Raw genomic sequence first — 144,179 nt, 5'->3', positions numbered from 1 at the left:
TAGTACTTGATTCGAATTCTAATGTCAATATTAACCAATTAGCATAAATATGATATTTTTTAAATGTCTTATTATAATGAGCAAAATTACACATTTCTAAGGGATAATATATTTGTATTATTAATAAAACAGTGTCCAGGAAGTCAGCTACAGGTTATATTATAGAGTTTTGCCTTTGTACAGCTGAATAGCTGCTGAGCTTAGTCCATCTGTCAGAAAGCCCCCAGCCCAAGGCTAAAGGTGCTATCTGTCAAGCCAGATGACACAGAGACTGAGAGTCCATGACAGAGGGGTTATCATATCACAGCAGCTGGGATAGGAGGCAGGGCAAGCATGAGGGAGGGAGGAAAGGAGGAGTCTGTGTGTTCAATAAGAAAGGATGATTGCAAGAGAGGAGGAACACAGAGGTGAAGAGATGACAAGAGATGGTGAAAGAAAGGAGATGTACTGTAAAAGAATAAGGGAGGTGTAAAAGAGAGCAGGAGAGTTAAACCAAGTGGAATTCAATAGGGCAAGAAAGGGAGAGGAAAAGCCATATGCCATACAGAACAGTAGCAGGTTGGTCGGAAGTGAGGGTGGAAAGAGGGATGAAGGGAGAAAGGATAGGATGGGGGGGGAGTAGGTAAGGAAAAGGGAGGAAGGATGAGGGGGAAAGTGGCGTTAAAATGGAAGATTTGCTTGGTGGTGCTTTCAAAAACTCAGAAACACACACACACACACACACACACACACACACACACACACACACACACACACACACACACACACACACACACACACACACATACACACAGGGTGTAACTCTCTTTTCAATTACATGTGACAGCTGCTGTCCCCTTGATCCATGCAGTTTCCGTGGCAATGGTGACAGGAATTATGGTGGTGCAGACAGGTGAGTCGGGGGAGCAGGGGGGATGGGGATGTGGGAGAAAAGGCGTGGAAATGGAGAGAGCAGGCCAAGAATGTGCTGAGGAGGTGTACGCTGTAGGCATTTAAGAGAAGAGTACAAAATCTATGCTGATGATGCGCTTATTTACATTCAATATATGGGCATTGATTCATGAAGTTAGGGTTAGGGTGTCAAAGAAGAAATTGAAGGTTGTCATGGAATGTAAATTGACACGTAGACCTTGTTAGACTGATGCAAATTGAACAAATAAAACAGTAAACAAGGCATGCATATATCTAAATAAGATATATAATGGCGACTCCCACTAATACTGCTAGAATTTTTAAAAAAACAGGTCCCATAAACCATTTAAAGACAAAGTCTGTCTTGTAGAAATGTTGTTTTTAACTACTTTAAATAAAATGTTGGCATGTAAGAAAAAGGTTTCTTGCCAAGTGGGTTTATACAAGTCTCAGGCTGTAGGAGTTGACACCTGTTTGACCGTCCCTTCAGCAAATACACCTTGTAATTCAGAACACCTGCATGCAACATGTCGACCTCACCATCGTCAGATAGCAAAACAGAACAGGTATCTTACCATTGTTTAATTGGCAAAAGGCATATTGTGTAAAGGGGTCAATAACAGAATATAATGTACGTCATTTCATATCTATGTCAACTTAAAACTTTGCAAAACTAATGGATTCCTTCTTTGGTTGCAGTAAAATCATGTCAATTTTAAAAGCTCCGGTTTCCAATTGGTTTATTAAGCTATCCAGAATGATTAGTTATTTGGTTTAATCTGAAAACCGTTGACTTACCAGCAAGATCGACTGATCTGCTCAAACACATTTTTCAGTATTTGGTCTTTATTATGAGTTTCCCTGTGCACGACACTGGCAAGGACAAGGCTGCTTCTCCTTGAAACGATTGGAGCGGGCCAACAAAAATGGAGGAAGGATCAGGAAAAAGATTGCTGTGCTTTTTCTCGAGGTGACCCCATGCGACGCAATGCACACTCATTAAAAACAATTCAAAAAAACATTGGCGCTAGGCAAAGGGTGTTACGTGGACACAGGCATCAGGATCTGACAATTTACTCATATTTTCACTTCCACGCTTATCACCCAGCAGGGATGCTGTGATTCATCCCTAGAGGGGGTTACTCCTGCTTGTTTGAACACATCCCATGCCTTCTTCTCTGACACTTTAGGGCAAAATAGCCTCAGTATTTTATGTTTACTTAACGTAGCCTGTTCCCGTACGCATAACCTGTTCATTAGTTGTTGTTGGCTTTTACTGAAGCTGACATTTGTCGCCTTCCTTCCAATCAGGCCTTGGTGAAGAGTTCACCACTTTGTTTGTGTTGCTTCAGTAGTCCTTGCTTATGTTTTTGCTTTACTGGCTGTTGTTGCTTTGACCATCCATATCTTTGATTAGCTGCCTGGCTCCTCTGGTTTCGTTTCCACTTCTGACTTCCCATTAAGGGTTGTAAGCCAGCTGAGCACAGAGGGGAGCCTCCCTATAACCATCCTCCTTTCGGTGTTCAGAGTTTTGGGTCCAAGTCCTGGGCATAAATGTTTACGGTTGTATGTGTCCAGCTAGATAAATTATTCCTGAAAATCAATGTTTCCCGGCATGTTTGGGTGTGTAAATAACAGCAAAAATATAAAGTGATGTTGCGTTAACAAACAGTTTTGGAATAATCTCGGCAGTAAAATGAACAAATAATGCACAAGGTTGACAGGGAATGAAAAAGGGAAAATAATAAGGGGGTTTAGTCTTTGAAGGCTTATTTGGTTTATATTGGGGTTCTCTTATTCTAACAAGTTTCTCACTTTTCCACTATTTTTTTTTCTCTGTGAAATAAGGAATCACAAGGGTCAACATTTCAGGTTGAATCTGAGCTGGAGACAGTAAACAGACAGAAAGAGTGAAGAAACATTTCCTAACTGGATCTCTGTTGGGCTTCAAACTTAGTTCAGTCCTTGTTTTGGCTGATGTTTCTAACAATACTGTGTAAACAGTGGGCTTGGATGGTGGTTGGCTGTTAGCTAATTTTAGATAGTAGACATCACACACACACACATTCTTGTCTACACACACAAAGATAAAGGGATTTGGGATTTGAAGAGAGTAAACTGTTTGCTCCTTTGGAGACAGTCTTCAGCATTTTGTGCACTCGCTGTGTGTTTAACCCACCCTGTGGGGAGGCCGGTGGGTGGTTTTGGAAAAGGGATGACAGGATCAAAAATAAGTGTACCATTCGTACGGATAACACCTGCACAGGCAGATACACACACGTTGATGAACACACACATGCCTTGTACACTTAGTGACTGCTTGTACTCGCTCCATGGGCTGTCTGCAGGCACACCAACATAGCCATCATTAGCAGGCTCTATTTTAAGGCAGAGGCCACAAGAGATAAAATGTCTTAAAGTGATCATTTACCAAGTTTTTTTGGTGCCAAACATGTGTATTTGTCCATTGTTATAAGAGGGCCAACTACAGTTAAAATGTTACTATTTATATTAATAAAAGCAGATTAGTATGTTTAACATAACACAACATATCTAAAACTTCAAAACGTGGAAATGTAATTATATGAGATGAAAGTACACTTAGAAATCCAATTAGACATTTCTGAGTACATTGAATTAAAGTTGTGAAAAAAGGCTTTTCCCACTCTGAATCTAAACTGATAAGGTTATGATCAATGTTAATCCACAGAAATGAATAAAACAAGGAAGCAAACAAAGAAGAAGACCTATACCCATTTAGGATCAATCAAAATGTTACCAATGTGTGTATGTGCTTTGGTCCAGACTGAAATATCTCAGCTATAATTAAAACTGTTCCCATTAAATGTGTTCCAGACATTGATGTTTGACTAGGGATAAGTTGTTTTTGATGTTCCCCATCATAAACAAACAAAAAAGAATCAAAGTGATATTATGCAATCAAGCACAGTCTTATCATGTATCATGTTTTGGTTAGTGCCTTGCAAAATCTGTAGGGTTTTGAAGTGTAAGCATACTGTAAAAAAGGTTTGATAGCATTTGTGCTTGAAATGTATTTTTTAACAATAAACATTTCAAAAAGCAATCTACAGTGTTGAAAACCTTTGGGAAGTGTGAGAATAAATCAATATTTTGAAACAGAACATTAAATGATATAATTCACTGTTTTCCGACGGACCAGATTTTGAACTTCCGGTCACACCAGATGTTATTGTTTTTAGCCTCGTAGCATGTAACTTATATTGTATCGTATATATGAGTAAAAGGAGAATGACACGTGGAGTTACATACTAGGTTTCAGGTTTCAAGGTTTTATTGGTCATATGCACAGCATATACAACGTATATCCCATGCTCCTCCAACAACTCAACATACATGGTGCAAATAAGATAAATAAAATAGTGCAAAAAAAGAGAAGAATATTTACAATAATAACAATAAAGATTTAAGGATGTGAAATATATACATATGTGGAATACATTGAAAGTATTTAAACACACTACACAGTAATTTAAATACTTTACACTGTTGAATGAGGACGTATGGACAGATGCATATATTACGTATAAACAGATGTATATGGCAGATATGTATAATGTATAGATATGTGTACTATAAACAGATATGTATGGCAGATGTGTATAATACAGTATATACAGTGGGGCAAAAAAGTATTTAGTTAGCCACCAATTGTGCAAGTTCTCCCATTTAAAAGATGAGAGAGGCCTGTAATTTTCATCATAGGTATACCTCAACTATGAGAGACAAAATGAGAAAAAAAAATCCAGGAAATCACATTGTAGGATTTTTAATGAATTTATTGGTAAATTCCTCGGTAAAATAAGTATTTGGTCACCTACAAACAAGCAAGATTTCTGGCTCTCACAGACCTGTAACTTCTTCTTTAAGAGGCTCCTCTGTCCTCCACTCGTTACCTGTATTAATGGCACCTTTTTGAACTCGTTATCAGTATAAAAGACACCTGTCCACAACCTCAAACAGTCATACTCCAAACTCCACTATGGCCAAGACCAAAGAGCTGTCAAAGAAGACCAGAGACAAAATTGTAGACCTGCACCAGGCTGGGAAAACTGAATCTGCAATAGGTAAGCAGCTTGGTGTGAAGAAATCAACTGTGGGAGCAATTATTAGAAAATGGAAGACATACAAGACCACTGCTAATCTCCCTCCATCTGGGGCTCCACGCAAGATCTCACCCCGTGGGGTCAAAATGATCCCAAGAATGGTGAGCAAAAATGCCAGAACCACACCAGGGGACCTAGTGAATGACCTGCAGAGAGCTGGGACCAAAGTAACAGAGGCTACCATCAGTAACACACTACGCCGCCAGGGACTTAAATCCTGCAGTTCCAGACGTGTCCCCCTGCTTAAGCCAGTACATATCCAGGCCCGTCTGAAGTTTGCTAGAGGGCTTTTGGATGATCCAGAAGAGGATTGGGAGAATGTCATATGGTCAAATGAAACCAAAATAGAACTTTTTGGTAAAAACTCAACTCGTCGTGTTTGGAGGAGAAAGAATGCAGAGTTGCATCCAAAGAACACCATACCTACTGTGAAGCATGGGGGTGGAAACATCATGCTTTGGGGCTGTTTTTCTGCAAAGGGACCAGGACGACTGATCCGTGTAAAGGAAAGAATGAATGGGGCCATGTATCGTGAGATTTTGAGTGAAAACCTCCTTCCATCAGCAAGGGCACTGAAGATGAAGCGTGGCTGGGTCTTTCAGCATGACAATGATCCCAAAGACACCGCCAGGGCAACGAAGGAGTGGCTTCGTAAGAAGCATTTCAAGGTCCTGGAGTGGCCTAGCCAGTCTCCAGATCTCAACCCCATAGAAAATCTTTGGAGTGAGTTGAAAGTCTGTGTTGCCCAGCGACAGCCCCAAAACATCACTGCTTTAGAGGAGATCTGCATGGAGGAATGGGCCAAAATACCAGCAACAGTGTGTGAAAACCTTGTGAAGACTTACAGAAAACGTTTGACCTCTGTCATTGCCAACAAAGGGTATATAACAAAGTATTGAGATGAACTTTTGTTATTGACCAAATACTTATTTTCCACAATAATTTGAAAATTAATTCATTAAAAATCCTACAATGTGACTTTCTGGATTCTTTTTTCTCATTCTGTCTCTCATAGTTGAGTATACCTATGATAAAAATTACAGGCCTCTCATCTTTTTAAATGGGAGAACTTGCACAATTGGTGGCTGACTAAATACTTTTTTGCCCCACTGTATATATATATATATATATATATATATATATATATATATATATATGTATGTATGTACTATAAACAGATGTGAGTAGACATTCACAGAGGTCAGGAGTTCAGCAGTCTTATAGCCTGTGGTATAAAACTGTCCCTGAGTCTGGTGGTCTTGGTCCGGATGCTGCGGTACCGTCTGCCAGACGGCAGCAGACAGAACAGATTGTTGCTGGGGTGATGGGGGTCCTTTATTATCCTACCGGCCTTCTTCCTACACCGCTGGGTGTAGAGGTCCTCCATGGATGGCAGCTCCATCCTGGTGATGTGCTGAGCAGTTTTCACCACCCTCTGTAGAGTCTTACGGTTGAGGGCGGTGCAACTGCCATACCAGGCGGTGATGCAGCCAGTCAGGATACTCTCGATGGTGCACCTGTAGAAGTTGGAGAGTATCCTGGAGTCCATGTTGAACTTCCACAGCCTGCGGAGGAAGAAGAGCCGCTGTTGAGCCATCTTGGATATGACCCTGTTGTGATGTGTTCATGTCAGGTCCTCACTGATGTTTACCCCGAGGAACCTGAAGCTGCTGACTCTCTCCACAGGAGTCCCAGTCGATGGTGATGGGTGTCTGTGCCTCTCTCTGCCTCTTCCTGTAGTCCACAATCAGCTCCTTTGTTTTGCTGACGTTGAGATGGAGGTTGTTGTCCTGGCACCAAGATGCCAGGGCTCTGACCTCCTCTCTGTACGCCGTCTCTTCGCCGTCTGTGATCAGGCCGATGACGGTCGTGTCGTCAGCAAACTTGATGATGGTGTTGGAGCTGTGTGTGGCCACGCTAAACTCACCACCTCTACCTCTCACTCATTGACGCTGCAATAATACTATTACGTGTTTAATTACCAACAAACCTCAGAAGAATTGTATAATAGAATATCATAAATAAAGACTTCATGAGAAGGTTAAGCAGAACGTGCCATGGACCCGCCTCCGTCAACGTCAGCCAATAGAAGAAGACAGAAGAAGATGACGAATTCAGATGTGCCCAAGACAAGCCCCGTTGCTACTAACCAATAAGAGTAGACAAGACCGGAAGGACCTTAAAATAGAAAACAGCTTGAAAAGTTTGAGAACGACCCTTCTTCCTACGACGCTGTAGACAGCTAACCACTTGAAAGTGGACTGTGGACCAGTTAAATAGAGGAAGACCTCGGCTGAGCGTCCATTGTAGACTTATCATATTATTGTAATAATAAATCCTGTTAAATTTAGATGAGAAGTCTCTTGGATTATTTTAACCTATTCCTACTATAGAATTTAGAGCACTACAAAAGCAATTGTTGGACTGGACAAGAAAAAAAAAATGTGTTTTGCACACTGATCACATACAAATATGACAATATAGCAACTCTAACCTCTCCACCAGCCCCTCCTGAATGATGAATATATTGTTAATACATCAGGCAGAATATTTTATTAAAAGTCCTGTGAGTCATTTTGAAAAACCAGGATGCAAGGTGTAGAGTAATTGATGTGTTTTCCTCCTTCCCTTTTACTGAAGCTGAGCACGTGCAACACGAAATTATGTTCAAGGCGATTTCTGATTCTGTGTATGTAGTTATAGAGAAGGGTGAACAATGAAATTACTTCCAGGAAGGAAATAAAAGCGTGAAAAACAAAAGAAGACAACCCAAAGCTCAGAACTGGAGCTCGGCGGGCGGCACCTTCACAGCAGCTCATCTGTTGGGGTTGGGGATGGATGCACCGAATTCATATCTCATGGTATAATCACATTTCCCCTGGACCTTTTGTTTTCCTCATAATTCCTAATCTTAATACTACGCCACACACACACCTCCATCCGATAACAAAGTGGGGCGGTGTGACCTGTCCTGTTTATGAGCAGATGTTAATATTTGTCAAATTACAATAACCCAATGCTGGATTTAATAATTCACAAATATACACGCACACAATATATTTGGTCCAGGTGGAGGATTAGCTGCAGGATCCACGAAGAGGGCTAAATTACCTTACCGTTGGCATGGCAATTGCTCGTTGCAGAAAATGTTTGCTGCTCCTCCCCAGCTGAGCTCCTCCGAGCCTGCCAGGGATGATGGATCTTGGTTAGTGAAGGAATACGATAAAACTAGCATGGGAATAACAAAATAAAAAAAACAGGTAGGGCTGTATACTGAATGAGAGGAAGATAGATAAGCAGATGAGCATGAGATGGAGCGGATGCCCATAGGACGAGATCAGCATCCGGGGATTTTTTTTGAAGCACCTGTGGCTCCATTGTGTAGAATTTCGCTGCACGCTAAGTTATATGCATTACATTTTAAATCTATACCTAATATTCCAAAGCAGGCAATGTTTTTGGTTTGAATTAAAGAAAAATGACTATACCAAATTTAAGAATACTTGTTGGAAGGGTGTAGCATGGTCCAAGGAAGAACCCATTACAATTTGGAGTGGATCGGAATCAGTTTAAAGTGACTATTGTAATATCCCAGTTTGTTGAAATTGAATTTAACTAACAAAAAAAAAAATTAATACATTTCTTTCAAAAAAAAAGTTCCTTAAATGTTTTTAGAAATATCTGAATAATAAAAAGATACACGCATTATTGTTCACTTATGGAAGCAACCTTCACAGAGGTATGCACATTCTTTACTACTACTTTGTCAGAAATGCAACAGAAGATCAGCAGATCAATTAATTAACAAATAACAAATGATATGTTGGAAGTTTAATGCAGTGTTGTGTTGATAACTCTAATTTGAAACATCTCTGATGCTGTATGAATTTAGCGAACAGAGAGATCGTTTCCGTTATTTCTTGTGTATCCCTTGTGTGTGAGAGCAATTTGAATCCAACAATCGGACTCCATCACTAACAATGAAAACAAAAATAGTTCAAATGGCTTGTTAAAAAAAGTGCCAAACTTGAGCATATTTGAAAAAGGGTTGCAGTTGTGTTTGAATTCCAAACCTGTAACACAAGTGAACGTTTTTTTTCTCCTGCAGACGAAATGAGTCAGAATAAGCAGCTCCTGGCCGCAGGTGGTAAAACGCTTCAGGTAGAGCTACTACTAATTGTTCCTAGTTGACAATTTTTCTCCATTCCACATATTTTTGCGATTTAAATATACAGCCACAAGAGGTGGAGGAGTGGATCAAAGCAAATGCAGCCCACATGGAACCCTGTTATAATAGTGGCTCGCTTATAAACCAGCATGTTAACTATTAGCAATCAAGATCAGAAGTGTGTCACAACTGTCAGTGAACACTCCTGAGCATGCAATAATGGCTATGCGTGTGTGTGTGTTTAAAGTCAGAATCTCCCTGCAAAGTTTCTTTGCTTGATTGTAAAGTGCCGTAAGCACACTGGGCACAACTAACCACTTATTACCGTACCTCTCTTCGGGATAAGTGGGGCCTCTCGTTTGTCTGCTTTTAGTTCCATCAGACACTCCTGAGTCCGCCCAGGGAACCATTTAAGAGGCAGAAAGGCAAAGAAACAAAAAATGCCTTTACTTCTACCTTATCAAAGCCTCCACAGGGGCCTCGTCTCTGTCTTTACGTTACCTTCCGTACACCTTCCACTATCTTTAGCAGCTCCCGAGATGCTTTGCCGAAGCAGCCAATGCAGGCTGTTTGATTTCCCTCTTCTACGTGGTTGTCTTTCAGCTTCTCACCCATCAACAGGAGCAATCTCAACTCTGGGGCTTTGCTTAACTTGTGGTCTAAACTTCTAATTGGGCAACAATATCACTGATCAGTTGATACATCTTCACAGCGTGTCTTTCTGATAAAACACACTATAGTGGCCAGCAGGCATCAAAGGGTATACATATATCCACACAGTTTAGTCAGTTCAACCAAAGACAGAAGTGTGGAGTTTGTTTGTTTTTTAAGTTAGGAAGACCTGAGAGTTAACTGAAGAAAATAATTTATAATAGTCCGGAGAGGAATTCTCTATCACAAGGACCAACAAAGACTTTGATGAGGTTGTGAACTAGCGTGGGTTCATGGTTTTTTGTCATTAATGCCATTGTTGCAATGCATTCAGGAGGTATTTATCAGAAGCAGAATTATCCTTTTCTCAAAAACAGACCTGGTGAGTAAAACTGCTAAAACACTGTTCACCCAGCGGACACAGGACCGAGGGGCTGCATGTTTGCTTAGCTTGCTGCAGCTCTGACAACTTCAGATCTAGGCGTCCAATGATTCAAATCCTTCATCTGAGTAAAATATGTAGTTTAAAAACTGAGACTAATATGTGATAGTAAAAATGTGGCTGAAAACTGGATAAAAAGTAAATTTGTGACAGCTGTTAGCAGACAGCCTCACGGCTGATCCAACTTACGTGGCTATTACATGCAACCAATGAACGTTTGCCTTAAAACAAAATGAAATGTGTCCCATTTTTCATGGGCGTAACCCCATAACTCAGAACTGCTGCTCCTCCCACAAATGCATGTTCCTCACAAATGTAGCACCATTTGAAAGGTAGGAAAACAGGCTTTCCAACGGTATAAAATGTATTGCCAAGAAAACATTGATACAACAAAGAATTAAGCTACAAAACACAAATGTCCTTACTTTGTGTGTTAAGTTTATTTCCTTGGTGAAAGATGTTTGCACTTAATTGAAAGCAAGGAGATTATCACTGTGCAATCAAGTGTTATCAAAAACATTTCAGCAGTGATTAAGTCTTAGTCATCTGAGGGAAATTTTAATTTTCTTACCTTCTTTACACTTTGGTTTTCACACTAAAATCTAGAGGCTCAGAGCCTTACGTCTCAGATTCCCCCAAATATTCTTGTTTGATCTTGTATTTATGCTACTGACGCACCCACCATATGTAAATGCAAATCTTCGGAGACAGTGACTTCAAACGGAGCCTTTCCAGTCTGTGCATTCATTACCGATAGTGACACAAAAGAAAGAACTCTTTTATTTGCACCGCAGTGAAGGACAAATTGACACTTTCACTTAAAAAAAGCCTCTATGATTGGTCTTTACAGGGGGAAATCACATTTTTAACAAAGAAAGCTCTTTCAAAGGAAGCAAGGTTAATTACAACCTCCAACACTAAAGTGTAGAGAAAGGCAATTAAATAATGTGTATCAATACATCTTGCAATCTGGCCATTTTTGTATAAATATTAGGGTTTTACGTCACAATCATTTTAATTTAGCAGACAAAGATACTGAACATCATGCTGTTTAATTGGCAAGCTCCCTGTGACGAAGTAAGGTTGATTAAACTTACAGATGAAAAATAAAAACACTTTATTTAATTGACCCTCACTCTGTAATTAACGTTATATTTACTTGAAACAGCAACAGCTTTATTCCAAAGAAGGCAGCTTTGCACACTGTTGAGAATAAATGAATCACTTTACATTTTTTGAAATCTGTTTGTACTCTAAACTTGATTAAAAAATGAATGTCTAGACAACTAAAATAATTCAAAGTGTGTGTCCTTGTTTCCCTTCCGAATCTACTAACACCATGATGTATAATAAGTACCGGATATAAAGGGTCGGAGGCGGGGCCTCGTTCATTCCTATGAGAGCTGCTCATTGGCACATGAAGACAAAATGGCCTGAGATTCTCGAGGGCAAAACGTCACAAACTACCCATCATGCCTGGCGGTCGAGAGCATAGAGAATGCGCAGTTGAGTTTCCCCTTAAGCCCCGCCCCCGATCTACCGCTCTTGTGCTCAGTAGAATGAATGGGGAGAGAAAATAAATCTGGATTCAGCTTTTAGCTAATTTAAAAACTTTAAAGACCTAATGTTTTTAATAAGAGTTATAGAAGGGTTCAAACTGGGTCGTTTATTAAGTTTAAACAAAAATATCCATTGACTTGCAGACCTCTCTTTCCCAATGTAAATCGTCTAGAGCACTTCCTGGGGGCTTGAACAACATGTGTGTTGGGTTAAGGCACTGTATTAGTTAAACCACACCCACTATGCTTAAAAACTAATCACATTTCAAGCACTTAATTTAAACCCTTCTCGTAACCCTTTATGCTCTATGCTCGTCATTTTTATAGTCAATGCTGTAACCCTGTCCAAATAGGTGGGACAGCCTTGGAAATGCATTCACCTGTTGATTTTAAGAGCTTTTTTGGAACATTTCTGATTCTGTATAATGTTTGCTTTTAGATCAGTTTAAACAAAACATTCAAATTATGCATTAAGGTGTATAGAGCAGACTCGGCTCTGGTTTCAGACAGAGGGTGAAAAGAGCTGCTGCAGCACAAAAATTAAGACCTTTTTGGACATTAAAGAGTGTAAAAATGTCACAGTAGAGGCACTAAATATGAACCTGAAAATGAGCATGGTATGTCCTCTTTCAGTGAATTTGTGCAAGTGTATTTGTTCGCTTTGAGTCAATATGTGTTTGCCGATAATGTGTATAAGTATGTTCGTCTGTGTGAATTCACGCCCATAGTCTTTACAATAAGTACGCATTAGCATGGATCCTATATTTTGTGTTTTAACTTGGCCGGTTTCCTCAGGTTCAAGCTTGCAGCATTTCAAAGAAGGATTGCAGAAAAAAACATAGAGTAAAAAGTTACATGTCTTTTCTTATTTTTTCCTTTCTTTTTCCTCACTTGTCATCCTTATCTCCATTTAACACCCCTCTCCCTTGCTTCCCTTCTGCCCAGCTCTCTGTGTCTCTGACTCTTACTTGGTATCTTGCACCTCAAATGGTGCAGAGACAGGCTCGCAGTTCACTTCATCTCCTCCGCTTCCTGACAGAACCGACAGTTATGTGCCCTCACAACACACGGTTATGGAAGCACACTTGCGTGTAACTTCTCCACACACACTCCGAAAACAGCGTGAAAAACATTTCACACATCCATGGTGATAAGCTATGTAGTCAGTCATCGCATGGATTCCCCTCACACACACACACACACACACACACACACACACACACACACACACACACACACACACACACACACACACACACACACACACACACACACACACACACACACACACACACAAACACTCACACAGATGAGTCATTTATATGAATAGCCAAATGGACTACCAAGTGCTGCTTCACCTCCCATAAAGCCGCCATAAACCCTCTCCGCCTCTGACAGTTGACTGATTGGTGTTATATCAAGAAAGGTATGCATGTGAATGTGGTCGAATGTGTGTGTGTATAATGTACTGAGGTGGACAAACGTCTCATACTACCTGTGCTGTAGTTGGTTTGAAGAAATAAAAATGTTCCTAAGTGCAATTATCTTGGCCAAATTGATGCAAAGTTGTCTCCATAATTATTGATCTAAGATGAACATTTTGGGCTACAGTGAGCCATTTATGTATAATGACAGGTGGTGGTCATGGCCATGTTTCATTAAGACTGCCTTTGTCTGTCACTTACTCCTGACCCGAATCACAAAAATGTCCACACTTCACAGGAAAGCTTGAATTATATCAGGAATAAGGAAAAGACAACCATGGTGGTAAGAGAATTCAAAGGCAATTCACCCCCTTCACACGTGGATTTTAAAAAATGGTTTATAGGGGTCTGCTTTTAGGGGGCGTTTCCTAGTGTGTTTTATAGGTTGTTGTGCATGTAAATGGTCTGCAAAGGCTAAAATACTAAAAGGATTTTCTCTACCACACACTCCCCCCCCCCCCCCACCCCGCCTAAAACACTTAGATAGAATCGGAGGATGAAGCCCTGAAGCCCTCTTTATTAGTCACATACATGTGCACAGCAGAGCACACACAGTGAAATTGGTCCTCTGCATTTAACCCATCCTAGTACTAGGAGCAGTGGGCAGCTATTGTGCAGCGCCCGGGGAGCAATGGGGAGGGGGGATTGGAGGTGTCCGGTGCCTTGCTCAAGGGCACCACAGCAGGGCCTAGGAGGTGAACTGGGACCTCTCCAAGTAGCAGTCCACTTTCCATATTTCATGTCTGTTTGGGGACTTGAACCTGCGACCCTACGATTCCCAGTCCAAGCCCCTACTGACTGAGCCACTGCTGGACAGTCCTGGACTTCCATTGGACTCCTTCGTTTACTTCCATTACATAAAGACATCACTGTGTAACACTAGTGCTTCTATTGGCTAGCGTTCCTACACATTGTACATGATACGTTAATGGAGAGGACCTCTTATGGCGGTTGACCAATCACAACAGAGCCGGCCGGCTAACCAATCAGAGCAGACTGTGCTCTGGTTTCAGACAGAGGGTGAAAAGAGGTGCTGCATCACACACAGAATGAGAAAAATAAATACCTTTTTGAACATAAAAAAATCATGTCAAATTACAAATATGAACTCGAAAATTAGCATAATAGGCCCCTTTTCATTGAGTACTAAGTAACAGCAAAAGAGTATTTGGGCCTTTTAGCATACAAAAATCTGATTAAAAGAAAACTTAAAAACTGTATAGTTTTACATCTTAGTTTTTCGACTTTCACATTAATTAGCCCAGCACACATGGAAAATTGTTTCCACTAAGTATATTCTCTCTCCTTTGCCCACAGTTTAAAGGATGCTCACTCTTGCTTCCTCCTTCCCACTCTTTTTCTGTTACTGCCTCTCACACACCTAAACACACAGAGGCACACACTCACAGAGGCCCACAGCAGTTACAGAGCTCCCCCGGTGTGGACAGCTCCATCCATTGTGTGTGAATAATGTCCAAGGTCACTGTGTACTCAGAGGGTGATCATAAAAACCATACTGCTGCTAACCACAGGCCCAACCACTGAATTAGACAGATGCTGTGCGAGACAGGAGAGAATAAAAAAGCAGGGTGGGAGGAGGTCAGTGTGCTGTGTGTGCCGGCTGGTGAGAGAAAAAAGGGAGATGTGAAGGGGACACAGGGGAAAAGCAGAGTAGGGGTGCAGAGGGGTGTGGGGGTGGGGAACAGGGGTGAGGTATAAAGGCATCTCAGTCAGAAGGGAACAGCAGAGTGTCGGACTCCCTTTGTCACTCCAAATTCACTCTTCCTGACTACTGGGCAGTGTGTGTGTGTGTGTGTGTGTGTGTGTGTGTGTGGTGTGTGTGTGTGTGTGTGTGTGTGTGTGTGTGTGTGTGTGTGTGTGTGTGTGTGTGTGTGTTTCTGTCACAAAGTACATCTGGGGACAACATTTGTTCTGTTGACTGTGAAAGGCGTGTCAAACCAGGGACATCAAATTTGATCTAACTGCACTTTAACTCCTCAAATGTGAGACGGTTTAGGTCCTAATTGGGGTTTCAGTTAAGGCCAAGCTCTCTGGGGATGATGGAAGTCAGTGCAATGTTTGCAAAACATTGTGTGTGTGTGTGTGTGTGTGTGTGTGTGTGTGTGTGTGTGTGTGTGTGTGTGTGTGTGTGTGTGTGTGTGTGTGTGTGTGTGTGTGTGTGTGTGTGTGTGTGTGTGTGTGTGTGTGTACACAATGTTGGTGGACACTAATGCTAATACATTTGAAGATAGTGTGTCCGTCCAGATTATCCCCTTTTAGATTTACTTTGAAAAGTTGTCAAGACAAAATTGTTCAATGTCTTCCTGTTCTTCCTCTTTCCTTTGGCAAACAACACAACGTTGTACTACAACCAAGATCCAGAGAGTTGAATATACCAGTCTTGAAAATTTGTCTCAACAGATTTAACCTCTGTTATTTATTTTCTGTTCTGTTGCCATTTAACGGTATGAGTATACAGTACAATCCCAATAATTGTTTGAATAACCCCGGGGTAAACACCTTGTCCACATACCTAATTTAACAGCACTGACAATTAATGTTTTTATTTTTTCACAATGTTTTTCCAAAGTGTGTACATGTCATTCATTTCAAATGCTTTTTGATTCAACACTTTCACTAATGTTAGGGCTGAGACCTGTTAACCCTTAAACCTGAAGAAATGAAAGCTTTTGTAACAACAATAAATAAATAACAACACTTAAATATAAAATAAAAAAAGTTGGCTAGTTTCACACATTTCCTCAATTCAATTTCAAAACATTGAATTGAGACAACAATACGTGGTTAGGTCTAGTCAATGGAAAACTGATGGGTAAAATGTTGGTTAAAAGACGTATGTTAAATGTGTAACTAAGGTTAAGTACAATGGGGTACATAACATGAGTTACGTTTGTGTAAGTACGCTAAGTACTATCATGCTGTTGCTCTGGTGCCAGCAGGAAGAAAATGACCACAGACAGTGTAAAGAAAATGTCAATTCTTTACTTCAAAAAAAGGAAATCAATGTTAATAACTTTAGGACTTTACTGTTAGAATATTTCTGTGAGATAAAAAAAGATGCCGCTCAGACTGCACACAAGGGAGGATAATAAAGGAAACACACCAGGACAGGATGTGAAGTCATTAGATACGGGAGTAGGATGAGACATGTACACTTCCATTAATATAAGTCAACGTTGAATTTTGATTTCACTACAGGACACATACAGTAGTATTCCCGTTGACAGTCGTTTTTTTGACAAAACCATCAACCTAACCTCCTCCCTCTGTGGACTTAGTCAGTATTTATTGCCACAAAAGTCTGCTGCCAACAAAGTTTGACATCCCTCCTGTTATCAAGCTTACCAATAAATATTTTTCAGAAGACCATACAACCTAATATGTAGGTTTCCGATGACAACTCATCTAACCTTAACCTTAACACTAGTTGCCAATTCATTGGCAAAGATAACATTCGAAGCTGATACTGCTCATGGCATTATTTTTTGGCCGCAACACTACCTGCTCAGCAACAAACATCTAACATTTCACAGTAGAACACTTAGCAGAAGAAGCTGTTTGGCCATCTGCCAAGCATCTGCCATATAAATCAGTTGTTGCAGGTATAAGTAATGTTGATCAAGATTGGTGATGCTTATTTCCATCATGACTCTGTAACATCTGCAGCTGTTTACATCTCCATGGATATAACCATTGTACATTAGTTACTTATTTTAACTTACTCTAGGTGTTATGTGCCACTCCATGTGTTAACATTTTGTGACCGAACACAGCAGCAACAGGATTCATTGGTAAACCATGTTTTATAAGTGTTACTTGTGTGAAAACAGAACTGGGGGAAAGAATCAGAAATCATTACAGGGGATTTATTTGAAGTTTTTTGAACTGAATTAGTAGTCCTGGCTCTAGATTGTTGGGCGTTGACCTTTAGTGGAAGTGGAATCATAACCAGAGCATAGGAGGAAGTGGTTGGTGGATGGTTGGGTCAATAAAACACAGGATATCACCCAGGAAAGTCCTTTTTGTGTCAAGCAAGAAACCAGGAGTCAATTAGTGTTTATTTTGTTTAGTTTTTTACCTTACACGACATCCCTGATATGGTACTCAGGTTACCTAATGGGTGCTTTTATTTTTATGAAGGTTTGTCTCGCTGGTAGTAGTCTTTTGCTTAGAAAGGTTCCTAATAGAGTAAAATGACCCAGAAGTAAATAATTGTCAGCTATGATAAGAGTTGTTTGAATACTCTACAACATAGGAAATAAGCTTCAATAAACCCCTCGTTATCTTATCTAGTATAGGAGACACTGGACCATCCTCTATGAAAGGAAGATAAAAAATGTGTTCCCAGAATTTGTGACGAACACAAGACAAGTGGATCAATTTAGACTTTCACAGAAACAGACGATTGTGACTGACAAATGCAGATCCTTCAAGTTATCGTCGGTTATTACGGTGACTATATCTTACCAAAGTGCTTAGATGTTTTGAACTTTCAACAATATGTTGAACCAAAGGTAAAACTATGTAATTTACGCCAATAGCTGTTTTAAAATAATAAAATAAAATCATCATTTCACTGTGTTTACCGAGCTGGATTTCGGTTAGCTATTTTTTAAGTGTAGTGATATGCACAGTAGTAGATAGTAGTTTATGTGTAGGCCTAACAACTAATGCTTAAGATGCAAAAGTATTACTTATCTAAGAAGTTTCATACAATCATACTATAAGTTGCTTGTGTTTGTGAGGTTGGCTTCTCTTAGCAACGCAGTTCTCTTAAATCCTGAGGAATTCTCCATGACATCTTTTGTTAGCCTGATTACGTTTCCACAGAGATGAATGAAAAGTAGTACGAAAATGATGTATGACCTGATTTGACCGAGTAAAGTGCAGGTAGAAGTCCCATTTGAGGCATGATACGCATTTACCAGTTAGTGTGGACAAAGCCTTGAACAGTGTGTTTGTTTGTCCTCCCGTAATGTTCACTTACTTTTTAAATAGGGTTTTACTTTTAATGTATTTGCATCTGTTTTGCATATAGTAGGTAAATATTGTTTTATTTGTTCGGTTGGATTCAAACTAAAAATGAAGCGTGGTTTTGTTTTTTCACCAAGTGTACCCTACCCTAGAAGTGAGAGTGACAGAATTTGCCTGAATGTGCGTTTGTGTGTGTGTGTGTGTAGCCTGCTTCCCTTCGGTTCCCCATGCACCTTCGTAATTAGTGTGTTCTTGGTAATGTAGTCTAATGGCTTCACAGGAACACTCTGAAATGCTGATGAACATCTGCTTGGCAGACAACCCAGCACACACACTCTGTCTCTGCCCCCCCCCCAAAAAAAAATTCTGACAGAAACGCGCACTTAAAATACACAGCCTGGTGTCCAATCAACAGTGTGTGTTTAAAATGTATGCAAAGGAAGTAAAAATGTTCTACCTGAGAGAATGGATGCCAGCAAAACTCAGACACCTGTAATTACAGAAATAACATTCTGCCTCACAGAGCGCCTTTAATTAGCATTTTAGACAGTTGTGTGGCTCAAACACGCACACACACACTCACATACACAAACACACACACACACACACACACACACACACACACACACACACACACACACACACACACACACACACACACACACACACACACACACACACACATACACACTAGAGACAAAATTCTTCCAGTTGTTCATCTCTGCAGTGAAAAGAGCCTGCAGAGATGAACAACTAGTAACTGACCTGCTGAATTTCTAACAGGTCAATGACAACATGGAGTACCATTTACATGAGAGCAGGTGGCTTGTCAGAGTGTGTGTGTGTGTGTGTGTGTGTGTGTGTGTGTGTGTGTGTGTGTGTGTGTGTCCTTGTTAGGGCTGTACAGTATGCTGCCCCTACCAAGGTCATGGAATTTCTCAGTGCACCCTGGGAGAAGGAGCAACGTGTGTGTGTGTGTGTGTGTGTGTGTGTGTGTGTGTGTGTGTGTGTGTGTGTGTGTGTGTGTGTGTGTGTGTGTGTGTGTGTGTGTGTGTGTGTGTGTGTGTGTGTGTGTGTGTGTGTGTGTGTGTGTGTGTGTGTGTGTGTGTGCCCCCCCGCCAGCTGGCAGACACCCAATCTGCTATCAGTGTCGGCCCTTCTCCTGGGGACAGATCTACTGACTAGTTAGGAAGGAAAGTGTTGAATCTGACTCCTCTTTCTCTCTTGACTCCACTCTTCCTCTCTGTCTTGTCTCCATCACTCTCTCTCTCTCTTTGAAAAAAAAGAGAGACTAGAAAAGCTGAACGCAGGTGGAGAAAAACAAATCTCCAGGTTCACTTTGAAATCTATAAAGGAAGACTTGGCTTTTATAATTTGGAATTAAAAAAGGCACGTCTTTCTTCTCTGACATCATTGCCAAACACACAAACAACTCACGTGCCTTGTTTGCTACCGTTGAGAGACTAACAAATCCTCCAGTGTCAGTAGCATCAGAATCTCAATCCACCAGGGCCTGCAATGAATTTGTTTCCTTCTTCACTGACAAAATTCAGAAAATCAGACGGGCAGTCTGTGTTTCTGTATCAGGTACAGCAAATCTGTTGTCCTTATGTCCACTTGAAATCAATTCAAGCACCATGACACAATTCCATCAGATTAATGATAAAGACCTAGAGGACATTATTCAACATCTGAAGTCCTCCTCCTGCTGCCTTCATATTATACCTACAAGCTTTTTCAAAAATGTTTTTCATAGCATGTCCTCAGAGCTACTTCATATAGTAAACAGGTCTCGTCACTCAGGTGTATTTCCACAGGCCCTAAAAACTGCAGTCATTAAACTGCTCTTAAAAAAGAATAATGTGGACGCTTCAGTAATGAATAATTACAGGCCCATATCAAACCTCCCATTTGTAGATAAAATCATTGAAAAAGTCGTTTTAAAACAACTGAGTAATTTCTTGGATGCCAATAACAGTTTTGATGTGTTCCAGTCAGGCTTTCAACCGCACCACAGCACTGAGTCTGCTCTTGTTAAGGTCTTCAATGTCATCCACTTAAACACAGACAGTGGCAGAATCTCAGTGTTAGTGTTATTAGATCTCAGCGCTGCATTTGACGCTGTTGACCACAACATATTACTATACCGACAAAAAAACTGGTTGGGACTTTCGGCAACAGTTCTACATTGCTTTGAATCCTACTTAAAGGACAGGAAACACTTTGTTTCTATAGGCAGCTACACATCAGAGCTGACAAATATGTTCCATCTTGGGGCCTCTTCTCTGTAACATCTACATGCTACCACTGGCTCAGATAATGAAAAGCAACAAAACGAGTTTTCCATAGCTATGCAGATGATACAGAAATGTACATTACCATTTCACCAGGAGACTAAGCTCCAAGTAAAACCCTGAGTAAGTGCATTGAACAAAGCAATGACTGGATGAATCAGAACTTTCTCCAATTAAACAAAGACAAAACCGAGGTAATTATTTTTGGAACAAAGGAGGAACGACCAAAAGTCAGTGCTGAGCTTGAGTCAGCAATGTTCAAAACAACAGCAAACGCCAGAAACCTAGGTGTAGTCCTGGACTCTGACCTGAATTTCAACAGTCACATTAAAACAATCAGTAAGTCCGCCTACTATCACCTGAAGAACACATCTAGGATTAAAGGACTAATGTCACAGCAGGATCTAGAACAACTTGTCCATGCTTTTATTTTCAGCAGACTGGACTACTGTAACGGTGTCTTTACAGGTCTCACATTGCACTGTGACTTTTATTCATGTATTTTATACCTGTTGTGTTTATTTCATTATCTTTGCTGTTAAATGACTGTTTTTAAATGCCTTTGTATAATGTGTTATACACACTCTTTATATCTTTCATGTTTGTAAAGCACTTTGAATTGCCTTATGTTGAAAGGTGCTATATAAATAAACTTGCCTTGCCTTGCATTGTCCTCCTGTCATTCTCTGAAATGTCAGAGAAGAAACAAGTGTGAAAAGTGTTCATGCATTTTCATAGTTATGTAACGAATCGATTATTTTTCTACATTCTGTGTCGTAGAAAGTACGGGAACAAAGCCATTGTTGTTGTTGCTCCAAAACCTTACTGCCTGCTGTTCATCCCCCCCTTTTTTGAACAATGAAAAGCATTAAATCTCAAGAGTGAATTTTATCTAGGTATAATATAATGCCTGAAATATTATTCAGAAGTTATTAGTTAACTATTTATTTATTACTTTACATTCTCTACATGTGATTTAGATGACGCTTTTATATGATACAACAAACATACACCTTCAAGAAGATATATTATGCTCCTTTTAAGGTTAAGCACCTCTTTTGACTGCAGGGATTGGAATGCTGACCATCTGATTGATAGATCGTCTCATTAACACCCAGACCCAAGACCATTTTTTCTTGTCTTTATTGAAGGCCATCAACCTGCTAGGGAATGCAGAGGAAAATTAGCCTCTTTTGCTAAATCTGGCACATTCACAATGGACTTAAGTGCTTATGTTAATTGTGCATTGTCCCTTCTGAAAAATGTTTGTAATTCGCTGACGAAGCAGAGGGATGGGGCGTCAACATGTGTGATGTTTTCCATGCAAATCAATTACGTCTGGTCTGGTAATATCAGTCCTGGTGCTGTAAACATAGGTGACATGTACAAGAAAAACTGTGGTGGTCTATGCTTGATATGATCTAAATATTACCCTATCCTATCCTAGTGATTATTTGGCAGATAAACTACGAAAAAAAAATCTCTCTAAACAAAAAGGAGCAATAACATCCAGCTCCCTTCAAAGAGCAGTAATTCCAGTCCCTGCATTTTTCTGCGACCAGCCATCATCGTGTTGAAAATCAGTTTGCACACCGCTTGCAACCTAAGCAGCATTTTCAGAAGCATCAACACAAAACATTTACTGTGATGCTGCAAGACTGACATTCATTTACTTCCCTTCCTTCCTCTCAGGCTGCAGGGTGGACAGATGAAGGGACGGTGGGATGGAGTGATGAAGGGGGAAGAGGGATGCCAAGAGAGGGAATCATGTGACGGCGGCGGCTGATACAAGCTACCTAATTGGGCACAAGAGGCCTGGCAAGTTTGGTGGAGGAAAGAAAACGTTTGTAATACATACACATCTTGGAGAGGCACGTAACGGGGTGCGGGTAATTAAACAAAATTCCACACAAACATTTACAAAAGCAAGGCATGAGATATGATGAAGTCCTAATGTGATGAGGGGTCAGAAACACACTAAGCAGAAAACACACAGGTCTTTTAATAAAGTGCAGGAAAGCAGAGGGAAGGATGGTTTGCATCTTCCAATGACACATGCGCATGTGTCCTAGGACACCCATACACACACACTTAATATAATAGGGGTCCCTCAGATCTCAAAGCAGTTGCATTATTTAACAGCAGGACTAGGATAGCCTCCAGTGTGTGTGTGTGTGTGTGTGTGTGTGTGTGTGTGTGTGTGTGTGTGTGTGTGTGTGTTTCCAGCTATAAATACACCTGCATCTGAGAATCCCACTCTCTCTTCTCCTCTGTCTCTCTCCCAAATGCACTCAAACTTTAGTAATCTACAGTGATTCCTTTAGCATTTGAAATTGTTCCCAACTTCAACCTAAATGGTACCTGGCAGGAAATCAAAATTCAGTGTTATAGTATATTACAGTGTGACATCGTCGTACTTATGGCACCCAGAATGGGATTATACAGTAGTTCTTGGATAGGCCAACGGCGTATAGTTCTCTCTATTCTACTGTTATGAAAACCAATGTCTGAACTCCCTCGACTCTCGCATGCACTCGTCTGTTCTGTCAAGCTGTGAAAGTGAATTTGCAAGTGTTGCTAGTTAATGGGAAATTATTTTCATTGGAGGCTGCTAAAAATGGAACAAACTGAGTACATACAGAGTGCATCATCAGCAAAGGGATTACATCTAGAAGTCACCATACTCCATTAACTGCATTTTGAACTTCTTTCCATGAAAATCTAAAACAGAACCTGTGACAGGGATATTCTGTCAATTAAATGGACCTGAGCGTTAAGGGATCACCCTTGGTCTCTTTCTGTCAACTAAGTACATGAAAATGAAACTAAATGGGAACATTATGGCCTCAGTCTTCATCAGCTATAGATGTCCTGTTGGATATTGTGTCAGGAAGCACTCATCATCTCGAAATGGTTTGAGGACTATGACAGTTACTTTATTTACTTGACTAACTTGCAGTTATTCAGATCATACCTAACTGTATGACACTTTGAAGATGAGGGGACGCTGACACTGACAGTAGGTTAGAGAAAAAATCATCAATATCAAGAACTGTGTGACCCGAGTCTGTAACTGGTATCCTTTTGAATCTTTGCTGTGGAAATTTCAGGTCAATTTCAAGGGGAAAATGATTTGTGCTGGGCACCAACAAAGTGTACCTACTGAAAAGGAACATTGAGTGCACATGAATCGATACTGATGGTACTGTTGAACACGATGCTCGAGTGTCAACATTCTCACATCACCTCTTTCTCAGGAAATACTAGATTCACCAAGATACCTACACAGGCCATTAGAACCAAATGCATTCAAGGTACTTGCTGTATTCGATTATCTTTTTTTTTTTGCTTTTCCTTTTCGTAAAAAATAGAACAAATCCAAAGAGTGAACCCATGGTCAAACAATTATGTCCACTTTATCAAAGACAAGTATCAAACATGCACACAGAACATCATCGCAAAAGACGAGGGGATGCAGAGGTCTAGGGTTCCTTTAGATAATGAAAATACAAGTCAAAAGCAAGTGTTTGAAAGAGAAAGGAAAAAAGACATGACACTAAGGAAAGGTAGTTTGATTGGGGAGCGCAAATACACTTGTGAACTCCACGAAAAAGGATGATTAGAACCGAGGACAGGGAAGGAGGGTCATACTTGTTTTTTCTTCTTTAACTTAAAAGAGGGTGCCGTCAAACAGTCGTGGTGGGATATTCCACAATCTCATTTATTTTACAGTCTGTGCCATTAATTTGCCAAAAGGAAGGATTCTTGTCAATAGGCTGAGATGTGAAGCTCTTCCTCTAACAAGTAATTGATTGTATTCACTTTTAGATTCCAGCTATAAAAATAAGTGGGCCGGGTGCAAGTTTGAGCAAATTCTCAGGGTAAGGTGAGGTGAAAATAACTTTCTAAGAAGAAGAAGACGAAGACGACATACTTTTATTAATCCCTTACAGGGAAATTGCTTTCTCTACTCTGTTGTGTTGACACACATTAAAAACACAGAGGCACAAACACAGAGGAAATACATGCACACACAACCATATGCAGAGGAGAGATGGCAGAGCAGAGAGGCAGCCAGGTACCCAGCGCCAAGGGAGCAGATAGAGGTTAGGTGCCTTGCTCAAGGGCACCTCGGCAGTGGCCTAGGAGGAGAACTGGCACCTCTCCAGCTACCAGCTCACTCCATATTTTTTTGGTCTGATCGGGACGTGAACCGGCGGCCCTTTGGTCCCAAGACCAAGTCCCTACTTACTGATGAATGTGTCTGTTGAACATTCATCTACAGACTTTATTTATTTCAGGCCAAGACTTGCTGCCTGTAGATAAACAGTTCACTACTGAAAAATACCAGACCCTTGGCTTTTTTCTTGTTGTTTATCCATCCAACCCTCCGATTATTGTTGTCTTACTCATCTCGCTAGAGGCTCGGTTTGATTTTTCTTGTAATTAAAGGTTCATTCGCTATTGCAGCTTGCTTGCATGAGCAGATTGAAAAATGTGGAGGCCGAAATCAAAACCTCAGCATCAAATAAATAAATAGTCAGGAAAGCCTTGTCTTTTTTCGTATGTTTTTCTCTAGCCGTCTCTTCCCCTCGCGTCCTTTCCATTCCAACTCTGACTCACTGAAAAGTCAGAAGTTGCAGGCCCGTCCTTACATAACATGGTACGAGGATTTGTTTATCCTTTTATATAATAGTCATAAACACCATATTTGCTTCAGGACAGATGCATAAAGGTTGGATATCGAGACACCCGGCCCCTGGAACAGACATGCAAAAGATCCAAGAACCTCTTACACAGGAGCAAGACACATTACATTTCATTTAGCTGACGCTTTTATCCAAAACGTCTTACAATAAGTGTAATAAACATAGAGAATCAAACTCCGAACAACAAGGAAAGTGCAGATATATTCACTTCAAGCAAATCCTACCAAGTGCTGGTGAATTTGTTACAAGGCCAAAGCTAACTCTATAAAGTTATTGTTTCTTTTAAAGAATTGAATTGCAAAGATGCAATCGAAACAGATGCATTTTCAGTTTACGATAAATGTTAAAGTTTTCAAGCCAGTTTTTGTGAGTTTGCTGTGTAGTAGTTGGGCATTACTGCGGTTTTGTGTCACTCGGTGGTCATTTAGTTTGTCTTTGTAGTCATTCTCTCTTTATACTCATCTTGTGTGTCTGTTTAGTCATTTTGAATCTTTTGGAGTTGTGTAATGTCCCTTTGTCCTCAATGTATGTGTCTTTGTACCTGTGTGTCTGCTTTTTAAAAGGTCATGTAGTGTCTCTTTGTAGTTATGTTGAGGGTTTTTGTATTATTTTTTGCCTCTTGGCGGTCATTTTGAGTCTCTTTACGGGAATTTAATTGTTGTGACAGTGGCATGTTAACAGGCATTATTATGACTTAAAATATTCAAAAATAAATAAAAAGAACACAATGAAAAGATAAACATTAACAGTCACTATTAAAATATATCTTTTTTCAAATCTTAATCAACATGTCAATACGTCTGCCTCAAAGACATCCATCCTGCTTTCATCTTGTCTGTGCACGCCTACATACAGCATATAAGCTGCATGTATAGCATCTGAATATTGCATGTACCCCACAGAGAGCCTGTGTTTCCGCAGATCAGTTTGTTTGTTAGCAGACCCCCCCCGGAGCCTGGGTCACTGTGTTCTATTACTGCGCTGTATGCAAGAAACCAAACAAACATCCTGGAAATCGGCAAAGTAAACAGTAGCTCGGCACTCCTGCTGCCATTTAGGGAACAGCATGGGGTCTGTGCTGTGTGTGTTTGGAGGGAATGGGACCCTGGAGCGAACTCCATAGGGACTTGGCTTGGGAAGTAACTGTTCTGCACTCTTCCCCGAAAGACCAAGTGCTGCCGAGGTGTCCCTGAGCAAAGCACTACTCCCTACTCTGCCACCCTGGTGCCGAGCATAATGGCAGCCCACTGCTCCTAACTCTAGGATGGCTCAAATACAGAAAGTACATTTCCCCTCTGTGGGACGATTAAGGGTACATTCTTCTAAATAAAACTATTAATATCAATCATTTTTGTCAAAGAAAAAAGCAAATTAAAACATATTACCTTTTTCAATAAAAAGTGTGTGTTTAACGTGAATAACCACTGTAGCTGACAATGACGAATTTGAAAGATAACATTAAGTATTCAATATCATTTTCACTGACTTTGTGGGCAGTTAAAACTACTTTTGGGTTCAAGGGAAAAAAGTTTTTCCGGACCTTTGGATGACAGGCCCTATTTTTTTTTAAATGATGTGCCCCTGTCTAATATTCCTTACAGGCTGGCCTCCTTCTTCTACCACTGCAAGTGTGTATGCGTGTGTGTTTTTGTGCATATTTATACACTTTGCAGATGTGCTGTGGCCAATGATTCATTGTCCTTCTGGAACCGGCTAGATCACACTGTCCGCCAGCTCCATTGTGTCCTGATAACACCCTTGTCTCCTGCTGATAATTATCTGCACGACTGCTCTCCTCTCCTCTGCTCTCCTTGCATCGTCTGAATGGGAAAGACAAAAAACAAGTTTGTGAAAGAGCCTGAAAACTTAGTTAGGGAGTAAAATGGGGAGTAACAGAGCGACAGTCGACAGGAGAGGGTGGGGGGTTTTGAAGGGAGGGGCAGGCGGCAACGCAGACAGACGAAGGAGAGGAAGGAGAAATGATGATGATGAGTGTGGATAGGCAGGGAGAATTGAATCTTTTAATCTCCCAAAGTGGGAAGAAAGCAACCTGAGGCATTTGTGATTGGATTTCCTTTAAGTCCACAAGTAGGTCAATAGAGCTAGCATTGCTCATTAGCAAAAAGGGAGGAGAGGAGAGCGAGGGGGAAAGTTTTTAGTCAATAAAGCCAGCATCATTCATTTGCCCTTTCCTCGGAATAGGGGTAGCAGCAGAGAGAGCATTATGGGAAGTTTGGCTTTTTGTTGACTGTCTAAAAAGGATGGAGGAGAGGTGGGAGCATGCAGCACATATAAGTGAATAAGACTTTGCAAAAGAGCATTCAAACTAAATATCAATGACGGGGTTAGAAGAGGGGACCTCTCACATGATGTAACCGATTAAGCCAAATGAAAATTATACAAGGTCACATGTACCCAAAATAGATCTTGTATTCATCAACACTTACACCTACATAGGGTTGAGTGTAGAAGCATTAGTCAATGGTTCTGACATTTGGCTGAATAATAAACAAGTGCTAAAAGCCTGGGATAATTCTTCCAGCCCAGATTTGTTTGCTGCACAATTAGATTGTGCTCTTAAAGCACAATTAGCAATATGGTGCCAAAGGCAACTGAAGAGAAGAAGGAACGAGGTGGCAGAGCTGTGGGAGGCAATAAAAAAGAACAAAAAAGGTTAAATTGAGTGGAGCACAGTTTGCATGGAAATGTCAGGATGTTTTGTTGTGCCTGGGTGGGTGTTGCTTTCCAAATTGCAAGCGCTTTATTCAAATGTCATTCTAATAGCATCTTTAGAATAGTTAAATATGATGATATTCTGTAATAAGTACAACACACTATATGGAATAAGATATTTAGGACTGGTTCGTAATTGAAATGACTTGTAATTGTTGCAAGAACCATGTTAAAAAAACACTTCAGGTGCAAAGATGGCTGTCACCAAGGAATGATTGCTAGCAAATACAATTTCATCCAAACCAATAACATTCAACTGCCCTCCACAGTTTCAGCATGCAATTCATTGAAACGTGGCAAAATGGACTGTTGTTACTGTGCTTTGTAAAAACAAGCCTTCTCTAACCCAATCACCTAATAAGCTGTCTGTCAACTGTTAGCAGCAGTTAGCAACTAGCGTTACTTTAGCAACAGATAAAGCTTTCCGTCCAAAAGGAAACTATAAAACAGAGTTGAGTCAGAGTAACTAAGGGTCATTATAACATATCATGTAGTTTCATCCATGATGATGATGATGATGATGATGATGATGAGAGGAACTTGAGGATATTTTTAAAATGTTTGATAAAACAGGCTAACGTCCTTTCATTTCTGAAAGGGTAACATATATATAGTATATATGTATATATAAATGTATATTTAGCATAAAGTCAGTAAGCGAACAGATTACACATCTTTCACACAACTCAAAAAACAAATATTCCTTAACCTACCTGTGAATGTCCACATGCACACACACGTGCACATAATGTGGCAGGAGGTGATGCTGATGAAGCAGCCTTTGCGCTGAGGCAGATGATGGATGGAAGCGACTTGATGACTGGGTTGGGTGGCTGCTCCCTCCCTCCCCCTTCCTCCCCCACACAGTATCTCTCTGTCCTTTCCCACTTGTCACACCCGTGTCCAGGTCCATCCCCCCTTCCCCTCCCTATACTCCGGTGATGAGTGATGGAGGGAGGATCCGCCCTGCCTCCGCTCTACCTCCGTGCCATTCAGGGGTGTCAGCATCTCCTGGAGTTGGGACCTGCTTAGGATTTATCGAGGGGCTGTGGGACAGAGGAGGGTAAGATGTAGGGAGATGGATAAAGAGGGGAAGAAATGGGAACACTTGAGAGAGATGGTGGGACAGAAAGTGAAGAAGCTGAAATAATGGGACAACAATGGAATTTGTCTAATATCAATACAGCCAGGCATGGCAGGGTTGCTTGAAACATGTATTTTTTTTAGGATGTTGGCATTTTCAGACTTATTTACATGAACAGAAATATATAGAACACACCACAGGAAAGGGAAAACCAGAAAAAAAAGGGCCTTTTTAAGTCTATTATGTAAGACAACAGAACAAAATAGCCCTTGAAAAACGAAGATTTAAAAGAGAAAATGTGTTCTGCTGTATGACTTCCCTTTTCTGCTTTGCACATAAAATGATGACAAAATTCCCAAAGTAAATGATAAAATGGAAACCAAGCTATAGTTTGATCGAGACTCGTTTCACTTTAGAGACTTGTAAAGAGTTGTAATGTGTAAGCATGTGCTTCATAATATATTGTTCTTTATTTAAAATGTATTATAACGTTGTAATCCTGCTGTCATTTATTTGTGTATCTCCTAATAATGTCATCCCATTACATGTATTCCTTTACTTCCCAAGCCTGAATAAAACTTATACCATGAATGTTCAAGTTAAAATTCCCCAGCTGATCTCTTAAACCACAGTTTGAATCCAAAACATTTCCATCATGAGCAAAGCCTCATAGGAGCCTTCATGTCAAAGACCACTGATGTTGCGGTGGTGGCAGAAAGTGACAACCGATTAAACCGTGCGAGATGGTTATTAGGATTAGCACAGAGCAATTAAATGTTAATGATATAATGAATAATGAGGCCCCACTCGTTCTCATTAGCAAACAGTTGTTAATTGTATACAAGGGCACTACTGGCTGAAGCAGAGAGGGAATGAGGGAGAGAAATTGGGAGGGGGAAAAAAAGGAAAGAGAGAAAGGAAAAAAGCGGCCTGGATTGAGGTAGGGAAAGCACAATAGGTGTAATATCACCACTTAATTGCGATTTTTGGATTAGGACACATGATGGACACCTCAATCTGAGACCCGAGTCGAACAGGCCAGCCTGATATACTGCCTGACGTTTTGTATAGACCCAGCTCTGCAGCTGCTCGGGGAGCACAAAACCTCTCTCATTTCCTGAAAACGCCCAGAAATCTGAGACAGCGCCGATAACAAAAGTAGTCTTCTCAAAAACAGGATTTTAATAGAGGGTTAGGGCCTGTTTCTTAGAAGCGAGGAGTACTCTTTTTTTTTGTGTGTGTGTGTGTGTGTGTGTGTGTGTGTGTGTGTGTGTGTGTGTGTGTGTGTGTGTGTGTGTGTGTGTGTGTGTGTGTGTGTGTGTGAGAATAACACATTTATTTATTTCATTTCCTGAGGAGGAGGTTTCTACCGTATAACCAGAGCGCCCCCATAAGGCGAAGCACGAGATTCGCATTCTGTCCAGAGGGATGAGCATCACTTCGGGGACCTGGCGGCAGTGCACTGGAGTAGATTAAGAGGGGGAATTATTTAAAAATGTCCCTTCAATTATTTATCGAGCAATTCCTCCCAGTGTTTACTCAGGGGTTATTAAATATTACGCTGCTAAGCTACTCAAAAAGACAGCATCGTCAGAGGACATCCCGGGATACTTTTAATTCTGAGCTTTCCAGAACCGCCGTTCAGAATGCAATTAAAATAGCTCAATCAATTTTCTCACAATTTTTTCCTCTGCTTCAGCAGGAAAAAATTTGAAGCCCAAACACATTGTGTGGAACTATGTACACAGACACCTCGAGGCCCGAGAGGTAATAGAAGAACTGCGACTCAGTTAATCCGATCTGTCTCTCGTCCTCCATCTCCAGCAACTGTCTGCCGCTCTCTATCTCACTCCCTCAGTACATTGAGGGACAGTCCTCTGTCTGCTGGCTATATTCAATAGTTTGTCCAGATAGTGGCAGCAGGCTTAAGCCAAGCAGATGAAATGTAGCCTTGGATTTTGTCCTTCTTGGCTTCCGCAACAAGCCATCTAAGAGGTTTTGGTAATGGGGAAGGAGAGGGAGTAGATTTAGATGAACAGTACACAGCAAGAGCAGCCTAAATCATCCTGGCTGACACTGATAACACACATATTTTCAAGCACAAAGTTCATCCTACTTGTGTTTCCTAGTGCACACACACACACACACACACACACACACACACACACACACACACACACACACACACACACACACACACACACACACACACACACACACACACACACACAAACACACACACACACACACACACACACTGTGAATAGAGAAAGATTCAAAGTTGACAATCATTCGATGAAGAGAAAAGCTCAGGGGAAGTGTGTGTTTGACATCTTCTCCGGTCACTCTTAATGCTTCTTGGCCCTTGTAGGGATTCATTCCATCTGCTCTGAAAAAACGAAGTGTGTGTGTGTGTGTGTGTGTGTGTGTGTGTGTGTGTGTGTGTGTGTGTGTGTGTGTGTGTGTGTGTGTGTGTGTGTGTGTGTGTGTGTGTGTGTGTGTCCTTTGGCTTTGGGTGTCTCACTTTACCAAAAGAGAAACAGGGAAAGCAGAAACCATCACTATCATCCTTCTCCACTCTCCCCCGATCCCATCCTCACTACTGTGTGTGTGTGTGTGTGTGTGTGTGTGTGTGTGTGTGTGTGTGTGTGTGTGTGTGTGTGTTTGCCAGAGGGTAAAACACTTCACAAAGCAGAAAAATGTGTCATATGCTTGATAGTTGTAGAAGTCAGAGCTGGATACTAGATTAATGTGTTTTCGTGCGTGTATGGGATGTCATGTCAAATGATGTGGACAAGGTTCACTCCAAATGACACACACACAGAGAGAGAGAGAGAGAGAGAGAGAGAGAGAGAGAGAGAGAGAGAGAGAGAGAGAGAGAGAGCGAGAGAGAGAGAGAGAGAGAGAGAGAGAGAGAGAGAGAGAGAGAGAGAGAGAGAGAGCTCCACTCACAGTGGTGAAGGCTGGTGGTGGTCTCACACATTTGAATGGAGCAACACTGACCCCTACTGAAACAAGACATTTTTTCCGATGTATCACTTTCTGATGCTGATTATCAAATGTTTTCAAAGTCTGTGGGAGCCGACCTTCATTGAAAAAATAGTCACATGAATGTATTTACATTGCCCAACATCACAAACCATCAGTTGGACTCAGGGGGCTTTACAATCATACTTTCACACAGTAATAACTGAAGGCATTCAGATGAATGTGTTAATGCTTTTTTCTGATCCTTTAATGGATTTTGGCTGCTGAAAAGTAATTAACTAATGTTTAGAGGGACTATCATGCTTAAAGTGAGTATAATAGTTATGTTATATTGGAGGTAAACATAATCTAATCATATATTAATTGAGGCCAAACAGCTAGGGTCTGAGCCACACAACTACACAAACAGCATCTCACAGACAGAGAATGAATAAAGGAGAGGGAGAAGTGAATAGACTTCTAACTATTGAAACTCATTCACATATTTCCATCTTGCTACGCTCATCCCTCCCAATCAGCGATCCGGGGCGTTCACTCCCTAGCTAAACTTATCACTTTCAACTCTATTCCCACAAGCCAATCATAGCGCATTGTCAAACCTTTAAATCTGCTCTCTCCTCTACCTCATTGCAGGTGACTCGACGAAGCCCGCCTCCATCACTTCCAATGTCAAGCTTAAACCAATTCTCTTCAGACCGACCTCCATCAATCCCGTCGTGCCTCCACCATCACCAGTGTCTAGGATTACTGATACTGATACACCCACACAATGGGGTCTTATCGCCAAACACCATTACATTCAGTCTATGTATTGCAATGGTGTCATTTAATTCAATCAATCAATCAATAAAAAAATGTATTTACGTTAATCACAATAATAATCATAATCACCAGTTTAAAATACTATAATTAAGTACTTACAGAAGAGATAAACAAATACAAGTGTGGTATAATATTAAAGAATTGTATAATGAACAAAAAGTCAGAGGGCAGGAAGTTCTACCATTTTCCGACAAACCCTCTGTCATCCTGCGACAATGCTTTACTGTTGACACCCCTACATGGAAAAAACAGAAACGTTGACTTTAATTAAATGGATTATGTAAACAGATTTCACGTACCTCTATTAGATTAGTTGAAAGTAATAATATTACATTTAAATTAAAATAATAGGTTCTATTAAATTAGTTGAAAGTAATATTATTACTTTCAACTAATCTAATAGAGGTACGTTAATTGGATTGCTTTCAATTTAAACCTATTACCGTTATCTAAAACTGCTTGACATTATACATTTAATTAAAGTCAGTTATTTCAGCTTATTATATTGCTGGAATGTAAAACACCATTAAAGAGATGTTACTTAGAACTTCAAGCTAAAAGTGAGTGTTACTTAGTCTCATTATATTGGAGGAAGACAGAACGTTAGCATATAATGGCCAAGCAGCTAATCTGAACCGCATGAAGTCCATCATAACATTAAACCCCGGAAACACAACAGACTACACAAGCTAACACACAATATCCCACAGATAGAGGAATAAAACAAATACAGAAAGGAAAAAGCCTTTTAACAAAAATTGAGATCACTCAAATGACGGAAACCGGTTTCTGACTTTCCATCTAATCAGAGTGTCAGGTCTCTTGCAAGTGCATCACTGTGATTCCACAGTAACATTGAGAGGTGCTTTTAATGAACAACTGAGATAGTCTTTTTTCTTTCTCTCTCAGCAACCTGTAAAAAGGCCACCTTTGATCACATTTGGTTTCAGTGGCATACACTTTTAATGACCTCCGTCCTCGCTCTCTTCCAAAGTAATGAGTGTTCAGTAGCGTAAGCTGTTGTATTTCTCGCGCTGCGCTCTGAGAAGCACCGTCGATATTTTCAAATGGCAGTTTGGGGATTCAGTGGATATATCTGAGGGCTGATTGAACCTCTAATGTCAGTCTGTTTTTGATTTGTGGCCCAGCGTATGCACGAAGTTCAGGAAAGACAGGGTTGCTGAAATACCAATAATAAATGAACAGCAGAAAGGCTCCTTAAAATTGCTGAGTTATATTAATATAATGATTCATCTATTGCTGCAATTTAGTTATATTATATTTAACGAAAGACAGACATCCCTTGGAAGTAGGGGCTACTATTAGATAGAAAAGTGTGGTCAGTTCATACAAAAATGTATATTTAGTGCCAAAAAAAGACAAAATGCTAATCTTAAGGGGTTAAATAAGAAAAAACACTGTGTGCACCCACGAAGCTAATCACTGATGTAGCAAAAAAAGACACAAAAATGTAGTTCCATCTCTGTCTGTAAAGAGTCAATTTATTTAAAAAGGGAACTTGGTGCTTTGGAAATGCAAACGTATAAATGGCATTTTCAGTACACAGAGAAAGTGGTTAAACAGAATAAACCACTGCATGATGGCAGATTGTCAATTTTCTGGATGCTGGTAGTGCTCCTGGTACTCTACGTGAACTCAACGTGAACAATCCTATGCTAGGCTGCAAATGTTACACAAAGGGAATAGTGTGTGCTTGTGTTGTTGCAATGCATTGACAATAAAAGGCATTGGTCAACATGTTGAGGACTCCCCCACTTTGTTTTCAGCAATGATTGTTCACAATAAGGGGAGTTGGATGCCAACCATGACAGATCAAGGGATGGGACGTGGCAAATGGTCGACAACATGATGAATACTCAACATGAAGAGGTACTTTAAAGAAACAGACTCACAGTTGCAAACACACTGAGACAACCAACTTCCCAAAGCAATATGAGACGAAGCTCTGCTGGGAATTCATCATTGAAACTGCATGATAATTCACCATTGAGGATGGACCTTTCTGACTTTTAGGCAAATACCGTGTCCATAAAGAATTTGCAATAGCAATGAGCAGCACTGGAAACCATATTTGATCCACAACCACTCCAACAGTGTCAAACTGTGTTGAAGAACTTTCAAAAGTTGAACGTTTATAGTGGAGCAAGAGTGGGAAATCCAACACTAATGCTCAAGGATTTGAACAAACAACTTTAAAGGATACTAGGTGTTTCATGTGTGGTGATAGACACCTTACACTGGGTCAATAAGAACTCTTGCATGATCTTTCTGATCAAGCACTAGAGGTTCTTATTCCTCTAGTGTCCAACGATATCAAGCCAAAGTGGACTTAAGTGCTATTGTTTTTGTTTAACTAATCAGAAGTAAAACTGTGTATCGATTGGTCTAATCAAGTATGTTGGACGTTTTTTGGTCGTATGTTTTTAAGTCCATTGGTTGGATGTAACTGGAGTACTTGCAAATGTGTTTTTTATTTGTAATACTGAAATGAACAATATAATGGTTCTTACGATATTTACAGCTATTGTTTGGCACGCACTTGATCAATGGTAACCTTTTTTGGGCGATATTTAATGCTATACTGTCTTTCTTTCTCAAACCCCACCCCTAAAGCAAGCCTGAAATATGACAGTGACATATTATCTTATAGGTCTGACTCAACAACTGTTGACATTGCACATGGAAAAAGTATAGAGCACAACTATCATACATTTGGATATTTTGTTATAGTAACCTGACAGAAATACAGGCTCCATTTTGGCTTTGTAAAAGTTGTCAAAGTAAAGTTTCAAGCACACTTTGGTGTTGACATTTGACTTAAAGGTCTCCTGTTATGCTATATTTGAGCAATATATTGTTGGGCAATATCTATACAAAACTTGTCTGTGAAGTGTTTTGCTCAAAATACCAAACAGATCACCCATTGTAGCATGCCTCATCCTCCTCTATTTCAGCCCTGTTCCTGAAGTGCTGATTCTGTGACTGTCGCTTTAAATTTGAGCTGAGCTGAAGCTGGCACGCGTCATGCAGGTCTCTCTCTCTGAGAAAGTTTTCTACCTGGAGAAGATACTCGACTAAACGCTGCCGTGATTAAACGCCATGTCATGTTCAAAACCACATCAAGCATTATTTCTGAAACACTTCTCAGTGTTCACCACTAGAACAGAGACATTATACACTGCCCAGACAAAAAAAAAAAAAAGAGGTCACAAGCCTGTGGGGGCAGTGCTATGATCTGGGGTGGCTGCAGTGGGTCTGGTCTAGGTTCAGCAACGTTATGTGCCCACAGAATGAGGTCAGCTGACTACCTGAATATACTGAATGACCAGGTTATTCCATCAATGGATTTTTTCTTCCCTGATGGCACGGGCATGTTCCAAGATGACAATGCAAGGATCCATCGGGCTCAAATTGTGAAAGAGTGGCTCAGGGAGCACGAGACATCATTTTCACACATGGATTGGCCACCACAGAGTCCAGACCCCAAAAGCTTTGCTAAAAATAAATGTCTTAAGACTTTTTTTTAAACAGTCAGTGGATTGTGGTGCCCTCAAGGTGTCAGGGAGGGCGCCCTACAAGGTCCAGGAGGATGAGGAGGGAGGGAGAGCCAGCATCGGATGATATGAGGAGGTCGTTACTGACTCTTACGATGGCAGTTTCTGTGCTGTGGGCGGAGCGGAAACTGGACTGGAATTTTTCGAAAGAGGTTGTTATGGTTGAGGTGGTCCTGAAGGTGGGTGGCAGCTGCTTTCTCAAGTACTTTGGATATGAAGAAGAGATTAGAGATGGGCCTGTAGTTGGATAGGACTTCCGGATCAAGAGTGGGTTTTTTGAGCAATGGTCTGATTATGGCATTTTTTAAGACAGTGGAACGTGACCAGTTTGGAGGGAGTGATTTATAACAGTGGTGATCAGGGGACTTAAGACAGTGATATGGGTTTTTACCGGGGAGGTTGGGAGAGGTTCCAGGGCACAGGCGGAGGATTTCATCTTCCTGATGATGTTCTGCACCTCTTCTGATGAAACCTCAGGAAAGCAGTTTAGGGGTTGGGAGATGGCATATGTTGGTGGAACAGTTAGGGTGGGAGGACCAGAAAGGGCAGAGCGAATATGTGCAATTTTTGATGTGAAAAAATCCATGAATTTATTGCACTGCTCTTCTGTAGTGCCAGTAAGTGTGGGGATTGTGGTTTGAGAAGGTGGTTGACAGTGGAGCAAAGCTGCTTGGAATTTCCTGGACTGTTTCTGATGGCATCGGAGTAAAACTGTGACCTTGCCTCTTTGTACAACATATACTACAACAACAATATATACAACAACTCTAACTGCCTCCTGCAGACATCCTGCTGAATACACAGAAACACAGAGGTGCTGCAGAGGGGATTTAGCTCGCCGACTGTATATGGGGGATGATAGCTTGGGACCTTTATATTTACAGTCTATGGCTGGGACGAGTCACGTTCGCGGGACATTCCCAGGAGTTCAATGTAAAGCCAGCCCATATTTCGGTTATGGATCAGCTCGTTTGTACCCCCGTTTTTAGAGAGGTGGCTAAGGAGGAAAAGAGAGAGGGTTGTATTTTCTGACACTTTGTGAGTCTCCTTACGCACCGGGGACACATTGTATAAAAGACATGAAAAACTGCATTTTGCATAATAGGGGACCTTTAACTCCATTATAACCTCATTATAACATATCCCAGGATAAAATGACATCAGATTTGTTACGAAAAACACTTCATGCCTTCTGATCATTTCGAAAGTCTTGTTAACAACGATCTGTCGTGACCTTGTGCTGCTTTGGTCCATACCAAAGGTACTCTAGGGAGAAGTGTATCATAAATCAGACATTTAAGGCACTTTAAATTAGTGGGATAATACATTCTGAGTCATTTTGTGAGGAGGTTTTTATTTTTATGGTGAAAAGGATAGATCTTTCTGTTACTTTGTCTGACCACGGTAGGGGCACTTACACACACAGCAAGACAGAGTATGTGATTTCAGAAGCTTGTGCCAGACTTGAAGGACAAACAAGCGTCAAACTGTGAGACTGGCAGGCGAAAGTCTCCAGCACAGCTATTATTACACACAGGCAGGCGCGCGCACACACACACACACACACACACACACACACACACACACACACACACACACACACACACACACACACACACACACACACACACACACACACACACACACACACACACACACACACACACACACACACACACACACACACACTCACTCACATCTGGGCCTCTATCAATCCTGTAAGTAGTAATAGTCCACTGAGTATAAAAAGAGTGCAAATTTTGTGTCAAGGGAACATATTCAAAATGAATTTAATCTTACCACCAGGAGTTCTCTTGAATGCCAGTAAATGTTAACAGCTGAGAGTTTCCTTTTGAAACCTATTCAGTAATATTCATTAAAAAAATAAAACACTTAAGCTACCAAGGAATTTTGTAGTTAACCTTGTTGCTAATTAGGGTTTAAGACCATGAAAACCTGGGGTCATCTAGACAAAAGCTTCTACGTTTGCTTGGAACATGGCAATAATATAGGGTCCCATGTCTTTAAATGTGGAGATTAACATAGGGTTTTATGAGGTACTTCTGTGTACAGGTGTGGTAGAAAATCAATGTCGGTTTAAGCGTACTGTGTATTTAGAAACTTTCACAGCTTTACTTTGCTGTCAAACAACCATTTTCATATGAAACCAAAGCTCTCTTCAAAGCCAGCAGACTCCATTAACCACAACATTACTTTTATCTTGTAGAAAATCATAGTTCCTGGTCTATTGCTGCCATGACAGGCTAGTTTGTTTCTCTTTTTTATTTCTTTTGGAGGAACCTGGAAGACCATTGACATCCACCTTGATCCATCTTTTTTTGTCTTTTAATATACATCCACATTATTTATTTTTTTGGACTGTCCATGTTGTAAATGTGTTCATAATAAGGTCTAAGAACAGAGGGTGTTGTATGCTTCTTACACTGATAAACAAGAAAACATAGAAATATAAATCAATTATGTTTATGTAAACAGATTACTAGCATTTATTTTTAAATCCATAAAAACCCTGCCTATTGGTAAACATTGGGACTTTGTGATCAACCATTCTAAACTTGCACTTTTAGATACTTACAGTACCTCAAAGTATCTTATGGCAGATATCCAGACTTTAGACCAATCAGAGATACATTGTGGCTTTATCTCTTATCATAAAAATGTAATAAAATGGGTTTCATTTTACATCAAACTGACCGATTGTTGAGTTGAATGTGGCTATTGCCTGAATGTTTTTGAATATGCAGTCCATTAAAGTAGTGCCGACTTCATACAGCAGCTGCACTTATTTTTTCACAAGGACTTAAGCTGGTGCCCTCTTAATGGATTTAGTGGACTTACAACAAATGGGAATAAAAGTTAGAATGAAACACATCAAAGCTCAATTTCTTCTGCCTGAGCTGCTTTTATGAAATATGAAGGTGTTATGAATAAAGCACACTAGCCTCGCAACATTTGGCATAAATCTCCCACAGTGCACTCTTTAGCCTGTTAAGCACTGAATTTAATATTGGAAAGATTTGGCGCCACAGAGAAAAGAAGACATTTCTTAGAATACAAGTAGGAAGAGAACATTGTTTTCCAAATTCACTCATGCACAGCTAATACTATTAATTGCCCTCTAAATAAAAAAATACAAAATAACAGGAAGTACAGGGGTGACAAGTCCTCGGGATGTAGGGAATTTAAGATGTTAATTATCTAGAAACTGTGATTCTTTGTCTTCTTATGCAAAATTGCATTATCCTTTGACACCTTCTGTCTGCTTTCCTTCCTGTCTGCTCTTTTTTTCTCATTTTCCATTGTCTCTCCCAGCTCGGGGAGACATTTGCGGCCTCAGTAATGAAAGGCGGCGGATGAAAACCACCCGACGGTGCTGAGCTGCACACGTTACAATTTTAAACATATTAAAAAACAGTGGGAGATCTGAGGGCAAAGCCAAAACAAGTTATGATTGTAAAGGAACACAGTGGAGCTTCTTGGGCGTGGAGGGACTTAATAAGTACTACATTTAGGGCATTTGTCAGTAGAAAAATTATGTTTTGCTGGGTTAAGGGTAAAGATTTTGGGGCAAGCAGGACATATTTTTTTTAATTGTAATTTCATGGCTTGTGTTTTTGAGGGTTATAAATACAAACAACGTATTGTAACAACATATTTTTTACATATTCTGAGGATACTGTTTTAGGGATTATTGTGTTTTTAGGGGTTCATTCAATGCTTATTTAGTCTTCTAAATAAACGGCACAATCTAGTGTTTGTCCATCTTTAAACTAAAACCCTATCTCTTACAATAATACATTCCCATAAAACTAAACTCCAATGTCATAATTTTCAGGACTACAGTACAGTTGCAGTTTCAAACACATGGTTTATTCGTACAATAAACTAAACTAAAGCTAAACTCAACAACCTCACTTTGTGACGAATCGTTAGCATAAAAAAAAGTCAATATTGACTTCTGATCTCCCACAGGGCATTATGAAGGTTGTTTTTTTTGACACATTCTTCCATCCCAACCATATGGTCTCTCGCGGACTTTGATTATAAAAGTGTATCTGATACAAACAAACGTGATTCATTCATACGTTCCCTTGAAAACGCAGAGAATGGGAATGTCATTTTTAGAAGACCAGGCTGGAACCACACAGAAGCATTTTCTGATTGAACATTGTTATTGGCAGGAGGACATTCATTTGTGACTTCCAAAATCTTTTTTTTTCAAGCCAGAACGTTACATGGATAGTTGAGGAAAAACTCAAAATAAGGTTAAAATAAGTACTTTGTCAAGGGAAGTGAAACGTGGTTTGGATTCAAATACGTTGGTAAAGGTAGGGCACCTTTGTCGTAGTGGTCGCGATTTCGAAGAGTGGATAAGGTTAGTTAACATTGTGGTCATGTTTTTAGAAAGGAAATATTGATTGTTGGTCAAAAATAGAACAGTCAAATGTTTTGTAAACCCATGCATGCGCAAAGCAAGGCATGGGAAAAATGGTGAAACAGAACAGAATTTCCCGATGTAGGTTAATCAAGAATCCACCAAAGACTAAACAAAAAATAGGACTTAACAGAACTGATGATGGGTTAAAATGCAAGTGTACAGGAAGTCAGGTGGTTGAAGGCTGATGAGGAATAGGTAGAACTAAAGGCTAGGGGTACTAATAATAGTCTGTTTAGCTTAGGAATGTTCCTAATGGAGTGAAATGACCCGGAAGTACCTCAGTGGCAGCCATGATAAGAGCTGTTCCAATAGCCTCGTTCAGAGAACTTTTAATATTGACGAGAACGTTCACTCTCAAAACCGTTCCGGTATGGTACTGCACCTGGGGGGCGCTGGTGGGCCAGTGCAGAATGAATGTGGTCCTATGGAGCCCCACCCATAGATTCCTACATTTCTTTGGATATAATTTTTTTTTAAATCACTGCTATAGTTTTTTAAACATGGAATGAATAATCCTCACAAACGACACATAGCTAGTATTTTATATTCGCTTGATTTTGACTAAAATTAGGTTTTTGTAAATCGGATGACGTCATGCGTGATAAATTGCTTTACGGCACCTTGTGTCTCTCCTTCCCTTTCCTTTCCTTTTAATATCGAACATACGCTCAAGGTAAGAAAACAAACACATGCTCGTAATCAGTTAACTTTCAAATTTATTTTTACAATACAATGTATGTGTGTGGTAGGATCAGTACATCCAAAGTTGACCATAATCAAATAAAAAAGTTCGATTGTAATGTCCTTTCAGAGTCCTCCTTAAGAGCTTTCTTCTTCTTCTCTTTTAACGGCGGTTGGCACCTTAAGAGCGTTGTTGATGTTCTGTGGACAGGTACCACAAAGCGTATTCTTCGGTCGTAACCAGTCGTGAGTTCTTCATTGACCAATCGGCTTTCATTAGCCAGATGCTAGCAGAACCTGGGTCGCAACTGCCCAACCTGTAAGAAAACAAAAGGCTATGACCCCCAGATTATTCCACTTTTGACGAAAAATCCCTGTCGACCTCTCGGAAACCACAGTAGTATTTTGGATTTTGTAGACGATATGCTAGGAGAATGATGTAGCTAGCCGCCTAGCTCCATAGGGGTCCATGTATTCTGCACTCGCCCGCGATCGCCCCCTAGGTGAACTGCAGCCAAATTCGGTACAATGGGGGTGAATAGAGAGTGAAGGGGCTTTCCGTAGACGGGCTTTGCCTCGTTGCACGGTAACCGTAAATTCTACTTCCGCTGTTACTTGTATGCGCGTCTAAACTTCCGGTCGAACACTTCCGTGTTATGATAGCGTTTGACAGCTGGATACCGGTAACCGGCTTTTACTATTTAGAAGTGTACAATGAGTGTGTTCACAATAAAAGAAAGACGACTGACCTTTCAAAGGGTGGGGACATCGGCACTGCACTGTTGTGTACCTCAGTGTACGAATTCTTCGAGGTACAATAAGCTACTTTCCTTTCATTCATTTCCCGTTGACCCGGCGGTACGGGCCGAGTGGCTGAGGAGAATCCGAAGGGATAATTTCAGTCCGACGAAACATTCAAAGGTCTGCAGTAGGCACTTTAAAAGCACAGATTTTGTCGTGACAGCCGGGGGACTAAGAAAACTCCAAAAGGGATCAGTCCCTGTTCTGTTTTCTTGGAACGGGTTTGAGCTATCGGCACCTAGACCGAGTGTTTGGGAGAGGCGCCCGCGGCCAGATGTGGAGAGTCCCGATGTCTCTGACAACGAGATGGAAATCGCGGCTGTAGCTACTGACCACGACTACTCGGTGTTGCCACAAACGGTGATACGAGCAAGTGACTTGGTTGAGGACAACGAAGCCTTGCGTCGGAGGATTTTGGAGCTGGAACAGCAGATCGAGGGGCTACACCTGCGGCAGAGGTTTGGGTTACATCGTCTGACAGCGTCGGATGACAGCATTCGGTTCTACACCAGATTTGCGTCCTACCAGCATTTCCAGGCATTTTGGAGACTTGTGGAGCCTGCCGTGAACAGCAAAATGGTGAGGATTACCAGCTCGAAAACCGCCTCAAACAGCAGCAGCAGTTCCCCTCAAACGGTAAGTGCAAGTGATAACTTGTCAAAGCATGAGATGGAAATGTTTGGGAGATCCTGCAGGCATCTAGTGTAGAAACTCGCCATGTTTGACGTTCACCGATATCACACCGGAAGTTTAGAAGCGCATACAGTAACAGCGGAAGTAGAATTTACGGTTACCGTGCAACGAGGCTCTAGATGACATGAAAGGATCTCTGAAACTTCCTTTATAACGTTCTTTAGCTTAGGTAACACTGAACCGTCCTTTACGAAAGGAACGGAGAAAATGCTGTCCCACAATGCCTTGCAGCCGCAACATTTATCGTGACACAGCATTCGGCCGTTCACGGAAACAGCCGATCGTGACGGAGAAATGCGTTTCATGAAAGTTACGGTGCTTATTAAGCAGTTTAAAATGTATGCCATAACTTGCTTTAGTGCTTTGTTTTCAACGTTCAGCACTGTATTAATCAAAAGGAGAAATACGAGTGTTACTTTTTTACTGAAATGATCAAATAAAGTCCACATTTCAGTGTTTCAAACTTAAAAACACTACAAGTTTTGGAGATTTTTACGCCTCTGAACCGAAAATGTCCCCGGATTTTGTTTCAGCAATCTGGTCACCTTATCCAAGACCAATATCTCCAACACTCTGCAATTCGCACAAACACTGTAGATCACTAGACGTAACGGTATTCTGATTTTAACAAACACACATTGCTTTGAAACACGCAGACAGTTATATATAATAGAGGAAGGTGTTTAAATACAGAACTGTGCACTCACCCATATCCACGAATATAACTGAAAAACAACAAGCTGCTTTCAGGACCCCCTCCCCCACCACACACACACACACACACACACACACACACACACACACACACACACACACACACACACACACACACACACACCACCACCACTTCACAGAACTGATGTATTAAGCTCACTGCTAAGTAGTTATTTCTCAATCGTTCTTTTAAAATAACTTCTCTTGTTATTGGGTTAAAACATCAAAAACAATAGATACCATCTAGATAAAAAGCACTGCTTTAATCCACAGTTTCTCTCCCCCAAAACACACACACACACACACACACACACACACACACACACACACACACACACACACACACACACACACACACACACACACACACACACACACACACACACACACACACACACACACACAGTGAGTTTAGCCTCTGCAGCTATTTTCCTCACCTTGAAAATACGATTAAAATGTTATCGGTTGTACCACCTGCACAGTGCTGCTCTGACTCTAACTACAGATACAACACATCGAGCTTAATCCTGAACATGTGATACGTAACAACCACAAACACACACGGGCACGCACACGCTTGGCCACATGATGGAGTAAAACAATGTCTACAGTGTGTTTTTTAACCATAAATTGTTACTCTAATGGAATAAGTTAATACAAATTAGAATGAGAATTCTCTGTTTCATTAATGCAGTAGCATCCAGACATTAGGCCTCATATCATTGGACAATATTTCCTGGTATTTGCAGTTAGGTGAAAGGCTGACACCAAATGATAAATGAAGGTTACTACATTATTGCAGTAACACTGGGTACATTTGGAGGTGCTTTTTTCTTTTATTTACTGACAGAGCTGTATTTTGTAACACATTTTTAAAGTGTATGGTTTTAATTGTGTGTCAACTCTTCCAAAGGCAGTGCTGTCAGTTCTTCAGTAGGTGAAGTTAACCTTTATTGAAGGCCAAACAAATCTGAAGCAAATCAAACACCATCATTTGTGGGGAAAATTGCATTTGAACTTTTATACAGTATATCACTATGAAATTACCCTGATGATTACTTACATTAGGACCAATATTTTTTAAAGGCCCTGATCCATGTTCAGAGACAGAAAGTATACATACAGGCATGGTGGAGACACAATAAGGGAACAATAACATTATTCACAGAATAAATACGTTTTTATTGACAACTGACCTATTTCACATAACACTGCTTCTGATCCTAGTAATACTACAATAAGTAGTGGAGGGACCTTTTTGAAATGCACAGGACTAATGATGAGCACAACAAAACATTTGCTTTTACCAAACATCCACTTTCGCACTTAAAAACTTTCTTATGATTGCAAGATTATGCTAAGGTTACAACTTCTCAGTATTTCCACTCAGTTTTAATGATGAAGAAATTAAAAAGTTAAATAAGAAAAAAGCAGGGATGCACTGATTATTGCAAATGTAATGCTATTTAATACTGTATGTCTTATTAGTAAAGAAAATATGGGTAATAATAGATGACGCATATCAAACGCACATATCAAATATTAATCTTTAAAAATGACATGTTATTTGTATAGCAGGTTAAAAAGGCTTTTGTAAAATATATTTATATATTATTTTAGGATACAAAATATAATTATTTCAACCCGCAACAGCGGAATAAATAAATACAAATTAAAAAGCAGAAAAACATCCCCATCGGTATTGGCCAAACCGTCTTTCTAAATCTTTAATCTGAATGTTGGAAATATTGTCAATATACACATCAGTATTGGCCAACCCTTCATCAAAATCTCAGCATTGGCCAAATTGTTATCGATAATATCAGCAATGGCCAAATCTTCACTGTCATTCCGATCACTTATCAGACTAAACCCTGGAATTGGCATCGGATGAGAAATTTGAAATTGATGCATCCCTAGAAAAGCTGATTGGAAATGCATGTACAGTTATTGCTCAAATGTGTTTCCCCACAAATGGTAAAAAAGGCTCAAAACTTGACACGGTGTCAGCCGCTCATCGCTACATCGTACTCCAAAAAGAGAAACCCCCCAAACGTGTCTGTTTCCGTTTCACCTGCTGTCTGCTCATCATACATCCAGGTGGATCCTCTGGTGGCGTTTCAGGTTACATTTCTGCGTGAAGCGTTTGCCGCAGGCCATGCAGCAGTACGGTCTCTCCCCGGTGTGGACCCTCCGATGGGCCTTGAGGTTGCTCAGCTTGGTGAAGCTGCGTCCACATAGGGAGCAACAGAAAGGCCGCTCCCCTGTGTGCGTCTGCATGTGGGCCTTCAGGTTGCTTGGGTGGGGGAAGCACCTCCCGCACTGGCTGCAGCGCAGGAGGTGCCTCGGTCCGAAGGGAGAGTCTGGATGGGGTAAAGGGTTAGCGTGATGGGAGTTTTCGGAAGGATGTGTTTTGACGCTGACCCATGGGGCAGTGGTTCGGTTTTGTGCCTGTTGTGGAAGTGGAGGTGGAGCAGATTTAGACGTAGAGGGAGTTCTGTTGAGAGGGTTTCCAACGTGAGATACAGACAGTGCGGGAGCCGGCTTTTTTGTGGGTCTGTGGAGGTGCTGTAGGGCAGCATGCAATTTGAAACCTGTGCCCACTTTGGAATGTAGCTGCACAGCGGCTTTGTGGGAAATGTGGTGCTGCCTGAGTGATTCCAAGCTCACTCTGTGTCGTTTTACTGAACACGAGAAAGACGTCATCCTAGACTTCTTCTTTTCTTTAGGCTCACTTTCCACAATCCCGTCAGAATCAACAACCTCTTGCTTGATGGTCACACATGAGGCGTCACTGTTTTGCAGGGCTGCCTTTGGGGAGCGTGAAGATAACATGTGAACTCTTTCTTGGGTAACCAGAACAGCCGCAGTAACAGTGGGACTACTAGATTTAGCGAAATCACAGACATTTTCTGCTGAAACTCTGTGATTCGGCATCAGTCCAGGAGTCCAACCATCGCCCACCTCGAAAGAGGGATCTGTAGCCGCTTGAGTTTCTTCCTCTACTGCTGAAAATACATACGCAGCAGAGACTTGTGGGTCTTGCTTCGTAACATTCCTAAATAAATCCTCACTGTTTTCTTGAGTCTGTTTTGGTTGTGCCATCTCAGTAGAGCTGTGTGATTGAGGTCCTGGTTCGGCAAAAAAAAACGTAGAAAATGGGTTGTATTAAAACAATATTTGGGATATTTTTAAGTTGGTTGTATACATTGATTTAAGTTCATTAAAAAATCATAATATTGATTTAATTTGATGTGTTATTAAGAATATTTAATAAACAATGGACCTAGGTGAGAACAATAATAACTTACCATCAAGGGAACAACTCCAATGAACAGAAGACTTGGAGTGGTTACTCACTTCTTCTTCCTTCACATCAACCATTGGCAACCGGTCTTCTTCTCCTGTTGTCTAAACAGCACAGAGAACACATAACACAATAAGGTTTCATTTAGATTTTCTTTTGCTCGATTCTCAGAGCCAAAACTAGGTCCAGTAATTATAATTTGTTATGTTCCATTTAGAAATGTGTTTCCAAAATAATGCACATTAAATCAAGTTAGATAAAAGAATGAATCCTAAAGACGAACAATATTGATGGATAAGGTTTAGGCTCAAGTAGGGCTGCATAATAAAACATTTTAAAAAGATCTATTGGCAATTATTTTGACTGGAATTGCAAAAGCAATATGATTTTTTGGAAGATCAGAACTGAACAATATTGTATTAAGTCTATAGTGAACTATATGTAGACCAGCACATATAAGAGGCACCTATATCCTTAATTCACAATTATATTTTCACATAGTTTTCAAATACTGCGCTTTCTGCAATTCGTATGTTGGATAAACCCATACAGCAATTCTGATGTAATTTTGATTAATTGTGCGACCCTTGGCTGAAGTTAATTGACGGACACTTTTACCACCTCATAACGTTTTTTCCAATGTTTCATCCGAACTAATAAACATCTTAATTGTATAAGCGTTTACAACAAAATTGTTATTTGCTAGGGAAACTGCACGTTCTATATTCAATGTCACAACAACTATTCCATAAGTTACCCCCTTTGCCAGATAGACAGTTATTATTAAATGTCCTTACCGTTGTGTTTTAAACATACCTAGACGTCTTTGAGCATTAGGACAATTATACAGCCTCTGTAGTTTCAACAACCTCTGAATACAGTCAGGAAGCTCAAGAATAGTTTTTTGTAAAGTATCAGTGCATTTTCAAATAAAAAGTCCTGTGACCCACCTGAGATCTCCTTCCGGGGCTGAGGGTAGAAGCAGGAGTGTCTGCTGCGTGTGTTGATTCTGGTAGGACTTCCTGTGTGCAACATATTGTCCAACTTTCCTCAGAGTCACCTTCTTCTTTAACAGCACAGCCCTCCTCCATGTCTGAAAAAAAACAAGCTCTAAATGACGATCAAATAATAATGAGTATTTCTTTGCACTGGTGAAATTTAACTAACTATATTAACTAATCTAGTGAACTGAAAAAACGTCAGATTCTTGTACTCCATTACAGTTATCTGACAGTTTTTGGTAAATCATAAATTAATGATTATTTAAATGTATAAACTATGCTGTTAAGTTACAAACAGAGCGAGAACAGCTTAAAACATTTATCAATTAACAAAAAGTTAGATGGCAAATTGTATTATTTTGAGTTTGAACTGTCATTTGGACACTTTGGGTTATTGTGACAGCATTTCTTGCTAATTTCTTACTTTTTTACAAATCAAACAAAACAATGAACAGTTAAAATAATCAGTAGAGCAACAATAATCATTTATCACAGTCCAATACAAAATTGTAGATAAGCATTTTTTTTAAAGAACGCATTTGTAAGTAAAGTTTAATGATACTGTACATAAAAGTACAACTGTCATATAGGACATTTTTTTCCATTGTGTCATTTTACTTTTGACACATTAGGTACATTTCCCGGCTTTTACTCAACATCCTCAATGCACTGATTTCACTTTAACAGTATATTTACACAGTATGGTAAAAATAAAGGAATTGAATATGTTCTCCATTACTGATTGTCTGTTCTTACCATCCTGTTGTTCTTTGGGCATTTCTTCTGCTGCATCACTGCACAGTTCCAAATCATCCTTAGCACAGTCGACACACTTCCCAGTTTTCCCTCCTCGGTCCCGTAATTTTCTCTCAGCCCATTGCAGCTGCATCCTCAGGGCCTCCACCTCCTGGGTCCTGCGCTGCATCTCCTCCAAGAAGCCGTCTTCTACCAACCTGGTGACCTCATACATAGCAGTCTTCACCACGGTCTCCATCACATCCGAGAGCTGGGTCTGGAAAGTTACAACGAGGGTGTCCAGGTTCGACATAGTGTAGGCTATAAGGGTCCAGTCTCTTATAACAAGAATAATTAGAGTTAAGGAAAAATCCCCGATTCAATAGTTCTTCTTGAAAAAAAAGCTACAACAGGTTGTTTACGTTGTACACCAGTTGTCATACATCCCCTTGTTGTTCTAATTTTCCTTAAGGGGCAATACAATGATATCAATTCAATTACGGATGTTAACAAGCTGAACTAACGATTACCAATGAGCTTTTTACTGACGCGAAATTACTTCATATCAATTCATATTGTCACCTAGCTACCCAGCTAATGTGATTCCTTAGCTTAACGGTAGCATTTGTGTGCTAACAAACGTTAGCCGCGTCACATTGTCAACAAATAGTAACGTTACACAACTACTAACTATATAAACCATAGTCGAGCCTAATTTAGTTGTCTTTTTACACGTTAGTGTAAGGGCTCTTAAATGTAGCAGATTAATGTGTACTAAACGTTAAACGGAGTTAGCTTTTCATCAATCGCTGGTGGTTCTTGTTTTTGCTCGTGACGTCACGCAAGACGTAGTACGGTGGCCTTATCTGAAGTTTGAGTGAATAACAAAACGCGTTTTAATAAAAGGGACACCGATAGGCTGCGCCAATCATACAATTTAACGTTAAAAAAAAGGTGTTTGAGCTTTAAACTAAATAATGAGTGTTGCAATGAAATGAATATATACTTATCTTGATATTGGCATTCCTTACCATATTTTAATAGCAGATATGTTAGGAGTTTGACACACATAAAAATAGAACACCCAGACAAAACTTAATAAGTATCTGACTTTATCTATAGAGGTTCAGACTTCCTTACACTGTGAGGAAACAGACTTACAAATAAGTGGTTCTGATTCACATTTTCTAGACATCCTTGAGTACTTTTCATTTAATTGGTTAATCAACATTTTACCAACTTGAATTTAATGTTTCAATTCACAAACATTGTTCCTTTTATTTTCCCCTCTCTGGAAAAGGGGTTTGATGTTTATAATAAAATGGTTTCTCTCTCGTGTGCCACAAATAAAGAAAGTCCTTTAGACCAACCTCTGTGAAATTGATTTCCTTCCTCTTAAAAAACCTTCCAATCCTATCCTTCTTCTAACAAAAGCATCTTGCCTCTACTGAAAAAGAGACACCACTGAAATGTCATCTAGAGAAATAATTTAAGAACCCTGAAAATATTTATCTAACTTCTAAAATCTTGATCATGCCATCCTGTGTCTTTGTTCCTACAATCCTCATTTGCAACATCAGCAGCATCGGTTTATGGGTTAGAGTTAAAGCTTAAGGCATTACATCTGTCTTTAAATTATTATTTTTTAGGACTTTGAGAATTTCTGTAATAAAGGCATTTAAATAGGAAGTAGCAGGTTTACTACCTAAAATGTAATGTTCTTGTTTTGTTCCAAATAATTAATCTTTTTTTCAAATAACTTCATTGAGTGAAACATAAAAAGCACATTTTAGAGAGAAAATAACATAATTCTTTGGTTTATTTTAATTCTGTAATGTAATAACAAGGACTATGAAATATGAAAGTCTTTTTTTCTGTCAGTAACAACAAGAAGAAGTATTTTATCAGTGTCTTATATTTTAAATACCACCCAAGAAAAACCAAAGCATTTGGAGATGAGGAGAAAAAAAAGAAAAAAAACATCCATGGCTCATCAATTAAAGTATTGCTTTTTAAATCTCCTTATAAAATAAACAATATGGACATTTCTGGCAGTCTCTCCAAATGTCCCCTGTTTCAAACATCGGTTGCATGTTTCCGTTGATGTGACTTCAAATGGTCTAATCGCTTGAAGCTGAGGCCGCACACAGTGCAGCAGTATGGCCGTTCCCCTGTGTGTGTGCGCTGATGAACCTTCAATATGTCCGCCCGCGTGAAGCTCTTATCGCACATGGTGCACCTATGAGGTTTCTCCTGTGTGTGAATCCTTCGGTGCAGTTTCAGATTCCATAGGCGGCTGAACTTGTTCCCACACAAAGTGCAACAGTAAGGTTTGTCTCCCGTTTGGCCACACTTGTGCGTCTTCAGGTCCGCGAAAGACGGGAAACCTTTCCCACAGTGGCTGCAGAGTTGGAGCCCCTGCCCCGAGTGAATCCTCTGGTGTACTTTGAGGTTACAAGCTTGAGAGAAGGTCTTTCCACACTGTGTGCAGGAATACGGCAGCACTTGTGAGGGGCCTTTGTGTGTCTGCTTGTGGCCCTTTAGTGAGGCCGAATCAGGGAAGGTCATAGAGCACAGGTTACAAGCATGCCTCCTCCCCCCTCTCCCTCCCACCTGATGCTGCAGCCTCTCTCCCAGGTTTGAGTTATCACTGTATGACGGCGCATATATATCCTCTGAAGTAGGTTCATCACATAGTCCCTGACCCCTGAAATTCAACCTGCCTACTTGGTCACCAGAAACATGTTCTGGGTACAAAATGCTTTGGTCTTGTAAATACCCCTCCTCATTAATCAACAAACAGCTGAGCTCTCCACCTACATCAATGTTTTTCCTTGAGGGAGACCCTGCAGGTGAACCGACCGCAGCCCTTCTGTTTCGCACGGCAGCCGTTTGGTAAACTTGATGCTCAGCTCCTTCTGGTGCTTCCACATCCCCCTCATAGTGACCCATGTAACTCAGATCCTCACCTACGTGGGATGGCGACTCTTGTAACCCATCCAGGTTACCAATGTCAATCATATTGGAGTCTCCATAGCCAGTCTTGTCAAAGCCACTCAAATCTTCCAAGCCATACCTGTTTTGGAAAAGTGGTTCAGATGGGTCGCCCGAGCGTCCGTGCTGGCCTGATTCTGGCCTCTGGTCGTAGCCACAATCCCAGCTAATGTGGCACTTTGGGATTTTCTGGTCAATGAAACGTTTACTGGGCCCCGGCAGACCTGATCCCTCTAATAGGAGAGGATTTTCAACAATTAGGGATATGTTGTTAAGAAGAAACTGCAATTAAAAACTGTAAAAATAGCTTTGTAGTTGCGCAATAAAAAGTTAAGGTACAGAACACCCAAACATCACAAATACATATTTCTAGTAGTATCTATCGAGTTAATCTAGAGAAATAATAATACATATTTTGTGTAGTTTTCCAATAAAATAGTTCTGTACAAATGACTATATACTTATGTTAGGTGATTGAAGATCCCCCCAAAATCAGAAATATGTTTTACTTACACATCTTTTTTACTGCTATTTATCAATCTAGAAAAGAATATATCTCCTCTGTGTGTGGCACTTAGAAATATTGTGCTCATAAGAAGCCAATGCAGTAGCACTTTCCATGTTTTTTGGCTAATTAGTAGCTACTGTTCCTGTAGGGTTGTTTTTATTTTTTTATAGGAGTTTGTTTCCTCATGGTTGAATGCACTCATTGTATGTTGCTTTGTATAAAAAAGGTCAGCAACATTTTATTTTATTTCATATAGAACTTAGAAAGGTCTTCCTTCTCTTGAAGATAATTTTTTGGGCAACATTTTTTAAGCTCACACCAAAAGAGTTTGATCGATAAAAGGTAAAAGAAATAAAAAGTTTATTTTTGATTTAGGGGTAAAATGTCTCTTTGGAATATGAAAACACTGACCATCCAAATGTCCTCCCCATCTCTCTTCAGACACATTGGCTTCTGGTGTGATCTGAAGGGCTTCCTCTTTAAACAGTCTATCCAGCTTTTCGCCCTGTACACCTGCAGACTGTAAGAAGAGCAGAAACAATTATTGCAGGGGGTATTTAACTCAACTCGCCTGAACAGAAACTATACGCTTAAATCTACCGGTGCTTCTGATAACAGAGGACACATTATGCTAATTTTCAGGTTAATATTTGTAGTTTGTGCTTTTACTGTGACATATCCACATGCTTTAATGTTCAAAAAGTCTTCTCTCTGTTAACCGGACTTAACATGCACACTGTACACTTATATTGTATTTTCAGTTAATATTCCATTTCATTGCACTATTCACTATCTGTATATTTCCTATTTTTGTTTCTAATTTTTTTATATGGTTCATATTGTATTGTATTTTGCTGCAGTAACAAAAAAAATCCCAATTTGGGATAAATAAAGCATTTCCGATTCTGAAGCTCTTTATTTTGATTATACTGCCTGTCATGCAACACCTCTTTTCACCCTCAGTCTGAAACCAGAGCCAGCCGACACTGTTGTGATTGGTAAACCGTAAACCCTTTTAATGCTAAAAGATTTAATCAGAATCAGAATTCTTTTGTCATCATCAAGAGGGGAAATTTACATTGTTACAGCAAAGCGACAGTATAAAAATCCTCAATAAAACAGTATGAAGTAAAGTGGCAAGCACACATTAAATCACATTCACAGTACAAAAGATAAGTAGCAGCATTAAAATGATTAAATGAAACAAACAGAACATAAGGAAGTCCCTTCCAGATGACATAAGAAAGAAGTGTAACAGAAAGTATGTACCCTTTCTTTTTTACTCGGACAATATGGATGACTGACTGAGCTTTTATACAAAAAGACAGCTGAATGGTTTCATCAACATTTGAGAAAATAAAACTGCCACCAAAGCAGTAAAGACATTATTACACATCATTTTAAAAAAGTACTGAAAAAGATGTCATTACGTACACAACTTAACTCCCAAGACATTTTAAACCTAACTTACTGGAGCTATAAAAGTGTAACAAACTGCTCTGTACCAGTGTTGCCTTCATGGGTTTTGCCTCATCTGCTTCACGGCCCTGTGTCTCTCCATCGCTGTCTTGGGGACCAGTCATCTCTTCTTGAATCACACTTTCCTGTTTGAGACTTTTATCTGTGGCAGAAGACAGGCAAAATGTGTTTTATTTAAATAGATCAATCATTAATACTCCCATTTGTGTTGAGGATTTAGGAAGGCTAACAATGGGTCACACTGTAATGGTGTGGCGATCGCGATAATCAACATTTCCATATAATTTGATAAGATATGCGATACATCATTTGCATCATTGGTTTGTTATACAGACAAAACAATGCTAACACATCCAGGTAACTCAGAGCAAGATTAGCCATAGCAATCTGGCTCCTTAGTTGCCAACTGCTTCTGTATTTACACCAGCTTGTTGCTAAACTTGTTTGCCTCAGAACCATGAACAGAACAATATGAGTGCAACAAGAACATGAAGTGAATAGCAATCGATATACTTTAAATACATGACAATATGCTGCAGTTGCATTATATTGTCATGTATTCATTTTATTACGTTTTTTAGTTTATTTTTTATCTGGTGTAAATAATTGTCTTTATTCTTTTTAAGTGTTATATTGTTTATTAAAAATGTTTACTTATATAAGCATTGTAAATGTGATCTTCTCTTACAACTTCTTCCCTTATGTTGTTTATGTTTGAACCTCCATACACCAATGCAAATTCTTTGTATGTGGAAACGTACCTGGCAATAAAGTCGCTTCTGAATTTTGCAAAAAAATATATGTTGCGTATTGTAAACATAAATACATATATTTCATGAAAATAACATTCTGCCACTAAAACACAAACACAAATGAAATCACAATTATCTATATTCCTCTACTGAGATATTTGCAACTGGATAATAAAAGGTCCATTGATTGCTAGAGAAATTGGAAGGGCAGTGGCTCTTGAACAAGGAGATTGATGATAGAACGATAAAAGTCAAACCCTGGACTGACCAGACATGGCAACCATGCTGTGTCTCCTTTACATCAAGGTCCTGTCACGCATCAGTTCTGTGTTTGTCGACAGAGGTGGAAGAAGTACTACATATTGTACTTAAGTAAAAGTAGAACTGCCACAGTGTAGGACTACTCTGTTAGAAGTCCTGCAATTGAAAATGTAACTCAAGTACAATAGTATTGACATTGCGAGCTTGAAGTTAAAAAAAATGAAACGATTTACCTATGAATTGTAGTAGAGTAGAAGTAAAAGTAGAACCAAATGTGAATACTCAAGTAAAATACAAGTCCCTCCTAATTGAAGTTAAGTACATACAGTACTTGATTAAATCTACTTGGGTACTTTACACCACTTGGTATTGCAAATACATTTAAAGCAAATGTTGATACGAATGATAACTAATGAGGATATTCTAGGAGCCATTTCCCTGTGATATTCATTGGAAATAATGTGATGTATCAATGGCTGAGTAAAGACGCGTATTACCACCAGACAGACTTACCTAACACTTCGGGGTTTTCCTCACCGGACACCCCTACTCTCCCGCAGTCGAGACACCTTGCCCTCCTTTCTCCTTCTCTTTCTTTGCGCCGACCCTCCGACAACTTCAGCCGCCTCTTCAGGGACTCCACCTGCTCCCTGCACCGTGTTACCTCTTCCAGAAAACTGTCTTCCACCAGCCGGGTGATCTCATACATGGCTGCTTTGAAGACCGTCTCCATAACACCAGAAAGTTGGGACTGAAACGTGACAATAGTTTCGGCCATTGTGCAAACTTCAAACTCTAGTACACTAGCAGCTGTCAGCTAGCTTTGGTCCCTTTAAACTGGTTGTGCCAGTGGATTAAACACGGGTTTCAGACCATGTAATTTAAACGGTATACTATATATACAGTATTTTGGTCGGTCCACAAGTACTGTGTATGTGCTTCCCTTACGACGAACCTAATCTAATGCTAAACAAACTGTAAAGTCGCTTGTTTACAAACGTTAGCTAACTAGCTTGCTGCACTGGTGTTTCCACGGTTACACATTTCAAACTCTATGCTATAAGCAACTGTAGCCAACAATAACACAAATGCATAACATATATAATGTTTATATTCATAGCCAGTTGGCTTTGTTAGCTAAAGTAATTCGATTTCTTATCCGACGTTACAAATGACGTTAAGCTTTCCCACTTCCTTTCGTTCCGTAAACAACCGCACTTCCTATATAGAAATATAAGGGTCGGGAGTAAGGACAATTTTAATCGTTTCTGAATTAAGGGCGTCTGTTAGACTAGTGCTTCCTGGTCTGGATTTGGTAAACAGAGCAATATTAACATGCATAGCTGACACATGCTCCCGATTATTATTTTCTTACTTAAGTTATATAATAACACAATTATAGGCATTTAAGCGTATCACCGGAACCCCCCCCCCCCCCATTCATTGAAGTGCGTCACACACAGCAGAGTCCGCCGTCCACAACGGGAAGGGGCCATGTCGATGCTGCTCCTAATTTCGTGCTTTTACTAACGGTATAGGAAATGTACTGATAGAATTGCACTTATATCGAATTTTGGAAGGAAGGGAACACCATACCAAGATACAATAATGTCTGCGGACAATTTTCAGACAAAATACTCTTCCGTCATGGAGAGTATGCTCAAGGCTGCAATCGCAGAGACCACGAAACTTTTCGAAACTATGGTCGACGAACTGAAGGCAGAAATATCCAACATGAAAAAGGAGAACGAGGAACTCAAAACAAGATGCTGCCAGTTTGCGAGTGAGAGAAACCAACCAACTGTTTGTATCATTTCCGGAGAACGGGAGCTTCTTCCAGGGCCCAGCGACGGCACTGAGCAACGTGATCAAGCTATTCAATGCGGTAAGTTGTGATGACTACAATCCACAACATGGTTGGTTATCCTAACTAAAATAATTTCCAAAAGTAGGTGTGTATTCATGTTCTCTTGAGTACAAAAAGCAGCCCATGGCTGTTGACGTGTAAAGTATCTTAACCTAGCTTAGCTATGTCTAAAGCATGGGGTTCAAAATACGTGGGAAACCGTACAATGCTATTTCCGCTAAATGCTTTGTAACCGGGTGTACCGACAGCAATATTGCCATGTAACATTATGGGAGTATAAACATGCAAACATTATACATTTTTATTCAGTTGACCTACCATTTGACTTCTTAATTTAATTGAATGCAGACCTAATAATAGTATTTCCCATCTGTCTCGTGTGCACATGGAGGGAAGTCGCATACTGTAGAGTTAAATAAGGTGATAATGGAAATATTTAAAAATCTTTATATGACACACTTTAAAGAATTCTTATTTTACCTTATAGTGTACCCACCCAGGTCAAAAAATGTTGTAACAGTAGGTAGGATATGATCATACCATGTAGCCTTTTGTCTGAAGAGTGAGGACCATGCCAATTGTTAAAAATGTTACGTTTGTGTTGTTTTGTAGGCTAGAATGAGGCCTTCAATTAAAGTTACAAATACACATTTGATTGGATGTATAGTTTAATCAACAGTGCTGGATACAATCCTAATGACAGGACTTGATTGTAAATGCTGCTACAAAGCATTCAGCCTAGATAGCATTGTATGGTTTCTCTTCTACTTTAGATGCCAAACTTTACAAATGACTAAGCTAGGAACATAACAGAAATGCGTTCTTCTTGTAATGCAGACCTGCCTTTATTGTGTTGTGGTGTGATGGAATGCCAGTTTAGAACCCCTATTTCTAAATAAAACAATACAAGCTTATGTCATAAAGGGACATGAAAGGTCACCACAAAAGACAATAGTAGTGTTTGACTTGTGCTGAATGATATACAGTGGTATGCAAAAGTTTGGGCACCCCTCTGAGATTTCATGACAATTTGCTTTTCCTTTATAATAGAAGATCACAGCAACAACATTTGTTTTCCTACAAAGATGTAGACGTTTTAGTGTTTTCCAGACCAAAATTCTTAGGGTAGCATTACATAGTTTTATTATAATAAAATAAAATGCAAAAAATGGGATGTGCAAAAGTTTGGGCACCCTTGTAAATAGCATTCATTTCAACACCTGTACGGATTTATAGCTGACAGGTTGCTGCACAAAATTGCTTTGATTAGCTCATTAGACCTTCAATTACAAAGACAGGTGGAACCAATCATGAAAAAGGCTATTTAACATAGGTAATAGCTGGCTGTGCCTGGCCTAGGTTCTTTCTTAGGGAGTGGCAAGATGGGGACCTCAAAACAACTCTCCACTGACCTGAAAGCTAAGATAATCCAACATTATAAATTAGGAGAAGGGTACAAAAAATTATCTGACAGGTTTAAACTGTCTGTCTCCACAGTCAGAAACGTAGTTGTGAAATGGAAGGCCACAGGAACAGTCCGTGTGAAGGAAAGATGTGGTAGGCCGACAAAAATAGGGGAAAGGCACAGGCGAAGGATGGTGAAAATGGTCACAGAGAAGCCACAGACCACCTCCAGAGAACTACAACAACATCTGGCTGCTGATGGTGTAGTTGTTCACCGTTCCACAATCCAGCGTACTTTGCACCAGGAAGAGCTCATTGGAAGGGTGATGTGCAAAAAGCCTTTCCTGAGTGTTAATCACAAGAAGAGTCGCATGAGGTATGCAAAAGCACATCTGGGCAAGCCAGAAGCATTTTGGAACAAAATACTGTGGTCAGATGAGACCAAGATTGAGTTATTTGGTCATAACATGAACAGGTATGCATAGCGAAAAAAACACACTGCATTCAATGAAAAGAACTTGTTGCCCACTGTAAAATTTGGTGGAGGATCTATCATGTTATGGGGCTGTGTGGCTAGCACAGGTACTGGAAAACTTGTTAAAGTTGAGGGCCACATGAATTCCTTACAGTACCAGGAGATTCTTGACAAGAATGTTCTAGAGTCAGTCACAAAGTTGAAGCTACGCCGGGGTTGGATTTTTCAGCAGGACAATGATCCTAAGCACCGATCAAAATCCACCAAGGAATTCATGCAGAAGCACAGGTACAATGTTCTGGAATGGCCATCCCAGTCCCCAGACCTTAACATCATTGAAAATGTATGGATTTATTTGAAGAAGGCTGTCCATGCACGGAGGCCAAGAAACCTGACTGAACTGGAGACGTTTTGTGTGGAAGAATGGGCCAAAATACCACCTGCCAGGCTTAAGGGACTTGTCTGTGGCTACAGGAGGCGTCTACAGGCCGTTATTGCAGCAAAAGGAGGCAATACTAAATATTAATGGAATTATTTCTTAGGGGTGCCCAAATTTATGCACATGCCTATTTTTGTTTGAATGCACATAAACATGTTTGTGTTTGACCAATAAAAGTTATTTCACTACTGAGATGTTTCTGTTACCATAAGGTATAACATATGTTAAAATGAAGTTGCTGCTTCAAAAGCTCAGCAAGTGACAAACTGATGCAGTGGTTTTCCTAAGGGGTGCCCAAACTTTTGCATACCACTGTATACTCCAGGGCTGCACTATATATAGAAAACCTATCGTTATCACAATAGCAACCTTCGTTGTATACGTATACGTAAGGCTGCTTGGACTGCAATTCATGTGCCATCCATTTACGCTTTTAACTTCTACATAGGCTACTTACTGCTTGGGCCTGTGTTGGCAGTGAACCTGCAGAAAGACAGTCACACTGTATTTTTAAGTATTTGTTTAAGGGATATTTTCATCGCAATATCCAACAGTGTTATCCAAACCTCATGTTTTCCTTTTTAGTACAATTTTTTTTTCCCCCTTATGTAGCATACTATAATATGTCAGAACCAAACTCTTTCAATGCATGACGTGCAACATTCAACAATAGGTATGAAGGGAGCTACAAAAGCGAAGAAAACAATTGAATACCTTTTTAAATGTATTTCCCTGACTACAGGCAGATTTCAGAGTTTTGGCATCAACATAGTACAAAGTATCTCTTGACATTACTACTTACAAGCAAAAAACTCAAACTATCTAAGTAGTACCATGAACATAATACAGATGAATTGGAAATTGAGCATAAACAATCTAGTAGGTTGGACCAGTATTTAGGGATTTAGCAGTTTCAACCTTTTGACTTTTACATTTTTTTTAAAGATTCAGGACATAAGTCACGGAAATTACTCATTTATTTATTTTTTGCTTTTCTATTTTTACAGATCTTGTTCCATTCAGAATGATGCAAGTGGAGCAATGTCAACCTTTGAATCATCTGGAAATTGATAACACTTTGCACGACCACAATTATGGAGAGGGAGCTACTCAAATGGCCATTATAGTTGTCAAACAGGAGGTGCGTTTGTATTTTAACAATCAACAATCTTTTTTCCCATCTATTTGTTGTGGAAATAAATAAGAAATGTAATCCGCCGCAGGATTCCGATGATTCTTCTTCGCATTCTGTCATGAAGCAAGAGGAAGTTGAGCCAATGGAGGTCTGCGGGCAAGTTTCAGGTGATCAACCAGGTAAAGAGATAAAACTTACTGTTTTCTCAACTAGTTTGATAGTTCCTAAGATTTACAGAATTTGTCTAGGTTTCTTCCTTACCATTCTGACTTCATTTGTTCTTCTACTGTTTCCTTTACAATGTCTCTTTCACTGATAGATCCTCCCCAGGCCTCTGCCTGTGCAACTGAAACAGAAGGGCATCCCATTAACCAGGAAAGTTCAACTGGAGTAATAACCATGCCTCAAAAAGAGACCCCAGTATCCCTGGAACAACCCTATTTGGGAAGCGATAGAGGTCTACAAGGAGCTCAGAACCAATTGCCTATATTGGTGCCTTCAATAGTGTTCTCACTTGCTTCATTAAACAACAACATAGAAGAAGAGTCTGAAGCAAGTCAAAAGATATCAACAACACAGGAAGAACTCTTAACATCAGAAAAGCACCTATCGGTGGTTGCTCATAATGTGGTCAACCAACAATGTCCAAAGGAGGGCAAAACATCAGTAAATGAACAGGCTGATATTATTCTGAATTATGCAGGGAAACAATTTGCAAAATGTAAACAACTCCATGAAGAACAAGCATTAGAAAAATCAAAAAGTGGCGAAGGGGAGGGTCATCCCCAGCCTGAGTTGTCAGGAAGACGTAGAAGAGGACGGCCGCCAAAGCAAGCCAAATGTCAGCAACAACCTATGGAAGAAAATGGTTCTCCGGCTGTTTCAGTACCATCTGTAGCTATAAGATGTTCCTCTAGAAAGGGAAGAACCTCTAAACCCAAACAACTTTCCATGGAAAAGGAAAAGATGTCAATTCAAACTCCATCCACTAAATCTTTATCTTTAATTGAAACATTAAACCCTCCCGAAGGTGAGTCCAGAGAACGTTTCAGCTCTGTAACTCTTCAAGATGCAATGCTGTTAGTTGAAGCAATGAATCAGTCAACAGTGGCTATGGCGGCACCGGCTAAACCCCAGAGTGCTTCTCATGTGAGCATCCTACAAACTGTGGTTGAGGTCCCAACAGAGCCACAGACACCACCGCTTCATGTTGAAATGCGTAAAGCTGCAGGCAATCTGCCCATTACAGAACTCTCTACAAAAGACCAATCGACCATAGAGAAACAAAATTACTGTTCAGTAAATTCAGATACATCTCCGAGCAATGTGCTTCAGTCGAACATTGACTTTGTCATACCAAAACAACAGCATAAAGTAATTCCATCTAAACCTACTACAGCTTTAATTCCCTCAACAGATGTTGCAGTTCAAAGCATTCTGTGGGCACTTCAAGATCAACCTTTTGCTTCTCCATTATCAGTAGCAACCAGCAAACCGCTTAAGGCGGTCTCACGTAAAATAATTGCCATGCCAAGATCAGTATCCTTCTTAAAACCTCCTAAAATAGGAGCTTTATCTCCGTCTCAGCTTCCTGCTGTTGTGTCAAAAGTTGTTGCTGCACAGAAAAAGAGTATAATTCCAGACTCCTTAACTGCTGGCTTGCCTCTCGGAACCCCTTTTAAAGCCTCTGTTCCTCAGAAAATAATAGACGCTGCGTCCATGAAATTGTTTTCTGCTGACCCTTCACAGTCGACCACAACCTCAAAAGAGCCATTGTCAGGGCCCCCACAACAACCTAAATTAACAATAATAATTCCAAGAAAAGTGTCAGCTTTGGCGTCAAGGAAGTTTAATTCACAGACCATCGCTGTGAAAACCATGCAAGGTACAGCCAAATCAGATGCTCCTGTTACGCTGTCATCACCCAATTTGATTTCACCGTCACAGGAGTTAAGGATTATTGTGAGTCCACAGATTGCTTCAGATGAAAAAACCAAAGTGTTGTTTCAAAACAAGAGTGAAACATCAGAACCTATTTTAGAATGTCCCCAACAAAATGTCTCTGTTTCTGAGCTAATGAAAGCCCGTACAGAAAACGTTCCCAGTTCAAACACGTCAATGGGGCCAGTGCCTCCCTCTGTGACTCCAGTGAGAACGCAAATTGTTGCACCAAAATTCTCCGCCGTGGTCAGATTAACTAGGCTCTCGTTTCCAATATCAGCCAAAGAAGCAGTCAAAGTCTCAAGACTGCCTACAGATGGATCTTCTGAAAACTTGAAAGAAGGTATCACAAAAGAGAAACCATCACCTATGGTTATATCAACGCAGCCATCAAAGACGCTTGTGTCATCCACTGAGTTGTGTCCCAGTTTGAAAGAAACTCCTGTGGTTCTGCCTGTGAATACGTCTCAGATGACAGAGCAGCCAAAAGTTATTCAAGAGAAGGTATCATTATCCTCTGAAGGCAGTACACCAGTCAAGGTGTCAACACCAAACTTTGAGAACTCAACATTGGCCATCAACACAACTAAGCCTCGAATTGTGTCTGGCGGAGTTGGTTTACCTACTTCTAATGAGGATAAGGATATAATTGAATTTGGAGAGCAAGATTTGGCATCACCTAATGACCAACCTACAAAAAAGAAATCATCAGCTGCCATCATTCATCTTACTCCAATCACCACCAAGGACATGCCAAGTCCTCATTCACAGATGACTAAAGCCCAGTTCCTTGCGCAGCTGGCAGTGAAACCTATTACGGAAGACCCAACAAAGGTATGTTAATAGTAATCACTCCTTTGTTGATTTATCAATTCCATTATCTTGAAGACAAAGTACTTTTACTAATTCCACATATTCAGAAAGTCTTCCATGGGAAATAATAATCTACCAGGGCTGTAATGGGATTGATGGTTGGTGCATCGGTCTGTCATAATAATTAAGTTATTGACTTGTCTTAAGGCACATGGACATGATCTCATTTGTTTTCATGTTATCTACTCATTGTACAATATATGATAATCACATCCATCACTACTTACTTTACAACGTATGGTATGATCTTGATCATTGTTATATTAACAAGTAATCTAACGATATGTGGATACAGCCTTGATCATTTTGGCACAGTATCTGTTTGAACAGTTTCCTTTTCAAACCCAGTGCTTATGAAGAACATGATCATTTGTAAACTTTTTTTATAAATCTGTGCTGTTTGGAGGTCTTCTCAATCGTGGGGGGAAACCTGTGTAGCAGCAGCGAAAGCTGGCCCTATGAAGGCAGTTACAAGGCCATTTAATTTTTAAGATAATACGTTGTGAAAGAAGTGATTTGCACCTCCATTGACGAATGTCTTACTTGTGAAATGTTGGGTGTGAATGGTATCATTGGTGTTTTATTCACTGGTCTGACATTTTCCTCACAATGGCATTATACTGTTAATTTAGGGTTCAACTTAATGTATTTCTTGGCCACTCTTGCGACTGTTTGCTAAGTTGATTTCTTTATTTTTCCTTTTTGTTATAGGCTTCCTCTAATTACTCAATGGATGCCACAGCTTCCAATGCAGACACCAGAACTGGAGTCAAGAAAAGGTTACAAAAAAAATCTATTTTGGCCAAACGCCAAAGTCATCTCAAAACTCAAATAACTAAAAATGTTACATCTCCAACCAAGACAACTGATCACCCTGTTCCTTTGAGTCCCAGGAGATCTAGACAATCTGGTGTTGGATGCAAAAGGACTGTTAGTGATCCACCTGTCAATTCTAAGCGGTTTAAGGCTACTAGAGAATCCACTCCTTTGAGTCCCCGGTCTACTGTAGATGTTGTCTCCACAACCGAACAACCAACTTCTCTGAGTCCTAGGAGGTCTAACTTTACTAAACAAAATGCTAGCTCTAAAAAGGCTAAATCAACTTCTGTCAGCCCTAGGAGGTCAACCTTAAGTAAACAAAGTGCTAGCTCTAAAAAGGTTAAATCCACTAAGATGAGTCCCAGAGAATCTATCTCAATTAAAGAAAGTGCAAGCCCTCAAAAGACAAAATCCACTTCTGCAAGTCCTAGAAGGGGTAGCTCATCTCATGAAAGTGATAGCTCAAAAAAGACTGAAAGCATTTCTCTGCGTCCTGGAAGGATTAGTTCAACTAGGGATTGCACTAGCTCTAAAAGTTCTAAAACCACTTGTGTGGACCCAAAGGGGACTAGCCCTAAAGTGATCTTCAAGGAGTCGCCTTCTTTCTGCCGTAGAAAATGTACCTTACCTAAAGATCTTACTAGCAGTGCACTGACTAAAGGGGAAACCAGTTCCTTTAATCCTGGGTATAGAATAACTTCCGACGAGGCTAGAACTAAAAACGTTAAGTTGAATCCTGGTTCCCCAAGTATTAGGTGGCCTAAATTGGCTAAAGGTGGTGTCAGTCCTAAAAGTAAAAGGAAATCTACTGTTGTTAAAAACAACAGATTAAGTCCAGATGTTACCGGTCCTGAAAAGAATTTAAGAGTGGTGAATGGTAACAAGTTGTCTAAAGCAACAAAAGCCAAAACAATGGCCAAAATGAGACTCTCCAGTCAATCAAAGTTGCAGAATGTAGCTAAAACAAGCCAGTCAGCAGAGAACAGTGATGCTGAGAAAAAAATTACAGCTAAAGCCATCTGGACTCCTCCTACAGTATTAGCCAATAAAAAACCTCCTACTGGGGTGAAGAAAGACACAAAATCACCAGGATCCCTGAATCAATCGCTAGTTTTCCCTCCAAGTGTTTCTCTCTTCCCCATACCTGTCCGAGGACCTCCTGTTATATCACCACTACAGCCTTTATCAGTCATTGGTAGGCGCCTGCTCAAGAACCAGTGTGGGCAGTGCGGTCGTGTCCTCAGCAGCGTTGCAGCCCTAGAAAGCCATGTTCGTCTCCACACTGGTCGCCGACCTTTCTCGTGCACGCTCTGTGGGAAGGGCTTCACAGACTCAAAAGGTCTCAAACGCCATGGACGGGTGCACCGCAATGGTAGAATCCATGTCTGCCCACAGTGCGGGAAGGGCTTTGTCTATAGTTTCGGCCTCACCAAACACCTCAAGATGGTGCACAGGAGGATTAAGCCTTTTATCTGCCAGATCTGCAACAAGGGGTTCTTCACAAAACGAGATGTGGAAGCCCATCTACGGATGCACACTGGAGAGAAACCATTTCATTGCAACCTGTGTGAAAAGAAATTTGCAAGGAGGGTAGAACTTAATATGCATTTAAGGTGGCATAATGGGGAGAAGAGACACTGGTGTTCATACTGTGGGAAAGGATTTTTAGACTGCAATAACTTGAAAAGGCATAAGTATATTCACACAGGGGAGAAACCACATTCCTGTCCTCAATGTCCCAAGAGTTTCACGCAGTCAGCCCACCTGAAAAAGCATGTAAAAAATGTTCATAAAATCCCATGAGATATGGACATCCAATATGCCACCCTTTTCCTCTGACAATGTTATTTGCCTCTTCAATGACAGATGAAAGTAGGGTGCGGCTTATATTCAGGTGCGCTTAATAGTCCGGAAATTATGGTACTTTAATCATGAATCCGCTGTGCACAGGATTGTGGCTCAGAATAGCCCGAGACGGATTGCTGCAAAATCAGACAGGTAAAATAGGCTCTGTTGCGTTTACAGCAAGTGGATATAGTACACGTTTAAAAACCTTTATTTTACGAACTCAAACAGCAGATCCCTTGTGTTATAACATCATTTGATTTAAAAATATATATTTAATGAATAGTTTTTCTTATTTGAATTGCTACCGAACAAAATAAAAGGCAATTGTAAATATTGTAACTGCTTGATTTAGGTTATTTAATTATCTTTTCTTTTATTGCCTTGATTTTGACTGCTGTTAAAAATATATATACAGCTCCAGCTACCTGTATTGCAACCGTTCCAGTATCTGCTGAATTCTAAAACAGAAATGTTTTTAGTAGTTTATAAAATACAATGAAAAAAATAATAATAAAACTCAGACATGTATTTCTGTATTTTTTTCTGAATTTCTCCTTTTTTGCTTTTCTTATATTGCCATTGTGTGGCACAATGTTTTTTATTACAACGGACAGATCAAATGAAATGTTTATTCGTGCTGGCTTGAGCAGGGGGGCCTTGCGTGCGCTGCAGGATTTTAATCCATGATGGTGTAGTGTGTTACTAATGGTTTTCTTTGAGACTGTGGTCCCAGCTCTCTTCAGGTCATTGACCAGGTCCTGCCGTGTAGTTCTGTGCTGATCCCTCATCTTCCTCATGATCATTGATGCCCCACGAGGTGAGATCTTGCATGGAGCCCCAGACCGAGGGAGATTGGCCGTCATCTTGGACTTCTTCCATTTTCTAATAAATGCGCCAACAGTTGTTGCCTTCTCACCGAGCTGCTTGCCTATTGTCCTGTAGCCCATCCCAGCCTTGTGCAGGTCTACAATTTTATCCCTGATGTCCTTACACAGCTCTCTGGCCATTGTGGAGGGGTTGCAGTCTGTTTGATTGAGTGTGTTGACAGGTCTCTTTTATACAGGTAACAAGTTCAAACAGGTGCAGTTAATACAAGTAATGAGTGGAGAACAGGAGGGCTTCTTAAAGAAACACTAACAGGTCTGTGAGAGCCAGAATTCTTACTGGTTGGTAGGTGATCAAATATGTATGTCATGCAATAAAATGCAAACTAATTATTTAAAAATCATACAATGTGATTTGGGGGATTTTTGTTTTAGATTCCGTCTCTCACAGTTGAAGTGTACCTATGATAAAAATGATAGACCTCTACATGCTTTGTAAGTGGGAAAGCTGCAAAATCGGCAGTGTATCAAATACTTGTTCTCCCCACTGTATGGGGTGCACTTCCTTCATCTGTAATTTGAGAAAGCAGATAATAAATACAAAGGTGTCATACTAAACCGCTCCTGTACACTTGTTTTTGTCTGAAAAATGTGACTTGTTTTAATCAATGTGGCCTATGCATGACAACGGTATAATTTTCACAATGGGAACTTTTTCATCTCAAATTGTTCGACTTATTTAAAAGTTTGTAGAATTAATAAATACTTTATGCACAATTCATAAGGTCATTTACACTTTGCCATAGGTACAAAAGAGTAGGCCAATGTATAATTCTTAATTTGGCAAGGAACAAACAATACATGCTGTTTTGTATCATTCCTTCCCTTTTATGCTCTGCCGAGCAGAGAATGTCCATGTCATTTTAATCAGCCTTTTCCACCAATAACTATTACATTATGATCACCTTTTACTAATTCCACCAATGCATTTTGTGTTAAACCAATCGAGGGTACGTTATTAAGCTCACAGTGGCAAAAAAAAAAACATTTGTCTCTATCTGATGAGCAGTCTGATCATTGAAATTATGCATTTTAATTAGATTTTTTTTTAATATCAATTCCTAAGAAAATCTGGATACAAAAATATATCTTAAAAAGAAAGTGTTTAATGTACAGTTATGTTCCCATTGTTAAATGTGGTTACATCAAATTAAATAGGGAAATGCTCATATTTTTTATCACCAACATATTTTGTTCACAAAGATAATGTTACAAATATTAATATAACATCAAACCCTAAAATACAACTATATATTTTTTTAAATGCCAGATATTTAATTTTCAGACAAATAAGCATACCTTTATCATCCATTTTCCTAATCAATGCTCACTTTTTATTAAAGCACAATATCACAGCATGAGAAGACCATCACTAGATGAGGTTTATTTTAATAAGTTGTACATGGTTTACCCAGAGTACAGACATCCGATGTTGAACACCCTAATTTAAGCCCTTTAAAACCTTGTCACAAGGGCAGACACCAGCAGGCCCAACCACATTGTAAGAGACATGGTTAAAGCCGGAGGACCAGCAGAATGCACAATAGAATGATAGCACCTGCCCACATTTCCAACTTTATCTACAGCCACTATCTCGACAATTTGTGAGCAGCAGGAGGCTGTGTAGTTGGCCAGAATGAAGGGATCACTCAGGGAGGTGGTGGTGAGATTTCCACTGCCCTGCCGCAAGGCCACCCTCTCTATCCCGGTGCCGTTTCCGTCCGTAAGGCTGGCCATAACCTCCCACTGGAAAGGTTTACACTCTGAGACATCTTGTGGGCAAGCATCAGCCAGAATGGTCATCCATTTACACACAGGCTGAATGAAATCTGTGATCTGGACAGAGAACAAAGGGAAGAAAAGGTGGGAATTGGACATGAATCACAACAAAGTGCAATTAAGATATGGAGGTTAACTGTTTACCTTTCTGAAACAAGGCTTTACATATGTTCAAAAGCACTTCAATCATCTTTTTTTCCTACTCTTTTCAACTGTGTATTCTGGTTACCTCGGTTTGAACGGAGAATCTCATAACGATATAATTGGAGTCGGTACCGCTGACCGACATGGCTTCGATAGTCAGAGTGACGTCAGTGCCTGATGGAGTGTTGGCCGGTGGCGTAATATTCAGACTAGTATTAGTATATACACCAGTTGCCAAGATGATACTGTCAAAACAGAGAACAATACACTTTAAGACTAACACACACACACACACACATGATTTGGATTGACATTTAGTGTTTAAAGCATTGACCATTAACTACATTTTCAAAAATGTGAGAAATCCATTATGATAAGTAGACACACAACCAGATGATTCAAAATGATCAGAATTCCAACAAGGAGGTAGTTTATTGTCAAGTGGTGGATAAAATCTGTAATTTAATTGCAGAATGCGGCCTTTAGTACCTGGGCTGAAGCTTGCGCTACTTTATACAAGGAGGGAACAACGGACTGAGTCACTGAACACAATAAAGACACACAGAGGTGGAGCTCAAGCACTATGAGCCTAACTTGGTCATTTCTCAGAAAGCAGTGTGGTTGCAAACGATTATTATGTAAGAGTATCAACAGACTGAGGCTGCAAAGCCTGCAGAGTTGTAAAACAAAACATAGAAAAATGTCTTAATTCTTGTAAGCTACAGGCAATATATCACACACCCAAAAATCCTTTAAAAAACCTATTAACTTTTGTTCAAAACAGCTGACTAATTTCCAGGTTTGTAGGACCTGCAAAGTTCTTTTGTTGGGCACAGCATCCCTTAGTGCGACGCTTGAGTTCTTCAGCAGCAAATTTATTCAAATAATTGTATATACAGAATATTGGTATAGGCAAGGTCCAAGAAAAGAAAATCAGTTAAAGCAGGGGGAAATAAGTCACAGCTTTAAAGGGAAATAGACCTCTACTGAGACACCCAAGTAATTTGGCTTAAATATAAATTGAATACCAGAAAAATGATAGGAAAACAATAAATGGCATAAAAGAACATTACTACGTGACCCTAACATTTACTCCAATTGGTGGGTGAGTTTGCACAAAGTGACTCCATCCACATGCATGTTAAGCTTCAGGCAGGTAGATTAAGAAATATTTCAGTACTGATAAAAATATTTGCCAAAAAAAACGTTTTTTAAACTGCCTGCCCTCACCTGGTTTCGACGGACATGGGGAATTCTCTGTCATTCCTGGCATTGAGGCTGTAGATGCCACCAGCTCCCTGGGTCATGACACTTATGGGGAGCTTGAAGACTTCCCCTGGCTTCACACTGCTGTCTACCACAGCCTAGAGGGAGAAAACAAGTGGCATACAATGTAAAAGTGTTTATGTATATGCCTTTATCTAACTTTGAAAAATAATTAGTTTCTATGTATACACAGGATGGTAAAAGACCGACCATGATGTGGACTTTGGAGATGGACATCTGGGTGGTGGACTGCCTCTGGAAGTTACTGTTTGACACTTTGTCAGTTCCTTCCAGACTGACAACAAACTCCCCCTCAGGGATGACATCAACGGTCACCAGGATGTCTCCGTTGCCCATATCCGATGTTGTGCTGTTGCTAGCAGTCTCAGGGCCGGAAACAGTTACCAGGGAAACATCTCCTATGGTAATCGATGACGGACCGTTCCTACCAAGTACGGAGAGCATCAGAGTGGCCGGCTGGCCTGGTGTTTCCGGAGGAGAGAAGTGAAGAAGCAAGGTAAGGGGAAGAAAAAGTGACCTATACATTTTTCAATGCCAAAAGACTCTGAATGATTTGCCATTACCATTGGAAAATATGGAAGGAATGTATGGTATTGGGATGTTTGATGTGCTAACCATTAGCTGTGTGTTTAATTGGGACATTCAATCATTTGTGGAAAAAATGCTGATTATTTTTGGACTCCTGTCTTTAGCAGTGGCGATTTTAAATAAGTCCATTCACTCAAGTACTGTTCTTTAATACAATTTTTAGGCACTTCAGTAATTTACAGGGTTCAATAAATAATATTTGTATGGATTATACCTTATTGATGCCTTAGTTGGCTCTACAACTAACCGGGCAGCATACAGTAAAATATATATCACACGTTTAAGATTACAACATTAATCATCCTTTGTACTATGTTTTTTGTTGTCTTCCTTTAAGCATAATGAAAAGACAACATGCATTTTGATGTATCATTTGACACATCTTGTAAAGTAATGTTCTACTATTGTATATGTCAATGCTTTTTTTCATGCACTTAATTCCTTAAGCAATACCTTCCACCACTGGTCCTCAGCCTAATGGACAAAATGTATGTATTCATCTTCCTTTGTAGTCATTTATTTGTTTTGTTTTTTGCTCCTTCTCATAGTCGTGAGACTTTTATTGGTTACTTTGTTGCCTTTTTTACACTCTCTAGTTTTATTATGTTTTTTTTGTGGTAATGTTTGTCTGTTCCGGCTTTGTATGTGTCTCTTTTAATGACAGTTTGTAAGTGTAGCTTTCCAGTGAATGAAGCCTTAGCTTGACGCTCGTAACAATCTCCCTCGTCGTAATCCAAATCCAAAAAATCCACAGGACAACTCGGTAAATTCAACCGTTTACTTCAATTCAAGAAAAATAAGCACAGAAAATAATGTCTTTTTACAAAGTTATACAGTTTATCCAAAGATCGAGAGAGAATGAGAGAGGTCAAAAAACTGTGTGGCTCCACTCTTGCATTTCCTGACTGACCCCAGATTAACCCCGGAAACTCCTCCCATGAGTGTATCAAAACACCAACAAACTGCATTTAGGCTCCTACATTACCGGCCCCTAATTGTAATCAATGCCCTTGAAGACAATTACTCAAACTTTTAACTTAAATTAAAGGAGCCTACATGCTATGTTACTTTTACTGTAGTTAAAGAACAACAATATAAACAAATCTTATTCTTGTTCATCGCCCTGTCCAAACGGGTCTTTCAAAACAGTTCATCAATTATCTTCTGATTCTTGCAGAAGACATAGCTTTGTTATTGGACGACAAAGCTCATTGGTCTTGGTCTTGACTTTCACCTGACGAACCAGGCCTTTCTTGTCGGGAAAGGTTTCCACAATTCTTCAAAGTGGCCATGAATTTCTGGGTGAAGTGTCGTCTACAATCAGCACCACGTCACCGACGCAGAAGTTTCTTCCAGGCGTGAACCATCGTTGACGTTCTTGAAGCTGCATGAGGTATTCCCTGCACCAGCGTTTCCAGAAAGTCTTGAACCTTGTGCTTTCACTGTTCAAGTACTTTAACACAGCCGTGCTATCTGTCCAAAAGATGGAGTCGTGAAGTTCCAGTTCGAGCTCTATCTCCAGAAGCTTGTCCATTTTGATTGCAACTGTGGCTGCAGTCAGTTCCATTCTTGGTATGGTTGGGGACTTCAAGGGCGCGACCCTTGCCTTTTCCTCTTCAGGTATTGAGTTGAGCAACTTCCGGCTGTTGCTTGACCATTTTGTTAGTCGAAATCCACCTTTTGCCAACATGTTCCTCAGGTCGGCGCAAAGGGCGATTGCTGTGTCTTCATCAGTAGTTGACTTAAGACAGTCATCTACGTAGAATTTTTTCTTGACTGTTCTGGCAGCTTCCTGACAGAATTCTTCCTCAAAATCTGTTGCACATTTCTGAAGCGCAAAGGTTGCCACACTTGGCGATGATGTTGCGCCAAAGATGTGGACCAACATCTTGTGTTCAACAAGTTCCTGCTCATAGTTCCCGTCAGGCCACCAGAGAAACCTGAGGAGATCCGTGTCTTCATTGCTGACCCTGACCTGGTAGAACATGGCCTCCACGTCAGCCATAACTGCCACAGTCTCCTGTCGGAACCTCATAAGGACCCCCACTAGTGAGCTTGTCAGGTCCGGTCCCTGCAGGAGCTGTTGGTTCAGCGATGTCCCTCCAAAGCTTGCTCCACAGTCAAAGACGACGCGCAGTTTTTGCTTGACTGGATGTCTGACTCCATGATGAGGCAGATACCATGTCCGCCCTTCAGTTGGCTCCTGTTCTGTACTGTCGAGCTTTACAGCATGACCTTTCTTGAGTATGTCATCCATGAATGCAACGTATTCCGCATAAAACTTGGCGTCTTTAGAAAATCTTTTTCGTAAGTTCAAAGCCCGTTGCGCTGCAACTGATCTGTTGTTTGGCATACACAATGACTTGTTCCTCACTGGAAGACACACACTGTAATGACCGTCCGAAAGTTTTGCGGATTGACACACCGTGTTGACGAACTTGTGATCATCCTTGGACATTTCGATATCCTCGTCTTGTCCGGCATCGGGAAAGTCCTGCTTGAACTGCAGTTGCCAGAGCTCTTCTAGCTTAGCTACTGAGATTCGATTAGCAAAGACTTCTGTCAATCTGTTTGTCTCCATTGTACCACTTCCACCCCTGAGCGGTCCATTTACAGTCCAGCCTAATATTGTTCTCACGGCGTATGGTCCATCGTCCACGCTGTTGACCACTTGTAGTGGCTCCATCGCCTTGGGAACATTTGCTCCAATGAGTAATCCAACCCCAGCTTTGATAGTGGGAAGTTTCACCTCCTTTAGGTGAGGCCAACTGTTAACATCCTCTTGGCGGGGGATATTATCTTTGGTTACAGGGATGTGTTTTTGTGAATACACCTCTGAAAGTTCAATAAACTGGTTGCTATCCAGACTACTGATTTCCAGTCCAGTGACAATGCATGTGTTCACAACAGATTCATTACCCATAGTACGCAACAAGATATTAACATTGCGTCCATTCATGTTAAGTTGGTTTATCAGTGACTCTGTAGCGAAAGTAGCTGAGCTACCTGGGTCCAAAAAGGCATATGTTCTCACTGCCTTGGTTCCTTTTTGTGCCTTGACACACACTGGAATAATGGAAAGGACACAATCCTCCTTACCGGCCCCAATGATGCCAACAGTTTCAGTCGTTTGTACAAGAGCACTTGATAAAGATTGTTGTCCACGGCTTTCTGTTGCAGTTTCTCCCTGCAAGTCTTTAGTGTACATGTGCAGCAGTGTGGGATGCAGTCGAGAGCACTCTTCACATTGAACTTTCTCTTTGCAGCTGCTACTCATGTGACCGTGTTTCAAACATGCAAAACACAAACCTTTGCGTCTCAAGAAGTCAATCTTCTCTTTGTGTGGCTTGCCCTTGAGTTTTCTGCAGACTGTGAGGCTGTGTTGCTCTCCTTTGCAATAAACACAAGGCTTGCTGTTTGCGTCCACTGTGACGGGTTGTGTTTTTAAAGTTGCTTGCTTGTCGTTTTCCATCTTGACTTTGTTTTCGATTCCGGCGGGAACAACGGCAGTTGTGAATACCTTCTTGGGTTTGAATGTCTCGGCATATTGTGGTTTTGGTCGGACTGGGTCTTTCATGCCTGTGGTGGTTTCTTTTATGTTTCCATAGAGTGGGTGTAACATATATCTAACCTGCTTGTTGACAAAGTTGACGAAATCCTTGAACTTCGCTCTTTTCTTTGTTTTTTCTTGTAGGTCGCAGGCAGACTTTCTCCAGGTTTCTTTGAGTCTGTATGGAAGCTTGTTAGCCAATGCCTTTATGTTAGCTGTGTTATCCAAGTCTTCCATGTAGCTAATATCTGTCATTGTGTTTGAGCATCCAGTGAGGAATAATGCGAAGGACTGTAGTGCAGCGCCATCTTCTGGCTTAATTGTCTGCCAATCCAAAGCCTCCTTTACGTAAGCTTCTGCTATTTTGTAGTCGTCGCCGAAAAACTCCTTCAGCATTTGTTTTGCTTTAGCATAACCTGCTGAGGGTTCCATGTGGATGCAGCTCTTAACTAAGTCGTGCGGTTGTCCACTTGTGTACTGCAGCAAAAATTGTAGGCGATCACGATTGTCGCCAGTGCGGCCTTCAACTCCATGTTCAATAGATCTGATAAAGGATTTATATTCAAGCGGGTCACCCTTGAATATTGGAATAGTGAGATGGGGAAGTAATGAAGCGTTGTGATTCTTCACCAGATACTCTGTCACATTGACTTGCTGAGAGATGGCCTTGCATAGACTATCAAGCCCAGGTCCACTATTGAGTTCCATGTCTTTTGCAGTTGAGGCTCTTTGAGGCATTGCTGGCTGAAGAATGGGTTTAACGTCGGGGTTAGTTATGACGTGCTGTGATGGTAGTTGAAAAGTAGTTTTTACCTCTGTTTCGCCAACCTGTTCATCAATGTCATTGATGCTCGTGCCTGCTTGTGTGTATTCATATTTTTGCAAAACTTCAATTTTTGCATCTGACTCAGCAAGAGCAGTCTGCATTTCATGCATTTCTTTTCTAGCCTTTATGGCGGCTTCTATTCTTTTGTGCTCTGCTTCTCTGTATCCCTTTTCTGCATGCCAATCTGCTTCTTCCTTTTCTATGGCCAACTTCTCCCTTAAAGCAGCAGCCTTTGCATTTAAAGATGCACGCTCCATTTCTGCCTTTATTCTGATTGAGGAAGAAGCTGACCACTCGCTTCCAAATAGTGATCCGCGTCTACTTGTACGTTTAGAAGTCGATTTTGACGATGTAGGCCTATCTGTGTGTGTTACTTGTTCACCACACTCTTCAGCCTGGACTGAGCGTTTCATGACCTCTTTCATCCATTCCTCACATTTCCAGAAGAAATCATCCATTGATTTATCTTTAGGATCAAACCAATTCTTTTGATTATCAGCATATTCATCCTCATCCATGAATTGTTGCAAACCAGAATTTAGGTTGGACAACTCTTGATGCAAAATACTAAAGTCAACACGCAATTTATTTTTTACAGTGTCGACATTTGCATCATCTTCCATTAATTGCTCAATTTGCTTTATCATGCTAGTTAGCTGGGACAGCTTGCATTTGCGTGCTTGGATTTGTCTAGCCTTGCGTTCCTCTACAGCCTTCTCAGTCATTTTTACTGTTCGTTTTCCACTGTCTTGTTCATCCATAACAAGCTGAATTTTCCACACTTAGCCTACTTGGTAAAAATGTCGAAGCACCGTAGAGTGAGCGTTACGCTTGAAATCCGTTCCACTTCGTCATTCAGCCGAACGACGGGCACGGCACGCGCATGCACTTCACTGCCGTCCTCGTAGAGTAGCGTCAATTAGCGATCCGCGGCAGAGCAAAGGCAGATAAAACTTACGGTTTGTTGAATTATCTTCTCAATACCACCGTGAAGTCAGTGCAAAGTTCCTTCTTTCGTTATCCGTTTCGAGTCAAGCCGTTCCAAATTCCAGTAGCGTAAATCCATGCAGAGCTAGTTTTTTGACTAATGTAGCTTTCCAGTGAATGAAGCCTTAGCTTGACGCTCGTAACAATCTCCCTCGTCGTAATCCAAATCCAAAAAATCCACAGGACAACTCGGTAAATTCAACCGTTTACTTCAATTCAAGAAAAATAAGCACAGAAAATAATGTCTTTTTACAAAGTTATACAGTTTATCCAAAGATCGAGAGAGAATGAGAGAGGTCAAAAAACTGTGTGGCTCCACTCTTGCATTTCCTGACTGACCCCAGATTAACCCCGGAAACTCCTCCCATGAGTGTATCAAAACACCAACAAACTGCATTTAGGCTCCTACAGTAAGTGAAAGCCAGAGGGCCCCTCACACTTTGGGCCCCTGGTCTTGTGCCTGCCACTTCAGTAATCCATCCATGCTTTATAGTGTACCTGCTTGTGGACGCCCACTGAGTACTGCATAACCTGGGTGAGGTCCCTTGAAGCTTTCCACAAAGTTATAGATGAAGGTAATAGTACTCTGGCCTGGAAAACAAAAACAGCTTCACTGTAAATGCAGATACAATTTATAAAAACAGAATTGAGTTTGAAGAATAGCTTTGTAATAATATGTGGTATATTTCAAAATCAGAAGCAAAGCGGTTTGAAGCCGTTTCCATGAACCAAAAAGAAGTAACATAAATATCAAATACACTGCTGAATAAAAAAGTATTACATTGGGATATGTGAAACTTGCAGCTAGGATGTAATTAAGGAATAGTTCTATTTGCTTTGCTTCCATAAGCTTAATGACTAAATTATTGCCTATTATTACTATTAATATTAGCTCAGCACAAAGGCTGAAAAGAGGGGAAAACCACCACCTGGCTGACATGTCCAAAGATACTTGAAGCAAATCTGCAGCTACATTTTTACAAGTTAAATCTTGTTTATTTATTTAATCTGCAGGAGGTACTTGGCTATTTATGGTCAGGGGGCAGTCAAAGTAATATTTATTTTTATAGAAAAGAAAGAGGGGGAAATGGTTTCCCCCTTCTCTCTAGCTTATGAAATAGATATTACGGTGGTATTGATCCATTCATCTAAAATGTTGGCAAAAAAAGCAGTGAGCAAGAGTAACCAAGACTTACCTGTGACTTTAAGTGCGTATTGCTGGTTGGAGTTGACGTTGATCTGCCAGTTTCCTACAAGGTTGTCAGCGTTGAGACGAATCCTCCACAGGTTGCCCACTGTTTGTAGGGTCCCCAGTTTTGGGGTGGTGTCACCCTGACTTTGGGTCACACCTGGAATTTTACAGCATAAGTATTTATCAGAATCATATTATCAGTAAGAAAATGGGGCACAAAAATAAGCATCAAATATTGACACTGTCCTGAATTGCATTGTGAATGATATGTTACCTGCAGGGTTGGTCAGTGTGAAAGCAATGTTTGTTCCTGTGATGTAGATAGTGATATTTTTCAGCGATTCATCCAAAATAAAGGGGAAGGTCTCCTGTTTCCCAGGGTTCCTTGCACGCTGAATAACTGTTACCTGAGGAAGAGGCAGTTATTTTTCAAACTGGTCCAACCCCGAAGGCACGGCACATGCTTTCGAGAATGTACTTTTAGATCTGCAGGGTCTTACCAAAGCTGAAGTGGAAGTGTCAAGGATGACGCCTGTAGCCTGAGGTAAATCCGCCTTAGAAACCTGGATAGCTTGGCCTCCGGAGGCCAAAGCTAACTCCTTGTAGACGTCTAAGGTGGGAGCACTTGTGGAACGACGGCGCCTCCTAAAGGGTGCGGTCAGGAAAAATGATACCTGTGGACACCGTCAAATGTGTTAAATACAATCCCAGCATGTCACATAAAAAGAAAAAGACAAAAATGTCATGGCAGGCTTATCGGTGAAAAGGCAAAATAATGCTCCAAAGTTAGGCCACATTTTACCGTGGACTTAGTGCTCCTGGTGAGAGCAATGACGGTGGCCTTGAGGTACATGTCTTTGGCTACGGCATCGGTGAAAACATAGATGTTGGAGGAGGAAGGGGCACCAGTGAGAGCCAACTGGAGATATAAAACAATAATCTTGTCAGTTTATTTTGCATCAACTCAGTCTTAAAGAATTCTAAAATAATGAACAACCACTGTATTAAAACCACATCATAGCTTAAGTACCATAAGTCCTGACAGGCACATCTCAGGGGTATCACCACCTCCTGATGCTCTCAGTTTAGCGATTTCACTTTTCATCTTATCAGGGTCTGTTGTTCTGATCATGGGTCCAAAGTCTACATATGAAAACCAGAAAGGACAGGCTAATTGCATTTCTAGATTACATTTAAAAAAAAATCAGTGTGAGGTAAAAGAGTTCATACCAGGGTCGTTGAAAGGAACCAGAATGTACTCTGATGGCTCGTCCTGTGTTCCTTTTTTGCTTTCAATGATTTCATAAACAACCTCCCTAGCAGCATCAATGTCTTCAGACATACTGCCGGTGGTGTCAATCACAAAGCACACGACTGCTGAACGGGCGATCCCCATGAGTCTGTGAAAAAAAATGAGAGTGAAGAATTAAAACTCAGGTTACCCTAATCATTCCTCTCTGTCTGAACCAAGCGAGACAAATGAGTAAGTGCCTTAGTAGCTGAATTGATCTCAATTGCTAGTTTTGTTCTTGAAAAAACCATGAGGTACATTTTTTAAACTACGGTCCTATTTAGATCGACGAATGACGATATAGCAGGGTATGATTTGGGCTGTGACCGACTTGTGCTTAACAGTTCGCTACCACAGTGTTGTCCGGTTGAGTGTTGTGTTGTAAATGTTTTCGTCTCAGAACCCTTTCCCAGTCTTTTTTCAGATCATGATCTGGTACAGCTATAAAGTCTATGTTTGGGCAGTTATAATAGAAAGTCAAACTTTTGGGATTCATGATCAAATAGACTGTATACCTCAGATAGTCATCGTTCCCGGCAACTAAGCGGATGTCCTCCAACAGCTCGAGGCTGGCAGCTGTAGCTACAGTGACAGCAGCGTTGTGAAGGGCCACATTGTCCTTGCGGCGCTCGTCCTTGTTGATGCCTCCGCGAGGATGTATTGTACTTGTCAGGTCAGATTCCCCTCCATGGCTACATTTACCTGGCACAGTGCAGAAATAACAAGTTCATCTCAGTCAAGGTTCAACTTGTCAAAACAAACAATTCCACATTGTGTACTAATGATTGTCTTGTACTCAGGGATGGACTAGGTCAGAAAAATGGCTCAGGACTCTGACCCAGTAATTTTAATGTAAACACCCAAAACTAAAACACAATTCTTTAGCCAGAATTGGCACAGCAGGATAGAGTAAACCAGTATACATTGAAATACGACTGAATGTGGGGGGTTATTATAGATTAAGCTGCCTATAGCTGCTTTATAGTATATAAGTAGGTTTTACTTGGCGCGACTCGCTGCCGCTGCTCTATGGATTTTTGACTAAGTTTTAACTAAACTTGACTTATGTGACGGTCATTCCTTTACTGTCTGTTGCCCTGTTGAGATACTGATGCTGGTATCACCTTATACTATCAGATCAGCTCTGTATGTGGCCCTAGCTGCTTACCTGTTTGAGCCCTGGCTCTCACTAATGAATCGGCCATACCCGGCTACACCTGCCTTTCTACTTGGCTCTGCTCTGTGAGCCAGAATGTGGATCAACAAGTCGGCTGTAGTCATTTGGACTGCAGTGCTTTTTCTGATAAGCTCCTCATCGGACCTGCTTCAATTCTCGGCTGCCGAGCTTCTCAAACTTCGCTTCAACCCGACCCTCCCCAGCAGCTCGACAATCAACACTGCACCCCGGCCCGGACAACGCTCGTTTACGTTGTCGGAGATATCTTCACCGTGGGTCCCGACGGAGCTTCAACATCGATGACTCCAGTACAATCAACTCCTTCTGGTCTTCATCTCCTTTCATGGCCGTCAACCGAGAATATCCAGCAGGAGGGTGGACCATGGTGTTCTAGCCAACCTAGCCAGGTCGGCTAACGTTAACACTGTCTCCCACAAGAGTGACCATAATGATCTCCATTTGAGATTCGCTCACTCTCGGGCAAAGGACATCTCCTCCAGGATCTCATCAAGGACCGCAAATATAACTTTTTAAGTCTGACAGAGACATGGTAACAACCAAACAACTTTTCCCAGCTGCTCGAAGCAACGACCCCCGGGTTTGTTTACAACTGTCAACCCCGCACTACGGGTCGCGGTGGAGCTGGAAAGTCTCGCCTGTCTCTGTGCCAGTATACCTGTCATTTGAGTCACAAACTGAATTGACCATCCCCTATCACTATAACCACTGTTTACCGTCCACCTAAGCCCAATTCTGAATTCATTAATGAATGTTCTGCTTTCCTCACTCTCATTTCATCCCTTTCCCTAATGTTGTTCTCCTTGGTGACTTCAATGTCCATATTGATAATGGCATTAATTACGTCACAAAATACTTTATATCGTGCCTTGACAGTTTTGATTTGCAGCAGTTTATTGATTTTCCCACACATTCAAATGCCATATCCTGGATCTACTGTGCTGCTCTGGTGTCACTCCTTCTAATTATTCTTCATCTGATCTTCCCATCTCCGACCATATGTTAATCTCATGTAATGTTAAGGTGACACTATTCAAAATGAAACTACCCTGTGCAAAGTAATTTTGTAATATTTAGAACAATCATTCAGCTGCACTCGACACTGGTATTGATAATCTTCATAGCATCAACTTCACATCCACCCCTGATGAACTGCTCAGTCACTGCAACAGTGGCCTTCACAATCTCCTGGGTACCCTGGCCTCTTTAAAATCACAGACTGTTTCATTTACCCAATCTGCAGCTTGGTTTACTTCTGAACTTCGCCAACTGAAAGCCAGATTTCTCCAACTGGAACGCCTCTACAGGAAAACTGGTGTCACCATCCAAGGAAATGTTCAATACTCATTTCCCCTTTTCTATAAGGAGTCTGTCTCCACTGCAAAATCCAACTATTATGCAGATTTAATCAGGTTAAGCTCTGGCAACTCTCAAGCACTATTCTCCCTGGTTCACAAAACACTACGCCCACCTGACTCTCTCCCTCCCCATCTTTACTCCACTGACTCCTGTAATTCCATTATGACATTTTTTAATACTAAAATTGACCGAATTCATCAGCAGTTAGCCCCCCAGATCTCAACCCTCCTACCCTCCCCTGTCTTTCAAATCACTTTTTTCCCATCCATTCTCTGTCTTTAACCTCCCATCTGCTGCTGAAATAACCAACCTTGTCTGCAAATCTAAACCATCCACTTGCCAACTCGATCCCCTCCCTACTATATTGGTTAAAGCTTGCATTCACTCCCTGACCCCTCTTATAACTGCACTTATCCATTCCTCTCTCTCATCTCTAGTACTGTTCTGTCACCCCTCAAATCAGCTGCAATAAACCCTATTCTCAAGAAACCATCTTCACCCGATCTCCAACCTCCCCTTCCTTTCAAAAACTCTGCAAAAAACAGTTGCCTCTCAGATTCATGATCACCTCTCTCACAATAGCCTCTTCGAACAGTTCCAATCAGGCTTCCACTCATTTCATAGCATCAAAACAGCTCTTGTTAAAATAACCAATGACCTCCTCTTGGCTGCAGACTCTAGACTACTCACCATTCTCATCCTCCTGGACCTGAGTGCGACTTTTGATACTATTTCCCACACCATCATCGACCGACTGGCCTCCATTGGAATATCTGATACCCCCCTGGACTGGTTTGAATCATATCTTTCTGGCCCTACTCAGTTTGTCCAACTCAAAACATTCAGATCCCATTCTTCCCCCCTCTCCTCTGGTGTTCCCCAAGGCTCTGTCCTTGGACCCCTCCTGTTCATTATCTACCTCCGCCCTCTTGGCCATATTTTCCGTAAATATAATATTCAGTTCCATTGCTATGCAGATGACACCCAGCTCTACCTGTCCACCAAACCCACCACATCCCTCCCTCCAACCTCCCTCTCCGATTGTCATGATCCGTGTTTCGTATGTCATGTCCTTGTGTTGTGTGTTTTATTTTGATCATGTGTATTTAGTCCCTGTTTCCCTTTTGTCTGTTGGTCGGTCGTCGCCATTTCTTCCCTGATCCCTTCCATGTTACTTGCCTGTTCCTGTCGCCCTTCATGTCTGAAGCTAAGTGTTTTTCATGTCCTGTGTTCCCCTTGATTCGTGATTTCATCAACAGCTTTTGAATAAAGCTCACTTTTTGTTTTTGACCCTTACCTGCTTCCCCTTGATTTACTGCACTTGGGTCCAGTTTCCCCAACCCCGACACCGATTGCCTTCAGGAAATCAGATCGTTTCTCCCAAAACTTTCTCAAGCCCAACAGTGACAAAACTGAACTTGTCCTTATTTGCACCAAATCTACCCTCTCTACAATAAATTACTTTTCCATCTTAATTGACAGTTCATCTGTTTCTCCCTCTCCCCAGGTTAAGAGTCTGAGTGTCATCCTGGATAGCACCCTATCATTCTAGTCCCACATCAATAACGTCACTCGGTCAGCATGCTTCCATCTACGTAACATCTCTCGCCTGTGCCCATGTCTTTCCCCCAACAGTGCTGGAATTATAGTTCACGCCCTGGTCACATCATGTTTGGAATACTGTAACTCTCTCCTCTTTGATTTATCTGACATGTCCTGGTTCAAAACTCTGCTGCCTGTATCCTTAAAATAAACCCCTCCTTCGGTCACATAACACCTGTCCTGCAGCAACTCCACTGTCTCCCCATCAAATACTGCATCATCTACAAGATCCTTCTTCTCACATTCAAGGCCATCAACAATCTTGCCCCTCAGTATCTCATCGAGCACCTCCATATCAAGACACCCACCCGTTCTCTCAGGTCCTCTTCCTCCATCCAGCTCATCCTCTCCCCTGCTCGCCTGGTTACCAAGGGGTCAAGAGCATTCAGTCGCTCAGCCCCGCACCTCTGGAACTCTCTGCCTCATGACTTCCAAAACTCCACTTCCATTACCACTTTCAAATATCATCTGAAAACATATCTATTCCGACAAGCCTAATTCTATTTCTCCTTGTAGACTGTTTCATTACGTATTTTTACTACTTGCTCTCATGAATGTTCGATTGATGGAAAACGTATTATTATTATTATTATTATTATTATTATTATTATTATTATTATTATTATTATTATTATTATTATTATTATTATCTCTCTGCAGCATGTGAAGGCAGGAACACTGATAAACATGCAGCCTCTGAGATGTGTCGCGAGGGCCGCAGAGCGCAGTGAAAAGCTAGCCACTGTTAACCATCAATAGATCTGCTAGAAATCACATCTGCCGCCGCCGCTGCCGCTGCTGCTGCTGCTCTACATACATCGTATTTTCCATATATAACTTCATATTCTGCTTTTATGATAGTGGAGTTGTTAGGTCAGCAAGGGGCATTGCAGCCTCTTTCAAACTTGGATAGATTACTTTCTGCCCCGGGCACAGCCGCAGTGCCTATAGACGTGTGTACATTGACAAAAGAGGACATGAACAAGTCATGTGGACGGACGCTTATGTAAATAACATTTTTTGAAAAACCAAACGTTTGCTTAGCGTTTTCGCCTCTCAGTCTGCATCTTAAATGATGATGTTTAAAAGGAAAAAAAAGAAGTGTTATAATTGCATATAATGCGTGCCGGATGTCAGCCGACCAGGACTACCGGCGGTTCTGTGAAGAACATACAGATGGCCAGTCCGCCCCTGTTTATACTCCAGGAAGAACAAATTGTTTTTATTTAACTGCCGTAAATGTGTTGGATCTGATTGTTGTACTGGGGAACCTAGATGTCAGATGAGAGTGATATCTTATAATTAATGTTAATGGTTTATTTTCCAACCTTTAAATTTTTAGGAAATACCAATTCGATTTTTTTTGCAGCATTATTAATATGGAGAGAAAGCCCATTTTTTTTATGAGAAATAATGGTGTCATGATTTTGATTGATTTCAGGGTTTCGTTACATGCATCTCAATGTTACCTTGGGGCTTGTTAGAGGAGACGATTCCCATGTAGCCCGATGTGAGTTGCTTCTTATTCAGGATGTTGGCGAGTATGGTATTAGGGCATGTTCCACTGGCACAGTCGCTGCAGGTGGGAGTGTCAACATCTACACAAGCACATTGCAATCACAATGTGTGATCATTACATTGACTTCTGCTCTATGATACTGTATGCTGTGTGCTAGAACAGTGATAGGAGAGCTAATCTGATAATAATGCACATCCAGCTGCCAATCATAATAAATCCATGAAGACAGAACACACTCTTGTCTTTTGTCTATAAAAAAATTTGCAATGGACTTTTACCTACAAGTGATACAATGAAAACAGCACGCACAAACCTGCCAGGTTATCCAGAGAAAGGTCTGGCCGTATGAGGTTGATGTATGGTGTTGTGTTTCCCAACTCTACCCAGTTACTGTGGCTGTAAAAGTCCTGACAGTGGGTAGAAAAATACACATTAATATTTTGAAACACAGAAACAATTTCTTATACAGGATTCTTCCAGCTTTAACTGTATTGTCCACATCACCCTATGCCTTAACTCATAGGCTCAGTGTACTCATAGGTTTAATGTTTTATGTGCTACAGTGCCTCTATTCAAGTGTCAGAAACAAATAAAGGTCAGACCTTTTTATCCATTTTGTGTAATCAATATCAAGCAATATCTCGTTATCTTCACTCAATTGTTGAAAAGGGTAGTGGTGTGCATGTAAATGGTCTGCAATGGCTATGCAGAGGGAGTTTCTCTCCCACGCATGAAATGTCTCAATTGGCCTCCTTTGTTTACAAAACATAGTGTACTAGCATTCCAACATATTGTACAAGTTGGCTTAGGGGTGGGACATTTTCCACACATATCCAAGTGTTGACCAGTCCCAACAGAGCCAGCCAGTTAACCAACCAGAGCAGACTGGGCTCTGGTTTCAGGGTGAAAACAGATACTGCACAACAGGCTACATTAAATCATTTAAATATGTGTCAGTAGAGTGACAAAAACCTGGGCATAATATGTCCTTTTTAACCTCTTTATATACAGCTGCCCCTCCTCACCTGTAGTGTATGAAGGATTCTGCCCAGGTTTTCCCTGGCAGCCTTGAAGTTCTCCTTTTGAATGTTGGCCTTAATGGCTGCCATACCCTCAACAATAAGAGCACGTCCCTGCACAAAGTTCTCCGAGTTGAAGTGGTGGCGAGCACTAAAAGAGTTTATCCAAGAGTAATAACAAAGTGTGAGAGCAGATACTTTTATATCTTAGAAACATTTACACATTTCTATTAGTTATATTTTTTTGCAACCGTTGTTTGGTTTTGATCTTTCTCTGACCTGCTGACAAAGTCACGGTCTACCAATCCGTTCTGGATGTAGATCTCTTGAAGAGCAGAATGAAACTTGGCCCCAGATACTTCTCCTGTGGCTGTCGGACCTAAACAGGCTTGGACCAACTCTTCAGGAGACAAACCCTGTAATCAGATGTCAAATGTCAGATGTTATATGACAATCAATCTAATAGTCATGGATATTTTTTTCAGAAACAAAGTGGATTACCAACAGTCCAAGGACCTCATTACTGAAACATTTCCTTACCATTAGTTGCATCTTAACTTTCAATGATAAGGAAACCCTAACTATTTGGGGAGCAATCATTAACCTTGTGGCTGTGTCCCATAAACCCTATCTCATCTTAAGATATCTCATTCTAACTCAACATGCAATTATTCCATGTTTTGCAATCGTCCTATGATGACTATATTTATAATGTTCTGGTTCAATTTATAGATACAAGTAGCACTACTCACTACTCGTATCGTTGAAGGAAAGGAAATCCTACCTTTTCAATGCTAAAAAATATTATTTTTGACAGTTTATATATACACCCATTAACTTGGGGGACATTTTCTATCTTTTGTTTTGTTTTTAAATTATGTTTGTAATACGTAATGTCATCATTAGCTTGGATAAGACAGGTTTAAGACTTATGAAAAAATTGGCAATGGATCCTATGACTGCTTTTCTATACAAAACTACCATAAGCCTTTACTCTACTCTCCCTAGGCTTCAGTATTATCAAATAAACACCTTAAAAATCTGTTGGTGTATATGTGTTCCTCTATTTCCTTTCATTTGTTATGTTTAACGTCCATGGGACGTGTTTCTCTGATTATGTGTGTTTGTGCCGTTTGTCATCTTTCATTTTACCGTGGGTTTGAACTCATGACCATTAGCCTCTGCCACCATACGGCATGTCTCTTTCACTTTCTGCAATAAAGCCGTTCCCGTAATGCTGACATGAGTGGTTGCCCCACCCCCGATGGGGACAAAGGCCACTGCAGACCCTGAGAGGGCAAAAGTCAGCAGGGCTATCCCTAACACTGAAGGCATGATCAATCTACAGGGAGAGAGAAAAATGATTAGATATCCATTATCAGTTTAGTTATGGGACGGAAACATACTGTTAATTCAGCTTTGGGTTGTGATTATGGACGCTTATTTTGACAAATATATCTTGAGAACACGTCAGAATCTGAAAATGTAAATTATATGAAAAGTTATTTAATGTACTGAAGTGAAGGTGACATTAGCAGTTCATATGCAGAGACACGTTTAATACACACTTAAAGAATGTCCTGATGGGCCGCTCCCCTGGAACATACCATTTCAATGTATGCCTTGTCTTTTATTTGCTGTTCTTGTGAAGTTCTCAGTGAGTAGATAACTAGTTAACCCAAAGACATCAAAATGTAATGTTTGTAGCGATTTGATTTACTTTGGCAAAATAGAAAAACCTTTAGAATAAGGTTTCAAAGCAAAACTATTTAATAAAAGTGACACATACAACAGTGTTTAAGGGGCAGGTTTAAAAAGGAAAAAAAAGTGTTGAAGAATGGGGGTTATATTCACAGACAAAAATTTGAAGATTGAAAAGGTACAATTAGCAAACAAAGTTCAGATATACTTTGAGATAAAGGTGGTACATATAAAAGATAAAATGACAAATTAAAGATAAATAAGCTTCAAAATTCTCTTAGATAATACAGTAGAAAAAGGCAGACATTTTTGAAAATCTGTAGGATCAAACGTGAAATAAAACTGATTTAAAATTGTGTTTAAGTCTGAGGTCAAATTGTAGTGCCCACACATATATGGTTAATGCATTGCAGATATATGTATGATTATGTCTAGTTTCCACCATAACAGAGGGGTACAAAATACATATACCAAAATAAAATCCATTGGATTATATTCACAGCACTCATCCAAGTTAATCCATGTCAATTGAATAATCTAAATTAATTCAAAATAAAATCATACCTCAGCTGTGATGACTCCTATCACTCCCAAAGAAATGGAACATTCAATCCCCCCATCCCTGTAGAGCTAATATACAGTATGTGTACCGTGGAGGGTGGGGACTTAGATATTTCAAAAGGTGTGTGTGTTTGTGTGCATATCAGCTATCTTTCTTGGTATTATCACTCATACCTGCTGTATCTGATATCACTGTAAGGTTTTCCCTCTAAAATAAATCTTTAACCAAGACCGTAAAAAGTGGTCACACTTGTATGACTTGACATGAGGAACTGGGTGCAGTGATGCACTGAAATCAAGTAAAGACGGGGCAAGTTAAATAATGATTTTAGATGGAGGATTTGAGGTTAGAATGTGAGGAATAAAGTGTACACCTGTGTCAAAAAGGTTAAAGGGGCCCTATTATGCTAATTTTCAGGTTAATGTTTGCATTTTGTGCTCCTTCTGTGACATGTTTCCATGCTTTATTGTTCCAAGGTGCTTTATTTGTTCATACTGCGTGTGTTGTGAGAGTTTTACAAATTGATTTCACTATCTCGTGGAAGTAGACAAAGGACGACAAAGAAGGCGTTTTCAGACACACAATGGAAAACGCCCCCATACTACAGTAAGTATACATAAACTTAAAGTATATGAAAGTAGTAAATGGATCCAATATATTTATATTATTTGTGACCTATAAGTCCTCCCAATTCTCAGGAAAACTCTTGGCCTTGATACAGCCTCTGAAATATAATATAAAGGAAGGGTTTTACTGGAAGCTGTGTTTCCTTAGAACATTCTGGGAAGGGGCATAGTTCCTTAAAAAATGGGACAGCCTCTGAAATATAATATAAAGGAAATGTTTTCCTGGAAAAATAGCTTTGCCACATGTTGATACTTTTAGAACATAGAAAAATGCTATACACTGATGGTTAGAGTTTAATATGTTATTGGCAAGTACTAACATAAGTAAACCATTTAAAAACGTTTTTTTTAATGTCCACCCAATCGAGGCTGTGATTGGTCAGTTTTCTCTCGCACTTTGTTTTAGTATGATGGTTTGCTCAATCTCTATTTATATAGCTTATTTCTTTACTATGTTTGAAGTTATGTTCAACTAAGTCGAACTCAGCAAATAAATAGTTGGAATAGATAGAGCCCCAAACAGGCAGATTGAAGGTGAAAGATGTTTTGAGTCGTGTAGACCACAAGATGGCGGCAGAGATGCTTTAATGTAGCGTAAGAATGGAGGTACACATAAAGGAACACTATCCTTCAATTTATCTGAAATGTACAAAAGAAAAAAATTTGGGAATGCAAGATTTCAGGAGGGTGGATGAAAAGTGTGTAATAAAGCTTTAAATGCCTTTTTCATAATGTGTTTATGCTGCACTACTTCTAAATGCTCTTAATGGCTTTCATTTTTGCGAAGCACTTTAAATTGCCTTGTGTTGAAAGGTGCTATATAAATAAACCTGCCTTGCCTTGCCTTTAAGACAATTGTTGTGCAGTAGGAAGTAGAACAAATTACTTTGAGATGCAGTCGAATAGGAGTAAACATGTGTTAACTTTGTTAACCATGTCACTGAGTATATTTACTCATTCAACCACTAGTGATTGATCTCATCATACAGCTTTACATTTTTCAAAAAATGTGAACAACTGATGCCTCATTTATATGTTTCATATGTAAGTGTGTAAACGTGTCACACTACAGCCACAGAATACAAATATGAAACCTGAAGATGAACATAAAATGTCTTCTTTTACACTAAAAAGAGGCAAGAGACATAATCCAACAAGAACATTTAATTAAAAAAAGGAAAAAAAAAGTGTTCTAATGGAAAATCAATCAGAAATGCTGGATGTCAGTGTGAATTATATGTGTATTGTTGACATAATGTATCATCTTGGAAACTGCAGCCCAGTGAGGTGGAAATAGTTCACACAAGTCCAGTCTTGAAATGAACATCAGCTATGTAGGATGGACAATGACTTATCACAGGTATCATATTTCCGCCTCTGTTAGTCCCTTCCTCATATGAGATCTCCCGATTGCCTCACTATTTCAAACATACCTGTCTGAATTGAAATTCTAGTCAATTGCGGCCATTTTCACACAGGGTGGAGCAAAGGGAGGTATGTGTTTTTGTGTGTGTGTCTGGCAGGGATTTAGTGGGTGTCTCCGTAACATGCGTGTGGTAGAAAGTGACAGAACTGGTGGGATGAGTGAGAGTGACAGTAGGACAAAAGAGGAACAGGACAGAACAAGATAAGATTTTTTAATTAAACATTTGTGATTTTGGGTGTGTTGCAGACCTACTTTTTCCCATGCTGCCCTAATACTTCCATGGTATGTATGTTGTTGTTTCATTAATTATATGTAACCACCAGTTTTATATCATGTACCTAAAACATGGGGTTAGTTACTTTGAGGGTAACTATATGTCAATTTAGAATTAGTAGAAGAAAATGTAGTATGTATTATTAATTTCCAGACTAACTTTAAAATGATGATGTTTTTGTTTTAATATTGTTGCTTCATTAAGGTGTGTTTTGCATGTTACTGAGTAGATGCTGAGTACACTTTTACTTCTTTATTACTTCTTAACTATTGTGGAGTAGTTTGAATCCACAGCAATGCATCATACTCATTATGTCTGTAGCTTTGTCGCTGTCCTGGGAGAACCACGTTTCTCTAAAAAGTACATTTTCCATGAAAAAAAGCCCCATTTGGTTTTTAGATTTATATAAAGAGAAACAGTTTTATTGTTCTTTTTTTATAAAGAATTTGTATTGTTGATTTCAGCGTAACGATCAATAGTGCAAAAGAGTCAATCAACATAAAATAAATTGGAAAAAAATACAGTATAATTGAATACATAAGGAAATATACAACAACTAACAAATACTCACACCTTCACCTGCCTGAAAATGTTTGGCTTCTAATAAAAAAGCCCTGCAATAAATCCCATCGTATACTGTTGTTTTAACAGTTTCACAAAGGTGTTGATTCAGCGCAATGTTCAATGTAAATTGCTTTGTAAAACTTCATCATGAGATGTTTTTCTAACATTTTTTACAACTCATGTATGCCTATGAGGATAAGTAAATAAAAAAATAGGCGTGCCTAAAAAAGATATTCAATTATAAAAAGACACACAGTATGAGTGGAAAACTATAATAGTGATTTTAAGTCATTGAAAGAGCACTGCTACAAATGTCAAGCACCTAAGTAAGCACAATAAGAGATAAATCACAATACTTCCTTCATCGAAATGTAATCATTATACGGAAGGAAGCGTGAAGAAAACCTGCAAAGCGAGTTAGTCTTCTACAAACAGTTTCGTGCTGTAAAATAATACAGTATACAGTTTTAATTATGTGGTCGAGTCCAAATGTTAGGGTGAAGGTTAGGTGACACCAAAGTCATAACTCAAATGATAACTCAAAACTTTATGACAAGCAAAAACAGTATTCAATCACTAGCCACATATGCAGTTGAGAGTTGATGGGAAAAAAGTCACTTCAGCATTATGTCATGGATATATTTCTTCACATGTCTAGGCCTACTCATGTGCAAACATGGTGCCGTGTTTGCCTCATCTAGGCAGTCACCATGATGGGGCATGAGTAAGTATGTGACCACGGCTGGATGTATTACAAAAGTGAATATCTTTGAATACACATGGACAGAGCAGTGGAAAAAATAAAAAACCATACTTTTTCTTATGAATTTATTGTGTCAGACACTATAGTGTAACACCGGAGAGGGCGTGTTTTTATTTCATCACCGTATGTTTTATTCTTTACAGCTCTTCCTTCTAGGTTGGCAGATACATTTTAAGCTTATAATGTAACTTCCTACCATTGTTTTTATTTTCTGGGGCTCTTCATAGGCTGGTTTGCTGCCAACTAGGTCATTTATTTACACAGTTTGACAGCAAAAAAATAAAGTTACTGTCTAATTGCAGTAGCCTATAGACAAACACATCTTGATTTGCTCAGCTAATGTTAGCTCACATTAGCATAGCTTACGAGCAGGTTTTGATCAGATACTTTGTCAACTTTTTTATCAGCTAAACAAGGTCTCTCGCTCTATCTTAGTCTAGTTTTGTAACCAAGACAAAGGATATAAAAATAAAAAGTATTTGGACAGCTTTTTGGCCGCTATAATGCATATGATTGTTGGGGTACATCAGTTAGGTACATCAACATCATAGCCTACAGTAAGACTGATTGGATGGAAAGAGGCCACAGAAAAGTTATCCATATGCAGAAATGGGTTTTAATGAAAAAGCGGAGACTAAAACCAACAGCTTTGTGTAAGCACAACAAACAGATCTAATCATCAAAGATAATGGCAGTTTTTGCATTACTAATCTTACCTCGTACCAAGGGCAACATTATTGTGCAGTTGATTTTAGTGGAGACAGTCTGGGCCGTAATGTTTTCCATTATTGACAGACTCATAAAAATCATCAAGATCTTTTCATTGGGATTGTGCTCTCTAAATAGAAAAGATACACCCAGACTGTATTGCTTAACTAAATACAGTAAGTGTAGTTTCGCAAGAGCTGGTAGCCTATGTGGTTAGACCACGACAGGATTTGACATGTTTTTGTTTTTTGTATCAAAGGGACGATTGTATACAGGTTTTTACTCCTTTGGGTTTCTAGAGCATCATGGGTGGGTAACTGTAGACCTTTGTCTTATCAGTGTACTGTGGTATGCACACCTACTAGCTGGTATGTGAAGTATTTTCCCCCTTGAAAATGCATGTGTCGCCTTAGGGATGGCATTACGTAAGTGCAACTTGAAAGGCTGTAGCATGAGACGTGAATACCTGATGGAAATGTCCTGGCATTGACCTTGTTATTAAAGTCCTGGAACATAAGAGACGGTTGCACCAGATATGAGTCACGGCAAAGTACAGTAGAGGAACATTTCCTCACCTGTAATCATGTCAGTCATGTTGTTGATTTAATTTCTACAATTATCAGCCTAATTGCATTTTACAAGATTTAATTGAGTTCCCTCTGCGTCAAAGTTTGTTATTGATCAATAAAGACCGACAAGAGAGAGGAAAGGGAGTGAGGATTTGTCAGCTGTCTCATGCAAAGGCACGTCTATTGCTCATATAATTCTCAGCATCATTCTTGTTCATTTACATCTTTTCCATTGCACAAGCATAAACATGGACAAACAGCAGCTAGTGAAAATGATCACACGTAGCCTACTGGGCTTCCAAACAAGAACAGACATATTCGCCAGAATTGTTTACCCTGCCTCTGATCTGTTCGCCTTTTTTTTCTTCTTACAGAGCAGCAATGTCAAACACGACTTCCACTGCAGATGCCTCAGGGGGACAGCTGTTCTGTCCCCTGCTGGAGATGATGAAGGAGCACCGCCACAACAACAACACACAAGCCAATTTGGTGGTGGTCAGCATCCTTGGTCTGGTGTCTTGCCTGGGGATTTTGGAGAATGCCCTTATCATCTGGGTTGTAGGCTTCCGCCTGCGCCGTCGCACAGTGGCATCTATCTGGGTGCTAAACCTGGCCATGTCTGACTTCCTTGCAACTCTCACGCTGCCCCTCTTCACTTTCTATCTTTATTCCTCACATAGTTGGGAGTTAGGCAGCCTACTTTGCAGTACGCAGGCGTCCATCTTCTACTTGAACATGTTTGTGTCGGCCTTCCTGCTGGCAGCCATTTCAGTGGATCGCTGCCTTCTGGCAGCCAAACCAGTGTGGAGCCAGAATCATCGCACAGTGCGCAGAGCGTGGAAGGTGTGTGCGTTGGGTTGGCTTTGGGGACTGATCAATACATTGCCTTACTTGTTGTTCCGCGCAGTGACCAAGAAACATGATGGGAGAAAACTGTGCTATCATAACTTTGCCTTGTATTCATCCTCTCTGGAGAGAGATTGCAAAGTGAGGCAAGCGTCAACCGCCATCTCCAAGCTCCTAGTAGCATTCCTGTGCCCCCTGGTGGTTATCGCAGGAAGCTACATACAAATTGTTATCAGCCTGAAGAAAAGGAGCAGGAGGAGGAAGCAGAGTGCCAGCCGGCTCGTAGATACACTTATTGTGTCTAACAAAGATGGGGCAAAAGAAAGTAGGCCTACAACCACAAAAAAGACAAATATCTTTCTCAAGCCTCCGTCTTCAGCTCCATCTTTATCCCTGACACCCACTTACTTGTCCCCCACTACCCCTAATCCCAATCAGCTGTCCAAAAGCTTCACCAAGATGGTAACATTTGTGATTGCAGCTTTTGTTCTGTGCTGGGCACCCTATCACATCTTCTGCATGATCGAGGTGACAGCCCAGTACTGGCAAGAACATCTCAACTTGGTGGAGGTGGGGCTGCCTTTGGCAACAATCTTTGCATTCTTAAATCCTGTGTGGAACCCCATTCTGTACGCCTTCAGCTGCCCAAACTTCTGTGTGAGAATACGACAGAGTCTGGGAGCGGTGTTTGATGGTCTGGTAGAGGAAGGAGGGGGGTTACTGATGGTTCCGGGGAGATCTATAAGAGCTCATATTAGGCGGAAGAGCAGTCGAGATGTGAACTTTGAAATGCCAGGGTCACCAAAGATCTCACTTTCACCCTGTCCATCAAATCACAGCCAATCGCCCCTTCCACTGCCTTCGTTCTCTGAAGATCTTAAAGACTGTCATGTATCAAAAGATGTTGTTAAGCAGAGCTGAGACATATTTCTGTTGGAAACATGTCCAAAAGTCCTCATACACATATAGGCCTTATTCTATGGAAGACACCACAAAAAGCAAGTAGCAGCAACTAGTAGTAAAGCTTGAAACAGTATTTTAGCCATGTTAGCTACGGACTGCAATGAAGATCTGTCACTCAGTTCATTCTTCATCTTGGTCCAGACTAAAATAACAATTATAGGTAATAACCCTACTTTTACGTGTAGCATCATCAAGAATCGGACTATTTTGTTTTTTATTTAGATGTCATGTGAACTATTGTGCGAAATTAGAATCCCAACACAGGATGCATTTTGATCTGTTTTCCTTTTAATTTCCTAGACAATATTTGCATTGTGACTTTATTTAAATATTGTCAAAAAGAAAAGTTTGCACAGCATTGAATGGCCTCACTCAATGTCATGGAACAAGTTATATTTATGATTGTAAATCTTATTCTAAAAGTAAGGAAGCCATAAAAAGCCAGTGAGGGGAATACAAAATTCTAGTTACTTTAAAAATTGCTTTTTTAAATCTGTGAAATTGGATGAAATAAAGACATTTTCATCAGATGTATTTATCTATTCTTTTTTATGTTCTAATTATGGCCCCATTATGCTGAAGTGCACTACCCAATATTTTAAATAGGACTAAAAACATTCATATTTTCTTTTCACTACACACTCTAAACATAACATACACACATTTAAAGCCAAAACAATAACACATCAGTGGTGTTAGAGAACTTTTTCACAATATTTGTACTTTTTGTTTAGAGTTTACTTTTGCGCATATGCAAAAAGACAAATGCCAACATGGATAAGACAAAATGCAAGGGAGGCTGGAGAAAATGCTGGCCAAAAATAGACACAGAATGACTTGTCCGAGGCTAACGCAATGAATTTTGAAGAATAGACCCAGAACTTTGTAGCCCCTTAAACCCTGTATTTTTCTTTAATTAAATCCATCAGCGGCTCTTCTGGCGACATCTCTCCTTCCTCTTCTCCCTTGCAGTCTTTTTGTTGTAAGCCTACTTACTACATACATGTGTTGATTTCAATACATTTAAAGATGTAAGAGAGAAACTGATATTATATTATGAAGTGTTTATGGTCATAAATTGATGCATATATTCTACTGTAAGCATTGTTTAACTGGACTCTTATTGTTGCAATGTTGTGAAAATGAGTTCTGTTCAGCTTCCCTCCATTATACTGGAATATGCATTTTTAATTTCTAATGCTCCTTTAAACATTTTAATTACATTTCAGACTCATGGGTTAAGTTGAACTTCATTTGGGAGTTTATCCAACAATAATGATCATATAGGTTCAAGCTGTGCAGACGTCCGCCACTAGAGTGCAGCATAGCACTGATAACACTGACATGAAATGCTAATGAAATGCTAATGAAATGATAACGAAATGATAACGAAGGATTATGCGCTTCTGCAGGTCATGTATTTCAGGTGCACTCTAAATCTGAACTGTTGAACGTCTGACTGTCTTTCTGAGTGATTGGATTTTGTCTTATTTTCATTTTGATAGACTGTCTCGTCCCGATTCTTGTTCCATCACACTCAAACGGGTCACAGCCACACCCACACAGGCTAAGGTGTAATGTAGGCCACAGCAGCGCAGGATTACCATAGAGGTAAATGTAATTTGGAGAGAATATTAGAGAGTGAAAATCTACAATTCAAAGACAGAGCAGGATTTAATCTAATGGACCAGATTGGCACACAAAGCTCCACTTCCACTCCTCTCAGCTATTCAGTTCCAGCATATTATCTTTCTCACTCTCTACACTTCTTTGGGACCATTCATTGTTTTCTCCCCCTCTGTTTCATATTGCTGTGCTGCAATGCCTTCTATCTATTCAAAGTGACTGAGCAAACAAAGACAAAACATTGAGTGACAACGAAACAAATAGAAAAGAGGCAGTAGGGATGAATTGAGTAAGGAAGTGTCACCACATAGGCTACATCCTGTGAAAAGTTTGTTTTTACACAATCAACAATGTGCAACATGTTCTGCAGAACAAGATTACACAAAAAATGACAGGCGTACTATAGGGGTCTCTTACAGGACTTTGCAAACAATTTCACATTCGTTTGGAGAAAGGTGGTCTACGTATTTTTGGTAGATGTGGCTTTTTGTTTTGTTTTTTCCCCTCACAACCCTAACCCTAACCCTCTAACCCTAACCAATGAAAAACAAAAAGTAAAATGTTTCACATAGTAAGCTCTTTAAAAAATGTAAAGTTTTGGGTCACAATTGTCCAGTTTACTCATTTGCTGGTAGTGATAAAAAAAAAGTAGCATTATTTATTATGAATTATGAAATACATATTATAATTTCAGTAAGATGATTTAAATGTGGTAACATAGTCGTCAATTTGCTTTTGATTTTGACAAATAAGGGGGATGAGTTTACAGTTTTTCTCATGTCAAGGGGAGGATCTTAGTAAAATACTAATAACACTGGGGTGGGGGTCATCTCCCAATATTCCTGTAGGGTTCCTGTTATAGCAGTCCGTACTTCACATAAACATTGTGTATTTTTTTTTCTTATTGTTGTTTTTTTTGTGTTTTGGCCAGTAAGTATTGTATATGACAAAGATACAGTTTTGTGTTTGTTTGTTTTTTTGTGATTTTGACAAGAGCTGATATGGGAGCTAAGCTAACACAGCTAGGACCCAGCATGCTCCTTGCTGATGTACGGTCCCAGGACAATAGGATTTAGGCTAACCCAGCAACAAGCTAATGTGGCTCCATCACGGCATCCCACATCAAGCTGTTCAACTTCGCTGGGTGACCACAGGACAAGGTGCAGGACTCCATTGAGACGGGAGGAGGCAGACTGTGTTTACATCAATAATGTTTGGTTCTAAAACGTCAGAGTTAATCGACAACGTTTCCTTAATGTTTTTTTTTCACTGTTAAAAATGCCCGGCAATTCATGTATCTCCCCGAAATCCTGTAACGTTATGAGGTTAACTGTAACTGGACTAGACATAATCACACAGATAAGGATAACTAACAGCAGGAGAACAGTGAGAACATTTTACAGATAAGATGCTGTTAATGATAGCCAGATAGATTATGTAACGTGCTGTGATAAACAGTTGGCACAGATGAGGGATAAGGAAAGCATGAAAGAGAGAGTAGGTGGAGGGATGGCGGTATTGCTTTAAAAGGGTTTAATGCACTGCTACAGTACTTATAGCTGACAGATGCTGACTAGAGAATTAAAGCCTGTTGCACGTCAGGGGTTTTTATTCAAACGTCATGTACTGAGGTATAGATTCAAGAAAAAACACATCATAAAATATATGTATTGTGAAAATATATAGAGATCATACATGGAGATCATAAAAGCAGGATGTGTGATCACACAACTATATATTATAATACATTTATGTAAATAGAAGTTGAGTAATATTATCTGTCAATCAATCTTTAAAGTTTGCCTCATAATCCATGTTTTATATTGCGATTAGTTAAATATGTCCCAGAATGTTAATCAACTTTATATTGTACACTGTCTTTAGATTTTATTTTAATGTATATGTCACCACTGACATTATATACGTGACGACTGTCATTTATCATTGTTGACTCTGTTATACAAATGAGAATCCATTAGCAGAAAACACCCCTCTCTATTAACAACATACCTAAACAAGATCATTAAAGGAAAATAGCAAATCAACTTTTTGCTGTGAATCCAACTCACCCCATAGGCTGCAAGGCAGGAGAAGGATTTATTCTGTCTTCGAGTAGGTGGAGAAATTTCAATACAAAGAGTATTTTATTACTGTTGGACTAGACTCAGCAGCTGCTGCAACTTTTTGATTTTCAAAGAGTGGGAGTGAACTTTATAGTGAGGGCCTGAGCCCGACATTTCGTAATATTGTATTTGTACTGCGCATTTGCCAACCAAACAAGTGCTTGGGGCAATATTATCCCTTGAACTGACTTGCTTTCAGTAGATGGAATGCTTGTGCTCAGCTCGGGTGTGGCCAGCCAGCTCCATAGAGTCCTCAAATCCACTCTGGATTATGATAAAGTTCCTTTGCTGTTCTCATCATCATCATCATCATCATCATCATCATCAACAACTTTATTTATAAAGCCCTTTAAAGACAGCCGCAGCTGAAACAAAGTGCTGCACATGGATGAAAACACATAGCACAAAACACAAAAACAATATAAAAACAACAATAAATAATAACAACATTAAAACAACAAGACCAATGAAACAAAAACAGAAACAGAATTTCATGCTGGGTTAAAAGCCAAGGAATAGAAATGAGTTTTAAGAGGAGTTTTAAAAATGGGCAGTGAAGAGGCTTGTCTAATGTGCAATGGGAGGTCATTCCACAGATTAGGACCGTCAGCGGAAAAGGCTCTATTCCTTCTGAGCTTATGTTTAGGCCTTGGTACCTCCACGATCAGCTGATCAGCTGACCTGAGGCACCGGGCAGGAGTGTAGGGAGGGAGCAGGTCAGAGAGGTAAGACGGGGCGAGACCATATAAAGATTTAAAAACAACTAAAATAATCTTAAAATGGACTCTAAAATGCACAGGCAGCCAGTGGAGGGAAGCTAAAATGAGAGCAATGTGCTCCCTTTTACGTGTTCCAGTTAGGAGGCGAGCGGCAGCATTTTGGACTAACTGGAGACGTGCAAGGGAGGACTGGCTGACTCCAAGTTAAAGTGCATTACAGTATTGCAGCCGAGATGTAATAAAGGTGTGGATTACTGTTTCAAATTGCTTATGTGCAAGGAAGTTATGAACATTTGGTGAGATCCTTGCGAATTTCATTCATTTTTGTAACCTATACTCAAAAACCAAAAAAAATTTGCTCTCCCATCACTGCAAACATTGCGAGATAAAGAGTGTATTGGTTCATCAAATTTAGCAAGCACCTCTATATTGCTAAATGCTATTGGTTGTGCAAAAGTTGCTCCGTTATTCACTGGAACCTGTTAGACCCATTTCAGCTTTCATCAACTCCGCCCTAACAGTAGTCAGTCATTTTTTATTTTGTACACTTTTTATATAGTTTATTGAAAACATATATAACTTCTCCTAGAGAGTTTATCAGAATTGTATCAAAATGGCTTTATATAACCCTTGGACTGATGTGACGCTAAAATGTAAAGGAATAATCGATACATGGAAATGATGTCATATTTCATTTGACAATGCGCAATTCAAGGCACTTTACATTTGCAAAACCTTTCGAAACTCTTCCTACATGATTCAATAGAGCCATTTCAAATGATTTTAAAAGAATCTCAAGATCTCCACGAGATCAATTTAAGTTGTTTAAAAAAATATCGACATGCTAATTATGAATATTTAACAGGGCCACCAACTGACAACCAAGAAATAAGCCTTACAAACCTTATTGAGGTTGATTTTTGGGGGGTTCAGCATGACACTTGTAACACTATAATGTTGTAGTGCATTGATCTTAAGGACATTGAAAAACTTAATAAGAAGGAAGCTGTTTCTAAATCCAACGTTTCCTAGTACAATATAATGACTTTGAAACTTTTTATCTCCTGCTGATCGCTAACTGATTTCTGACCACCTTAGAAACCGATTATTGCAATTAAGGATTGTATCACGGTAAATGTATGAAAGCAGCAGTAGAGAACAGTCATTAAGGCAGAAAGCTGACTCAAAACAAGAGTGACTTCGGTCAGGAAAACAGTTCCTTTGCAAGCTAAGGCCTATCATTTATTTCTTGTGTTACATTCCCCTAACTCGTCTCGCACGTTCTCACTCAGGACTTCCTTCTTTCAAAGGAAATTGCTCAATTTCAAACTATACACTTCTAGACCCATGCATTTCGCACCGGAAATACAGTCTAACTAAGGTATCAAGTGCCAGAGAGTCGCTCTGTTTGCAGGTTTAATATATTCCAGTTTTAATGAACACTGAACCCTGGGGCAAACATTGTTTAGGTATTTCTGAAACTAGTACTTTCTGTGTTGTTTGATGATAACGTTAGGATATTCGCAAACCGTTGTACAATTTGTGTATTTCTTCACATAGGTTCCTAGAACAATAATAGATAAATTTTTCTTCAGTCGAGAACTGATTTCTGTCAACTCTGGGTAGAGATTATTGCCATGGACAATAATGTTTGCAATACTGTACATGCGGAAAGCAGGATGTGTAGAGGAGTGTTTTAATCAGAAGGATACTTATTTTGCATGCTTAGACCTGTAGTTTATGTATTGCAAATCATTCGATTCACACGTCTCAAACATTCTTACTCAACATTTCCTCTTGTCCTTATTCAGCCAGCTTTATTACCGGTTCTCATCATTTAAGAAAAGCGACACACCTCCTTTGTTGGCCTATCATTTTGCTGCTTTCAGCATCTACGCCTCTACCACATTGCATGTGCCTCTCCACCTTCCCATCACCATAAATCTACGCATATTAATCAGAACCATCCACCAACTAGCCTCAACAGAGTCCAGAGACCACCATAACAGTGCCTGGAGCATACACTTGATAACATAAGTGCAGATTCAAATCTACCAGTAGAGTCTTGGAGCCAAATACTTCTAACCTCAAGAATTTATGAACGTTATGATCTGTTATTATAAACATCATTACTTTCACTTGTCTCTACTGATTGTAATGCAAAGTGGACATTTTAAAACATAATTTTAATCCTTATATTACAAAAACTACAGATGAGGAAGTTGGGGTGTTCACAATTTTAAGCCCGGACAAGAAGAACGATCTCCATGCATTAACAAGAGCAAAGTCAAGTTAGAGATATAAAATAATAAAAGTTCTTATCGTCGATTTCATTATTTACACTTTTGTGAACAGTCAAAATATATTTATAAAAAAGGCCATTCAAACAGCCGTTGAAAAACTGTTTGTTTATTTTGTATGTACCCCTTCAATACATCTGTTATCTTAAAGCACTTGAAATAACCGCAGCTACCTCCTTTGCTCTGCTGAGCTCATCCACCCACTTCTGTGCACCTTCTACGGGGAACTATACCTAATCATATTCCAGATATTGTACTTAATCCTACTGTTAATAACTTAAGCTCCATTCAGTAACATGCGGTCTTAAATTCTTGTGAAAATGTACCAGATCTTTATCATTTCCTAGAAAGAAAAATACAATTTCCCTTCTAAATCAAATCAAGCAACAACTTGGGGTTATTAAGTCTTTGGTAATATATACTTTTGACCAGAATACTGTAAATGTTGGAATTGTGTTGTGTGTTTTATTGTAAATGCACTGAACCGGCCCATATGTTGAATGCCATATATAGTGGAAAGCAATGTTAAGGGGAAAGGATTCAGGCCTAGCCTACATCAGAATAGATAAGATCGCAAAGAGGATATAAATACAGTATTATTGGCTGTCAATATAGTGTCAGGCTCAAAAAAGGCTAAATGGACAAACATGAATATAAAATGCATGTATATTGATATTTGCAAGAGCAGGGAAAATACACTCGAACTACAATGCTTTAACTCAGAAAGACCAACATTTCAAATTTCCCTGATCCTGTTTGCCTTAATGAATTGGCATCTTTGCGTTAGAGCGATATTTAGAGAAAGAAAGACCAAAAGAGGAGGTGGATAGAGCGGACAGTTGAAAAAAGTGATTGCTGTATGGACTGAGTGATGGATGTGCATACAGGAGGAGGGATGAGAGGGATGAGAGAAGGAGGAGCAACAACAGTGGGGAGATATGCCTCAGATTATCAACCAGTGTCAGATGCTCTATAGACATATAAAGAGGAGGAGTGGACAAGAGTGTGATAGGAGGAGAGACAGAGAGAAAGGGGACGTCTCTGTGTATGCAAGCTGGACTGCAAAGATGACCGAAGCCAAAAGCGTATCGTCCGCGGAGGTGCCAGAGGGGAAGTTAATAAAGAAGGTCAGTGGATGTGCCAAAATATGACTTTGCAGTGCCCTAAATCCTTGGTGCTCTTACAAAATCAACATGGTTCAATGGGATGTTCGTCTTCTATGGCCTGACTGCTATGACACACTATTTACTACTAGCTAAATAGTTTTTTTAAAAAAAACTATATTTTTGCGAAGAACTGAATTAATGTTTGTTTGTTTTTTTGTTTTTGTTTTTTTGTGTCCAAGAAAAACATTTCCCAGCAATTACAGGGCTTTTCTTTCAGAGCTGGTATAATGGAAAAAAAGTAACCCTGTCCTTGAAATAATTACTTTCCCATACTATTAAACTTAATTCTCAATTACCCTTACTGACCTTTGCCCTAACGCTAACCCACATATTGAGGCAAATGTATTTAAACAAGTATCAAAACTATTCGATTGTCGTGATTTAGCTCACGTTTAAAATAAAGTTAGAATTAGCCAATGTTGACTTTTTGTTTCCCACTGAACAAGTCCTGTTTGATGGACCAATCCTTTTTCTGATGCGGACTTGTCCAAACATGACTTTGTACCGAATTTATTTTGTGATCATCAATGATGTGAGGAAAATAATGTAGACCAGTTGTTGTAACTTTATTTTTGAGTCACAGAGCTGAAAAATAGTTATTATAAATGATAATATTTTTGTGTGCATTCAATTTTGACTTCATGACAGGAGTAGTGCAAGTGCTTATAGTCTACTTGCCCGCTCTAGCTTCTTTACCTCAAAAATGTTCTGACACTTTCCTTACCAGGAATTCAATCTGGTTGGAAATGTGTAAAAAGTTGAACATATATAAGTGAATCAGATTACCTGCATGAATATTAATTTCTCTCAGTTTTTTAAAACTTTTTGTGAGGCAGCTTTCCCATTTCATGTTGTCTTTATTCATCCTCCGTTCTTCAGGGTTCCATCAAGAAGAAAATTGAATCATTAAGGCGATGGAGTTCGGCTAGCTTAAAGAGGCCTCAAAGGACCAAAGCCAAGACCCTGAGTCTATCTTCCCCGGTGGGGGACCCTGAAGAACTCTGGCTGCAAGAGGGAGACAGGAGAAAGCTTCGACCCATTGTTGATTCAGTTTTCGGACAGGTAGGACTCTGAACTGGGCATTGCCCCTGGTTTCTTCCATTGTTATTTAGATTGTGAACAGTCTGATTTGTTTCTTGAATCAGACCTCCAAGCACTGCTAAATTGCAAGTGGTACGGTCAGGTTTGTGTGCAGCCATCACCAACCGATCTGCATGGGTTGCTGTGGTAACAGGGTAGCCATCAGTAACTACAAAGCTACCATGGTGACGAAGTAATATGAGAAATCGAGGTTCATCATCTAAAACACCTCCATTGCACGAGACAAACTGAGTGCCAGACGACGCTGGAACTCATTTGGATGTTCAGTTCTGACCTACATTTTTTTTTTGCCATCCATATTTTCTAAAATAAATCAGGATATGCTAAAAAAAAAAACAGATTTGGGCTGACAAAAACATTTTGAAAAAACATTGCTGTGTTTAGCAGACAAACATACAATATGTTGAAAATGTTCTTTGTGTCAAGGTTGGAGAGCAGAGTACATTGGACCCAAATGCAGAAGACAGTTTCTTTAAATAAAGCCCTTATTGGCGATTGATCCAGAATTCAGAGAGCTGGGTCAGGAAAACCTAACCTTTTGAAAAGAACATCCAACATAAAGATGATCTTAAATCCACACAAGACTAATCAGAAGAACAACACACAGGTTGGGAGGGAAGAGCAACACAGGTGCACCAGGTGAACACAATCAGGTAATAGACAGGAGGGAACACAGAGACGGGAAGCAACAACAGTCAGACCATTTTTTCAAAATACATAATTTCTTGACATGACAAAATAAAACAGGGAAAACAAATACGGATCGTAACACTTCATATGCTGTCTGACAATTATGCGTCTAACTCAGCCAGACATAGTTCTTGTCAATAAATGAATGAATGGACATCCCGAGACACTGAGAAGGTGAAAGGATGTGTCAAGGCTACAACAAGTTAAAAGTGATTTCTAAGCGTGTCTATGATTGCTGGATTGCCTGGACACAGCTCTTAAGAAAGCGATGGTTGAGTACCAAAAATGTGCAACAGTGCTTACACAGCTAACAATGTTATCCTGGGGGGGAACAGAAGGGCGGAGGCTATGTTTCTGCAACAGCTTTATCAGTGGATTGAGGTGCAATTGATTAGCTTTGGCTCAGGAAACAGAGCAATCGGAAGGTGGTTCGATCCCTGGCCCCTGTAGTTAACATGTAGAAATGTCAGGGGTCAAGATTATTTTAAGAACCGCTTCTTGGCCTGCAACAAAGATTTCCAAGGTATCTAACTGTTGTTAGAGTGTTAAGTGAGTCTCCGCTTGTTTGTAACTTGTGGGCGGACATACAAATGCATAAACACATGGGCCTCAAGACTTAGTCCTACAACTGGTTTCAGATGTTTGACTGTGTACTTAGATGGACCCTGCCTAAAGAGGACAGCCATAGTAATGGTTAAGTCTTGTTAGTTTTTTAAAAATGTATTGAATTTGGTTGTTCATAGAGAGTGCCACAGAGTGTTCTTGTAATTTAAGGTTTGTGGTTTTATTTGAGAAAACAAAACAGATGTTTTTATTAAGTTATTAACTAGCTTAACTAACTGTTAACCAGCTTGCTACTTAGCGTTACTTTAACTATCAAGCAGCATACAAGCATATTATTATGAGGGGTAAAAGGTTAAGCACAAATGTTTTACTTAAATCACTTTGAAGTATTTGTCTACTTTAGGATGCTACAAGCCTTTTCAAACTAAGTAGGACTGTATTGTTTGAAACATTGTATATTCAAAGAAATACTTTTAAGCTTTCTTAAGAAAAGGCTTGTAGCATCCAAAAGAGTAGAAATATGACACAGTGAATGTTCTAGTCATGAAGCGTAACCTGTTACCCCTCATATTAACATACGGATATGCTGCTTGATCGTTAATGTAATGCTAAGTAGCAAGCTAGCTAATGGGACATGCGAAGGATTGAAGTTCTCTTTAGACATTTTGAATATCTTTGTTATGTGGCAATGGAGAGGAAAAAAAGACACCTCTCATTGTTGTTTGGATCTTCGGCTATTGAGGCTGCTGACTTTAGCAGTCGTCATTGTACCCTCAAAACAAAGAATTGTGAGCTACAGATAACAAGCCTGCATTTATAGGCCTACTTCAGTCGTACCCTGATATTGTAAAAAATAGTAAACTAATTATGTGGCTTGCATGATCTGAAAGCAAGAAAGAGAACAAGGCGATCACTTTGGGCGACCTTGATTCAAAATGCCAAATATTTAATAAAAATCCTCAACTCTACTTTGAATACAGCGACAGTCGCTTCTGTTCCTCAATTTTTCCTGTTTAAACCCTCCAATACTCATTGTGCGGTTGAGTTATCCATACACTCAGCAACAGATGGGGCGAATGATGAGAAACTGAAGAAAGGGAGGGCTGGGATGAGAGATGGATTGATGGATGTCATAAAAGAGAGAAGAGATTGATTGCGATGTAAATGGAGATTAAAGCTTAAAACCAGTGAGAGGACAAGACAGTCGCTTAAGTCTGGTGTCACTACAGAGATTGCACTTGAGGAACACTATGTATTTTTGCTGACAAGCGATTATGTATGGGAGGCTGTGGTGCAGTGGGATAGTGCGCTGCTCTCCGGATCAGGGAAGACTACTGTAGGTCCGAGTCCCACTGCAGTCAGCATGTCCTTGTTTGCCTGGGCAAGAAACCTCTCCCCAAAATGCTCCTGTGGGTATTGTCCACAGTACACAATGAAAGGAAGTTGGATAAAAGCATTTAAACAGGTAACATTTAATGTAAAATGTACATGCTAATCCAGGTCCAAACCACAGAAGATATACAGGACATGGCGGCCTACTCTACATACTGTTGTCTCAGTTGATTTGGAATCATAAAATGGACATATCGTGGACTGTTGTCTGACATTGTTCCTACTGTCTTCTGTCTGTAAATCTAACTTGGACATTAGTTGTCTTGATAAATCATTAGACAATAGAAAAACTAATGCAAGCTTCTCTGCAATTTTTCATTATGGAAGTTAAATATTCTAAAGATACATATTCCCCGGCCAAAAAATAGGTCTCACACTCTAATATTCGTTGGACCGCCTTTAGCTTTGCATTCGCTGTGGCATCGTTTCCACAAGCTTCTGCAATGTCACAACATTTATTTCTGTCTTGCATTAATTTTTCACCAAGATCTTGTATTGATGACGGGAGATTCGAAGCACTACGCAAAGTCTACTCCAGCACATCCCAAAGATTCTCAATTGGGTTCAGGTCTGGACTCTGTGGTGGCCAATCCATGTGTGAAAACGATGTCTCGTGCTCCCTGAACCACTCTTTCACAATTTGAGCCCGATGGATCCTGGCATTGTCATCTTGGAACATGCCCGTGCCATCAGGGAAGAAAAAATCCATTGATTCAGTATATTCAAGTAGTCAGCTGACCTCATCCTTTGGGCACGTTGCTGAACCTAGACCAGACCAACTGCAGTAACCCCAGATCATAGCACTGCCCCCACAGGCTTGTGACCTTTTTTTTGGCCGGGCAGTGTATATCACTATGTCGAAAATTATCAACATTGTCTTCCCGTGACTAAATCTCGTCCAATCCAATTGATTGGATCATTGGTGGAATAGGGGTAGGCTTGGGTCAAAGCTGGCTGCTAGCGCCCTGAGACGGCCCCGTCTGTCAATCACGGCAGCCAAATCTGAAATAATGGATAACGTTAAGCCTTAATATAATTAAAGCGTTTTTTTCCACAGGCTGAAAATATGTTAATTTCTGCTGGCTTTTTACCATGGAGGTTAGCATATGTAAAATGGCACAACATTGAATAGTTACATTACAATATAATATATGCAGGTAGGTTTGAGATGATTAGAAATGTAATGGATATTAAACAAACCACAGACACTGGCTTGTCTATTTAGTATAAGAATGATCACACGCCATGCATATTCTTTTAATCTGGGAAAAAAAAACATTTCAAAAAGGATTCCTTAATTTTACCTTTGAAGTGATCTTTTTTGGGTTTGAAAAGCAAATTATTTTTGCATTTATTCCCCATGAGCGTATGTGAAATGTAGACTTTACAGTTTACAGAACTATTAGAGATTTGAAAAATGTGGGGTTTTTTTCTTTTCTTTTAGGAAACATACGTATTACACTTTTTAGCAATTCACTCTTTTTACTGGTGTCCAAAAACATGTCAAGCTAGAACTCCAACTGTTAAATGTCAATATACTGTACATACAATGAGAACAAACCACCAAGGCAGTCTGAGCAGTTGTGTTCTTTTCTCATGGATGGAGACAAAAAACGATGTTTCTGTGACTTTCTATCCCTTTGTCCTATTTCCTGAGACAATCTCTAATCTGTGTAACCTCAAGCACCTCAGAAAATGCATTAGCAAAATCTTGACATGTGCAAGAGGCATTATCCTTCTTTTTAGAATGAGTAAATAGATGAGGGCAGGAAAGTGGGACAATCCAGAGACCCAAATGTTGTCATAGTCTGTAAAATTACTCAAATGAAATTTGATTGTTGTCCAGCACATAAAATAGCTCTCAATAAGCAATGTATCACTTTTTATGGTTTAACGTTTTATTCATGTTCATCACCTTTGTTTCTTTGATTCTTACTGTCTTTGCTGAATTGTTTTCACCTGTGATATAGATTTTGTACCTGATGTTATATTGAATTCAAGCAATTGTGACAGGGATTAGCTCCTATTAGTAAAGGGGTTTAACTTCAAGTTGATTTCATTTTCTTTTAGTGGCAGAACAAGCTGAAACAAGAGAGAACCAGTGCATTTAAGTTTTACGGGCAAGCATTTTTATTGCAGAGTGTTGGCAACTGGAGTGTTAATTGATGATTTGTAACTACGAGGGAACTTTTCAGAATAAACAACATTGTTTTTATCTATTGTTTATATGAAAAAAATGTGGTTTTAAGAAGAACAAGTCATTCCTCATTTATCATACATCGAAATCTATTCACTATTTTTATGTTTGTAAGTATAGTGGTACAGTGTAGTGCAAACAGGCATTTGACTGAGTTAGAAATACCTGACAGAATGTTCTTGTCTTTTTCCAGTTATTCTATGAAATGTTGAATGCACCATTGTGTTTTACTGTCAGGGTGCCAACTTGAAACTATCTTAGCCGCCCTCCGAACGTCTCATTTTACAGATGTCTTAGCAGATAACAATGCTCACATTGAATTGCCAGAGGGATAAGCAAAAATACTGTATAAGTGTGGCATAGTGTATATGGACAAAGACTCAACGAAGCAGGGAGCATGTAATATTACTGATGCCAAATAAGTTCAGGATACTTTGAATTTCACCCATGTAATTATGGTACCAAGCAAGATGCAATTTGTAACATTTGATGACACAAATACTATCTGTGAAGTCTGTAGTTTAGTCCCATAGTAGCATGTTGAGGACTGCACAGCTGCAGGCTCTGCATAGTTTAATGTGTATGGTAGCGTCGGATAAACTGATTTACAGCATTTAAGATACGTTTTTTGTTTCATCCTGCATACGCAAGCTTGAAACACTCCCCATCTCAGCTAAAAAGTTTGACCTGACCTCCAATAAAGCTGTTAATATAGCACAAAATTCCAAATCCTAACTTTTGGAATTTGTCCATCATGTTGTTTACTGGATTTTTTTAATTCATTTTTTTCCGGCTTATATTCTCTCCTTTCTTTCCGGCATCTGGGAATGCTTGTTTTTGGCGAGGGATAGAGCATGTATTCTCACCCAGCTGCTGTTTAATGACTGAAAAGCTTTGTTTTGGTGTGAGGCAGAGATTTGTTGCCTTTCTTTTTTTCGACTGAGCGAGATTAAAAAAAATATGATAGTTAAATACTTCATAGAAAAACATTGTTTTTCATTAGCTGGTCAATTTTAACAGGATATTTTTTCCTGCTTTAATATGAGTTATTTCAGACTGGTGAAACGGACTCGGAAATAAAACACTCAAAATGCATATTTAGGTGTTTGGTAGATTTATCCAAAATTGACCAACAAAAATAATTAGATGATGGCTAAATATCATATCGAAACTTAACATTTCAAGTTTTCATGATGACACCTGTTAGTAAAAAACATATTAACCTGGAGTGTGTCCCATATAAGCTTTTTCTGTCCGTTTGCATGTGCTTTCCTTTGTATTTGTACATACATTACATTTAATACCACCCTAAACCATTGTTGCTGTTACATGTAGCATGATGAAAATATTATGAAGCATGTCTGTGAAATACATCGGGAAACTAAGCAGGAAAAACATGACAGGACTGAGGCTTCCATTTACTAATCTGGTAGCTGTCCAGCTGGATCAGTGGGCTAAGGCACATACAATTATATAACAGAGACACTGGTTTCAAATCCTTTGTCACAAGTCATCTCATCACTCCCTGCCCTCTATGCTTAACAGGTTCTCAGTGGAATTATTTTTTGTAAGTCCATAGAAAGGTCAGGCTGCTGGGTCAGATGGAGAATCATGTCTGTGGAGCTGCTTGAGAGCCAGAGGTAGGTTTTCCGCACTCGCTACTGCATCCTGTGGTGCCTCTCTTCCCTCTTTATGCTTAGTGTGCCGTCTAAAAATCACACAACTGTTTCTGTAACTAAAATGGATCTTTGGTTGGAAGGCATGATGCTGACATCTGGTGTTTGCGCGTTATTATTGCAGCTGAGTCTGAGTTCATATTAGCTTTAGCAACAAGCTAAGCTTTGCTGCACTCTTCTGGTGAAACATTGACAGTGTAACCACTGAAAAGCATGAATAAATCATGAATAAATGCTTATAGTACTTGTATTTACTTGTGTTTTAAAGGAGATAAAACAAATACAACATAAGTGTTGTAATAAAGAAATGCAAGACAAACTGGTAAGTTTAATAGAGATTTATTTGGGCTTTATCTCAGTGAAAATGTTGAAGGGAGGGAACAGAGGGGATGACACATGGCAAATGATCCCAGGCCTAATTTGAACCTGGGTCCTCTCCATGGCGACCAAGCCCCAGTACATGGGCCGCTAGTTCTACCAACTGAGCTATATGGCAGGTTATTTTAATTTATTACTCCAGTCACTTTCTTCTACGCTTGAATCATACGATAAAATTGGGATCAAATCTGGTGTTTGGATCAACTTGCGTTTTTTTTAAATGCATTCATGTTGACAGCCGTAGAAAGTTTCCTCCAAAAGTATGTCATGAATAAGTGCGTAGCCATCTGTTTTCAATTTAAGTTACTGCCACGTTATTTATTAAACAATACAAAAGCTTAAGAAAAAAAGCAGCAATAACGAGAGATTAGCACTGAGGCTTAAGTATTTAAAGAAATGGAGTAATAGAAACATGGGATAAAAATCAGGAAACACCAAAGAGGTTTCATAGAAAGATACACCACAGGAGATTTGGGCTGTATGTGCTCACTGCTCAGCATTGGCCTTAAAGACTGTGCTAATCTCTGGCACACACACCACATACGCAGCATCAGAAGTATAAAGTTACAGGTCAGTAGAATACATGTATCTAAGCCTGGTCGCAAGGCAGATGAACAGTATTACAAAAATATGTACCTCCATGTACTTAAGTAACAGAGGACAAATATTAACTGAAGAGTTTACTTTCTGGAAAACATGTCTTTGCGAAAAAGATAGGGAATTATTACGGGAAAGTAAGGAATAAATTATTCAAGAACAAAATAAACAAATGAAGAAGAAAAGAATCCAAAAACATACAATGAAAAAAAGTCTAAGGTCTTTTGCTTCATCAGGATATTTTAAGAATATTTTTCCAAATATGATTTAAAAAAGATGAAACCCACGTTTATCAAACCAATTCGTTATTACTTAATAATGTAAATGTTACATTGTATTAATTCATTGTATGTATCATTAAAGTGTTCTCAGAGCTGGTAAAGGTGCAGCTAGTTTTAATGACTTTGGATAATGCAGGGTAGCTTGTGGATTTACTCCAGGTGGAACTAAAGTCTGATTTAAGGGTTGATTATATTTCACATCATTAATCCAAATCTGTAAAGTAAGTAACTACTACAGGTACACAATACATGTAGTTGAGTAAAAGTACACAATTCACCTTTGAATTGTAGTGGAGTAGAAGTACTAAGTAGCAGAAAATTGAAATACTCAAGTAGAGTACCTCAAAATTGTACTTAAGTACAGTACTTGAGTAAATGTACTTAGTTGTTTTACACCACCGCCAATACGTAACCTAAAATGAAACCATGGTTGTGAAAGTCATAGCAGGTCCTGATTGGTCGCTAAACTTGCTGCTGTATTGACAGCCTACCGAAAAGAACAGTGCTTCATTCAGCAGTGAGAGTGACCTAAAACGGTATTCAGTACATCACATTGGAATTGGTCAATGATATATAATTTTGGATAGTTTCGTTATTATTGGAAATGTTATGGATGATCCACACCTCTACCTTCACTAATGGGATAATACATCCATTGTGAATTCCCCAACTGGTGACCATCTGACCAGACCCCTGTAGTATTCGATTAGTCACAATACCAGTTTAAAACATCCAACACCCAAAATCCACTAAATGGGCTAAAATCATAAAACTGCACCAGCGAATTATAACACCTTTCTGCTTAAGTTTTCCTCTGGATAACAGTGCTGTAATCTCAAATAATATTAAAGGTTTTTTTCTCTTGTTAATTTACCACTTTAACTCTGAGAATGTCCAAGTTGTTGTGCTTTAAACATATAAATGATTATTCTTTTACAGATTTTGGGTTGAGATCTTAAGTTGGTTCAGAGTAAATTTAATGGCTAATTTAAAATGAAAAGGAATATTTTTCAAACAGGTCATAACGTTACTTGATCATATCTTTCCACTGTTTTTCATGTTCTTTGTGGTTATAAAACAAAATAAATAATCTTCTATTGCTCCCTCTTCAAGCTCGCATTCCCATGGTCTGTCAACATAACACTTTTCTTCTAATCTGAAATGCCAGGGATTAAACTGGCAGCCAACTCTCCATCCATAAATCTACAATCCCCTCCCCCTTTCTCTCTTTCTCTCTTTCTCTCTCTCTCTCTCTCTCTCTCTCTCTCTCTCTCTCTCTCTCTCTCTCTCTCTCTCTCTCTCTCTCTCTCTCACACACAAACACACACACACGCCACACACACACACACACACACACACCTAAACCCACTGATTTCTGCTAGTCTTTTTGATGTTTTGGGAGGCAGAGAGTTGGAGGTGGGTGGGGCGGATTAGATTAAATTGGTCTAAAATCAAGGGATCACTCATGGCCAGGGGCCGACAGATAGATACGGGAAAAACAGTTTGTGTATGTGAGAGAGAGATAGAAAGGGAGAGACAAAATGATCGAGTCATGCAATCAGAGCCAGAATCTGGCAGCAGCAGGTTGCTTCAGCCCCGATATGACCCGGCTCTCGAACCCCACCCCGTCAATCTCCAGCATCCTGCTGCTTTTCCATAATATCACACTACACCACATCTCAAATCTCGTCATGACAGCTTCCAGCCTCCTATACGACTTAAGGATTTAGCACAACATCATATGCCTATACCTTGCCTCTCATTTTGACCAATAGGATCTTGGATTGTGGCAGGTGCACTGACAGGGATCCTCATTCGCTTCCAAGAGTAGTGGTGAAATATTTGGCTCACTGGTCGCGGAAGACCCCATGGAACGCACTGGATTGACTTTGGATTTGGGACTTTTATGTGACAATTGAACAGAGAAGGACAGGAAGAGGAAAAGAGGCAAAGGTAAAGGGGAGACGTGTGAGGACAGAAGGAGGGGAGGACAGGAAGAAGAGGGCAGGGAGATGGGAAACATAAACAAGGCTTCTAAAAAGAATGGTAAAAGGAAGAAGGTAAGGGTTGATTTAACTCCTTTAAGCTAAAAGAAACCGATTTATCAAAGTATGTTCGACTACGACATAGTTTGAAGTTACTAATATTTGAAAGATAAATTATTTGTAAGCCTGATCATGTGTGAAAGTTAGTCCCTAACCCTAACCTTAATGATTGACAATTCCCCAGCTAAAATTTAACTGTAAACAACATCTTATGTCTATTCCAACAAATGCTGTTTCTTATAAATCTATATTTTAAAAAGCACAAGACTACCTATGAACGTATGCATGAATTGGCCATTGCAAGAGATGGAATTTAAGTCATACCCTGGTCTGGGTCCTAATTCGGTTCGTTCCCCTCCTCTAAGGGGGAGTCATCTGTAGAGCGAAGCAGCTCCCCGTTGGCTGCCGCCATGCTGGGGGGCATGGGTGGTGCAGGTGAGCTTGACACAGATGACGAGGACGAAGGAGCAAGCGAGCGGGACTTCGATGAGCCTCTGTGCGCGCTGGTTCAGAACTGCAACATGCTGCACCACCTAGTGGGGCCTGCTTGTATCTTCCTCAGACAGGGCTTTGCACAGAGCCAGATTGTATGTATAGCATTCACACACACACACACACACACACACACACACACACACACACACACACACACAACCACACTCTCTTTGGAATAATCATAGCCCATAAATCTCTTCATCCATCTATTTTCTCAGGGTCAAAGTACAGGTGAAGGTGAAGTTCCATCATCACAGCCTATCCCATTTCCACCAATGTCAACCCCCCCACCTCATCAATCCTATATAACGCCATATCACCATATTTCCTAATAGTTTATGTGATTGCCTTAGAAGACCTGTTATAGTAATTTGATTTACAGCTCTTTGAAGGCAGCACTATACTTTTTGTTTTAGGGGGTGGGGTTACTAGGTTTATTTCGAAATCATCGCAATAATAAAGAAACTATTTGGATAAGATTTTAACTTTTTGCCTTTTATATCTCTGGAACAAGTTAAGCAGTACTAAATGACTTTCTACCAGAATCAATGATTTGCATCTAAGCTATACCGAAGGTTACACCATATCCATCTGCATGTCATTGAATTTGCGCTCTGGATAAAGTCTGTTATATAAAAAGTCCTGCGATTTATGCAGCACTTTCTTCCGAAAGACAGATTTATTTGACTGAATACAATCTATAAAAATAAATAGTTCTTTGTTCTAAAGGCAAGTACTACCTCCAAAAAGATCGATTTTATTATATCATTATAATCCAAAAATACATGTTTACATAATATAATCATGCAAACATGATGAAGGAATATGAAATTGTTTGTGAAATATTCCAGAAAAAAAGTAATAAACTTGGAAGTGTTCATTTTTATAACTCTTTGAAACCTTAAACTATTTCATAATATATTTGCAAAATTAAACAAATATATATATATTGTTGTGGAACAAAAATGAAGGAAAAAATGGGACAGATTTTTTGCACATACCGTGTACAATAGGAGAAGTTAGTTGTACAAAATGGACAGATTGTGACCAAGAAACTGGCCTCCGAATTGGTCTAGATTATAATTTAGATCATAATTTCATTTTCTAACACTGCTGAAGATAACATGCGTGCCTTTCATGTCTTCTTTAGAGATGGTGGTGCATGGCAGAGATCAATAACAGAGTAATTTCCCCACTGAACAGCTGGCAGCACTAATTGAAAAGAGCCATTAGGATGATAGGTTAGTCACTGATCACAGCTTTACTAAGCTATAGGCTTCTGAGGTATTAGAAGACCTTTGGCTGAGTCCATAGGAGAAAGTAATTATTTTGAAGTGTCAGGAGTTACTGGAGACCAAAACCTGAGTTAAAAGGAGACTGAATATGTGTTGGAAATATATTAATTAATGATTGAATACCTACAAAAAGTCAAAAATCTAAAAAACCTACAAAAACTCAAACACCCCATCAGTCTCAGATGAGTGCTAATTAGTATAACTTTTAACATGCTAAACTAAGATGATGACCATGTAAAACACTGAACCCATACTTGCTAACCAGCAGATATGATGTTCCAAGTACCAAACATTACCAAACTAATGTATCCGAATTTCCACTTTTCAATGATGCCATCAGAAAGATACTTGGAGAACAACCGAGAGATATACCAACTGTGCAGTTCCAAATGTCATAGTGTAGAAGGTTTTGACAGCAAAGCCTCCAACCGGCTTAGCAGAACACACAATCCTTGCTGTCCACATGTCTATTCTCTCCTTCTCCTTGTATTATTTTTCTTACCTGTTTTTTTTTTTTTTTGATGAGAATGATCAGTGTTATAACTTTCTCCAAATCAGCATATTTTCTAAGATACAACATCTAAACTTCTAGGACAACTTAAGTTCTTATGGATTGGGAAATGGGATTCCTTGAAAGAGACAAGATAGATTAGTCTATACAGGATGGATATATTGAGAGTAATAGCATTTATTATTTATGAATTCCCCATAATCCCCTTTGTACTCTAAAATGGCAGCAATGAGCGCAGTAAAAATCACTTCTAGTTTGTACTAACACCCTTTTTGCTCTGGTGGCATCTTGTTTTCGCGACATAGGGTAAAAACTGGAATCTTAACTATAAGAAATTGTACCATCAACACGGGTTGCTGTAATTTTGTTTTTGAGAGCAATCATAGATACTTGTAGTTAGGGAATAAACGCAGAAAAGAAACACAGATGGTAGCAAGAAAAACATTTTCCTCACCGCCTCTGTGCCTGAATTTTGGCTTAAATTGACAGTCACAAATGTTCAGCCAAAAAGGTAAATCAGTACACGGTGTGCAGGTGTGTACGTGTTTGTTAATAGGGTACAGGTCGAACAGCAGATGACAAATGCAGATGAAAAAAATCAGTGGCAGATAGGGAAATGGAAAACCGATAAGCCTTCGTGATTTGTAATACAATTTACAGCTGTAATCTCCCTGCCACTGTTCTCTCCCCTGCATCCTCTAATCCAGGCCCGTATTATTCCTGTTGATGATGTCACAGCATGTACAAATATACCCATGCATCAACTTGTTTATGCAAAACGCGGTGAAGCCAAAATCAAGTAAACTTTAAATGATTATTGGCATGTGGCTGTAGCTAAGTGTTACTGTTTGAACTATATTCTAGGAGGTTTATTCCAAATTGAGGTTGTTTCTTTGGGTTCCTCATAATTCTATCAATATACAAAGCCTTTTATGAGTTTGCATGCATGTATTGTGCATATGGACGACTGTGCATTTTCCTGTATGTTTGTGAAGGGATCACATTTTCCATGATTCATTTCAAATGCTTGTTGTGGAGCATATGCATAAACTAGACGCGTCTGCAATGAGATTGGACACAAGGTTTTGTGGCAGATCGACTAAAAAGGTTATAAGGGTCAGTCAGATCAAAACCCAAATAATCCAGCAATTGAATCTCTGCTTGGGCGCCTGAACAGGGAATAAACATGCTTTGCACGAGCAATGGAACCACTAGAACCTAAGCACTTATTTTTTTCCTGCATGGTTATGTCATTGTGAAAATGGGCCTGAACACAGAATGAAATGAAAGTTTGTGTTTAACCTGACTGGTTGTCCATTTCTCTCTTTGTGTTTGTCATTTTTTCGATCCGCACCACTGCAGGACCGAGATCTACGACCAGAGGAAATGGAAGGTAGATAACAAAAGTGTAATGAAAACATACTGCAGCTGTTTCTCTCCCTCAATCCTCTGTGTTCTTCATTTTAATCATGAAACCCTCTGTTTAATCTGAAGAAAAGTGCTTCACTATAGAGAGTACAATTGAGCTTTTTTCGACTTTGCCCACCAATTTTCCTGACTTTGCCCTACGATTTTTCTGAATTTGCCCTCCAATTAAAACATTTTTTCACTTCACCATTGTTTCTTCTCTGCAGAACTGCGTGAGGCATTCAGGGAATTTGACAAAGACAAGGATGGCTTCATCAGCTGTAAAGACCTTGGTGAATGCATGAGGACTATGGGATACATGCCGACAGAGATGGAACTGATCGAACTCAGCCAGCAGATCTGTAAGTCCTGCATACACACAGAAGTAAAAGTATGCACAAAACAGAATGACTACATCCTTCACTTCCCATAACACAGAGCTCAAATTCCATTTTGTAGTGTTTAAGCCTAAAGACGAAGAACGAACAAAAAAACAGATATACCCTTTATCGTCGCACAGAGGGGAAATTTACATTCTGCACTTGACCAATCCTAGTGTAGCAGTGGACTGCCATTATGTACGGCGCCCAGGGAAAAACGTACTAAATAACTCAACTATAACCAGTGTTGGGTGTAACGCGTTACAAAAGTAACGGAGTTACAGTGATGTATTACTTTTTGCTGTATCGCAGTAATAGGCTATAACGCATTACTTCTAAAATGTGGGTAATATAATACCCGTTACAACTCTCAGTAATGCAATTACAACACTCGAAATGATGTTGAATGGCGTTTTGTTTTTAAGAATTCACAAACATCGCTAGACATTCCGATACCAGAGAAATAATTGTGCAGGCAGAACAGTAACTCAGTAAGCCTGCTTACTATTGGTTAAGAGGGCTGCAGAAACAGAATCACTATGGAGAGCTGCAGGCTCACTGTGGAGTGCTGCAGGCTCACTATGGAGAGCTGCAGGCTCACTATGGAGAGCTGCAGGCTCGGAGAAAAGAAAAGAAAAAGACAGGAGTGCACGCAAACCAAAGCAACAGAAGGTAACTCTCTCTGGGTCTGCTGCTTGAACCCCGAGAATTTGAGAGTCTCTTGGCAGAGCGTTGAAGATCTGCAGCCTCTGTCCTCTGTGGAATCGCCGGCATTTAGAAAGCTTGTCAGCCAAATCCCCGTTAACACACCAATGACAAGGTGAGCTAACGTTGCCATAGAGACTCGTTCATATACAGCAGGTCACAGGGCCGTGCAGAGTCTCCAACATGTTATTAATAACACACACCAATAGCAGTAATTCCAGCAGTAACAATGTTTGGATACCGGTATCCAAATATTGTTTAGCCCAGTTAAACAGAGCATGAGTTTAATATTCAGCATTGGTTTAATTTCTAGCTTTTTTCCTGATGTTCAGCATGTACTGCTAGATAGATAGATAGCTTTAATTAATGAGCTCCAATAAACTACATTTTAGCATTTAAAGCCATACTTTTGCAGTTATTTTGGTGAAAGTAACACAAAAGAAGTGTAACACATTACAGAGACAGTACCAATGTAATGTAATGTATAACTTTAAAAAGAAAGTAATAAGTCATAATGTACTGTATTACATTTCAGAATTAATTGGCCAACACTGACTATAACTCCCTAAACAATCTTCAATAAAAAATAAAAGTTTAACCTATCACTTTGGTCACTGACTGAGATCAATGCAACATACACTAAAACAAAGGTTTGCAGGTATCTTAAAAAACGTTATCTTTTGGTCGTTTTCTTCAAAAGTTTGCAAGCCCTTTAGGTGCCGAACCTGTTAAGGTCGGAAGGTGTTTAGGAAAAAAAATCTTGGGTTGGTAAAAATATCTAGCCCACGTTTGTTAGTGTCCCACATCGCAGTAGTGGGACGTGCATTTCACACCTGGGCCTTCAGTAGTGTCCTACCTGAATAGAGCCATCTCTTAATACCATCATTAGATTTCATTAGCCGAAAGCTCCGGTGTCGCCAACTCAAAATCTGATTGGTCAATGCAATCATTTCATTGCCATATATTTTAAGCTACAAGCGCCCACACTGTTGATTTGGAAGGCCTCAGTGCAGATTTCTTTGACCCAGCAACACATTCCGACTGAAATAAGATTGGATAAAAGCTCCAACATTAACAACCATTACTGAATGCAGCGCAAATGAGTGCAACACAGAGAAAAGGTATGAAACTAAGAGAATAGATTATTGGAAATCATTTAAAACTTGTTAATTTAAAAACTATATTAAAAGGTTAGTCAGTGATTCTGATAGCAGAGAAGGCTTGGCTGGCCCTGAAGGCCCACCAGTGCCCCATCGTTACTTAACCTTTTCTTTTTTTTATGTCCATATCTGCTTCTTTTCTAGTAAACATTTTTGCTTTTTATACCACCTAATTTGACTTATGAAGAGACAGCAATGCACATCCTGGCTCATGAGCATGTGGGTTACAAATTGATTTGTGAGTTGCAATAAATAAAGTGCCTTCATTTTTTCTCATTCACCAACACTGAATGAGAAAAGCCTGAACATTTCTTGCCTACTTTTTTTCTATCCCTTAAGGTGGCGGCAGAGTGGACTTTGAAGACTTTGTGGATCTGATGGGTCCTAAAATGCTCGCTGAGACAGCAGACATGATTGGAGTCAAGGAGCTGAGGGATGCCTTCAAAGAGGTCTGCCTGACAATTTGTAGCAAAAACATCACAAACTTCCTTTTGTTTCTACAGTAATGCATTTATCTTTATATACTTCTCAAAAATGTCTTACCCCATATTTTTTATTTCCCAGTTTGACTCTGATGGTGATGGTCAGATCAGCCTCGGTGAGCTGAAGGAAGCCATGAAAAAGCTAATGGGGGAGCAACTGAACCACCGCGAGATCGACGAGATCCTGCGAGATGTTGACCTCAATGGGGACGGAGAAGTTGACTTCGAAGGTACAGTATGTGATTTAAGAAAGAAAGAGATTAGAGGAAAACAACTGGTTTGAACTGGTATTCACCCCTCAGCTTGTTTTTCAATCAGGCTAACATGATCAAAATTAGAAGGAAGTTTATTGCTAAGTATGTTCACACATACAAGGAATTTGCTTTGGTATTCAGGCTTACTAATAATGAAATTGAGTAATGAGGAAAGAATATCTTTAAAAGCTATATTCCTCCCCTTCAACAATAACACCACATCTTTTTTTCCACAGAGTTTGTGCGAATGATGTCTCGCTGACTCACCAAACCATTGCGCTACTGCACCAACATGGACCGGACTGCACACTGTTTAATTCTTCATGATGTACAAAGATCTTATTAGTGTTTGTAATTTTCCGTTAATTCATCATCTCTCAAGTATAAGAGAATCCATTTGATGTGTAACTGTTGTATGAATGTAATAATGTTTTATCTATTTAACATGTACTAAAAGATTGTAAAGTGATAATTCAGCACAAAGATGGTTACCCAAAGCTTCGCTATCAATTTGAATATATTTGAACTGTGAATACCATACAAGCAACAATTTGGTTTGCAATACATAACATTAGTTAATTTGTCAGTTCACACAAAATATTCTTTCAATCAATCAAGTCAAAATTAGAAGAGAAGTTACTTTAGGTGTCCAGTTGGCCTGTTGAGATTTCAGAGAATGTTTTCTTTTTGTTATTTGGGTGAAGTGACCCTTTAAACATGCAGTTTACTGTGAATGAATGAATCTTATTATTACTCCTCACAAATGTACTATCTAAGGTCTTCCATTCATACAAATAGGACTGTCATTACTGTTGAATATTGTAGTTTAGATGGCAAAAGTGACATGGGATTATTTATACACTTTTATTGCACAAACAGCCTCAAAAATACATAGCAAAAACCTTTATTCAGGACTTTTGATATGATACAACCCATATCTGCAAATAAATCTTGCAGATGTTCTAATATTCAGTCAACTATCTTTTAGATACAGATGTGATAATAATAACAGTATTGTTTTGTTTGTGTCTGCTACACACGTCACAAACCATGTTTCTCTGTTCAGGCAGAAATATACAGAATGTCTCAAAGAACAACTTGCTTATTTTATGAAACTATATACATGTTTAATGTTTGTACAGTGTCAGATCTTTTAAGAAATGCATTAGACATGTTAATGTATTAACAATAAATTAGTTTATATTGCTCAGACATCTTTTCTTTTCTTTCTTTTTTTTGTTGAAATCAAAACCTGCTTCAGTGAATTAATTTCCCTTTCACTTTACCATCTTTTCCTGATTTTTGCTTAATTTCTCACAAGCCTTTCCAGAATCTATCTATATTGCTGATAAATTGCATCAGATCACCTCTTCCTTGGCACTTTTTGAGGTCCTCTATGAGTCTCTTTTTCAAAGTGTGCGCCGTCTCACTGTAGTCAACACTGAAAGGTGCCATAGGTGGAGTCCCGTTCCAAACCGGAGGAATGTACCAACTGAAAGTTTCTGGATCAAACTCCATCACATCTGAGCACTTAGTGATTTTGGCCTTCCTCATCCTAGTGTCCTTTCGGATCACTTCATTGAGTTGTTTCACCAACTCTTTACCTCTCTTTTTCCTCTCTACAGCAGGACTTTCTGACATGTTGGTGTGCACAAAATGACAGAGTGGCTTCTTGCCCACATTCTTCAACTTTGTGAAAGCATGAAGCACCATTTCTAAGAGATCTTTCTCTTTTGAGCTGTCACCGGAAACACTGACGATTGTAACGTCACTAAGTGCTACAGTGAGGCTCGCTACTTCCCTGTCACGTTCATGGCTGTGATCATCTTGGACCATCTGATGTGGTTTCAGTCCCTCTGTGTCAATTATCATAATGCAGTCGCACTCCAGTTTCTTCCTGAGGTGTTTGTTGACATTAATCAGGTGGATGAAAGCCCCTCTGGTGCATGTTCCTTTGCTGACCGCAAACTTGACCCCAAACATGGTGTTTAGCAGAGTCGATTTTCCTGAGTTCTCAGCTCCGATGATTGTGATGACTTTGAGCTTACTGTTGGAATGCATAGACTTGTGAAGCTCCCTTAGCACCTCAGTGATCCATTTCATCGGAATGTTTGCAGAATCTCCATCAACGAGCTCAAGAGGGAAACCATCTAGCAGCATCTGAGCACAAATTGCAGGAAGTTGTTCCAAGGTTGTTCTCTGACTGCTGAATTCTGGCAGGTGATTCGCACATTCAAACAGCTGGCCACACTCTCGGAAAAAGTGCTCAAGGCGTAAAGAACAAGCTGATATTTGCTGATCCATCTCTGCAATCTTTTCTGTGTCTTTGGGACATTTTTCCCTTAGCTCTTCATACCTATCTTTCAGATCCGACAGTTGATTCCGGGAAAGATTGTCCAAATCCATTTCCAGCCATTTGAGGAAATAGTTGCGTTGCACTTCTGAGGTCACCCCGTGAAGGAAGCTATGCATTGCAGCGCTTATCTCTAGTCGTTGCTGTTTCATTTTCAGATCTTTTTCTTGTGTTTTCAAAGACTTGCGGTAGTCCTCAGTGTTTTGATGTCCAGCGTTTCGCAGTCTCCAGTACTCAGTTTCCAGCATTGAAATCCTTTTCCAGATTGGTCCCTGGGAAGGTAGTTGTTTTTCTTTGAATGAAGAGGTGTTAGAAATGTGTTGGAAGATGTTATCTTCATTCTTCCCAGCATCCTGGCATTCATCCATGTCCTCATCAACCAAGATATCAAAGTGGCGAGCTGTGTCTGCCAAATTTGCCAGCGACACTTTGATTGGGCAGTTTCCAAGCAATTTAGAGATTGATTCCTGGAGGGCCTTTACCAGTTCTGACTCAGTATTTTTCCTCTGGCTCACAGCAGTTGTCTTTAAACTAGGTTTGATTGTCATTGTGTTGAGTGTGAAGTTTTTCCCCTCTATGCTGCTTATCAAAAGCAACCTGGCTTCCACATCCATCCCTTCCATATCCTTGAAGTAATCTGTTTCTGACTCATCACAGAAGATGTACACAGCGGCAGATGTCTGGCAGAGGAATGAGAATTGCTTGTCAAAGTCTCTGATATCTCCTCTGAGGTTGGCGACGGCCAGCGGCTCAGTGAATTTGTCTGTGTTCTTTTTCCCGCATGGGAGGTACCAGGTCACTTCGACTAGCCCCTCTGAAATCTTCCTGGGTACATCACCACACTCCATGTTACGATTATAAAATACATCATAACACTCCTTGGTGTTGCTGAGCAGTTTGTTCAGCACCTGAGACTTGGATAAGATGGTCCTCCCCAGCCTGACGAACGACACCAGGGGAATATCAGTGAGCACAATTCTTTCTTCACAGCTTAAGTTTCTTAACGCCCGTTTGGAGGGGCTGAAGGTTCGAACAATTTCACGCATAGACCACAGCATCATGGTGATTTTTCTTGTGTCATGGTTGGGCATGAGGAGCGGGACAGCGAACTGGCAGAGTGCCATTTTCACAACCATGTCTTGCTGAAGAAAGCCGTCGGAACAGAGAAACAATGCAGTTATCAGGTCCAACGGATTGATGTCGTTTCGCTTGTCTGTGTCAACATCTTTGGACACACATTTAACACTTCGAGCATTTGCATTGAACATCATGAGTTTCTGCAGAAAAGCCTCAAGATATGACTTTGAGCTTTCACGTTTGTTCTCTGATGCATCGTGTTGATTGATCTCAAGAACAGCGCTTAGTGTGAGCTTCTTTTCATAATGTTCTTCAAAGCCCATATTTGACAGCACCTTCCTGAAACAGGACCCTGTGGATCAACACGAAGAAATAAATTAATGTTCAAGATGTCACATTTTGTATTGCAATTCCACACAAAGGTATTCATTAAAATCTGTTAACTCATCACAAAGAGTACTATGCAGCCATGTGTTCTTTTGGTGTCTCTGAGGAGCTTAGTTTCAGAGCCAATCGCTTGTTCCCCCACAAATGCTGAACATTGAAAAGGATTTAAACAGCCCCTTTACATTTCTAGTATCTGGTGGGAACAGTGTGTGATTGCAACTGTTATGCATTGGTCTGTTGTGGTTTTGGTCTCTTTGAAGCCATTGTACTTTTCTTTGAGGTTGTTTTGTATCTCTTAATGTCGCTTTGAGTGCGTTAGCATAATCTTTGTAGCCTTTTTGCATCTCTTTGTAGTTGTTTTAGTCTCTGTATTATTGAAAGGTTTCTAGTCATTTTAAGTTATTTATGTGGTCATTTTAAATCTTTCTTTTTGTTCTATCTCTTTTTAATCATTTTAATGTTGTTCTGCCCCTTTTCTTAATTGTTAATGTTTTTTTACTGAATGTATAGTTTGTAAGTAAGGTAGGTAGGAGAGGGCCCTTTCAGGTCTTTGTTCTGAGGGACACATTGTCTCAGAAGTTATCCATGGATCGAGCATTTTATTCTCAATCCAATTCTTTTTAAATTCTAATCAGCTTTTGCTCATTTTCCCTCACTCCCTCTCATATAATTATCTTGCACTTGTGAAAAATTAGCATATTAGTATGAACAGTATGAATAATAGAAAATATGCTTTTAAAATAAAAAGCAGGAGATAAAATCTCTCACCTGTGAGTATAGTTGTACAGACAGGCTCACTGCACCTGTCCATCAGTATTGTCGCGACATCTATGGTGTATAACGTCTCTGGCTCCAAATTAGAGATTGTCTTGAAGCACTCTTTTGTTTGTATGACTAGTGACTCTATTCCCTGACTTCTGAGGGTTATAAGGAACTGATGTTTAATCCCCTCCATGTATTCCCCTTTGGTCCATTTCAAGGTCACGGCGTTGGCCTCTGAATGTTTTTTAGTTAAGAGCCGAGGGGCTGGCACCGCTGAAACAGATCAGTCATTTGAAGATAAATTATTTTCATGCACACACTCCAGTGTAAAGATATAAAATGTCCTCTCATCTCTAGTTTTACCTGTGAAAACAAAGTCCTCAACCCATTCACTTAAATTACCATCCTCGTCTTCTGTGGCCACACTGAATATATATCGCTGTCCAAGTTCAAGGTCATTTATTTCAACCTTATGAGCACCTTTGATGCCATAGTAACCTTTCAACTCCCTTCCGTGGATCCACTCTCCTTTATTGCACTTTACTTTGAAGTTTTTGGGCCCCTTTAGTCCCTTCGGCACTCCCCAGCTCAGGACCAGAGAGTTTGGTTTCACGTCAGAAAACGTTATCTTACCAGGAGGGGGCACCACTGGCAAAGACAAGAGAGTAAAAGGAATCATTATTGAATATGTCATGATAGACTTTATAACCAAACATCATCATGATGTAAAACTTTGTGTTTAGTGTCACAGGAAGACTTTCACTCGATGTTTTATAATGCGGCTTCCCCAACTCTGGAACGAAGTGTGCTTAACTATCGCTGCTTTTTAAACATCATCTTCTAAAACATATTCCTCAGAAAACTTGTATTCCTGTTTAATTGCATTTACATTATTGTATTTTACCTACTTAGCTCTACACGACATTCCAACCTTTACCCATGCAGACACACCTTCAGGAGAAATTTGGGGTTTCGTCTATCCAGTCTAGCAGTGTCCGAACTACGGGGGGACTCGGGGGATCCGAGACCCCCTGAAACTGACACGAGATCCCCCGAAAACATGATTTGGGAAATGTTGGGGGGTCTCTAAAATAGTGTTTTCGAGATCCGCGCTCTGAGTCAAGAGCAAGCGCCCCCCCCCCCCGAGAGAAAAATGGGACCCCCCGAAAATCTCGGCATAGTTCGAACACTGCAGTCTAGTCCACTTCATTATTTAAGTGAAACTGGGATTGAACTTATAATGACCCACTCCACAGAGTAAAACAGTAATAGAAACACAAACGTATTTTTAATAAATAAAGTTAGTAAAATGTAACCAAGACTGTGCTCACTTGTACTTATTCAAAACCTAGTCTGTCTTGTATAATGAAAGTGTATTTTCAAATACAACATAAAATATATTTTACTCTTATGTATTGCAACATACACTTCCTGGCCAAAAAAAAGGTCACACTCTAATATTCGTTGGACCGCCTTTAGCTTTGCATTCGCTGTGGCATAATTTCCACAAGCTTCTGCAATGTCACAACATTTATTTCTGTCTTGCATTCATTTTTCACCAAGATCCTGTATTGATGACGGGAGATTCGGACCACTATGCAAAGTCTTTTCCAGCACATCCCAAAGATTCTCAATCGGGTTCAGGTCTGGACTCTGTGGTGGCCAATCCATGTTTGAAAATGATGTCTCGTGCTCCCTGAACCACTCTTTCACAATTTGAGCCCGATGGATCCTGGCATTGTCATCTTGGAACATGCCCGTGCCATCAGGGAAGAACAAATCTATTGATGGAATAACCTGGTCATTCAGCTATAGTCAGCTGACCTCTTCTTTTGGCTCATAACGTTGCTGAACCTAGACCAGACCCACTGCAGTAACCCCAGATCATAGCACTGCCCCCACAGGCTTGTGACCTTTTTTTTGGCCCGGGCAGTGTATATGTATTTGTAAAGCAATAATGAAAAGTTAGCACTACGGATGACAATGGTTGACATATTGCGATTTTCTCTTTGAAACAGGCAATAAGAACTCTTACCTGTCTCAGGCTCACTGGACCTATCATTTGTGATGTATTCGGTCTCTGAATCTGAATCGGAGTACTCTTCTGTCTGTATCGCTTGCATCTCTTCGCCTTGACTCCACTTCAAGGACCCAGCCGTGGCATTTAAATGTTCTTTTGCTGTTGGGTGTGGAGGGGATGGCACTGCTGCAAGAAAGCCATCATTTAACAGTCAATGATTCAATAAAATTGATATATGCACACTGTAACGACAGGGCAGTTACTAGAGAGCACAAGGATAAATAAAAACGTTATTTGCAACAGGGAAGACCTGATGTGGAGGCACAACATAGCCTGCCAGTGGAATGAGCCGCCATCATCAATGAGGGCAGTTCACATGCATAGAGAACCCAAGTTGATACCATTCACTGCTGAAGATGACATTGAGCGCTTTCTGACAACTTTTGAGAGAATGCCGGCTGTCTCCAGATGGCCAAAAGAAGAGTTAGCTATTCAGCTTGTCCCTACGCTCACAGGCATCCAGAGACCAGCAGTTGGAGGAAGAGGCCAAATGCCAACAGCAGAAATGGAGAGATATGCAGCACCAATATCAAGAGATGCAAGCACAGGAGGCAGAATTTAGGGGTGAGTATGCGAACAGAACGGATTGATGTGACAGTTTTGAAGAAGACACTGGGAAAATCCAAAGGCAGACCAGAAGAATGTTGTAGCTTATGTGGTCAAAATGACTGTAAGCTGTTGGCCAAATGGCAAGGACCTTACAAAATCACTAAGCAACTGCGTAAGGAAACCTATGAACTGTACATGCCAGACTAAGTGAAGGAACTTCAGTGTTTTCATGTGAACCTCCTGAAAGAGTTTCGGGTGCTTTCACTGCCCATCCAGCAGCATCTCCTCATCTGTGCCCTAGACCTGGAGGAGGAAGGAGAGCAGTCATTCCCCACCAGCATCCCCAAACCCATGTCAGTGGATGTGTCCCATCTCCAGCTTGCCCAGCAGAGAGAGATACAAGCACTGTTGGATCCACAGCTCTTCCAAGTAAACCCTGGCTTCACAACTCTGGTCAAGTACAAGTCCATCAGAGAGAAGATGCTCCTCCCCGTTTGAAATGCTACAGGATTCCTGAACGTTTGGTGATGGATTTCAAGAAAGAAATTGAGCTGATGTTGCGGCTGGGGATAATTGAAACCTCAACAAGTGAGTGAGACACTGGAGCAATTTGATAAATGAAATAGCGCTTCTCAGGATCAGTATGATGGTTCCATGTTTAGACTTGGGCGTAGATTTGTTGGGGCTCCACCAACCGTACCCACTAGAGGGCGGAATCTGTGTGAGGAGTAAAGTATTGTAACCCAAGTTTTATTTTTAGTAATAGTCTATATTTTTAGTAACCAGCTCTGAAGATGTGAAAATGTTTTGTGGAAAATTACAAGATATGAAAATAAGGTCAAGAGCACAACATGCATAACAAGAGCACGTAGAACCGTTTATGGTTTATACCTTTGCCCTAACCTTTGAGTAAGTCAAACCCGTCATAAAATCTTTTCACAACACTCAGAAGAAAGGTACCATTTTTTTTTGTTTAACCTTAATTTTGACTTTGAAATACAATGAAGGTTATTCCTGTGAATAAATATCAGAGGAAACAAAAAACACAAATAGGGATCATTATGATGAAATGAAACTCTGTTGTAAAAAACTGGAAGGGAAATATGATGAAATACATCTTATTTGAATTGCAATAAGGATAAAAGTGATGTAAACTTCAAATCAATGTTCCTGTTATTCCAAATGGCAGATTTACGAACAATGGATTTTTCCAAACTGATTGAAAAAAACAGCTGGCACCTGCTACCTGGCATAATCCGATCATTTCAACCTGTTTGATGAGGGGCCCAAATTAAAATACAAAGGTACTAGTCTGTATCTCTGTCGTATTTACTGACCTGTCTCAGATAGTCGCGAGTCGCGGCGTTCCTTACCACCAGAAATCTGTAAAATAAAATAGTCTTAATTTTTTTTAAATGCAGCATTTCACGATTACAGGATATTTTTGCCTCATTTACACAAGTTCTGTTCACCATTGCATTATAGCAGATCTGCATCTGAGCAGACCTGTAGAGCACATCTGAAGTCTTTGAATGCAGGTAGCTATTCCCATCCAATTTCTCACACAAATTGATGAGCGTGTGAGTCTGCAGGGCTTCAACGTGTTTTGGAAGCTGGTATTTCTGGCCGGATCTGGAATAGGTGGAAAGATTGGCGTATTTGTAACTGCAAACTCCCGCTATGGTCATAAGGGCTACCAAAATCAACATTAAATAAGTGTTCTTTTTAGTTTCTTTTTGAAACACATTTAGTGACACGATTTCAACTTTTAAATGTTTTGGCAGTGAAACTACAACTTGCCCTGTTAACTTGCAAATGACTAATGGTAGAAATCAAGATTTCTTCTGAGACAGTTCTGTACCTTTTGCCCTCGTCCTTCTTGCACTTGGAGTCAGCAGACACTCCTGACAATTCTTTTTCATGGAAGACAGACTGAAGACCCTTCACGGTCCCCCTGAAAGGCATTTCATGTTAAATTGACACCTATGATATGTCATGTCTGAGTTAAACTGAACTCAAAACAAATGAACAAAAACCTTACTTGAGCAAAATTACCTATTTTTCACCGAAAGGTTTTTAGATCACAAAGTGTAAAGAGAGTTAATCGACATAATTAATGTGAGGCTGTGAATTAATTTTTACTCACTCTTTGAAAGTAGGTTGGCCATCCATGGACCACTCAGAACACTGGCTCACAGCTCCACTGGGCATTGATTGTGGTGTCTTCGATCTGAAATCCATTTGTGAAACACTTCTGTTTTCAAATGATTACATCTTTTTTTTTACAATTAATGAGACATGTCCTCTGATGACTTCATTGTCTTACTAACAGTAAAAGTACTTTTACTTGAGCAAAAGTATAACCTATGAGTTTTACACTCCCTGAATTATATAGTTTGCAGAGTGCATAGAAAACTAATCTCAACAATAAATGTAATTAAGGCTGTTAAGTCATATGTACTTACTGTTTGGAAGCTGGATTGCCTTCAATGGACTGGTCATAACTCTTCCTCACAGTTGCATTGGGCTTTGATGGTGCTGTCCCCGATCTGAAATACATTTAGTTTTATGTTTTAAAAACAACATTTGGCGCTCTACTTCACAGGCACATTCAGTCACCTAATCTCAACATTTACATTGGGGACTTCACTTCATTCCTATCTACCGGCAAATTATTAACAGTAGAAATCAGGTTTGCTTGTGAGACAGTTCTGTACCTCTTGCCCTCATCCTTCTGGTACTTGGAGTCAGCAGACACTCCTGACAATTCCTTGTTATGGTAGACGGACTGTAATCCCTTCACGGTCCCCCTGAAAGGTTTAAAATTGTAATATTTTCTGTTAAACAGACACTGATTGTCATGTCTGAGCTGAAGTGTAATTCTCGCTGTTAATTAATTTTTATTCACTCTTTGAAAGTTGGTTGGCCATCCATGGACCACTCAGAACACTGGCTGACAGATCCACTGGGCATTGATTGTGGTGCATTGGATCTGAAATACATTTAGTTTTATGTTTTAAAAACAACATTTGGCACTCTACTTCACAGGCACATTCAGTCACCTAATCTCAACATTTACATTGGGGACTTCACTTCATTCCTATCTACCGGCAAATTATTAATAGTAGAAATCAGGTTTTTTTGTGAGACAGTTCTGTACCTTTTGCCCTCGCCCATCTTGTACTTGGAGTCAGCAGACACTCCTGACAATTCCTTTTTATTGAAGACAGACTGTAGATCCTTCACGGTCCCCCTGAAAGGTGTTCAAATTTTATTATTTTCTGTTAAACTGACACTGATTTTATTTCATGTCTGAGTAAAAGTGTAACTCTCACAGTATTCTGTTGATCAAGATTATGTTTTATATGTAGAAAAAAACATATTGGTAATTCCAATGAAATGAAACTGATACACTTCACTTCAGATGGAATTTGAGGTGAGTGCAATTACAAAACACCTAAATACAGACATAACAAGATTTACCAGGATCTAAATGATTGAAGTATGTAATATTAAATATTCTTATTAAAAAATAAAGAGGCACGTCCTTTGATGACTTCCTTGTCTCACAAACAGTAAAAACCGTCTTGAGCAAAAGTAACTTCTCTGGGTTTTCTCTTTCCCAAACGGTTTTTAGATCACAAAATGTAAAGAGATTTAGTCGCCAAAATTAATGTGAGGCTGTGAATTTATTTTTACTTACTCTTTGAAAGTTGGTTGGCCATCCATGGACCACTCAGAACACTGGCTGACAGATCCACTGGGCATTGATTGTGGTGTATTGGATCTGAAATACATTTAGTTTTATGTTCAACTAAAACATTTGGCGCTGTACTTGACACCCACATTCAGTCACCTAATCTCAACATTTACATTGGGGCATTAACTTCATTCCTATCTTCTTGCAAATCCTTAACAGTAGAAATCAGGTTTGCTTGTGAGACAGTTCTGTACCTCTTGCCCTCATCCTTCTGGTACTTGGAGTGAGCAGACACTCCTGACAATTCCTTGTTATGGTAGACGGACTGTAATCCCTTCACGGTCCCCCTGAAAGGTTTAAAATTGTAATATTTTCTGTTAAACAGACACTGATTGTCATGTCTGAGTTGAAGTGTAATTCTCGCTGTTAATTAATTTTTATTCACTCTTTGAAAGTTGGTTGGCCATCCATGGACCACTCAGAACACTGGCTGACAGATCCACTGGGCATTGATTGTGGTGCATTGGATCTGAAATACATTTAGTTTTATGTTTTAAAAACAACATTTGGCACTCTACTTCACAGGCACATTCAGTCACCTAATCTCAACATTTACATTGGGGACTTCACTTCATTCCTATCTACCGGCAAATTATTAATAGTAGAAATCAGGTTTTTTTGTGAGACAGTTCTGTACCTTTTGCCCTCGCCCTTCTTGTACTTGGAGTCAGCAGACACTCCTGACAATTCCTTTTTATTGAAGACAGACTGTAGATCCTTCACGGTCCCCCTGAAAGGTGTTCAAATTTTATTATTTTCTGTTAAACTGACACTGATTTTATTTCATGTCTGAGTAAAAGTGTAACTCTCACAGTATTCTGTTGATCAAGATTATGTTTTATATGTAGAAAAAAACATATTGGAAATTCCAATGAAATGAAACTGATACACTTCACTTCAGATGGAATTTGAGGTGAGTGCAATTACAAAACACCTAAATACAGACATAACAAGATTTACCAGGATCTAAATGATTGAAGTATGTAATATTAAATATTCTTATTAAAAAATAAAGAGGCACATCCTTTGATGACTTCCTTGTCTCACAAACAGTAAAAACTGTCTTGAGCAAAAGTAACTTCTCTGGGTTTTCTCTTTCCCAAACGGTTTTTAGATCACAAAATGTAAAGAGATTTAGTCGCCAAAATTAATGTGAGGCTGTGAATTTATTTTTACTTACTCTTTGAAAGTTGGTTGGCCATCCATGGACCACTCAGAACACTGGCTGACAGATCCACTGGGCATTGATTGTGGTGTATTGGATCTGAAATACATTTAGTTTTATGTTCAACTAAAACATTTGGCGCTGTACTTGACACCCACATTCAGTCACCTAATCTCAACATTTACATTGGGGCATTAACTTCATTCCTATCTTCTTGCAAATCCTTAACAGTAGAAATCAGGTTTACTTGTGAGACAGTTCTGTACCTCTTGCCCTCATTCTTCTGGTACTTGGAGTGAGCAGACACTCCTGACAATTCCTTGTTATGGTAGACGGACTGTAATCCCTTCACGGTCCCCCTGAAAGGTTTAAAATTGTAATATTTTCTGTTAAACAGACACTGATTGTCATGTCTGAGTTGAAGTGTAATTCTCGCTGTTAATTAATTTTTATTCACTCTTTGAAAGTTGGTTGGCCATCCATGGACCACTCAGAACACTGGCTGACAGATCCACTGGGCTTTGATTGTTGTGTCTTCGATCTGAAATTAATTTGTGTTATGTTTTAACAATACAAGATAGCTTTCTACTTGCCACATGCATCCAGAATTCAAGTGTCCGTGTCCCATGTAAAACAAAAAGTCAAAAGGTTACTACCTCACATTCCTACACAAAGGTAACATAATGACTCTGCCTTGTTCTCACTTCAACCCCAACCACAATATTGATTACTTTTATTTTCTAAAATGAAAGAGGCATGTCCTAAATGTAATTGAGGCTGTGAAGTTCTGTTGACTTTTGAATTCTGAATTGCCACCAATCGACTCGACGCAACTGTTGTTCAGAGTACCACTTGTGTTTTCTTACTGGTCAAAAGTTGGAGGGGGATCGATGGAATCATCAGAATGCTCACTCACAGATCTACTGGGCATTGGTGGTGGTTTCACCCATCTGAAATTAATTTGTGTTATATCTTGAAAACAACATTTTGATGATTCTATCTTACATGAATATCTATTCACGTGATCACATCCATCAAATGTTTTTCAGTAATAAGACAACTTGACACTTAAATAGTGGCAAATGATTACCAGTACAAATCAACTTTTCTTGTGAAATGTTTTTTGTACCTTTTTTCCATTTGCTCAGCAGAATCACCTGACAATTCTTTGTCAAGTTAGATAGACCAGAGTCTCTTCACAAATCATCTGAATGGCATCGGAGCTAATTATTCTGCTGATATGACACCAATGTGAAGTCCTCTCATCTTTTGTACTATATGCCCTAAGTTGAAGTGTAACTCAGGGCATTCTGTTAATCAACAGTCAGTGTGTTTGACATTTTGATGATTTATGTAAATTCTTTACAAGTTGGTTTGATTTTGATTGGTATCAATTTGTATTGATCTGCATAAAGGTAAAAATATGGTACAGATTCTTACCTTGCTTCATCCTTCTTTGAAGAAGCCATCACTTCTTTATCAACAGTCAGCGTCAGTTACATATTACACCTTTTTCAACTTCGGACTCTGCAGCCACTGAACCATTAAAGAGAAGGATAAACCAGCGGATGTGTTAACAAGACAGTTACCATTTTTGTAAACCTTATCATCAGAGGTGAATACATTAAATATTTTTCTCTGTGCATTCATGTTACCTACAGTTTGTGGGATAGTTAGTCATTAATGTTTGCGAAATGCTATTGAAGGATGACTTTATGAAGGAATCGATCAACTGCTTCATGGTACCTTATGTAATGTCTCTGGAAGTGTACTCTGCATATGGAAGCCATGAAAGGCAAGCTAAAAAAAAGTTATTGGATTTGGTTCCTTTCTTGTGCTTATGACTGAAGACAAAACAGGTCAGAGAAAAAGTTTTGGCAGGTAATATTATTTGTGTTTGATGTAATACTCATTTTGTACACCAGTGTGCACCACTATGCCATACTCTTTAGAGGACTATCCATGTTTTTCTTCAGGTGAGTTTTCTTCAAGATAAGGGTTTAGAGAGCATGAAAACAAAAAGACTCTCCTAAAAGAAAATGTTGAATGCTTTTTTTCCCAGATAACGCATGTGTTAATGTTACACCCTGGTCGTTAGAATTAGTATCAAAACACAAAACACAAAATCCCGATCGCCCTTGGCAGATGAAATAAGTTGAATAAAGTACAACCAAGTACCAAAAAGATGATCATGGAAAAAAATAAGTTTTTTCTCACTCACATTCTGGGCTTCCATACCTATAAATGATTGATTGGTTGATTGATTGATAACACCATGTGTTTAAGAAAGAATGCTGTTAGCTAAGTATCCCAGAGTTAGAAGAAGCATTCAAATCTCTAATTATATTTCAAGTAGAAAAACAGGCTGTGAAAGTGCCTCGCCCCATAATATCTCTTAAAAACTACACTGAAGCAAAAGTCCAAAAGTATCAGTAGAATATCCTTAACTCACGAAGAGCACTCTGCATTAGTGTATAGTGTTACAAAGTACAACATTAACCATTAAATGTAGTAGAGGAAGATATATTGGGAATTCCAGTTCCAGTTTTTACAATTAACAGTGTAATGGATTTAAGGACATTTATGCCAAAAGTCTGCAAGTTGTATTATCACTTTGTCCTGTTTTACACGGCCATGCCTGAATGTGGGGCTAAACATAATGGTAGCCAAGTTTTTTTTATTTTTTATTAACATATAAACGAGATGTGTTTAGTGATTGTGTAAGCAAAACATACTATAATCTTTAAAAGAAAGAAGAATTACATTTTGGGGGGACAGGACTGGGCCCTTACATTGACTTGAAAAAAAAGAAAAACAAAAATGATTCGATCCGAGGGACACCATCCTCACGGTCATATTCACACTATTCAATAACAATGAATCTTAACAACCATATACATGGTTGTGCGATAAGTGTCTGCTATATACTGTCATAATGACATATGATAATTATTTAAAATGTATATACAGTAGGAGACACTGGGACAGGTGAAAAATCCAATAAACACTTGGTTAACTGTTGTCTTTGTTGATAAAAATTGACATATATAACCTACCTTAATGAGACTCAGTACGAACTTTGGTTTGTGATAAGCTATAAAAATGGCATTGTTGCATAATGTTGAACATGTTCTCAAACATATTCATACCAGGGAGGTAAGGAAGCAGGACCCAAATGCACTACAAAAAATGTATGCGGATATAAGTAACAAAAAGGGGCTTTATTAAAGTAAAGATGGTACACAAGTACACAAACTCAAAGGAGCCGGATAAGGTAGTGTTGTATAAAAGAAAAGTAGCAAGACATGTAATGAGGGACAAACTGGTATGACACAAGGAAACACAGGCAGCAGGCTGTCTTTGTGTGATGTTTTTAATATATGCGTGACAAAGGACGTTACACTAACAAACAATTGCAGTTGGGTATTAAAAGTATGTGCGGCAGAGACTTTATTGTACTTTTCAGTGTACATGGAGGTGCTCCCACACAGTTAGCCAAACTGAGAGAACCGCCTACCTGTTTCAGTGGGTGGGGGAAAAGATATGAGGATAGTGTGTGTGTGTGTGTGTGTGTGTGTGTGTGTGTGTGTGTGTGTGTGTGTGTGTGTGTGTGTGTGTGTGTGTGTGTGTGTGTGTGTGTGTGTGTGTGTGTGTGTGTGTGTGTGCGTGCGTGCGTGCGTGTCTTGGTATTTATCACTTCTTGGGAAACCAAATTGTCTATCACGCCATAGGGACCTTTGATGTTTTGGGACCAAAGATCAGTGTGTGTGTGTGTGTGTGTGTGTGTGTGTGTGTGTGTGTGTGTGTGTGTGTGTGTGTGTGTGCGTGTGTGTGCGTGCGTGCGTGCGTGCGTGCGTGTATTTAGGCTATTTGAGTCTACATGTAATGAATCTTGTTATAACTCATCTCACATTTTGAAGAGAAAAGTATTTGTTGGGTTTTTTTCCAATTAAATTACTCTTTTCAGTAAAATATAAATGAGCTTTGAGTTACAGTAACTGGTAAGTGAGTGACCTTAATTGTAATTAGACTTATTTATAGAGATAACATAAGACAACTTATCAATTACATTCCAGGAAATAACTTTTTTTTCTTTTGTATCTTGGTAACACAGTGTATACTGACAACAATAAAACATAACCTCCATCATACGTTGATGACAGCAATTTGTACTAGTAGTAAAAAATACAAGAAAATGTATTTGTGAAGGCTATTTTTTATTTTTTTTGTAAACTAAAAGAAGCCGAAATAGCCTTGTTCGCACACATCATTTTCTTAAATGGTACATATTTGCAATGAACTCATTGCCCACAAATTTTGATCACATCAATACTAAGATATTCTTATTTTTTTGTCTATTTGAGTAATTATAAGAACAAAAGGTAAAAATTAATATTCTGGTCGTTATAACTGTATATTTTGGGTGGTTTTGTTCAAATCTGACAAAGAAGGAACTACGCTTTGAATAAAATGTAACACAACATGTTGTGCATGTGGCTAAAGATCCAGCTTGTACTGTACAGTTTATGTGTTCGACATGCCTGTTTTGGAGCTAAAACGTTAAGATGTGACCCATAAAACCTATACCTGTCTAAACATTTGATATTATTTAGTTATTAAACATACGGGAGACAAATAAAGTAAAATATGAAAACATAAATCTACACAGTAGAAATGAGAAATTGCGAAATGTGAAACATTTCACACTAGTATGTCTCTTTAAAAAATACCCTTAAGTCTTACTGACAAAAATGCATGACTCTTCAAACTATTACAGTGACACAAACCAACTACACAGATGTAAACAAAATGGCGTTATTGGTAGATTATTTGGAAATGATCTAAATAATAATTATCAATATTTAGATGAGATGTTATCGAATCTAAACATTGCCATAATAACATGATCTAGGTTGAATCGGCCCTCCTCCAATTAAGTATAGTATAATTGAATTTATTAAGTATATATGTACAAATATATTACACAGTAGTGGGTTAATAAGCCCAATTTCAAATACATTTCATCAATAAAAGTTGAAAACATTTTCTAACACATCTTGATTGATAAACAAAAGCCCAATAACGTATTTGCATAACAATCTTGAAATAAACATGTCATATTTTCCCTTATTATAAGCAATCCGAGCCTCCTGTTTGAAGAAATTAGCCGCCAATCAAATACATGAAACCCTATGGAGAGCTGTGATGAAAGCTGTTTTTTTTTCTTAAAGCATAGTTTGAAACATAATTAACCTACATTTGATTGATTTGTTAACTTATAACTTAACCTATAAGGCGCTATACCTCACCTCTAGTGAGTTGCCCAGCCCTTTATATGTTTTTCTGTATGTGGGCCTCAGTGAAAAAAGTTTGGACACCCATGATCTAGGTCATTTATTTCAAACTCAAAAAAGGTTCTCCAGAGCAACAGAGGACATTGTTAACTGTTTGTTCCAGACTCTGTAATACTCTTCATGACAAATAAATGTATCCTTGTATGTGAAACTCAGTGTAGTGGGCTATTAAGCACCAATCTGATGACTTATGCGTCTTTGATTTTAAATTATGATCGACTTTCTCATCAATAATGATTTTTATGGTTACGGTTGCTGGAAGCATAAAGGGTAAAGCTTTGCTACAAATATTTTAAAAGTCCTCCTTCGTGCTTATAGTAAATGTGCTGATAATCCAATCTATTATAGTTAATAGATCATGATCATTTAGATAGGTAATAACATTTAGTTTATGTGGGCGAACATTCATTATAATTCAAGTGTTTTATGTTGTGAACACTAGGTAAAACATTTGTTTAAATCTTTCGAGAGGAACTAAGGAGAAAGATATTGGAAAGGAACGCCTACAGCACAGAGTGAAATGAGAACACACTCTTCATCTAATGCGAAGGCGGTCTGAAAAGGAATGAGTAGGATTTTGATGGGACTGCCAAGCCAAAAGCTGGAGGGGATTCAGGCAACAATGTGACAGAGTTGTCCACTTTGCAATGAAATACTGGTTTGTTGTATCATGCTGCGGATGGTGTTCCTCTCATGTTTTGAAAATAACAAACAAAAAAACACATTTGAGTATTTAATTACTGGGAGTTTCACAATTGGAAACTCATCTGCCTGGGACTGTTTCAAAGCATGAGACATTTGATGTTCAGAGTGATACCTCGCTGTAAAAAGGACAATATTCAAATGTTAGACTAAATGCAATATTAACAAGTAACAAGTAAGCTTGTTATATTTAGGTGGAAATAAAAAAGCAATAATCCAACAATTTAAAATCAAAACAGCATTTGACATTTAATTCATACAGTATTTACCTGATTTACAGACGACAATGTTCAAGTGTTACGTACATTTGAAAATGAAAATGCTAAGTTAACAATCTAGCCAAATTTTTCATTGTACAAGCATTACTTAACTCACATTTTTTAAAAAAGCCCCAGTTTTTTGTGATGAGATCAACATGTCCCAATTAGCTTTTGGTGTCAAAATGAAAATACAATTCCTCAGTCCTTTCGGCAAAGTTGGACTTTGAGTAGAACGTCAAACATCTTCTGTAAGCGTGACACCAGGGGCTACCTTTCTACCTTTAGCAATTTGTTAAAATAAGGCTACAGATTGTGCTACTGATTGTGCTATACAATGACACTGAAGTCAGGTTTCCGTAGGTAGTCCTTTGAGTATAGAGTGTATTTTTTATTTTCATAACATAACATTGCCATTTTAACAAAGTCCATTGTAGGCTTCAATACATTAGTGACAAATATTTCCATATCACATTCCATTACCTGGATCATATTCACTACACTGCAGATGAATGACGTTATATTTTTGTCCCTAAATTTCATATACACACAAATTAAATGTTTGCTTTGAAGATTAAGTCATTGGAGCGATGGCGCAAGCTAGATTGTGTCCTTTAAAATCAACGTACTGTTTTTAACTTTGCTCATGAACTCAGTTTTAATAGCAAAAGCCTAACCAGGGACAGGGGTTGCAAATTAGCTTCGGCTAGAAACTTGTATGCATGACATCTGTTGTGTATTTCATATGAAATAATGTTTAATGCATTTGTCCCTGATCAATAAACGTCTAAATAAAATAAAATAATCATTTTATGTGTTTAAATGAATCAACATATAATCTTTTTTTAATATGATTAGAATATAAGCAAACAAACGATTCCATCCCTCATATCAGATTGACTGAAAATAATTTACTTTCACCATGTCTGTCTTTCTTTTTGTCTGTTGGCTACAGGGACCTGGTGGCTCAGGAAACATTTTAAAGCTAGCTGAAACTTCATAAATGAGTTAAACCACTAACACGATCACTTTACAGCATTTTACAGATGTATATGGGAGTGTCCATCCCCCACGAACCAAGCCACAATACCATGACTTTCTGCACTAGCACAAGATAGGCGATAGGTGATAAATGTAACTTTGTAATACAAAAATCATCACAATTCATACATGTTCAGGTTGTAGCTCTTAGCTGCTTTGTGTGAGTGTCTCTAAATTGTTCACATAATATACATTTTTAACAGACTTTGATATTTCCATGATCTCCAATTGAAAGTCCTTAAAACGGTGTTATATGCTTTACTCAAATTATAGGATAATTATCAGTACTAGCCAAAGAGATATATCTGATTTGATTGGGTTGTCAGCGTTAGCAAATGCTTGCGTGTGTAGCGAGCTGTTGGCCCATCACATCTGTAGCAGCCGTAGCTACCTGCACAAGGTAAAATGCCTCCGTGTAGATTTAAAGCTGTTTTTTCAACCTGCCATGGATGACAGCGGAGGGAACATTTATTTTGTGAAGCTAGAAAGCCTGTCACAGCCGGGGAAAGGGCTACCGATGCTTTTGAAAATGTTGTGCCAGAAAAATACGAATCTGTAGAACTGAGTAATTGAACTCTTCTTGAAAAAGGAAAGGAAGATGGATTTTGGGTACAAATAATCAAATGATGACTTTCATTTATATTTTTAATATTTTCTTGTCATTTTATTAAGTGAAGATTGATCCTTCTGCTAGAGTTGATGTGTGTGGTGAAGCTGTGGCTGCAACGAAAGGAGACTTGTTGAATTGTGTTATTTGGGTTTCTTGCTTTAGTAATGGCATTCATTCTCGCTACATCAGATAGCTGTCTCTGATGCAATGCCCTGTTATACTGATTTCTGTATAATATGAATGGTTTCTATAGTCCTGACGTCATAATAATGGTATTAAGAGGTGGATGTATTTAGGTAGGACACTGCTGAAGGCTTAGGTGAGAAATGCACAGCCCGCTACTGTATCTCACAGATGAAATTTTGTTCCAAATTACAGTTCTCATCATTCCAGTCGCCCTTCCCAGTAGCATGGTGCCAGAACTCCACACAGTCCTGGTTCCGACCTTCCAAGCTGTTGGGCTGGTCTTTACCCCAGAACCTGCAGAAAAATGAGGGACATATAACAATTGAAAAACTACTGGTCTAATTTGTGAGGTTGTTAAAGAAGAGTCAAGCTTCTTACGTGGTGGTCAATGGTGTCCCATCTACCCATTTCCACTGCCCTTCTACCCCTTCATCGGTCAAACCAATCCAGACTTCTTTATCACTTGCATATAGGCCATTAATGAAGGTCTATATGAGGAGAGACAGAAAAAAAGATTGCAGAGGTTATGCATAGATAGGTGCATTTCATTTACTAATCATAGATGAAATTATGGTATAAGTCAAGTTAGCAATAAGCTGGTAAACATAATTTCGCCATATAACCTTATAATGTTTGTGAATACTATGTTATTCAAAGCTTTAAAACCAAACTGACCACATTCACATTACCAATAGTCAATTGATCTTGTGTTAATGTAAAAATATTGTTTGGTGCATCTTTACTAAGTAAAACATCATCAATGACAATTTCTATGTTGACACTCTCTTGTGCAGAAACAGAAATATGAACACAACTAGACAAACCATTTCCTCTGAGCTTGTTATTATTGCCAGATCTGCGCCTTTGGTTTGACAGTATACCCTGCCCAAACGCCAGCTTTTCTTTGCCGAAGACGTGAAGTAGCAGCTGTTCTGAAATGTCGTCCAACCAGTGGGGCACCTCTTAACTGTAAAATGCCAAAGATTGATTAATCAATAAGTGTTTACACGTTAAAATGCATTTGTTACAAGTGTCTGTGGTTAGTTTGAATTTTTGGAAAAATTAAGACATGCCCGTTTGGCAAACGGAAATTTGGATTTTAAAGTTTGAATTTTTCTTTGGCTTTGCCTTTGCAAAAAAATCTGAAGAAATCTTAAAACTTGAAAATCTAGTTCTTCTTTTCGTTATCATACTTATCATACATGCATTTTATTTGCAGAAAGAAACGATTGTCGCATTGGTGAAAAACACAACTAACCCTAACCCAGAAATCACAAGGAGCAAAATCAAGTTAGTATACATGAACTCATAACATGTTGGAGATCAACAGTAATAGCACATACTGTATGCCTTGTAACAAAAAATCCTATGCAAGACACAAACACTATCCTGACACTATCAAAACTCGATCCTCACTTTGACAGTTGACAAAAGTGTGATTTTTACTGTTACAGGTACAGATAAACATTCAAACCAATCAGAACAAACGTTGTTGCATGTTTCTTTTTCAATCCAGATATATTAATTTAGTGGCAAAATGTGTTATTTTTATATCTTAATTCTTTCTGCTTACCTGGAACTGCTACCTTTAGTCTCTCAACCTCCACCTGCAACGCGTCTCTCTCAGCAGTCAGTTTGTCGTTTTTCACATTCAACAGGTCTTTCTCCGCAGTTGCATTTTTGCAAGCTTTTTCAAGCTCATCCCTTTCCTGAACCAAAGACTTATAATTAGCCCGCAACTCATCTGTGGCTTTCGCAAGCAGGTCGTAAGTAGCCTGCAGCGTTTCTTTGGATATTGTCAGGTTCTGGTGACTGCTTTCTATCCTCTCTTTCTCATTGTTGGAGAAGTTGTACTTGTCATGCAAATGCTCAACTTTATTAATCATGTCATTGTACTTCAGCTGTAGCTGCTCTCTTGCTCTGGTTGCATTATTGAACTTGTTCTGTAAATTGTCCCTCTCTTTGGTCACTGATGCATAACTGGCCTGTACCTCATTTTTGCGTTTGAACATTGAATCGTACTGTGATTTTACCAAGTCTCTAGCTTTAGACAAGGCATTGTTTTCAGTCTGGAGCTGTTCTTTACTGGCTTTAAGCTGTTCTATCTCTTTGACGGAAGCATCATTCTTGGCCTTTAACTCGGTTTGGCTTTGTTTTAGATTTCTGCTTTCACTGCTCAATATATCGTTATTGGTCTGTAGATTATCTTGTCTTTTAGATAGGTACCCATTTCTTTGCTGTAAGTCATTCTGTTTAATTTCAAGGCTTTTCTTTTCATTTTGCATCGTCCTCAGGTTCTCCTGCAGCTTCTCTTTCTCACTGCTCATGGCTGTTAGGTTGCTCTGGTGGTTTTGCTCTGCTTTTTTGTCTGTGGGAGATGAGATATATAAATAACAGTTGTTTTAAAACCAAATCAGGCAACCTTTTGAAACTGGTTTATTTGACAAGGGAGAGACTTACAGTGGATACTCTGACCTATGATCACAGCCAACAGGAGAACGCACATCAGCCCCAGACAGGCTGCAGCAACCTTGAAAGGTTTGTTCCTCAAAGCCAAAACTGAGGGACAGAAAGAATTGACCCAGAAACTTGAATTATTTAAGCCATGGAACTGCAAGTTCCTCAGAACATATTACATATACCAACACAAAGCTTTTTAATATTATTTCTATGATTTATAACAAACCAGAGTACCTGTGCCACCTTTATTCAAAGTGTGGCAGTATAATTTTTATCTTGAGTCAGCTGATTCTGACAGTATCTTATCTCACAGTAATGTAGTTTTATTAGGATTTATATAAACTGAGAAATTAAATTCACTAAACAGAAGATTAAGGTAGCGTTTCTGCAGGATTCTTTTTGGAAAAAAATACAAATCTGTCCAAGAGATAATCAGGATCATTAGTGACAACATTTAATCAGTGTTATCTGACTAAGGATTTCTTTAGACGGCCTTTGTTTTATTTAAGGGTCCCCCTGCTATCCCAAGTGCAAATAAAACTGCAAGCTTCAGAAGTGTACCATTTTTAGTACTTGGATGTGAAACTGAATAGTGAGCAGAAACATTATTTGAAAGCTCTGTGAACCCGGAGGAAAATTGACTTTGTTTGTCCGGTTGCATATGTTTTTGTTATGTGGAATGAAATTCTTAGTTTTTTACCTGAATACCGAAGCTTGCTGCCATCTTCAAAAAATTGACTATAGCCAACTTTGTTGTCCATATCCATGTGTGTTACTGTAGAAGAACTGTACTCAACGGTCATGATTGGATCTGCTTCATGAAATGGGGTCTCATTAGTAAATTTAAAAAAAACAGTATTAATATCCTGTGAAATATCATGAATATGTTTGCCCAATAACGTCGTTAAAAATGATCTCTCCTTTTCAATTCCTTCCCTGTCAGTAAATTCCTGTCCTGACAAGAACAGGATAATCCAGACTTTGTGAATCTGCAAACATTGTGCTAAAACTTGCTGGTGGCTTTAGACATTTCAATCTCTAGGTTTAGCATTTTTCTAAGGCAATAATAGTAAACTTGGACCTTAAACACCATGAATGTAGGATATAAACAAAGTCAACCTTACCTGTGCTTTTTGAAATGATGCACTATGAAGTATTGGATATCTTGGAAAGCAGAATTCCGACCTACTGGCTTCCTGAAACTTCACCCTGCAAAAGCATTGCGCTTATGCTTCTATACAGACTGCACTTACTTTCTCTAACGTTGTGGCCAGTTGGGGAAAAATTGAGGTTTGTTCAGTAGGTGGAGCAAGAGTCACTTCCTTCCTATTGCTGTTGAGTTAGTCAGAAAAATCTGGTTAAGGTCAGATTGAAATTAGGATATATTTAAGATACCAAGACTGATCTTAACACCTCCATCATAAGCACATTTAAACTATTCAGTGAAATTGGTTGGTATTTCTGGTCGGGATAAACACCTGTCTCCTCCAAGGGTCATGAGGGAATATTTCACAACATGAACAGAAGTTACAAGGAACGGATGTCAAAGATTTCACAAAAACACAAAGATGCTGAATGTGCAGTTTTTTTATTTCAACATATTTAGGAATAGTCTGAGTCAGATCTGTGTCACAACTTTGTTCCAGTATGCATATATTTAAGGAAATAATTGTGCAATGCATAAGTAAATGCATTTTGTGGATATCTTTCGGTATTTTGATCATTAATCTTAATAGTAAATCCATCTCTCTGTTATTATTATTAGAGTACAATATAGGAATCACGCCGGGCTTTCATTATTCTATGCAAGAAGAGGAACAAACTCAAAGCATTCATTACTAATTTAATTTTACATCTGATTCAATTTTCTAGTTAAAGAATTTTTAAGTATTTCGTTATTGTTTCTACATGTGTTTGTGAG

The 144,179-nt window shown here is 39.5% G+C and overlaps 7 protein-coding genes and 1 long non-coding RNA gene across 20 annotated transcripts; 3 read left to right on the top strand and 5 right to left on the bottom strand.

Moving 5' to 3' along the window:
* Positions 1–43,658: 43,658 nt before the first annotated feature.
* si:ch73-109d9.3 (zinc finger protein 354A) lies at positions 43,659–49,802 on the bottom strand. Of its 2 annotated transcripts, XR_010165843.1 has the most exons (5): positions 48,974–49,802; positions 48,167–48,309; positions 47,221–47,320; positions 45,244–47,040; positions 43,659–43,668 (listed from the first exon to the last, which is right to left on the bottom strand). XR_010165843.1 is itself a non-coding variant. In XM_063883535.1 (4 exons), the coding sequence occupies exons 1-4, from the start codon at positions 49,263–49,265 to the stop codon at positions 45,998–46,000; spliced, it is 1,578 nt and encodes a 525-aa protein (XP_063739605.1). In that variant the 5' UTR covers positions 49,266–49,802; the 3' UTR covers positions 45,068–45,997. The 2 variants fall into 2 exon arrangements, 1 of the variants encoding a protein (XP_063739605.1); XM_063883535.1 differs by lacking the exon at positions 43,659–43,668 and having other exon boundaries at positions 45,068–47,040.
* Positions 49,803–49,967: 165 nt separating this feature from the next.
* si:ch73-109d9.2 (uncharacterized protein LOC565042 homolog) lies at positions 49,968–56,360 on the bottom strand. Its single transcript, XM_063883534.1, has 4 exons — positions 55,460–56,360; positions 53,960–54,075; positions 52,866–52,974; positions 49,968–52,179 (listed from the first exon to the last, which is right to left on the bottom strand). The coding sequence occupies exons 1-4, from the start codon at positions 55,722–55,724 to the stop codon at positions 51,029–51,031; spliced, it is 1,641 nt and encodes a 546-aa protein (XP_063739604.1). The 5' UTR covers positions 55,725–56,360; the 3' UTR covers positions 49,968–51,028.
* Positions 56,235–67,189, top strand: LOC134864520 (uncharacterized). Its single transcript, XR_010165844.1, has 5 exons — positions 56,235–56,831; positions 60,139–60,272; positions 60,355–60,445; positions 60,586–63,041; positions 63,792–67,189. It is a non-coding gene; the product is annotated as an uncharacterized LOC134864520 (long non-coding RNA).
* A 526-nt stretch (positions 67,190–67,715) lies between these two features.
* vwa11 (von Willebrand factor A domain containing 11) lies at positions 67,716–97,793 on the bottom strand. Of its 3 annotated transcripts, none has more exons than XM_063883515.1 (18): positions 97,667–97,793; positions 86,122–86,311; positions 85,249–85,385; positions 84,976–85,120; positions 84,264–84,357; positions 83,901–84,029; positions 78,791–78,977; positions 78,215–78,384; positions 78,015–78,127; positions 77,787–77,903; positions 77,485–77,658; positions 77,259–77,391; positions 76,989–77,141; positions 76,291–76,383; positions 70,031–70,302; positions 69,785–69,918; positions 68,640–68,799; positions 67,716–68,467 (listed from the first exon to the last, which is right to left on the bottom strand). In XM_063883515.1, exons 1-18 carry the CDS (start codon positions 97,669–97,671, stop codon positions 68,087–68,089), a joined length of 2,787 nt encoding a protein of 928 aa, XP_063739585.1. In that variant the 5' UTR covers positions 97,672–97,793; the 3' UTR covers positions 67,716–68,086. The 3 variants fall into 3 exon arrangements, with proteins under 3 accessions (XP_063739585.1, XP_063739586.1, XP_063739587.1); XM_063883516.1 differs by lacking the exon at positions 97,667–97,793 and adding an exon at positions 87,235–87,457; XM_063883517.1 differs by lacking the exon at positions 86,122–86,311 and having other exon boundaries at positions 97,667–97,755.
* Positions 89,318–95,072, top strand: LOC134864506 (prostaglandin D2 receptor 2). Its single transcript, XM_063883543.1, has 2 exons — positions 89,318–89,566; positions 92,537–95,072. The coding sequence occupies exon 2, from the start codon at positions 92,544–92,546 to the stop codon at positions 93,927–93,929; it is 1,386 nt and encodes a 461-aa protein (XP_063739613.1). The 5' UTR covers positions 89,318–89,566; positions 92,537–92,543; the 3' UTR covers positions 93,930–95,072.
* A 3,909-nt stretch (positions 97,794–101,702) lies between the features above and the next one.
* cabp2a (calcium binding protein 2a) lies at positions 101,703–120,727 on the top strand. 3 transcript variants are annotated; one of them, XM_063883552.1, is made up of 7 exons: positions 101,703–101,866; positions 102,785–102,967; positions 116,490–116,520; positions 116,762–116,896; positions 119,119–119,228; positions 119,344–119,491; positions 119,752–120,727. In XM_063883552.1, exons 1-7 carry the CDS (start codon positions 101,705–101,707, stop codon positions 119,775–119,777), a joined length of 795 nt encoding a protein of 264 aa, XP_063739622.1. In that variant the 5' UTR covers positions 101,703–101,704; the 3' UTR covers positions 119,778–120,727. The 3 variants fall into 3 exon arrangements, with proteins under 3 accessions (XP_063739622.1, XP_063739624.1, XP_063739623.1); XM_063883554.1 differs by lacking the exons at positions 101,703–101,866; positions 102,785–102,967 and adding exons at positions 112,265–112,734; positions 113,192–113,413; XM_063883553.1 differs by lacking the exons at positions 101,703–101,866; positions 102,785–102,967 and adding exons at positions 112,265–112,841; positions 113,192–113,413.
* LOC134864488 (up-regulator of cell proliferation-like) lies at positions 120,366–133,779 on the bottom strand. Of its 7 annotated transcripts, none has more exons than XM_063883495.1 (21): positions 133,089–133,132; positions 132,515–132,598; positions 132,106–132,189; positions 131,915–132,007; positions 131,664–131,747; positions 131,121–131,213; positions 130,869–130,952; positions 130,678–130,770; positions 130,427–130,510; positions 129,884–129,976; positions 129,632–129,715; positions 129,441–129,533; positions 129,189–129,272; positions 128,870–128,953; positions 128,585–128,677; positions 128,196–128,355; positions 128,061–128,106; positions 126,130–126,300; positions 124,458–124,742; positions 124,101–124,367; positions 120,366–123,297 (listed from the first exon to the last, which is right to left on the bottom strand). In XM_063883495.1, exons 1-21 carry the CDS (start codon positions 133,115–133,117, stop codon positions 120,830–120,832), a joined length of 4,656 nt encoding a protein of 1,551 aa, XP_063739565.1. In that variant the 5' UTR covers positions 133,118–133,132; the 3' UTR covers positions 120,366–120,829. The 7 variants fall into 7 exon arrangements, with proteins under 7 accessions (XP_063739565.1, XP_063739566.1, XP_063739567.1 ...); XM_063883496.1 differs by having other exon boundaries at positions 126,130–126,297; XM_063883497.1 differs by lacking the exon at positions 132,515–132,598 and having other exon boundaries at positions 133,089–133,779.
* A 4,148-nt stretch (positions 133,780–137,927) lies between these two features.
* Positions 137,928–143,737, bottom strand: LOC134864505 (CD209 antigen-like). 2 transcript variants are annotated; one of them, XM_063883542.1, is made up of 7 exons: positions 143,383–143,737; positions 142,959–143,072; positions 142,259–142,357; positions 141,372–142,166; positions 140,623–140,765; positions 140,177–140,286; positions 137,928–140,092 (listed from the first exon to the last, which is right to left on the bottom strand). In XM_063883542.1, exons 2-7 carry the CDS (start codon positions 143,059–143,061, stop codon positions 139,951–139,953), a joined length of 1,392 nt encoding a protein of 463 aa, XP_063739612.1. In that variant the 5' UTR covers positions 143,062–143,072; positions 143,383–143,737; the 3' UTR covers positions 137,928–139,950. The 2 variants fall into 2 exon arrangements, with proteins under 2 accessions (XP_063739612.1, XP_063739611.1); XM_063883541.1 differs by having other exon boundaries at positions 142,959–143,069; positions 143,383–143,736.
* Between the last annotated feature and the right edge of the window lie 442 nt (positions 143,738–144,179).

This window comes from Eleginops maclovinus, chromosome 5 (assembly GCF_036324505.1).
Source record: "Eleginops maclovinus isolate JMC-PN-2008 ecotype Puerto Natales chromosome 5, JC_Emac_rtc_rv5, whole genome shotgun sequence".
Lineage (NCBI taxonomy): Eukaryota > Metazoa > Chordata > Actinopteri > Perciformes > Eleginopidae > Eleginops > Eleginops maclovinus.
This window is presented reverse-complemented; position numbering and strand designations above follow the sequence as displayed.

Bases quoted from the DNA above. Each gene is read 5' to 3' on its own strand.
- si:ch73-109d9.3 (XM_063883535.1), bottom strand. From the start codon at position 49,265: ATGTCGAACCTGGACACCCTCGTTGTAACTTTCCAGACCCAGCTCTCG. The intron at 48,310-48,973 runs GTAAGAACAGAC...GTTTTTTTTCAG, and splicing joins GCCCAAAGAACAACAGGATG to ACATGGAGGAGGGCTGTGCT. The intron at 47,041-47,220 runs GTAAGTTATTAT...TTGCCGAACCAG, and splicing joins TTGGAGTTGTTCCCTTGATG to GACCTCAATCACACAGCTCT.
- si:ch73-109d9.2 (XM_063883534.1), bottom strand. From the start codon at position 55,724: ATGGCCGAAACTATTGTCACGTTTCAGTCCCAACTTTCTGGTGTTATG. The intron at 54,076-55,459 runs GTAAGTCTGTCT...CTTCTGCCACAG, and splicing joins GGAAAACCCCGAAGTGTTAG to ATAAAAGTCTCAAACAGGAA. The intron at 52,180-52,865 runs GTCAGTGTTTTC...CTCTCCTATTAG, and splicing joins ATGGGGAGGACATTTGGATG to AGGGATCAGGTCTGCCGGGG.
- LOC134864506 (XM_063883543.1), top strand. From the start codon at position 92,544: ATGTCAAACACGACTTCCACTGCAGATGCCTCAGGGGGACAGCTGTTC.
- vwa11 (XM_063883515.1), bottom strand. The intron at 77,142-77,258 runs GTAACATATCAT...GTAAAATTCCAG, and splicing joins CACACTGACCAACCCTGCAG to GTGTGACCCAAAGTCAGGGT. The intron at 70,303-76,290 runs GTACACTATAAA...CGGAAACACCAG, and splicing joins CAGTGGGCGTCCACAAGCAG to GCCAGCCGGCCACTCTGATG.
- cabp2a (XM_063883552.1), top strand. From the start codon at position 101,705: ATGCTCTATAGACATATAAAGAGGAGGAGTGGACAAGAGTGTGATAGG. The intron at 116,521-116,761 runs GTAGATAACAAA...TCTTCTCTGCAG, and splicing joins ACGACCAGAGGAAATGGAAG to AACTGCGTGAGGCATTCAGG. The intron at 116,897-119,118 runs GTAAGTCCTGCA...CTATCCCTTAAG, and splicing joins CGAACTCAGCCAGCAGATCT to GTGGCGGCAGAGTGGACTTT.
- LOC134864488 (XM_063883495.1), bottom strand. From the start codon at position 133,117: ATGGCTTCTTCAAAGAAGGATGAAGCAAG. The intron at 132,190-132,514 runs GTAAGAAAACAC...AATTAATTTCAG, and splicing joins CCCCCTCCAACTTTTGACCA to ATCGAAGACACAACAATCAA. The intron at 129,273-129,440 runs GTACAGAACTGT...AATGTATTTCAG, and splicing joins CAGAAGGATGAGGGCAAGAG to ATCGGGGACAGCACCATCAA.
- LOC134864505 (XM_063883542.1), bottom strand. From the start codon at position 143,061: ATGACCGTTGAGTACAGTTCTTCTACAGTAACACACATGGATATGGAC. The intron at 140,287-140,622 runs GTTTGTCTAGTT...CTCCTCATATAG, and splicing joins TAACAAGCTCAGAGGAAATG to ACCTTCATTAATGGCCTATA. The intron at 140,093-140,176 runs GTAAGAAGCTTG...ATTTTTCTGCAG, and splicing joins GGGACACCATTGACCACCAC to GTTCTGGGGTAAAGACCAGC.